We start from the raw sequence: 144179 nt of genomic DNA, 5'->3' as shown, positions 1-144179 counted from the left end.
CAATACCTTGGCACAGTCCTTAACCAAAATGGAGACACTAGTCAAGAAATCAGAAGAAGGCTAAGACTGGGGAGGGCAGCTATGAGAGAATTAGAAAAGATCCTCAAATACAAAGATGTATCACTGAACACTAAAGTCAGGATCATTCAGACCATGGTATTCCCAATCTCTATGTATGGATGTGAAAGTTGGACAGTGAAAAAAGCGGATAAGAGAAAAATCAACTCATTTGAAATGTGGTGTTGGAGGAGAGTTTTGCGCATACCATGGACTGCGAAAAAGACAAATAATTGAGTGTTAGAACAAATTAAACCAGAACTATTACTAGAAGCTAAAATGATGAAACTGAGGGTATCATACTTTGGACACATCATGGGAAGACATGATTCACTAGAAAAGACCATAATGCTGGGAAAAACAGAAGGCAGTAGAAAAAGAGGAAGGCCAAACAAGAGATGGACAGATTCCATAAAGGAAGTCACAGACCTGAACTTACAAGATCTGAACAGAGTGGTCCATGACAGATGCTATTGGAGGTTGCTGATTCAGAGGGTTGCCATAAGTTGTAATCAATTTTAAGGCACACAACAACAACAACAATTATTTTTAAATTTGCATCTGTACCTATATACTAGCATATGCAAATTTTATTCTATTTTATTTTGCTGATAGAATTTTATTCTATTTTATTTTGATTTTCACTTTTTTGGTGATGCATAAGTGACCATCCTAGCCTAATGTAACATTTAGTTTGGTCCTTAGGCCATAATCCTATACATGCTATTCTGGGAAGGGAATAAGACCCACTGAAATCAAGATTTTACTATTACATAAGATTGTGCGATTCTAGACCTATTTAAAGGGTTTTATCTGTGATTATTTCCCCCTTCTTCCCTAGAAGGAAAAAGTAATTATTAAAATGACACTTTGATTGTTAAAAACAGTTGAATCTATCCTCTTGGCCACAAGCTGAGGAATGTATGATCAAATTGCTTTATCCCCTTCAGATATAGTGCTTGCAGAATCAATTGGCTATAGAATCTTCAGAGAGGTCTGCAGATAGACCCAAGAGACCTCATCAAGATAGACCTCATCAAGTGGAGTCTGCGGTATACTTTTAACCAGAAGTCTTCAATTATCACTCTTCCTTGAAGAGCTCCTTTTATTTATTTATTTTCCCAAAGTACAAATGTGGCAGTACAGCACATCTCTGGTTGGTAGTAATATTCAGCATTGCCATTTTAAGATGCATCATAATTTTCTCCTGCTGCTTCTTTCAGACATTGTTATATTACACGAGTAGCTATTATTTAGCTTCTGCTTCCTCTTTTAATTGGTTTGCTCTGCATTATGACATCATAATGGAATGTCTTTTTAAAGTATGGGGATTTGACTTTTGCTGGTGCTGCTTCTTTAATATCATTAGAGTCTCCTGATTAACCCATGCACTAAGATCAGAGAACTGCTTAAGTTCATGCAAAGGACCTGAGCTATCCGAGTGAAAGAGATGACTTTTTTTCCTTTTGGCACATGACCCGCATGTTGTATGACAAACTGCTGTTGAACCTCAGAAAAGACCTCAGTTTAGAAAACCGTCTCCTATGTAGCATTGGCCACATGGGAGCCTACAACTCTCTTGGATACGTGACAGAGAAAAGGGGTTGGACTCGATGGTCCTATATGCCAACTCTTTTATTCTATGATTCTATCCAGGCATTCCATGACCTTTCCCCCATTTTCAGATATACAGGGAAAGAGTTTGACTGCAGTTCTTGGCTCCTCCAGTGTGTAGGTCTCTCCAGAGTGAAGCTAATATGGCTTCTTACGGGGCACTGCCAAATTGTGTTCAATTCTTAGGGAAGTCTAGTGGCTTGTCGAGAGGGTACTCGATCTCTTGCCATGTTTGGACAATCCTGCTCCATCTCTGTGTGACATCTTTAGCATCAAGGAGGCAGAAATGATGTTACTTTTGGTCTCTAACTCATCACTCATTAGTTGTCGGCCACTTGACTGCCTAATGTAGTGGCAGGTAGCCAGTTCCTCTACAATTTCCTGTCTGTCTGTTGACTGTTCCTGTTGGTCACTAGGTCATAGAAAGAAATGATGATACCAGAGCACATCCTACTTTTACTCTCCCTTCATATATGATATGTTGTCTATTCTAATTGTGCATCTGCTGTGCTGGGGGATTGATAATTATTTTTTGACTTGATATATATAAAATACATTGTCATTATGCATTCAGATTTCAATTCCCTCTAGGACTACTTCTGAAACTCTGATACTATACTTGCAATTAAGAGTTTGCTTGAAAGAAAGCTGTTTCAATAGTGCCAATTTGAATGGGTTAAGGACAAAATGAAGATAATATTGAGAGGATGTTTCCTTTTTTGTCAATATATGTTCGATATCAGATATGTTATCCATGGCTGCACTAGTCATTCACAAGAAATTAAAGTCTTCACAAGGCAGATGATCTGAAAGTATCATTGCATAGAGGTTCATCAAACGGCTGCTTGAGAGAGCAGCATTGTTGATACTGAAAGGAATATTGGGTGCCAGGATTTACCAGAATGAGTGGTTATTTCACATTTAAGGACTACAATCGATTCCCCAAATTAAAAACAACAGTCTGGGAGTAGCCTGGGAGTAGAAATGTGAGTATTATGTTCTGGCTGTAGCAGTAAGTTGGCACATCAGGGAGAGAGCTACATTAACTTTTATCTCTGATACTCAAGTTTATTATATGCGGGATTTGTGTGTGGGTAGGGAAAGAATTTCTTTTTAAAGTGAAGCCCTCCTTGCAGTTTGAAGTGAAAAAATGCAGCATTTTGTCACCATAGGTCCAAAACAGATGTGACCCTTGGAGATGTGTGACTGGATCCTGTGCAGTTGTGTGAAAAGGTAAATGCAGCTGCAAAGCCCCTTCCATGTTGATTTGTATGAAGGTCAAATTATTGGAGGAGAAGGGATTAATTCCTCTACCCCATACTGCTTTCTCAAATTAAATACTCCTTCAATTACCATTCCCCCCCTTCAGTTACCATTTCATGGGGAAACATACAGATATCTTAATGGTTTAATCATAAGGGTGAATGCAGGGCAAAGCTGCTTGATCTGTGCACGGTGAGAGCCTTTAGTGGCGAGTGGAAGAGAATCTCCCTGAGTGAGAGGTGGTGGGATGGTTTCTATTTTTTGGCTGGGATGGGTGGATCTATTGTGTTGGCTTTGTTTTATTGCTGCGATTGAAATGGAAATGGACGGTCTTCAAGTTGATCCTGATTTATGGCGACCCTATGAATAGGTTTTTCATGGTAAGTGGTATTCAGAGGTGGTTTAGCATTGCCTTCCTCTGAGGCTGAGAGGCAGTGACTGGCCCAAGGTCACCCAGTGAGCTTCATGGCTATGTGGGGATTTGAACCCTGGTCTCCCAGGTCATAGTCCAGCACTCTAACCACTACACCATGTGCCTGGGCTAGGAACAGGGATTGCCATCCCTGTGACGGAAGGCAGAGGTAGGCATGGAGGTGGGCGAAGGTATACAGGGAGGAGGAGGGCTAGTTACATCAAAGCCCTTGTCCCCTCTGCTTCACCCACCATATCTCAGAATCTGGGGATGCCAATTGGCTGACGCACTGGTTTGGTGCTGCTGCTGCTTCTGAACGCCAGTTCTGTTCAGAATAAAAACATCTGTCATCCATGATTTGATCGTGGATGACGCAGTCAATGTGTGTAACTGAGACCTGGGCAGGCAAACTGGGTAGGCCAGAGGGCTGCGGCAGGGGGTTGCTGTCATCCATAAAAATTCAGTCTCTCTTGCCAGGAGACTGATTTGCACTGTGTCCGGGTTCAAGTCAGTAATAAGTCAGAGACTTGTAGAATTTGAGAGATTCCTGAATGCTCTGTGGGATTTTCCAGCTGACATGGTTGGTGCTCTTGTCAAGGCTCTTATCTCACCATTCCACAGTGAGACGCATAGAGCCATCAACACAATTGCTCCTGAGTGCCCTTGCCATCACTGTGAAGCATGTAGTTCACCTTGGTACTCCACTGACTGTGCGATGAAATAGGAGGGTAGAAAGCTATATAGCGCAGGTGGTGTAAATCTCGGTCTGAACAAGACTGAGCACATGTGAGTTCACATTATCATACCTACCATGTGGCGGTGGTAGTGGTGAAGAAAGCCTACTTCTCTGCTATCATTGCATCCAAAAGGAGCCATCCAGCAGAGCTTTTCTGAGTGGTAAATGAGCTGTTGTCATCTGGCCCAGAGAGCTTTGCTCTGACACTCTCAGCAGCTACTGAAACAACTTTGGGAGACACTTTAGGGACAAAACCACTCAGATTCAGACCAAGTTGGATGCCATGGTTAGAGCAAGTCCAGTGCATGCCCCATCTGTTCTAGATCAGGTTTGATTACTACAGCCTAAAGATGTGGACAAGCCGCTTGAAGAAGTGCAGCCAACCACATGCCTTCTTGACCCTTGCCCAGCTTGGCTCCTTAGATCGAGCCATGGGGGGGTTTACTAGGTGGATCCAGGCAGTGATCAATGCTTCACTTGAAGAGGGTAGAGTAGTATCCACCTTGAAGGAGGTGGTGGTGTATTCCCTCCTTAAGAAGAGACCCAGAAGTTTAAACAACTATTGCCCAGTGGCCAATATAGCTTTTTTTGGCGAAGTGCTTGAGAAGGTGGTGGCGGTCCAGCTTTAGGAATGCTTGGAGGATACTGAATATCTGGATCCATTCAGTCTGGCTTTAGGTCTGGTCATGGAACTGAAATGGTATTGGTTGATGACTTATGTTGAGAGAGAGATGGGGGAATATGACTCTGCTTATTCTTCTTGATCTCTCTGTGGCTCAGGGGACTGAGCTGGGGGGGGCACTGTACTTCAGTGGTTCTGTTCCTACCTCCAGTGACATTTGCAAAAAGTAGTTTTCGGAGGCTTCTGTTTGACACCATGGGAGCTTTCCTGTGGGGTCCCACAGGTATCCATCTTGTCCTGTATGCTATTTAACAAATATATGAAGCCACTGGGACTGATCATCAGGCGTTTTGGGTGAAGTGTCACCAATAAGCAGATGATACCCAGCTCTATCTCTCTGATCCATCTGAATTGGGAGTGGTGGTTGAGGAGCTAGACAGGTGTCTAGAGGCAGTGATGGGCTAGATGTGGGCCAACAAACTGAAACTGATCCTGAAAAGACAGGCATTATGTGTTCCTAGTATCCGAGTCCAGGAGGTAGGAAGACAGCCTGTTCTGGATGGAATTGCATTCCCCTAGAAGTAGCAGATTTGTAGATTGAGGGTACTCCCAGTCCCAATATTGTCACTGGAGGCTCAGATGGCCTCGGTGGCTAGGTGTGCCTATTTCCAGCTCCAGCTGGTTCACCAGCTATGGCCCCTTTTGGACAGAGATAACTTGGCCACAGTACTCCATGCTCTGGTAACTTCCAGACTGGATTATTGCAGTGTGCTCTGTGTGAGGCTGCCCTTGAAGACAGCTTGGAAACTTCAACTGGTCCAAATTGCAGTTGCCAGATTATTGGCTACAGTTGCTTTTAGAACTCATCTAACCTCTGTTCTAAAACAGCTGCATTGGTTGCCAGTTGTTTCTGGGCTGAATTGAAGGTGCTCACGCTAATGTTTAAAGCCCTAAATGACTTAGGTCCCAAGTATCTGAAACACTGCCTCCTTCCCTACAGACCTTCTTGGGTATTGATATCACCAGAGGGGGCCTCCTTGGTAGTTCCGCCACCCTCAGAACTTCGAGGGGGTGGTGGCCCAGGAAAAGGCTTTCTTTGCGGCAGCCCCTAAGTTGTGGAATTCTCTCCCTACAGAGGGGCATCTGGCACCTTTGCTATACAGTTTTCGATGAATGTTAAAGACACACCTCTTTACCTTGATCTTCAGCACTTGAAATGTTTGTTTTAAGGACCCACCCTGTTCCTGTGAATGTAATGTGTTTTGGTTGTTTTTAGTACTGCATTTTAAATTTCTGTAACCCACCCAATGACCTACTGGTGAAGGGCAGGCAATAATATATTAAATTCTTCCTTCCCAGTTGTTGTTTGCTGTGTGGGGAGCGGGTGACGGGAACGAGACAAACAGGTATGTCATGTCTAGTTTGGCGCTCAAGTCTATTTTATTTTTTGTGATGTATAGAATAGTTGAAAAGAAGGGGCCTTGCAGCTGCATGTACCTGCTAGCCTCTTGTGTCTACAAATTGTTTATTTCCCTGAGAATGTTCTCATGTTCAAGGGGTGTTGTGCTCTATTGCCCACACAAAATCAGTGAGCAGGAACTGAACAGAAACAGATTGAGTCATCAAGTTAGTGCTTTCATTGGCTGTGTGCATGAGTGTGATGCACAACAGGGCTTAGGAATGTTGGACCTGATACCTCATCATTCCCTCTGGATGAATCATATTTTGCCCAATTCCCAACTTGTCTAGAATAGATGTTATGTGCCTTCGGGTCTATTACGACTTATGGAGACCCTCTGAATCAGCGACCTCCAGTAGCATCTGTTATGGACCACTCTGTTCAGATCTTGTAAGTTCAGGTCTGTGGCTTCCTGTATGGAATCAGTCCATCTCTTGTTTGGCCTTCCTCTTTTTCTACTGCCTTCTGTTTTTCCCAGCATTATTGTCTTTAGTGAATCCTGTCTTCTCATGATGTGTCCAAAGTATGATAGCCTCAGTTTCATCATTTTAGCTTCTAGTGACAGTTCTGGTTTAATTTGTTCTAACACTCAATTATATGTCTTTTTCGCAGTCCATGGTATGCACAAGGCTCTCCTCCAACACCACATTTCAAATGAGTTGATTTTTCTCTTATCCGTCTTTTTCATTGTCCAACGTTCACATCCATACATAGAGATCGGGAATACCATGGTCTGAATGATCCTGACTTTAGTGTTCAGTGATACATCATTGCATTTGAGGACCTTTTCTAGTTCTCTCACGGCTGCCCTCCCCAGTCCTAGCCTTCTTCTGATTTCTTGACTATTGTCTCCATTTTGGTTAATGACTGTGCCAAAGGTATTGATAGTCCTTGACAAGTTCAGTGTCCTCATTGTCAACTTTAAAGTTACATAAATCTTCTGTTGTTATTACTTTAGTCTTTTTGATGTTCAGCTGTAGTCCTGCTTTTGCTCTTTCTTCTTTAACTTTCATCAGCATTCATTTCAAATCATTACTGGTTTCTGCTAGTAGTATGGTATCATCTACATATCTTATTGATATTTCTCACCCTCCAGTTTTCACACCTCCTTCATCTTGGTCCAATCCCACTTTCCATATGATATGTTCTGAGTACAGATTAAACAAATAGGGTGATAAAATACACCCCTGTGTCACACCCTTTCTGATTGGGAACCAGTCGGTTTCTCCATATTCTGTCCTTACAGTAGCCTCTTGTCCAGAGTATAGGTTGCAGTTCAGGAAAATCAGACACTGTGGTACCCCCATTTCTTTTAAAGCATTGCATAGTTTTTCATGATCTACACAGTCAAAGGCTTTGCTGTAATCTATAAAGCACAGGGTGATTTTCTTCTGCAATTTCTTGCTCCGTTCCATTATCCAATATATGTTTGCTATATGATCTCTGGTGCCTCTTCCCTTTCTAAATCCAGCTTGGACATCTGGCATTTCTTGCTCCATATATGGTATGAGCCTTTGTTGTAGAATCTTGAGCATTACTTTACTTTCTTCGGAATTGGAATATGCATTTAACGCTTCCAGTCTGTGAGCCATTGTTTAGTTTTCCATATTTCTTGACAAATTTTTATCAAAATTTGGACATCTCAGTAGTTTGGAGCAACTCTATTAGTATGCCATCTGTTCCTAGTGATTTGTTTCTTCCAAGTATTTTAAGAGCAGCTTTCACCTCACATTCTAAAATTTCTGGTTCATCAGCATACAGTTCCTCTGTGAATATATCTGTCATCCTGGCTTCTCTTCTATAGAGCTCTTCAGTGTGTTGCGTCCATCTTCCTTTTATTTCATCTCGGTCAGTCAGTGTGTTCCCCTTTTGATTATTCAACATTCCTACTCTTGGTTTAAATTTCCCTTTCATTTCTCTAATCTTTTGGAATAGGGCTCTTGTTCTTCCCTTTTTGTTGTCCTCTTTCTATACAATAACGATTGTAATAGTTCTCTTTGTCCCCATACTAGTCATTGTATTGTTGCATTTAGGGTTCTGACAGTGTTTCTATCTCCTCTTGCTTTTGCTTTCCTTCTCTCTTTAACCATTTTAAGAGTTTCTTCAGTCACCCATTGAGGTCTTTCTCTCTTTTTAACTACATATATTGTCTTTTTGCATTCTTACCTGATAATGTCTCTGAATTCACTCCATAGTTCTTCTGGTTCTCTGTCAGCTAAGTTTAAATCCTCAAATCTGTTCCTTATTTGATCTTTATATTCTTCTGGGATGCTATTTAAATTGTATTTTGGCATTATGATTGCTTTGTTGTTCTTCTTTAACTTTACTCTGATTTTCGATACGACCAGTTCATGATCTGTACCGCAGTCTGCTCCTGGTCTTGTTTTTGCAGAAAGAATGGAATTTCTCCATCTTTTGTTTCCAATTATATAATCAATTTGATTCCTATATTGGCCATTTGGTGTTGTCCACATGTACAGTCTTCTTTTCGGTTGTTCAAAAAATGTGTTTGCAAGAAACAAATTATTGGCTTCACAGAATTCAATAAGTCTTTCTCCTGCTTCATTTTTGTCTCCTAAGCCTCATTTCCCCACATTTCCTAGTTTTTCTCTGTTCCCTACTTTTGCATTCCAGTCCCCCATGATTATCAGCACATCTTGATTTGGTGTGTGATCAATTTCCTCCTGTACTTCTGCATAAAATCTCTCCAATTCCTCTTCTTCTGCATTTGATGTTGGAGCGTAGACTTGGATGATGGTTATGTTAATAGGTTTCCCATTTAATCTCATTGATATAACTTGCTCAGACCTTGCATTGTAGCTCCTGATTGCTTTTGCTACATCACTTCTCACTATTAAAGCAACCCCATTTCTTCTTAATTTCTCATTTCCTGCATAAAGTATTTTGTAGTTGTCTGATTGAAAACGTCCCATTCCTGTCCATTTTAATTCACTCACACCAAGTATTGTAATGTTGATACATTTAGGATCCTTTAGGATGCACACCTTAATGTGGTGAGGGGGTTGGGGAATGTTGAAGAAGCTAAGAGCAATGCCATCAGGAGTCAAGACCAAGAGGCTAAACTCCTAGCAGGGGCAACCAAGGTGAAATGGTCAAAGCTGAGACACCAGACTAAGATGCATCCAAACTCAGAGGATCTAGATGATGATATGTAAAAATGAAAAGAATGATGTGTAAAAATGAAGAGGAGACATGTAAGTACTTAAGGTTGGTAAAGTGATTATAGTATTTGGCAGATTACCTGGTAGACCATATGTGGTCATAAAAAGATCGCTATTCTCACTCAGTTTAGGGTTTCAGCTATATCAGCTATTAAACTGTGTTGTAGTGGGGAACTGTACTGTTTTCTTCTTTACCCCCCCTTTTTTTTTACTTTATGGCTGCCACTGAAAATGCTGTCTGATGCATCTGTATTTGTACTGCAACTAAAATAATGTATGTGCAGGATGAAGAGAAAGGAAAGTGTTGTCAGGCTTGTACTGCTCTGTTTCACTGAGACATTTGCTGGATAAGGTGCTTGTTATGACACTCTTCACATGGAAGTCTTTCCATGGCACTTCGATGTCAGAGTCTTAATCATCCCTGGCTCTATATTGGGTTTCCAGATTTTAACCTGAAGATGGTGCCTGTACTTGTGAAAGTTCCAAAGCACTGGGAGAGGGTTGATGTGTTGTTCAGCCCACCCTGCTGCTCTTCTAGTTCCTTCTGCAACTCTCTTGCCTGCTGTAGCAAACAGGACTCTTAATTCTGTCACATAGGAGTTGGCATGATGGGAGAGGAAGGAGGGTTAAGGGACAAGTGGGGGCAACTGCACCCTTTCTCAGTGCTTCAGAGCTTTAAAAGGTACAGGCCTTAACCTCTGACTTAAGGCCTGGAATGGAAACCCATAAAATCTCTGACTCTTCCTGCCACCTACTTCACTGACAATCTCCTGCATTTCAGAGATGAAAAACAAGAGACATTTCTGTAATTGTGTGTTGGTTCTGTTATTGTTTGTTTGTTTTGTTTTCTTGATTTATTGTATTTATTGTATTTATACATTGCTTGTTTTTTATCTTTTTGTACACAGCCCAGAGAGCCTTCGGGCTTAGGGCGGTATATAAATTAAATAAAATAAATAAATAAATAAACACCGAGGCTCAAACTACAGCTCATGATGAGCGTTTTGCCACATTTCCCTGGTAACATTTGGTGAAAGATGCAGGATGTGACGTTATCACGCTCAGCATTTCCCCTCCACTGCTCCACTTCACGGTGGCTACTGCTTGTATGTGTCTGACTATGGGGAAATGTTGAGTGCAGTGACATCACACCACATGTCTCCTTTAAGCAAGTATTGGCAAGGATGTAGGTCAGCAGCAGCCAAGGATTCATTGTAGTTTGGGTCTTATTCTCATGTGAAGGATCACTTCCTGAATGCCTCCCATGACCCCTTGATGAAGGCTCTGCTTAGCATGCTGTGTGCTAAACACCACGGGTGGGGAGCCATTTTTCTATTGAGTGCCGCATTACCTGGGGGGGCAGAATCTGTCAGGGGAAAGCAGTGGTCAGGGCCCTCCCTTTTCTCTTTCTTTCTGATACCCAATCCTCTCTCTCTCTCCTTTTCCCTACCTGCCCAGCAAGCTCACCAGGATGGGCATGGGTGGGAAAAGATTTCTCTGGCTAGAGGCCTGAACTGATCACCTGCAGAGGGTTTTCCCTTCCTTTCCTTCCTCCTGCCATCCATTTCTCCCTCTGGCCTCGTCCCACCTGCATGAAATGAGGCTGATGTGGCTCTCAGATTGTGAACTCCTGGTATACACTGCAACTGCCTCCCCTTCACTGCCATGTGAAACAGGGTGAAACTATAATAGTTTGCTTTTTAAAACATTAGGAATGCTTAATTTTACAGTGGATCTGGTTGTCCTAATTACAAATAGCTGCCACTCAAACACATTCATTTACCGGACAGACAGTTCAGTGTGTATAAATGCATGTGTAATGTGCATTTACAAATGCATCTGCCCCTCCGCTCAGAGAGTTAACTTCTAGAGCCCTTTGGGAGTCAGATGAAGCATGAAACCTATAGATACAGATATGCACACTAGCTTTTTTTAAAAAAAGTATTCCCAACATCTCTCTCTTAAAAGCAAATTATACAGTGACTTGTCACTGATTTACCAGAAACAGGTGCCAAAAAATAGGAACTGTCCTTGGTAAATAGGGGCAGTAAGAGCAGTTGCAACGTTTCCTCTTTCCTTTACTCTTTGCACTCAGTGCAGCAGCATCAGAATATGGAAATAGTTGAGTTTTAATGCAGAGTTTGTCATCATTTTCTAAAAGGCTTTAATTGTCCTCATTTTCATTGTGAAAAATAAATCAATTGAAAGCACTCCATGAACCACAGTTTAAAAAATGACCAACCTATATCATAGTTTCATCTGACAACAAGGAATCTTTAGCCTTGCACAGGTAATAAAAGCATTAAAAATTAAATATGGAGGGAGCAGGATTATGCCTGCTCATGCTATCCCCAACCTTCCTGCACTATGTCTTCTATGGAGACCTATGAACATACAGGCTGTATGCACACTGGCACTTTGCAGTGTTTGCATTCTGCATTTTTACTAGGGATAAGTGGATTCTGTCAGTTCTACTCCATAACTGTTCCCACATTCCAATATCCCTTGGGTTCCACTCTATTTGGAATCCGTCAGGAATTGCAGATTTTAGAATGTCAGTAATGGATTATGTGTATGTACCCTCACAATAATAATATTAAATGCAATAAACCCCCCATCATTTGTGCTCCTGGCAGGAGGTCCTTTTTATTTATTTATTTAAGTAAACAAACAGTTCCTATTTATCTTAGTATATATTTAAAAATCCCAATTTTATGATTTTGAAATCTTTTTTTAAATTAACAAATGAAAAAAATATATTTTAAATATTTTTATTTGTTTAATGTCTTGCAAAATTCTGGAAATATACCTTTAAAAGAACCATAAATTGTGACATTTTTAGTTTTGTTCTGATAAACATGAAACCTCAGAATCTAGGGCAGAATTTAGCAGAGGTGATTTCCATAAGGATCCCTAAATTTTACAGGCTCTAGAAAACTCAATGAACATGTGAAGGGTAAGCCCAATGGATTCCCCTCCCCATGCATTGGTTTTCTACAGTTTTCTCAACTCCATAGGCCTATTGCCATAATCTCTATGGAAGAGTTCAGATATGCATTCTTCTTTTAAACTGGGTGCTGCTCATATATATGTTTTGTGGCCTACATGTGTGTTTGTTTAATTTATTTGTTACATTTATATCCTACCTTTGTTCCATGGAGCTCAAGGTAGCACACACACACTTCTTCTCTCCCATTTTATCCTCACAACAACCCTGTGAAGTAGGTTATATTTAGAGATAGTGATTAGCCCAAGGTCATCCAGCAAGCATCTTGACTGAGTAGGGATTTGAACCTAGTCCTCCCAAGGTTCTCCTAGTCCAACACTCCAGCCACAGAACATGTTGCCCTTGCTATTGTTGCCCTTGCTGTTGTTGGAATTCAAGAACTATTCTGTGCCACATAAGGAAAGTCTCTGTTCTACTGGAGTTGCTGCTCATTTTCAGTCTGGCTATTGCAGCTACAGATTTCCATACCACAAGCCAGGGAGAACAGGGGCAACAGATGTTGTGCTTCCCAGGGACAAAATACCTCCTGTCGGGTATACTTTAAGTTGGATTACTGCATTGAGCAGGTGGTTGGATTTGATGGCCTTATAGGCCCCTTCCAACTCTACTATTCTATGATTCTATGAATATCCTCCAAACCTCTCTTCTTATGTGATCTTAAGCAGGGTCGTAACCAGCTTATAAAAGGTTCTGTGCCCTCATCAGCTGCACAACAGACAAATTCAACTTGCACATCTTTGCTCATTACTGAATGCTGCGCCTGTTGAATGTTTGTGTGACCTATATTTATTTAATTTGTTTATATTCTGCCTTTCTTCCATCATGGAATTCAAAGCAGCTTATCTTCCTCTCTAGAAAACAGAGAAGAGATTCTGGGATAAAGTTCCATGGCTCAGATCATCATACTTCTCATGGAGAAAATCCAGTTATTTTGTACATAAGTCAGGTATGAAGAGTACAGACTTCAATGTTATATTTTTATCCCACTTTTCTTCCAAGGAGTTTAGGTTGGTATTCTTTATCAGAACACCCTTGTAAGCTTGGTCACCTACTGAGCTTTCTAACCGATTTGAACCCAGATCTCCATAATTAAAATCCCCAGAGGGGTAGCCTTGTTAGTGTGTAGCAGCAAAATCAACAAAGAGTCTTTAAAAATTAACAAGTCTTATTCGCTATAAGCTTTCAGATGCATGAAGTGTAATCCTACATTGCAGGTATGTGCACACTGTGGTAAGGAATGTTGAGAGCTTCTCGTGCTATGTTGGATCTCACCCACTTGCTTAGAAGGTGCCAACTTGTGCAATGGGGCTTCCCTCCCCCTCTTTTCCCTCTGCAGACCCCAGAATCTGCTCCAAAATCCAATTGGAACAGATTTTGGGGGCTGGAAGGGGGAGAACCAAAACTGGAAGATCATGAGAAACTGGAAGTCCAATTGTGCTAGCAGGGTTCCACTGCACAGCAGGCAGTTATCTTTGGTTGTTTGGTGAGGTCATAGGGTAATGAAGTACAAAATGTACAGATAAGGACAATTCAAACAGAGCTAGAATGTATGTGAAATCATCAGAGTGACCCTTACAGTAGCCAGTAGTAGGTGATAAAACAATAAACTTGGCAAAGCTGAGTTAATTAACATCTGTATTGGGGAAGGGAAGCTATTGTCTCTATTCAGACCTAAATGAATAGAGTTGAACTTCTTAACTGTAATCCAGCAGTTTCATCCTGGAGCCTCACTTTGAAATACCTTTGTTCAAGTATAGCCACCTTTATATCAGAAGTAAAGAGTGGCCTGGTACGTTGAAATGTTCCCTTATTGGTTTATGAGTATTACTATTTCTAACAGATTTATGTCTGTAGGTCCTTTTGCACAGGGATTGTTGGCAGATGATGGTGTATATTACACTGGAAGATGAGCAGGCAAATGAACCATTCATATTGGTTATAAGGCATGACTTCTCAGATAGCTTTTGTAAAGTACTTTGTGCTTTTTATCACAAAAATTCCGATTTAGTTAGCATTGCCAAGAGAGACAAAAAGAGAGAAATTCAAATAAATAGTGGTGGTAAAAGGCACTTGTAAGGTATGAGAGGAGAAATGCACGAGGGCAATAGCAAGTGAATGAGCTGAAGGGGCACATCATAAGAAAATGTGAAGGACTAACAAAAATAAAATAAATGGAAATTCTGTTGGAAGATTGGAAGATAAACACATTATCTCTGGATGATATCCCAAACAGATCTCAGTGAGACACATTTAAGAATTTTCTAATGCAATTTAAGATTGATTCTGAGTCAGTTCCTTCCCATTGTAATTCCAAAGAAGCAATATGTTGTCCAACTCAGTTCTTGCGAGTTGCTTGCCTGAGGTGTCCTCAACTTTTGTACAATCTTCCCTCAGTCTATAAGCAGGGGTGTAGTCTTTCAGGGTTGCAAGGGGTCATAGACCCTTACCTTTTGGGGAGCAGGGTCCCTATGTTCATTGGCAATCACTCGTGGCTGAGTAAAATTGTCTTCCAGGGTAAGGTCTTTAACAGTGGGTCCGTAAGTGACTGTGGAGGCCAATTCTGGATCCACACAGCCTCCCACAGTGAGGACATAGGTTTCCAGATGGAAGATGGTCGCAATGAGGATTTGCTTGACATGCCTTCCGCTTAGCTCGTTTGTCCCTTTCATCCTGTACTCGTGCTTCTTCAAAGTCCATAGCACCTCTGATAATGGCTGACCTCTAATTGGGATGCTCATGGGCCAAGCCTTCCCAGTTCTCAATGCTCATGTTACATTTTTTTAGATTATCTTTGAGAACATCTTTAAACCTCTTTTGCTGTCCACCGATATTCTGTTTTCCATCCTTAAGTTGGGAGTAAAGTAACTGCTTTGGAAGACAGTGATCAGGCATTCGAACAACATGGCCAGTCCAGCGAAGTTCATGTTGGGGGATCATTGTTTCAACACTGGTGGTCTTTGCTTCTTCCAAAACGCTAACATTAGTCTGCCTATCTTCCCAAGTAATTTGCAGAATTTTCCGGAGGCAGCGTTGGTAGAATCTTTCAAGAGGTTGAGAGTGGCGTTTATAGATGGTCCATGTTTCACAGGTGTACAGTCAGGTCGGTAGTACAATAGCTTTGTAAATAAGCATTTTGGTCTCCCTGCGAATATCCCAATAATCGAACACTCTACACTTCATTTGGGACAATGCAGCCTGACTATGGCTTCCTTTATGGAATCAATCCATTTCTTGTTTGGCTTTCCTCTTTTTCTACTCCCTTCTGTTTTTCCCAGCATTATTATCTTTTCTAATGAATCATGTCTTCTTATTATGTGTCCAAAATATGATAACCTCAGTTTCATCATTTTAGCTTCTAGTGACAGTTCTGGTTTAATTTGTTCCGACACCCAATTATTTGTCTTTTTCGCGGTCCATGGTATGTGCAAAGCTCTCCTCTGCACCACATTTCAGATGAGTTGATTTGTCTCTTACCCACTTTTTTCACTGTCCAACTTTCACATCCATACATAGAGATTGGAAATACCATGGTCTGCATGATCCTGACTGTGATGTTCAGTGATACATCGTTGCATTTGAGGACCTTTTCTAATTCTCTTATAGCTGCCCTCCCCAGTCCTAGCCTTCTTCTGATTTCTTGACTATTGTCTCCCTTTTGGTTAATGACTGTGCCAAGGTATTGATAATGCTTGACAAGTTCAATGTCCTCATTGTTGACTTTAAATTGACTTGTATTGTCTGCAAACTTGATAAGCATTCCCTGCACCTCCTCATCCAAGTCATTATTACAAATGTTGAAGATCACTGGACCCAGGACCGAGCCCTGTGTTACCCTGCTCATTACCTTCCCCACTATGGATCCACCTGATAGTTGTTCCATCCAGCCCACATTTAGCTAGCTTGGTAATCAGAATATTGTGTGGCACTTTGTCAGAAGCTTTGCTGAAGTTGAGGTATATTATGTGCACAGCATTCCCACAGTCTACCAGGGTGGTTACCTGATCAAAAAATGAGATAAGATCAGTCTGGCAGGATTTGTTCTTCATAAATCCATGTTCGCTGCTAGTTATCACTGCATTGGTTTCAAGGTGCTTACAGATTAACCGCTTTATAATCTGCTCCAGAATTTTCATCAAAGGTCATCAAAGGGAATGTACATTCATTTTCCTCCAAGGAATACAGTGTAAAGAGAGTCTGTCAAATAGCCTTGTTCCAGTTCAGTTAAGAGATTACATCTTGGAAGAGTGGTCCAGAGCATAGAGTCACAGCACATGTTGATCATGATGGGATCCACAGCTTAACAGTGGGTTGTTGAACTTGCCTATCTGACACACTGTATGGGTCATTTTGAGACACTGATTTCTAACTGGTACATCAAGAGGACCCACCAGTGTGCAGTACAAACCCTGCCAGGGAACACTTTTCAAAAGAGGTTCAGGAGTGATATTTGTTGGCTTTATGTAGGGAGTCCTTTTCAAATGCAAAATTCTGTTAGTGGGTATATTCCTAGGAAACTGTCTGAGAGCTACTAATTTAGGGTGGAGTACAAGGAGAGCCTGGCTGGGAGTCCAGAGTCTGTGAGTTCAAATCCCCGCTTCTGTCTCCTGGGTGTCAAGGGCCAGCTAAAGATCACCCCACAGTGAGTGGCTCAGGGGTTACGTGCCCTGCCACCTGTGCAGCCGTGGGCAAGCTGCATAGTCCCAAGGAGCCCAGTTGCCCCCCAGCTGGCAGTTGCGGACAAGGAAGGGGCTGGCTTGTGCCGCTGTGGCAAGGTGAGCAGGCCCTACCTAGCCAGCTGGGGAGGACTAGCCTCAGAGGGAGGCAATGGTAAACCCCCTCTGAATACCGCTTACCATGAAAACCCTATTCATAGGGTTGCCATAAGCCAGGATCAACTTGAAGGCAGTCCATTTCCATTTCATTTTCACATTATAGTACCCTTGAGTTCCCCAAGACATTGATGAATATAAATTAAATCAAGAGAAATTAACTCAGGCTTGAGGCCACACTGATTGCTGCTAGGTCTTCTGGTAGACTGTGAGAGACGGATGGACCTCTAAACTGGTTAATCATACCTCAACTGATAAATAGATACCTTCAGCTAAAGAAGCAAAAATAGGTCTTCCAATGAAACATGCAGTATATATTTCTTCCCAGCTAATCTCACTTGGTTTTTGTTGCTACTACTAGAGTTTGGCACATGTCAACAGAATATATCACTATACAAAATAGTGCAGAAGATGTACAGACTGGCATATTGCTCCTGACCACATTTACTTGCAAGTAAGGGTGAATATAATCCACCAGTTTACCATGCAGGAAATGTAGGGAAGTTTGGCCTTTTCTTAAATGTGTGCTAAGTACATAAATACAGATTACTGACCATGGCTGGTTTTGTAGTATTTTGGTTGCTGTTGCACCACCCCCTAGTTACTGACTCGTTCTGTTGCTATGGAGTGAAATCATTATTTCTGCCTATCTCTTCAGGCATTTCTGCAGTGTTTTATCATTACTTGTTATTTCTTTGTGAATGTAAATGTTTTATTATGTTCCCATAGCCTTAAAAGTTTACTCATATTGATAATAATGTTGCTTGCTTTGATTTATAAATATGTATGTAATTTTTTAATAAAAGTGATTTCCCGATTATTTTGAATGGATTATCTGCTATGCATGCACATATGCATAACCTGTGCTATTAAATTTAATTTTTGTGTTTTTTTGAGGCAGGGAGAAAACTCCACAAAAGTTCACTTTGGATATAAATATAATGACTAATTGCACATATGTTACACATCACACAAACAAACATGACTTCCGAGAAACTACAGTATACCTTATCACGGTAAATGAAAAACCAACAACCATTAAACATATCAAAATGTAAATAATTTTTTAAAAAAACTCTTGAAAACTGTATTTAAATCTTTCAGTTTGCATAAACAACACAAGTGGAAAGTCTGAAAATCATGGGGGGGGGGGAACAGGGAAGATAAAACAAGAATCTAGGTATGAATCTATAGTTTGTGGGACAAATTTCCTCATTCAACATCAGCCATGAATTACTAATACATATGACCGTTCAGTCACATGAAAAATGTGGAGAAGCCTCAAGCCCATTTGGTAAAGACCCCAACCTTTACAATGCGGAAGGGGGGGAATCCACTATGTTAGTAGTAATATAAACCACCAAGCAACTGCATGGTAAATATCCTATCGAGACCATAATGTCTCAAAGATGGCAGTGAGTAGAGCATACTTCCAAATAAGTATGCTTAGAATTATAGCACAAGATAGACAGGATGTGAGGGGAGCAGGTTAGTGTTTGATAGCAGAATAGCAACAATTAGAGTAGGTGTACAACCTTCCTCCCCTGAACGGAACAGGTACAGTGCTTCCCAGCCTGGGGAGACAGTGAGAGGGAAAATATACCTGTTAAATTTCTGCCTGTCATAAATGTGTTAATGACACAAGAGGAAAGGTGGCAGACATGAGTGGGATAATGTTAACGGAACTCATTATTAGTTAACTAGCTTTCATTCAAGTTCACTCTTGGGCAAAATGAATTGGGAGCGTAAGGAGGTAGTAAATAAGATAGCAAAGAACATGTGGCACAGTAAAGTGTGCATTCTGTGTAATTGCTACTTAAAGGCAAAGACTGGGCAACGCATTATGATAAAAGGAGGAGAAGATGCTGTATCAGTGGGGTGATTGGGACAGCAAGTGCAGGAGCCTAGACACAGCCAAGTAGCTATAGATCTGTGATGTGCAGAAATATAAGTGTAGCTGGAGCACTAATGGCATTCCATTTAGAGAGCTGGGGAACAAATTACAGGCAAGTCAATGCTCCATGAACATCTGTGACCCTGTGAATTGTTGGAAGGAAATAAGTTGTAGTAAAACAGAGAATAAGATTCAGAACTCATCTGTCTGAATGCAGGTATCTCAAGGTGAAATAACAGAAGGAGAAGAGGCGGGAATATTGATTTCTGTCCTGCAAAACGGACAACACCTACATATTCCTGGCAGGGAATTTAACTCTCTAGGCACATAATCTTTTTTACTGCCAAGACATTGTTTATTCACATGTAACATTTGTTTATTTTTATTATATTTAAGATGCTGGACAGGATCGCAGGCCTTGGATAAATGTAGCCCTCTTATGATACACTTGAGTTCTGAGGCAGGAGTGTAAAATACATGTGTTTTGTGTCAATTGCGCAGTCAGTGATGTGCATGTGCACACTTTCACAGCTTTCGTCTTCAAAATATTTTCAAGCAGTACAGTTTTTAATTATTTTGAAGGGGGAAAGTTGCAGATCAGTATAAACATGCATCTTTCATACTGCAACATGGTAAGAGGCAGCTCTTTATTTCAGCATTGGTTTTTTCTATGTAGAGCAATTTGCAAAGGTTTCATTCTGAACAGGTCCCAAGGGTCAAATTAAGGACACCAGCATAGTTTTATTTATAATTTCATAATCTGTTGGTTTTGGACCTTTCTCCTTAATACGCTATTTCTGCTCCAGCCAGTACCTGTACTACTATCTCCTCCAGAGTTGCTTTATACAAATCTTACGGCTTTAGCATGATTTCTTCCAAAAATATTTCTACATGGAATGGCTTCACGTGGCTGCATGTGGACCAGCAGCAGCACCCTATGAAAACTCTTCATATTATCAGGCTCCTTCTTAAGAAATTTTCCATACAGTAGAACTAATCCAGAGACCTTGCCTACAGAAACCTTTTTCAGCAGCCATCACGATGCTGCCCTAATATAAGAAGATATACAAACTGACATGTGAAATAGGAAAAGTCACTCCAGTGGTGGTCACTGGGACTGGCGAAGCAGCTGGAGGGGAGGAGGTGATTAACCCTTTCCATCTTTTCCGTTTTCCTGTTCAAATTGCCCCTCTTAGGCCACAGCCACACCATACATTTAAAGCGCATGGCTTCCCTCAAAGATTCCAGGGAACTGTAATTTATCCCTCACAGAACTACAGGTCCCAGCACCCTTTACAGTTCCCAGAATTCTTTGGGGGAAACAATGTGCTCTAAATGTATGTTGTGAGTGTGACCTAAGCTGGTTTTTATTTACCTTTACATGTGGAAAGATCTAGATCCATATATCTTTTCCCACATGAGCAGAAAGCAACTGGTGAAATGGAACAGGAAAATGGCCTGAAGAGAAAGGGTTCAGCAGCAGCATCTTTTCCCCTTTGCTCAATATTGCGGGCTCTTGTCCCTTTTCTTTTTTTAAAAAAAGTTGTAGAGCTGTATATTATTTGTCATTCAGCTCTTATAGGAGTGGAAAAGTTTACAAGATATGGCATCTTCTGACACTGTTATAGAAGAGAAGCTGCAACTTGAAATAGGAACTCTGACTTATACTGAATCTGGCAAACAATACAATATACAAACTGGTGCAAACATTGGTTTATTGTTGTTATGTGCCTCCAAGTCGACTACGACTTACAGCGACCCTATGAAACAGCAACCTCCAATAGCATCTGTCGTGAACCACCCTGTTCAGATCTTGTACGTTCAGGTCTGTGGCTTCCTGTATGGAATCAGTCCATCTCTTGTTTGGCCTTCCTCTTTTTCTACTGCCTTCTGTTTTCCCCAGCATTATTATCTTTTCTAATGAATCATGTCTTCTCATTATGTGTCCAAAGTATGATAACCTCAGTTTCATCATTTTAGCATCTACTGATAGTTCTGGTTTAATTTGTTCTAATACCCAATTATTTGTCTTTTTCGCAGTCCATGGTATCTGCAAAGCTCTCCTCCAACACCACATTTCAAATGAGTTGATTTTTCTCTTATACACTTTTTTCACTGTCCAGCTTTCACATCCATACATAGAGATCGGAAATACCATGATCTGAATGATCCTAACTTTAGTGTTCAGTGATACATCATTGCATTTGAGGACCTTTTCTAGTTCTCTCACGGCTTCCCTCCCCAGTCCTAGCCTTCTTCTGATTTCTTGACTATTGTCTCCATTTTGGTTAATGACTGTGCCAAGGTATTGATAATCCTTGACAAGTTCAATGTCTTCATTGTCAACTTTAAAGTTACATAAATCTTCTGTTGTTATTACTGTAGTTTTTTTGATGTTCAGCTGTAGTCCTGCTTTTGTTCTTTCCTCTTTAACTTTCATCAGCATTCGTCTCAAATCATTACTGGTTTCTGCTAGTAGTATGGTATTGTCTGCATATCTTAAATTATTGATATTTCCTCCTCCAATTTTCACACCTCCATCTTGGTCCAATCCTGCTTTCCGTATTGGTATTTATATATATATATTCATGAACATACAGTTTGTGTTTTTTTGGCAGTATGAAATCTAAGTAGTTCTGCTTTCTGCCCCAGAGACACATTGAATAGTTCAGTATCTAAGTGGGTATTTGCAGAACCAATATATAATAAGACTGGAGAAATCCCATGTGCTAGGTTGCTTGAGTACCTATAAGTACCTGTAATATTGAAATAATGGATAAGAAGTGCTTTGAACACTCTAAAATGCCATATACATGGCAAGTATTGCTATTGGAAGTTAAATGCTGGCACATAGGAATTTGTTTTTGGTCTAACAGTTTAAGGATTCAGTGCTATGCCTGCTTGTGGCCAAAACAGTCATGATGTTAAATGTCTGAATGCACTTTGTTTAGTTAGCCAGGCTTGGGACTAGTAACTAATGATCTAAAAAACTGATGCTGAAACCTGAGAGTTTGAAATATCACATCAGCTGTGGTATACGGGGCTGTGTCAGTGGTGATGGTGTTTCGAGATAGTAATGGATTTGCTGTAATAGGCTAAAGAGATGGGAGTGTTGTATTATTTGTAAAGGAAAGTCCTCCATTCCTAGTCCAATTCAAGCTGTTGGCAGTGGATGTTAAATCCCTGAATAGCCTGAGACCTCTCCACCTGAGTCTGGTTCTCAGCATACAACCTGCCAACAGTATTTTAGTTCAGCCTAGATGCATTGCTGTTTGCTCCCATGGTGAAATGCCTCAGAAAGGATTTCTCTTATGGGAATCCCTGCCTGGGGAATTCATTCCCCTAGGCAGTTGTAGCACATTCCCACAGTTGACAAGGCTGAGTACCACTTCCAACGTAACTTTGAAAATGAGGAAAGTATTGTGACATTTTTTTTCAGGAGCATCCAAAATAGAAAGGGAAAAGGGAAGAATGAGGAGGGGTGAATAAAGTCCAGATGACAATTTCTTTCATGTTCAGTTCAGCAGTCCAAATGCTAAGTCTGAAGAGTGTATGCATCTGTGTCTATGAGAGAGAGAGAAAGAAAAAGAGATAACTAAAGGACAAAGGCAGTAACTAACATGAGGATGCTATAAAATGGTTGATCTTTTGGACTGAGTTACCTACACAGGACTTTTGAACTAACAATCATGGGGATTGTCACAGCCACTAATTTAGGTGTTGAATGTACTGGTGAAGTGGCATGGGGTGGGGTGGCAGGGGAGAACCCTTATCTGGGATCAAGCCTAAGGAAAAATTAATTCAGCTATTTGAGGTTGGGGCCTAAGTTCCCAATGCATTGCTTTTGGTATAGCAATTTAAGGCTTTAATCCTATGCATGCTGAAGGCCAAGCTTGAGTGTATTTAACGTGGGTTTTTTCTTTTAACAAGAGATGCTTCAGGTGAACCCAAACAGGATCAAGACCATGGAGTGCATGGGAAGTGAGGCTAAGCCACCAAAATCTGCAGTCCTGCTAACCCCCCTGAAGCTTCTATTTAGTATTGGGGGGGAAGCATCTTTTGGCATCAATGGAAGCGTCATTCCTGAATCCTGGGGCTAACAGTAGCTGGGGGGGGGAGGGACAGAGGCAGATGTTCATTGGGACTTTAGTAGGAAAAAAATATTTTAAAAACTTCCATGCACCACAGTCCCAATTCCCCCCTAACCCCGCAGCTGCTGTTGCTAAAAGTGGGCATGTTTGATGCATTTAATGTCATTTCTGTTTCGGCACTTTCTTGGGAACAAACACCATTGAACTCAATGGGTCATTTCTGAATAAACAAGCATAGGATCAAGCTGTAAACCTGATCAGGGTTTTGAATTTTTCATAGTATTCCACTGGTACCCAGAATGGCTTATAATTTGTAAAAAAAACAACAAAAAAACCCAGCATAGCTTTTAAAGTAATTCAGTATGCCCCAGCCAGTTATATAAAAAACTAATCTTTTATGATTAGACTATTGCAATCTTTAACATTTGTATAAATATTATATAAATTGCTTACTTTTTCATTTGGTACACGATATGGTATATTGTAGGTTGACTCTCGCACACTTAAAGTTGAAACACTTTCCTTGTTCAGCGATTGTGCTACATGCTTTAAAGTTCTCAGGAATTGTGGTCCATTTTGGGCCTTCCAAAGTCCTATCAAGAAGCCAGTTGCTGTGACATGGTTCTCGGAACTTAAATTCCAACCTGGAGGATAACTTGTCAAGCATGCTGAAGTAGACCTTCCTGAATGGGTAGAGCTGTCCTGAATGGATAGAAACGAAAGCTGAAGAAAGACATCCATTTTGGGTTCTCTCACAAAGCAGAGAGAACTATTTTCATCAAACAAGACAAGGATCAGTATATGCAACTTTTGAAAGTTATGGAAGTCTATGCACACAACACGTAATGAAGAAAGCTCTACTGAACAAAATGAAGTTTCACAGCCTACATATGTATCATTTAAAGGATGTGACAAGCTGTGTACAAATATTACTATTTACAAAGCACCAGGCAAAGCAGTTCTAACTCCCAGTCTGCACTGCTGGAGGGGATTAGGATGAAATGAAGGTGTTCCTCAGGTGGGCTTATCTGCTGGTTCATCACTGTGAACACCCCTGCCTAAAGTGTGGACAGCACATACTACCCCTTGTGGGATCCCTGCAACAGGGCATTACAGGGATGGAGTGGACCCAGCAATAGATCTACTGGATCTAAATCCAGCCCGTTTCCCAATGAGGGGCCTGTACAGCAAAAAAAGTAAAAACTAACTCACCTCACCTTGTCTCCTGGCCGATGCAATTGGCAGGGCTTTGGAGACAGTGGTGGACGTGCTGTTCTGTTGCACCCTGTTGCTGCTGTCTGGGCTTTGGATTATTCTGTAATTTTCTTGGTGCTATACAAAGATGAAAACATAGTACAATTCCTACCCTCAGGTTTACAATATAATAATAATAATAATAATAATAATAGGGGATGGGAAACAAACAAATTTAGGCACTAATTCTTCATAAAATTACGTAATACATAAACATTTTTGCAGTGTTGACTGATGAAGGTAATTATCTCCGTAATGTTTTCATATGTGTTTTAATATATTTAAGAAGAGCCTGCTGGATCAGGCCAGTGGCCCATCTAGTCCAGCATCCTGTTCTCACAGTGGCCAACCAGGTGCCTGGGGGAAGCCCGCAAGCAGGACCTGAGTGCAAGAACACTCTCCCCTCCTGAGGCTTCCAGCAACTGGTTTTCAGAAGCATGCTGCCTCTGACTAGGGTGGCAGAGCACAGCCATCACAGCTAGTAGCCATTGATAGCCCTGTCCTCCATGAATTTGTCTAATCTTCTTTTAAAGCCATCCAAGCTGGTGGCCATTACTGCATCTTGTGGGAGCAAATTCCATAGTTTAACTATGCGCTGAGTAAAGAAGTACTTCCTTTTGTCTGTCCTGAATCTTCCAACATTCAGCTTCTTTGAATGTCCACGAGTTCTAGTATTATGAGAGAGGGAGAAGAACTTTTCTCTATCCACTTTCTCAATGCCATGCATAATTTTATACACTTCTATCATGTTTCCTCTGACCCGCCTTTTCTCTAAACTAAAAAGCCCCAAATGCTGCAACCTTTCCTCGTAAGGGAGTCGCTCCATCCCCTTGATCATTCTGGTTGCCCTCTTCTGAACCTTTTCCAACTCTAGAATATCCTTTTTGAGATGAGGCGACCAGAACTGTACACAGTATTCCAAATGCGGCCGCACCATAGATTTATACAACGGAATTATGATATCGGTTGATTTATTTTCAATACCTTTCCTAATTATCGCTAGCATGGAATTTGCCTTTTTCACAGCTGCCGCACACTGGGTCGACATTTTCATCGTGCTGTCCACTACAACCCCGAGGTCTCTCTCCTGGTCGGTCACCGCCAGTTCAGACCCCATGAGCGTATATGTGAAATTAAGATTTTTTGCTCCAATATGCATAATTTTACACTTGTTTATATTGAATTGCATTTGCCATTTTTCTGCCCATTCACTCAGTTTGGAGAGGTCTTTTTGGAGCTCTTCGCAATCCCTTTTTGTTTTAACAACCCTGAACAATTTAGCGTCGTCAGCAAACTTGGCCACTTCACTGCTCACTCCTAATTCTAGGTCATTAATAAACAAGTTGAAAAGTACAGGTCCCAATACCGATCCTTGAGGGACTCCACTTTCTACAGCCCTCCATTGGGAGAACTGTCCGTTTATTCCTATTCTCTGCTTTCTGCTTCTTAACCAATTCCTTATCCACAAGAGGACCTCTCCTCTTATTCCATGACTGCTAAGCTTCCTCAGAAGCCTTTGGTGAGGTACCTTGTCAAACGCTTTTTGAAAGTCTAAGTACACTATGTCCACTGGATCACCTCTATCTATATGCTTGTTGACACTCTCAAAGAATTCTAATAGGTTACTGAGACAGGACTTTCCCTTGCAGAAGCCATGCTGGCTCTGCTTCAGCAAGGCTTGTTCTTCTATGTGCTTAGTTAATCTAGCTTTAATCATACTTTCTACCAGTTTTCCAGGGACAGAAGTTAAGCTAACTGGCCTGTAATTTCCGGGATCCCCTCTGGATCCCTTTTTGAAGATTGGCGTTACATTTGCCACTTTCCAGTCCTCAGGCACGGAGGAGGACCCAAGGGACAAGTTACATATTTTAGTTAGGAGATCAGCAATTTCACATTTGAGTTCTTTGAGAACTCTCGGGTGGATGCCATCCGGGCCCGGTGATTTGTCAGTTTTTATATTGTCCATTAAGCTTAGAACTTCCTCTCTTGTTACCACTATTTGTCTCAGTTCCTCAGAATCCCTTCCTGCAAATGTTAGTTCAGGTTCAGGGATCTGCCCTATATCTTCCACTGTGAAGACAGATGCAAAGAATTCATTTAGCTTCTCTGCAATCTCCTTATCGTTCTTTAGTACACCTTTGACTCCCTTATCATCCAAGGGTCCAATCGTCTCCCTAGATGGTCTCCTGCTTTGAATGTATTTATAGATTTTTTTGTTGTTGGTTTTTATGTTCTTAGCAATGTGCTCCTCAAATTCTTTTTTAGCATCCCTTATTGTCTTCTTGCATTTCTTTTGCCAGAGTTTGTGTTCTTTTTTATTTTCTTCATTCGGACAAGACTTCCATTTTTTGAAGGAAGACTTTTTGCCTCTAAGAGCTTCCTTGACTTTGCTCGTTAACCATGCTGGCATCTTCTTGGCCCTGGCGGTACCTTTTCTGATCTGCGGTATGCACTCCAGTTGAGCTTCTAATATAGTGTTTTTAAACAACTTCCAAGCATTTTCGAGTGATGTGACCCTTTGGACTTTGTTTTTCAGCTTTCTTTTTACCAATCCCCTCATTTTTGTGAAGTTTCCTCTTTTGAAGTCAAATGTGACCGTGTTGGATTTTCTTGGCAATTGGCCAGTTACATGTATGTTTAATTTAATAGCACTGTGGTCACTGCTCCCAATCGGTTCAACAACACTTACATCTCGCACCAGGTCCCGGTCCCCACTGAGGATTAAGTCCAGGGTTGCCGTCCCTCTGGTCGGTTCCATGACCAACTGGTCTAGGGAATAGTCATTTAGAATATCTAGAAACTTTGCTTCTTTGTCATGACTGGAACACATATGCAGCCAGTCTATGTCCGGGTAGTTGAAGTCACCCATTACTACCACATTTCCTAGTTTGGATGCTTCCTCAATTTCATATCTCATCTCAAGGTCTCCCTGAGCATTTTGATCAGGGGGACGATAGATCGTTCCTAGTATTAAGTCCCTCCTGGGGCATGGTATCACCACCCACAACGATTCTGTGGAGGAGTCTGCCTCTTTTGGGGTTTCGAGCTTGCTGGATTCAATGCCTTCTTTCACGTATAGAGCGACTCCGCCACCAATACGTCCTTCCCTGTCCTTCTGATATAGTTTATATCCAGGGATAACCGTATGCCACTGGTTTTCTCCATTCCACCAGGTCTCCGTTATGCTCACTAGATCAATGCTCTCCTCTAAGACCAAGCACTCCAGTTCTCCCATCTTGGTTCGCAGGCTCCTAGCATTAGCGTACAGGCACTTGTAAGCAGTGTCTCTCTTCAAGTGTCTTTGGCACTTGTGGTTAGGCCTGTGGTAATTTTGCTCTTCTGAATTTATATCCTGTGCCCCTGCTCTCACAATGCCTACTTCTAGGCCTACCCCTTTTAAAATTTCATCATTTCTTTGGTTTTTATCCCAGGGGGGAGGTTTATTCCGAACCGGACCTTTCTCAGCTCCTGTCGGGTTTCCCCCCTCAGTCAGTTTAAAAGCTGCTCTGCCACCTTTTTAATTTTAAGTGCCAGCAGTCTGGTTCCATTCTGGTTCAAGTGGAGCCCGTCCCTTTTGTACAGGCCCGGCTTGTCCCAAAATGTTCCCCAGTGCCTAACAAATCCAAACCCTTCCACCCGACACCATCGTCTCATCCACGCATTGAGACTGTGAAGCTGGGCCTGTCTGGCTGGTCCTGCGCGTGGAACCGGTAGCATTTCAGAGAAAGCCACCTTGGAGGTCCTGGCTTTCAGCATCCTACCTAGCAACCTAAATTTTGCTTCCAGGACCTCACGGCTGCATTTCCCCATGTCGTTGGTGCCAACGTGCACCACAACCACTGACTCCTTCCCAGCACTGTCTACCAAACTATCTAAACGACGGGCGATATCCGCAACCTTCGCACCAGGCAGGCAAAACACCTTGCGGTCTACACACCCATCACACACCCCACTGTCTATGTTCCTAATGATCGAATCACCCACTACAAGGATCCCTCCACCCCCTGGAGATATATCCTCGGCACGAGAGGATAGCTGCTCATCCCCCAAGGAATGGGTCCCTTCTAAGGGATCGTTTCCCTCTTCCTCAGCTGGATGCTCTCCTTCCCCGAGACCATCGTTGTCCATGATAGCAGGAGAGCTATCATCGTTGGAGTGGGACACAGCTATAACGTCCCTGAAGGCCTCCTCCACACACCTCTCTGCCTCTCTCAGCTTTTCCAGGTCCACCACCTTGGCCTCAAGGAAATGAAGTCGTTCCCGGAGAGCCAGGAGCTCATTGCACCGAGAGCACACCCACGACTTCTGTCCAACAGGCAGATAGTCGTACATGCTGCAGGCGGTGCAAAACACTGGAAAGCCCCCACACCCCTGCTGGCTTCTTACCTGCATAGTTTTGTTTAAGGTTTATTACGTCAATGGGTTGGAGACTGCGGTTTAGTTGAGGTCAGGGAACAGACAGGCAGAGTAGGGGGCCCTGGCCTCCTCGCCCTGCTGCCGAACTCGCCTTGACGCTTTGTCAGCTGGGGCCTTGACGCTTTGTCAGCTGGGGCTCCCTCTAGCTCGTGGAGCAGGCTTCCTCGCTAGGGTGCTCTGACTTTATATGTGTGGCTGGTTCCTCCCAGCTACTGCTGCCAGCCAATGATGTGTTACTTGAGGCTGATGGCTATCAGCAGGGGCTTAACTCTTTAGTATTCTCTCAGGCTTCCTTCCTGAGCGAGGGGCGGGGCTGTTTAAGCTTTTGGCTGCTTTTAATCTCAGCAAGGGGCTGCGCCTTCCAGGCAAGTCTTTTGTGTTTGTTGTTTTCCCACCTAGAACAGCCTGACCTTTCTTTAACCTAGGGAAACAAAGCTTGTGGTTGTGTTTCAGGAAGGCTGAAGCTGCCCTTTTTAGCAAGGACTGAGCTGACTCTCTCCCTGTATGTATCGGTGGAGTTTCCTTTTCCCCCTTCTCTCTGACTGGAATTTAGCCTTGTTTACAGTGTCCCCTGAAGCTTTCCTGCTAGGGTGGTGTTGAAAACTAGCTTTCTATACGCTTCCTTCTCCTAGGATCTGTCTCCTAAGATATAGATTCTTTCAGGATTTGGCTCCTAGCTCAGGGTGACCTTGGGCTGCCCTTATCAGTTATTGCTCTGAGCTGTTTTACTTCAATTAAATAATGGAATAAATGGGAGCTACTTACCCTCTTTTCGCTCTGCTGCTTAACTCGCCTTGACGCTTTGTCAGCTGGGGCCTTGAAGTCTATGATGTTTTAAAGTGTTTTTAGTGCTTTTGTTTGCCACCCTGGGCTGCTACTGGGAGAAAGGGCGGGATATAAATAAATAAATAAATAAATAAATAAATAAATAAAATATGACTGACAACTTTTCCTGGCTGATCTTTTGCTCTTGCTCGTAAAGGTGGGTGTTGTGTTGCAGCCAGCAACTGGCAGAACTCCTGATCTTGATTCTCTAAGCATGGCACATATACTTTTGACATGACGAAGACAGAATTTTCCTTCCATTCCAAACAGATAGCTGCAAGGGGTTGATTAGTCATGTAATAGAATGGCTAAAATAATAGCAACCACATTTTTGTTTCTGGTACATATCCAACTATTTTTAGCTCCCATCTTTCCATTATTGCACTATATGTATATGGAATGTATATGTAATGTAATATGGCTTACATGTGGCAGCTACAAACACTAGAAGTCAAGAATAGAAAAAGCTCCTGCTTACTCAATGACCAGGTTGAGTATAACACTAAACTATGGTTGGACTCTTGCACTCACTCTTCCCTCTCGGCTACAGTGGCTGTGAGGAGGAGATTGGAAGGTTTTGCTTTCATCTTCAATTAATGACTGTAACATCCACACTGAAAATGTAGTTAATCTTAGTTATGGTTTACAAAAACAAGACAGGATCTTAAACCATAGTTTAAATTTGGCTTCTTCCCTAAACCATACTTAAGATTAACTACAGTTTGTCCAGATTCAGACAAAATACTAAACTGTGATTAATTAAAAACTGAAATGGAATCTTCTAATCTTCTCCTCCCCCCTCTAGGATGCACACCTTAACATGGTGAGGGGGTCTGAGAGTGTTGAAGAAGCTGAGAGCAATGCCGTCAGGAGTCTAGACCAAGAGGCTAGACTCCTAGCATAGGCACCCAAGGTGGAATGCTCAAAGCTGAGACACCAGACTAAGATGCATCCAAACTCAGAGGAAGGCAATGGTAAACTACCTATGAATATCTCTTACCAAGAAAACCTTATGAACAGAGTATCCAAAATGCAACACGAGATAGTGCTGGAAGATGAGACCCCCAGGTCAGAAGGCACTCACCAAGCTACTGGGGAAGAACTAAGGACAAGTACGAGTAGCGCTGTGACTAATGACACAGCTGGGTCAAAGCCAAAAGGAAGCCTAGAGGCTGATGCGCACAGATGCGAAAGGAGTGTCCAGAGTTGTACGACGCACACAATAGGAACATGGAATGTGAGAAGCATGAACCAGAAAAGTCAGAAATTGTCAATAAATTAATGGAACGTATCAACATTATAATACTTGGCGGGAGTGAATTAAAATGGACGGGAGTGGGATATTTTCAATCAGGCAACTACAAAATATTTTATTCAGGAAATGAGAAATCAAGACGAAATGGGGTTGCTTTAATAGTGAGAAGTGATGTAGCAAAAGCAATTAGGAGCTACAACTCAAGTTCTGAGCGAGTGATATCAATGAGATTAAACGGGAAACCTATTAACATAATCATCATCCAAGTCTACGCTCCAATGGCAAACGCATTGGAAGAGGAACTCTTTCGATTTTATGCAAAAGTACAGAAAGAAATTGATCATACACCAAAACAAGATGTGCTGATAATCATGGGGGACTGGAATGTAAAAGTAGGGAACAGAGAAGAACTAGGAAATGTGGGGAAATGAGGCTTAGGAGACAGAAATGAAGCAGGAGAAAGACTTATTGAATTGTGTGAAGCCATTTGTTTCTTGCGAACACATTTTTTGAGCAACCGAAAAGAAGACTGCACACATGGACATCACCAAATGGTCAGTATAGGAATCAAACTGATTATATAATTGGTAACAGAAGATGGAGAAGTTCCATACTTTCTGTGAAAACAAGACCAGGAGCAGACTGCGGTACAGATCATGAACTGGTCATATCGAAAATCAGAGTAAGCTAAAGAAGAATAACAAAGCAGTCATAATGCCAAAATACAATTTAAATAACATTCCAGAAGAATATAAAGATCAAATAAGGAACAGATTTGAGGCTTTTAACTTAGTTGACAGAGAACCAGAAGAACTATGGAGTGAAGTCAGAGACGTTATCAGGGAAGAATGCAAAAAGACAATATCCCTCATTAAAAAGAGAGAAAGACCTCAATGGATGACTGAAGAAACTCTTCAAATGGTTAAAGAGAGAAGGAAAGCAAAAGGAGATAGAAATACGATCAGAACCCTAAATGCAACAATACAGTGACTAGTACATAGGGACAAAGATAACTATTACAATAATTATTGCATAGAAATAGAAGAGGACAACAAAAAGGGAAGAACAAGAGCCCTATTCCAAAAGATTAGAGAAATGAAAGGGATGTTGAATAATCCACAGGGGAACACACTGACTGACCGAGATGAAATAAAAGGAAGATGGAAGCAACACACTGAAGAGCTCTATAAAAGAGATGCCAGGATGACAGATTCATTCACGGAGGAATTGTATAATGAAGAACCAGAAATTTTAGAATGTGAGGTGAAAGCTGCTCTTTAAACACTTGGAAGAAACAAATCACCAGGAACAGATGGCATACTAATAGAGTTGCTACAAGCTACTGAAACTGAATCTGTCCAAATTTTGACAAATATTTGTCAAGAAATATGGAAACTAAACAATGGCCCACAGAATGGAAGAGGTCAATATACATCCCAATTCCAAAGAGAGGGGATCCCAGGGAATGCAGTAATTATTGAACTATTGCCTTAATATCCCATGCAAGTAAAGTAATGCTCAAGATTCCACAACAATGTCATTCTTCTAGAAATCCTGGTACTGCTTTTTGCCTTTATCTTCTAGTTTGTGAAGTGAATCAACAATTGAATCATCAGCAGAATTCCATCTGTCAAGTATTACTAAGTCTGGGACATCATCCAGGAATGGATTTCCCATAGTTTCTATAGTCTGAAACAGGTTCCTGATTTGCCTTGGAAAGTTCATTTGGCTTAAATGCCCTTATTTGTAGTGTGGAAGGTTTGGGAGGGTGTCTGAGCCATCAGCAGGAACATTTTTAGCCGGTTGTTAACTGTGGACCAGAGGACCAGAGAGCATCCAGCATCTGAAAGTGGTGGAGTCCACCTTTATATCTTGACTATCTTGTTTTCTCATTCATGAGGTTCATCAATTGGGAGTACAAATATTTTGTTTCTGTTTTAAGCAGGAGACAGGGTGGTTATCTAAACCAGAGGTGGGGGACCTGTGGCCCTACAGATGTTGCTGGACTACAACCTCCACCATCTCTAACCTTTGGCTGTGCTGGCTGTGGCTAATGGGAGTAGGAATCCAGCATCAGGAAGGCCACAGGTTGCCCACCCCTGCTCTAAACCTTTCAGTAATTGGATTTGGCAATTATTCCATCTCTCTGATACGAATTTGATACCTACTTTGCACATGCTCTAAGGCAAATAACATAGGTATAAGCTCTTTCAGGGCATCATTATATAACAGGAATCTTTTTCCATTGCATTCTGATGAAGGTCAGAATGAGTGTTTCATGCTGTTGTACAAGATCCAAGAATATGAAAGCAGGACTATTTGCTTCATGCCATTCCTCTACACTTCCATGGAGGATGTATTATGGCTTTCATGATTCCTCTTCCTCTAGTACAGTAGTCTCTCTACAACTTCCACCTTTGAATTCTCTCTTCCTCAAAGAAGCACACAGGGTCACTGGTTGGCAATAGTTTAGCAAGGATGGAGGCTTTAAACCAGAGGTGTTAGTGCAGGCATGCAGCCCTGGGTTGTCTCACTGGCATAAGTAGCAAAACTGTGATCTCATTTAGTAACTATTTCTGTCAACTTTTTGTTTATTGCTAAATGAACTGATGCCCTGTACAAAATTTGTTTGTTTATTTATTATTTGATTTATATCCCACCCTTACTCCCAGCAGGAGCCCACGGCAGCAAACAAAAGCACTAAAAACACTTTAAAAATAATAAAAATAGACTTTAAAATATATTAAAACAAAACATCTTTAAAAACATTTTTTTAAAAAAGCTTTCAAGACATCATTTTTTAAAAAAGGTTAAAAATATATTGTTTTTGAAAAAAGGTCTAAAAACATATTAAAAAGCAATTCCAACACAGGTACAGACTGGGATAAGGTCTCAACTTAAAAGGCTTGTTGAAAGAGGAAGGTCTTCAATAGGCACCGAAAAGATAACAGAGTTGGAGCCTGTCTAATATTTAAGGGTAGGGAATTCCACAGCTTAGGTGCCGCCACACTAAAGGTCCATTTCCTATGTTGTGCAGAACGGACCTCCTGATAAGATGGTATCAGCAGGAGATCCTCACATGCAGAGCGCAGTGATCGGCTGGGTATATAAGGGATAAGACAGTCTTTCAGGTATCCTGGTCCCAAGATGTATAGGGCTTTGTACACCAAAACTAGAACATTGAACTTGGCCTGGTCAGAAATGGGCACCCAGTGCAATTCTTTCAGCAGCGGGGTGACATGTTGGTGATACCCTGCCCCGGTGAGCAGTCTCGCCACTGCATTTTGCACCAGCTGCAGCTTCCAGATCAACCTCAAGGGCAGCCCCACATAGAGCGCATTACAGTAATCCAGCCTGGAGGTTACCAGTGCATGGACAACAGTGGTCAGGCTATCCCAGTCCAGAAACAGCCATAGCTGTCTTACCAGCTGAATCTGGTAAAAGGTACTCCTAGCCACTGAGGTAACTTGGGCCTCTAGCGACAAAGTTGGATCCAGGAGCACTCCCAGACTATGGACCTGCTGTTTCCGAGGGAGTATGTCCCCATCCAAAGCAGGCAACTGACCAATTATCTGAACTCAGGAACCACTAACCCACAGCATCTCTGTCTTGCTAAGATTCAGACTCAGCTTATTGGCCCTCATCCAGCCCACAACAGAGTCCAGGCAGCGGTCCAGGGCTTGCATGGCCTCTCCCTATTCAGATGTTACAGAGGAATAGAGCTGGGTATTGTCAGTGTACTGCTGACACCTTGCCCCATATCTCCTGATGTCCACTCCCAAGGGCTTCATATAGATGTTAAACAGCATGGGGGACAAAATGGTACCTGCAGCACCCCACAGCACAACTGCCAGGGGGCCAAAAGACAATCACCGAATGCTATTTTCTGAAATGCCGCCCTGGGCTCCTGCTGGGAGGAAGGGCGAGATATAAATCAAATAATAAATCAAATAAATAAATAAAACAACCCTGAAGGTAGGATCAGAACCACTGTAAAACAGTGCCTCCAATACCCATCTCACCAAGTTGGCCCAGAAGAATACTATGGTCAATTGTATCAAAAGCCGCTGAGAGATCAAGTAAGAGTAACAGGGTCACAAATCTCAGTGAATCTCAGAAGTTCAGGTAATGAGTTTAGAGTACAATCCTATATAGAAGAATCTCCCACCTGGGGTGCGATAGGATTTGGTGGAAGCCCTGCTGTGCTGCTATCAGTATGGTGTAGTGTTGAACTGGGAACTGGGAGACCAGGGTTCAAATCCCCGCTCAGTCATGAAATGCACTGGGTGACCTTGGGCCAGTCACTGCCTCTCAGCCTAACCTACCTCACAAAGTTGTAAGGATAAAATGGGGAGGACGAGAACATGACCCTGAGCTCCTTGGAAGAAAGACTGGATATAAATATAATAAACAATGAATGAATGAATGATATGCTGGCAGAGCATATAGCAGGCAAAGCCATTTCACTAGGAAAGATTAATTAGCTGAAACAGGGTAGAATCATGGGCAGGACTTGGGCAGCAAAATTGAGGAGAACACGTAACACCAAATCCCATGCCCCTTCAATCCACAGCTTCAATCCATCAACAGTGCAGTAGCCCCAGAATTTCCTATTGACTTTAAACAGAAGGGGGGATTAAAAATAGCTGTCCCTGCATCTGTAACTGCTTTATACACATCACAGCCAGAGAGCATAAGATACAGTGTAACTCCACTTTGAAACCCAGCACACCAGCATCAATGCATAAACCCCAGAAAGCTGGGGTAACTAAACGTTTTTGGGACAAGGGCTGTATTGACCCAGGGCCATCTGGGAGTCACATGTCAAAGTGGATGTGGTGAAGCGCAAAAGTGGCTATGACCAAAGTGTAAAAGTGGGTATGGCTGATTATAATTTTTTTTTAAAAAAATTGACAAATATTGGCCGGTCAAACTTTTTTTGGCATCACAGAATCATAGCAGGGGAGAGTAAAAAGTAATTTAATAATAATAATAATTCTTAAAGTGGACAAATTTGGGGTGGGGTCACAAAACACCTTTTGGCATCACAGCAGAGCACCTATGGAAGCAGCCTCTATATATCTATGGCATCACAGTGAGGGACCCATAGGAATAGGCAATAATTTTACAAAAAAAATAAAATGACAAATTTGGGAGGGGATTTTGGGGGCCCACAAAAATATTTCTGAGGCAGGCAGGTACAGCCCATTGGTTAGCTATTACAGCTACAGGAGACCATAACTCAGATGGTATCACATATGACTACAGCTCTCTGGCCTCATGCTGTGCACACTAATTGCTCACAAGGAGAATCTCTGGTTATAGGTAACTATGAAGAAAGGGCACTTTGCACACAGAGAGTACTTGGCAAAAAACATGCTGTCTCCAGAAAGTACATGGAAACTTGAGCACATTGATAACACTTCTCTGCATAGAACCTTTACAGGTACCTCAGCATGGGACTCCAGACACAAACACCTAGCTCCAAACTCCATTCCAGCAACTGAGGAGTGCTAGGACAGAGCATTCCACCATACAAGTAAGCAAGGGAAAGGGAACACAAGTCGTAATATATAACTGCTGCAACTGTTTTGCCTGTCTCCCCCATTCCGTTTGCCATAAGTGAATACTGTGTCATGTGTGAACTGCCTTGCTCTTAACATTTTTATCCCCTAAGAGTTGGGAGTAATGTTGCCCACACAGGGGAAGCACTCACTACCACATGCAGGTAAGCTCTCTGCTGGCAGAGGCCATTGCCATCACTGGCCAAACACTCATGAGCCCTTTTGCTTGGCAGGATCACAGTCCAGATGCACGGTGCAGAGCAAACAGTCACACACAGTGTTTCACAACAACCTTGAAGGGGGGGAGGGAAGTATACACTGTAATCACCTATCTGGGAAAAGGGAGGGGGCTATGGCATAAGCACTGGCAGAGCACTTAGATGGCATCACTGTTCTCTCCCAGTCCATAATGAACACCTACTGTGCATCTAGGTTCAGCAATTATGTGCTCCAGCTGGTAACTGTTGCTCATTGTACTTTCTCTGTCGCCCCTTGCTCTCCACAGGCCACTCTCCCACAAGTGAAAACCCACCTCTTCACCCAGGCATTTTAATGTATTTTATGCTTTTTAATCTTATTTATTTTATTTCTAGTTTTCTTTTACTTTGTTTATATAATGTTTTATATTGTCTGCGCAATACACACTTGCTGTATTTTAAATATTGTGGTTTTATCATGTTGTACACCGCCCTGGGAGCTGCTAGCTATAGGGCGGTTTAGAAATGCAACTAAATAAATAAATAAATAAGTAGAGGGTCCATTCTACATCCCGTTTCATACTGACGAGGAGGGGGGCCCATCCTATAATCAGCAGCAGTGACCAGGATGTTTTTGACTGCATCCTCATGGGGTTATTAATCTATTTGTGCTCCTACACCCTGAAAGATTCATGACAGACAGTTATATAATAGATGATGGTGAGGACAAATACCTCATACAGTGACTCTGTTCTGCTGTGGCAGAGTACTTAAAGGACTGTTCTGTGGTGTCTGCCGGATGGGTTCAAGTCCTGAGAGCTCCCTTTCTATTGCCCCTGACATGACCTTTTCTTTCCTCCCTCAACATACAAAAGGTGGATGGGGCCATATTCCCTCCTTCTCTCTGGTGTGTGTGGTGCTGTGGAGTAAATTACTAGAGGCTGCTACCATCAATGTGTGCTGTGGCTACCCAAGTTGTATGTCCTGGCCCGTCCCTTTGGCTACTTGGCAAAAGGATTCGAAACCCTTTAGATGGGAGGGCTGTATGTGCATGTGTGCTCTCTGCAGGCACTCTGCTGCTAGGGAGCTCTGTGGCTGGTCTGTGATGTGTCTCCCCCTTTCTTTTTATCTGTGCTGTGTTCCTAAAACAGTGGTTCAGAAAGGCATGAGAGGATTTGAGCTGCAGGGATACCTGGGAACTGGCTGTAACAGAGTTGTTGCTGGTTGTGTCTTCAGAGCTATTGAGTGGGGGCACTGGGCATTGTTTTGTGTGTTGTTCATGAGGTGGTGCAGGGGTGTGTGCTGGGGGGCATTTCCCCATAATAGTTTGCTCATTAGCTCCTTCTATGTGTGGGTGTCATGTGGGTATTGGTGGCAGCATAGTCCTTGATTGACGGGCTGCAGTGGTATTTCCAGGGACACTGGGCATATCTGGAATTTTGATGCAGTTTTTGTAGCTTTTGTATTTCCCCCTTCCCCTCTTGGGCTGGGCATGCAGAGAATATAGTGGCTGGTCTGTCAGTGTAGCAGAGATACATTTCTGGAATTGGCTTAATATGAGTGTAAGGTTGCTCTGTTTCACATTATTGAGAAGAGTTCATATTAAAGATTTTCTTTGAGCTCAACTTCTTCAATTGTTAATACGGAGTATTTTGCCATACAGCAGGGCCCCACTCATATGGTGGGTTATGTTCTGGACCCCCACCGAAAAGCAAAAACCACTGAAAAGTGGAACTCATTGAATAGAATGGTGTGCAACGCCTGAAAACCACCATAAATGCGGAACAAGCGCCGTATGAGTGGGGCTTTAGTCTAATTGCATCTAATTGAGTCCGCCGCATTAGCGAAGCGCTGTAAAGCGAAGCACTGTAAGGCGGGGCCCTGCTGTACTTTATAGTAAAGTAAAATTGCTATTTTAACCTTCTAGAACTATTTGTGGATTGTCTACAATGCCATAGAAGTTATGGCTGTTTCTGAATCAGAGGTCTAGCTTCAATTTGGGGTCGAAGTGAAGGATGTCTCCTTGGGCATTAAAGATGCTGTCATGAAACCAGAGATAAATAGTAGCTACAGTGAATACTTAAGGCTTCAAAAACAACTTTGTTGCCAATGTCAGCAAACTGCTCTGTATAAAGTGAACTCTCTTGTGAAGTTAATTTTTGCTTCATCAATAGCAATAACAAAAATTATCACTCTTATTGTTTATAAAGACAAATCAGCAAATTGAACAGTACCATACTGAAATTGTTTCTGAGGATGAAAATGCAGTTATGAGCTAACAAGGAACTGCAAATAGTGCTACAGCACAGTTTGTTGTCACCATTATAACCATGTATGTCTTCATGGTGCAATGGAAGTTTGGCTGAATATCTAACAGACTAGTGACTGCGTTGTCACACAACCCTATGCGTGTATGCTTAGAAGTCAGATGGAGTTCAATGGAGCTTACTCCTGAACAAGTGAGAATAGAGTTAAGCTTAAGGTAGGAGAAACCAGACAGAGATCCAGGCTTACATTCCATCTTGGACACTTCAGGTCCACATATATAAGGCTGGGTCTACACATTTTATTCCTTTATTTAATACACTTCTGTCCTGCTCTTTAAACCCAAAGGGTTCCCAGCATAACATGCAAATAACAAGGATAAAACCATATAAAACCACGAATACACTAAATAACTATAAAGGGCAGAACAATGAAACCAAAATCAACCAGCAGCAAAGAGGATTTAAAAATATTAGATAAAACAGCACTTATAAATGTCCAAAAAGCCTGGGCAGATACCAAGGCTTTCAACTGGTACCAAACAGACAACATCATCTGAACCAGTCAAACCTCCTTCACATGTGAACTCCAGAGATGGGGTGCCAGCACTGAAAAAGCCCTACACATGCAGCAAAATGTTTTGGGGAGTAGGTGGTGGAATGCTGAGGACTGAGGTGACAGAATGGACTGTACCACTTAGATATCCCGTGGATAGAGAATATATATATTTAGAGCTTCTCCCTTTAAATAGAAAACTAGTATATTAGCTTTGCTTTAATGTTAGGAACATTAGAGATCTGGGGGATCAGACCAAGGGCCTTTCTAGTGCAGCATCCTGTGTCCAACGGTGGTTAGCCAGATACTGGTAGGAAGCCCATATAGCGGCATGAAGGCAATCATTCCCTCTTGCTTTTTGCCTACAACTGATTGAAAGGAATGCCACTTCTGAATTGGGAGGCTCTGTTTAGCTATTGTTGCTAATGTCCACTGAGGGACTTGAGTATATCTAATTTCATGTTAAAGTCTTCTAAGATAGTGGCTATCACCATGCCATGTCATGGTGAACTCTGGAAGTGAATTGTGTATGGTGTGAAGAGTTACTGTTTGTCCTGAATCTACTGGCAATCAGTTTCAAGGGATGATCCCAAGTATCTGTTTGAGCAGGAGAAAAAAGTTATCTGTCCATTTTCTCTACAACGTGCATAGTTTTATAAAACTCTGTAATACTCCTCCTTGGTTAAGTCTCCACCCTTTTTCTTAGCTAAATACCCCCAAATTCTTTCTTTTGAACAATCCCTCATTTTGGTTGCCCTTTTCTGCATCTTTTTTGGTCTCCATCTTAATGCTTGCCACTTTATCCTTACCCATTTATGACAGGATCATTTATTCAGTCTATTTGTTATTTCCTCCTCCACCAATAGGCACAGATTCTTGGGTGGGTGATGATGGCTACTGCTGTTTCTGGTCAATATGTAAGTTTTTTGTTTTGTATTTTAAAAAAAACTTCTATGAGATGTTGTGAAATACTTACTGTGTACAGATGATAGTTTTTCAGAAGCTTTGAAGTAGTACTATAGAGTTGCCATGGCTCATGGTATGTACATTCACCATGGTCTTGAGAAACTGGCTAGAGAAGTTTTGAAAGTGCTTAAAACTCTGCTGTGGAAAACTGAAACTGCCCCCAATATGACTGCTGCAACAGATCTGCATATTTTGCTGTGACTGCTATGAATATCTAACAGAGAGTGCTCACAATGCAAATACATCTTTTGTTGTTTTTTACTAAGAGGCAATAACTGCACACTTTATTTTGCTGGGTGAGGAAGGGAATCAGATTTCCACAGGCATTGCTTGTATCTTTTCAAGTATATTTTTGCAAGCATAAAGGCTAGTAACTTGTTTGGTGTTTTTTTAAGTGAAAGCCAAAGTTCTTAGGAAGTTAAATTCCCGGTATCCGGGTCCACATTCTGTGTTTGTTCTATATTTTGGAATCATGACATACACATACCTTCCCCTACTTTCCATTGAGAAATTCTTGATAGCACCAAAAAGGGAGTTGAAGAACTGGCTATTTCTGTCACTGTTTTATTTATTTATTTATTATTTTATTTATACCCGCCCTTCCTTCCAGCAGGAGCCCAGGGCGGCAAACAGAAACACTAAAAGCACTTTAAAGCATCATAAAAAGACCTTAAAATACATTAAAACAAAACGTTAAAAACATTAAATAAAAACTTTAAAAACATCTTTTAAAAAAGGGTTAAAGATATTAAAAGTCATATTAAAATTAATTCTAACGCCGACACAGACCGTTGGAGGCATGTTTGCAGTCTGAAATTGGATAAAGGAGAGAATGTGGATTTGCCTCATGAATTACATTGGGCTCAAAAGGGAAAACTATACCAGTGGAGTTTGTGCTTTGTAAAGAAGGGGGGATGGGCTGATGGAAAATGGAAAATTCCCACTTGAAGGTGAAGGAAGGAAACAGGAGGAACTGAGTTAGGGGTTGGACTGAGAAAGTGAACGTTTGTGTGGAAAGGGAAAAGGTTCATGTGCAGAGAAGAAAAGGGGGCACAATATTCATTTCATTGCCACTTAATTGGTAAGATGTGTGAAAATTATAAATGTTCAAAATAACCCCATAAAATTATTTATAACCACTGTAGTTTGCGGATCACTGTAGCTTGCCACAATCCACAAGCCAAGAGTAGCTATATTAAATCAACATGGACAGTTTTTCTTATGGCTTTTCTATACTTGTATCACCGATTAAAGTATTAAGTGGGTGTAATCCACGTGCCTATCGAAACGTATGGCAGCATTCCTATTGAGGTTAATGAAGCTGAGGTGCATCCCGTGAAGTGAAATGATATTGATTTGGATTTTTTGATAGCCCGCAGGATGATGCAACGGCACAGGACGGGTGAGAGACTGTGAGGGAGTGTAGTACTTTCATTGGGGCTGGGGAATTGATTAAATGGAATGCATATCCTGAATTAGTACGAGGAAATCCCCTCTACCCTTCGGTGACCAGAGCTCTTGGCTTTTAATTCTGTAAATCTAGTTTCTGCTATATTGTGTTTGGGGGTGCGGTGGGGAGACGGGAGGAGAACGTCTGTTCGCATTGTGCTGTGATGCTCCCTGACAGGTAAAAAGAGCCTGCTTCAGGCTTACACATCTCATCGTAGCGAGGTGTCGTGTGCGCGCGCGCGTTTTGGCGGCGTCAGATGTGGTTGTCGTACCTGTGAGATGAGAGGCCCTGAGGTGTGGGAACTGTGCATAGTGTGTGTGTGTGCCCTGCCTGGGTGTGGCTTAGTCTTGGGACGTGTGCTTTCCCTCGCATTCTCCCGCTGAGGGAGCCGTGAATTGTTACAGAAACTCTTTAATTTATTCCGATCCGTTAAAATCAATGCGGTGAGATTAAGGCGAATCTGATGCGAGTTCCGGATGGAGATTGCCGGGTGGTGGCGGCGGCGAAAGGGTGGATTGGGGGAGATAAAAAGGGTTATATGTCGCTTTAAGAAGTGCCATTGGGTAGCTGCATCTTTAAAAGGAAGAGGCGGTGGAAAGAAAACTACCTTGAGGTATGGGGTTGGCCTATGCTAATTGAGGAGGCGGTACCAGGATGAATGGAGGGAGGTAAGGGCGGTACTGCTTACAGGGGAGGAAGGACCGTGTATTCAGGCCTGTCTTTTTAAGGAACCAGTTGATACCATTCGAGAGAGGAGAAAGGGGAGACAGATTTCCCCCTCTCTCCTTTGGGACAGTACCATACCCGTTGCTGGGATGCGAGGCTGTTCGATGGCTTGAGGAGTCGAAATCAGCCCATGAGTGAGTGAGTGAGTGAGTTGGGGACGTTCCATTGATTGGGTGGGGTGGGGGGAGCGCGCGATAGGCTGTTTCGATCGTGAGGAGGAGGGGGAAGAGAAGTAGAGGGGCGATGGGCGGTACCATGTGGGAGAGAAGGAGGGAGGTTGGCTGGCTGGCGGACAATGGAGCCTGTGTGTGCTTTCGGGAAGGGAGCGAATTCACCGTCGCCGGGGGAAGAAGCTGCGCCGCCCCCTCCTGCCCGGGGCTGAGAGGTGTCCCCTGGCCGGGCCAGGCCAGGCCCTCCGCCCTTGCTGGGGAAAGCGGTGAGCGTGTGGAGGGGGGAAGGACAGAAGGCTCCGCATGGTGCCAGCACCCGTGGAAACTGTGAGCCATGGGGAGGCGGGGAGGGGGCAACGCGGAGAAGGAGGCCGCCGCGTAACTGCTTGCCTGTTTGGGGGAAAGTTTTAGAGTTTGGGGGCTGGTCGAAAAACCTGGTGCGGGCGGGCGCGGAGAGCGCAAGGAGGGTGAGGGAAATGTAAGGAAAGAGACTGCGAGGTGGGAGGGGTCGGCGCTTGGTAAAGCGAGGCTGGGGGGGGCAGCCCCGACTAGTCGCCCGAAGCGTGTAAGGGATGGGTGGGAGTAGGTTGGAAGGAAAGCTGTGGAGGAGGCCGGAGGGAGGAGGCGTGTCTATTGCATAAGGGGGAAGAACAAACGGGCGGGGGAACGTTGAGTCTGGGAAAGGGAGGTGGGTAGGTGGGTTGTCTATGTATGTGGTTATGGTAAGGGAAGGCCGGGTGGTTTAAAGGTGCCATACTTTAGTGAAGAAGGGAAACTGAGGAAGGACGTCTGGGTTATGAAGAAGGCGTGGAAGAAACGAAGTGCTCCTGAAGGAGCCTGGGAATTGGGGGTAAGGAATGTTTGTCCCATTTACTTCTCTTCCGTCTCCCCATCCCTTCCAATTAAGTAATGGGATTTGCTGTCGTGGGTAGCCACTGAAGGAAGAGGATTTTGCGGATACTTTTGGAGATAAGGAGTTTCTTCAGGCTATGAGCGACAGGAACATTGTGTGTGCCTGTCTGGCTGTCTGTATAGGCATCTGCAGCAGGCCCTAAAACATATTAGAAGAATAAAAGTGTAGGATGTAAGGAAATGGTTTCTGAATGCAGTGGATGATAAGGGGAATTGAAATGGAAGGGGAACCCCCATAGACAACTCTACACAGGGCAATTAAGAAAGTAACTTATGTTTAGAGGCTCCTCTGTACATGGCCAGAGTGTAGTGTTACTCCCCGTGACAGATCAGAGTGATGGTGAGGTAGATGCTCCATATGCAAGGAGTACTCCACACTGGCAGTTGAAGAGAGCCATAGATCTTTAAGATTAGCTTGATCATTTCTTCCGAAGTGCTGTGAATATTGGTCTGTTGACGTAATAGCATTTGTAGATGGATGGTGTAAATGGTGATTATCTCCACCCTGGAAATTTACACTTAAAATTGTCATTTTTGAGTTTTATACTTATTACTGTATAGAGATAAGATCATACAGATGCATTGGTCTTAAGGTAATAGACTAATTGCTCTGGCTTGAAAAACCCTTTCTTTATGTGAGAAGACAGACTTGCTCCAAAGTTTTGACCTGTGTGCAGTTACTGCTTTGTGGAGTTAATAAGTTTCAAAGTTGAATTAGGTAGGAGAGTTTACACAGTGCAGTAGGGCCTTTTTTACTCTGCCTTTTGTGGGTCTGGTATTTTGGTCATTTGAATGTTAGTAGTGAAGGATGATGTAAGATTGAAAGGGTAGTATATAAAGGGAACTTGAATTTTCCTGAAATGCTAAATACCCTGGTGTGTGATAGTGTGTCTTTCACTTCACATTGGCAGGCCTTCTTCCATTCAGTTAATCTCCCCCCTTACTCTTTTTTCTTACTAAATTAAAGCCCCGTGTAAATAAACAACAGAGGCTGACTACAGTGCATTAACTTGTGTTCAGTTAAGACGAGGAAAAACATGGCTGTTTTAGTCAGCACTGAAATCTTAATTTACTGTGTTGTAAGTTGGTAGCAACTTAGAAAACATTTGTGTAAAAGTAGTAGTTAAAAGGAAAGCACATTAGAGTATAGCAGCGTGGGCACATCACATCATCCATAAATACCATTTGCTTCTATTTGGCTTTATTTTTAATTCATATATTACTTTAAGTGTGCACAGTTTGTAATAATTGCAGTGATTCCAGGAGGTAGCTCCTCAGTGTTTTCCATCTGAGGGGAACTGAGGGCACTTTCACAAGTGAAGCTAAGATACATCGCTTGAATACTGTGTCCTATTTTTAGTGGATTAACAAAAGGTGGAATAACTGTTTTTAAATGGCATGGATATTCTGGTTAATGTGGCTCTTCCATTCAATTTGCAGATGAAATTAAATTTAATCAGTTAGTTGGGATAATGTGATGAATGGGAGTTAGTTTTGCTCAAAGCTTCCTGGAAAATCTTTGGAATATTTATTATTTATTTTATTTAAGCCATTTCTATACTGCTTGGACTGGGCTGCCTTCAAGTCGATTCCGACTTATGGGTGACCCTATGAATAGGGTTTTCATGGTAAGCGGTATTCAGAGGGGGTTTACCATTGCCTCCCTCTGAGGCTAAGAGGCGGTGACTGGCCCAAGGTCACCCAGTGAGCTTCATGGCTGTGTGGGGATTCAAACCCTGGTCTCCCAGGTCATAGTCCAACACCTTAACCACTACACCACACTGGCTATACCGCTTAATATATATAAAAATCTCTAAGCGGTGTACAGAAGATAAAACAACAGCAAATATTATAAAAATATACAATATAGCCACAATACAAATGCATACATAATACATATTAACAAATAAATATTAAAACCATTGCATTGCACTTCTCCACTCCACATCTCTCAACCTCCTGGCTCTCACCCAGGACTCCACCCATCCACCCTGGCTTCCACTCTGGCTTTCATCCAGGGTCCAGCACGCACAAATTGCCTCCGAAGTCTCACAAGCTTCCCAAAACTGGTGAACAGAAGGATGTGGGGGCAGCTGGGGGCCTGGGATGCCCCTGCGCTGGAAGACGCTGTTGATAAGGATGCCTTTGTTGCAGAGGCAGCATAGGTAGAAGTGCAGGGCCACAGGAGGAGCTGATAGGAGGGAGTAGCCAAACTAGAACCATTCATAGGCAGAGGAAGCATAATCCTTTTTTTTCTTTTTGCTACTGCACTTTCCATTTTCCACTCCATGTAATAGTGAGCAGTTGAATTGAGATATGGTACTACTTTCGGTAGGTGGCCACCGTTTATGGCGCTCTTGTCTCCCACTATTGTAGGGTCCATTCCATAACTATAGGTGGGGCCTTGGCCTTTAAAAAGGATTTGGGCACATAGTTGACAAATAGGTTTAAGTATAAATCTTATTAGAACAAAAAAGATACTTTAATCATCAACAGGCTTGAGGCTTATTCTAATTACAAAAACAAATTAGTCAGGATCCCACAGTTTTTGTCTAGCCAACCAGAAAGTTGTGGGGATTATGCCTGATAACCGCATCCCTGCCTCAAGTGGTGGGTCTCTTGCTTGGAGATAAGGAGAGGGCTTGGGGATTCATGGGAGGGGCTGTCCGAGCACCTCCAAAGTGCTGTGGTTTCCAATTCATTTCCTGGCATAGAAGCAGGGTGGATTGATGTAAATCAGTGTGATTTAAATTGGCAAGGAACAAATATGATTTAAACATTGATTTAAATGTTTCCAATTGATACAACTTCATATATTTCTTAAATCATGTTAATTTATAGTTAGAATATTGTTTACACTGTTTCATTCTTACAACCAAACCTTGCGTTTCTTTGTCACATTGTGTACATTTTGCATGCTTTACTTTTTTACTTACAGAACATCCCATACAGATTTTTTTCTTACGAGTTCCCATGACAGTTTGTGAGGTTAACAATGCATTCCTGTAATATCTGCTCAGAAGTAAATCCCATTTAGTTCAAAAGGTTTTACTCACATGCAGGTGGGTCTAGGATTATAGCCTAAGTGTGGGAATATAGGAACCTGCACACTGGACAATTCTCTCTCCCCCCCCCACCAAGTATTGCTTCTTTCTGTTTCATTCTGCCTTGGGTGAGCTCAACACTCATCAAAACCAAAATGAAATGTCCAGCAAAGCAAGATTGGATAGTAACTGGACAGACTAGAGCATTTTATTTTCATCAGGTGAAAATGAAATGTCTATGTTTGATAGGTAGAGTGTTAAATATTCATATCTGAGAAATGAACAAATTGTTTCTTCATTTACATAGAGAAGCCTCCTTTAACTTGCTGTGTCTGGTAGAGCATTCATTCAGTTTGGAGACAAAGACAGTAATCCTAATGTTGGGGGTGGATAGGAGAGGAGAAAAATCCAACAGTGGTTCTACTGCCTTACTGAAAATTCAGCAAGTGAAGTCAGCAGAATGGAAGTAAGGGTGGTGAAGGGCTTTGGGTTTCTTTTCTTGCTGTTTTGTATTTTTGTTTTTACCTTTCCCTTCCCATTGTTTCTAGGGGAAGTGGAGGGAGAAGTTTAGACATGTTCAGAAGTGTGCCTTAAATTCATTTCCCCCTAATTTGGGTGTGTGACAGGGGATTGGGACAGCTTAAAATCCTTCAGATCCCAGCTGCTTTCCTCTTTTTTGGCCCTTCTGATGTTGGATCTCTTATTTTGTTTGGACTGGTATGGTAGGGAACCCATCACAGTTGGAGAGGGAGACTCCTACATTGGGTCTTGTTCTCTTGCTGAAGGGGTAAATCTGATCTATGCTATGGCCCCAAAATGTCCTCATAGAGACCATAGTATTGCAGTCTTCTTTAGTGCTAGCATGCTTGTATACATACTATTTAAGAGAAAACTAATTACAATTTATCTTAAAACAAAACCATTTAAAATATTTTACCTATCTTGCATAGAAGTAATTCTTTTAATAAATAAATAAATACACTCTTCATAAATTGTAATAACAGATAACAACAGCAATAAGATATCAAATAGAACCCTTAAAAGCAGAATTAGAAATAAAAACAATTTAAATTCTTGGGTGAATAAAAATATTTCAAGCAAACTTCTTTTGAGGACATTCCATAATTGGGGAGCCACTGCTGAAAAAAGCCCTTTCCTTTGTGATTGAATTAAAAAAAAGAGTCCTGTTGGATCAGTCGAAAGTCCTGTCTAATCCAGCATCCCTTTTCTCATAGTGGCCAACTAGATGCCTATGGGCAGCCCACAAGCGGGGTATGAGCACAGTAGCATTCTCCAACTACTGGTATTCAGAGGCATGGTGCCTCTGATGCAGGAGATAGTATGCAGCCATCATGATCAGTAGCCATTAATAGACAAATTCATGAGAAATAAAGTTCATTCCCTTTAAACTGTCTGAATTGATAGTTGTTAATACATCTTGTGCAGTAAATTCCACTTTGTCTTCTTTGTCAAGAAGTACTTCCTCTTGACTATCCTGAATCTTCTAGCATTCAGCTTCATTGGATGACCCCACCGTATAGTATTATGAGAGAGGGAGGAAACATTTATCTGTTTACTTTCTTTACACAGTGCCTAATATTACACAGCTATATCATGCCTTTCTTCCTCCTTCCCCTGCTGCCCCAAATTGGGTCCAAATGTTGTAGCTGTTGCTTGTAGGAGAGTTGCTCCAGCTCTCTGATCATTTTAGTTGCTCTTTTCTTCACATTTTCCAACTGTACAATGTCCTCCCTGAGATTTGGTGACCAGAGTTCTGCAGAGTTTTCCAAATGTGGTCACACCATAGATTTCTATAAAGGTGTTACAATATTGGCAGTTTTATTTTCAGTCCTTTTCCCAATGATCCATAGCATAGAGTTTGCCTTCACCTTTGATGAGGACAGTCAGTGAGGACAATTGAATGAAGGTGTTCATTCAAATTTTCAACCTGGTTTTGTACAAGGATCACCTTGGTAGTTCTGATGAGCAATTGATTCCAGTAGAAAACCAAAGGGAATCATTATTATTATCATGATGGCTTATTTGTACACCACTTTTCAATAACAATGTATGCTCAAGGTGGCTTACAGCATGAAAAAAGTTACATAGCTCACTCAGTTACAAAAAAAATCTAATTAAATATACAATAAAATGAAACAATTCCTTTATAATTTGTAGTAAGGTTAAGCAATAAAGTACAAAAACATAATCCCAATAACAGCAAAAATAATTGTTCTCCAGAATTAAGTTTGGGCCCCAGCAAAAGCTGCTAAACACCCCACTATCAAGATGGACTCTGGCACCTTCAGATGGTAGCAGCTTTTATAACAGGAATCAGCCAAAGACGCACCCCTCCCAGGTGGAAGCAGCTCAGCAAGCAGGGAAGAGGGTCTTGCAGCACTCATAGACAGGGCTGACAAGGGGGGGGGAGAAGCCAGTACAAATTACCAGGGCCTGGCGGTCCGGAAGGGGTCCCAGGGCCCGACTACATAGCATATGTTTTTGTCTATCTCAGTAGTATCATTATTTGTTGATTGTTTTTGACATCCATTATAAAATCAGTGAATTTCAAAGAAAATAATAATGATATAAAATATTAAAGTATAAAGATTTTAGCTGGTCCGCCCTTGCTGGGGGCCCCCCAAATTTTCACCAGGGCCCAAACTCTTTGTCCATGGCCCTGCTCATAGGCAAGATGGTCTGTCTTGACTGTGGGACTTCGTTAATCCTCCTGGACCTTTTGGCAGCTTTCAGTGCTATTAACCATGGTTTCCTTCTGAACTGCCTCTTTAAGCTCAAGTTTGTCTCCTTTGCTTGAACAATAACACAAAAACTATTGGGTGAGGTGATTTTGAGTTAAGGGTGTAATCACAATGCTGATGATATGCAACTTGTTCTCCTCTTCCTCAGACTCTTGCAGTGGCTTTCATGAATGAGTGGTGGAGAACAGTGATGATGTGAATTAGTTTTATACAGACAGAATAAGAGGTGATGATAGAAGATTCAGAGGACCATCTAGCTGGGAAAATGCTGATGCTGGAAAGGGTTACATTCACCCTAAGGGACAGTTTCTTTTTTTGAGGATGTCTCTAGACTCTGCATTGTTTGTAGATGTTTAGGTGGCAACTGTAGCCTTAAGTGCTCTTTTATGAGCTTCATTTGTTTCATCATCTATATGCACTGAGACATATCAATGTTGCTACTGTCATCCTTGTAGTAGCTTTCTGAACAGATTACTGGAATGCAGTTCTCATGACATTGCCCTTGAAGATAGTTCCGAAGCTCCGACAAATACATAATATTTGCCCAATTATCTATGGGTATAAATTTGCCAGAAACACGTCACCAATTTTAAAATAACTTCACATGTTAGTGTATTTCCAAACCCAATCCATAGTTCAGGTTTTAACCTTTTAGGAGCCCCACATGGTGAAGAGTCTAGATTATCTTTCCTCCATATGAATCCTCCTGAGTCTTTAAATATGCCAATGAGGGCATCTTCCCTCCATTGAGGCTAGTAGGAGGGCCTCTTCTGTGGTAGCTCCAGGATCACTCTCTTTGGAGGATTATTTCCTTGTGTAAATGTATTTTTAGGCCACTGAGCTTCTAGGAGCTGAGTTTTTATTCTGACTCTTGCAGCTGTTTCTTGTGTTTAGGGGTTTTTTTTGGTAGAGATATATTAATTGCTGGGTTTTACTGAAGCTGTCTGGAGAGCTCTTTTGAAAGATATTTTATACAGGGGGGCATAATTTCACTGCTTATGTTAAATGTTCCATTATCTTCTGAACGGGGTGATTATCTCTTGGCCTCCCTCCTACTCTTGGGTGTGCAAAGGGAATATGCATACTCTCCACAGAGGTGCATGGAGCAGGGAATACTACTCCATCCTCCAGTGTTTGTCTCTTTGGCCGTGGACTTTTAAATAGTTCCTTGTGTTTAAACAAGCCCTAGTGCTCTTTCTGCTTTTATTAGGGCTATGCACCAGATTTGACCAAATCCGGAATCCAGTCTGGCTGATTTGGGGGGATCTGGACTTTGCCTGAACTGGATTGAGACAACCCCAGGTTGGCTTTCTCTGAATGATCCAGGGCTGTCAAAAGGCAGCAGGTGGGGAGAAGGAGAGGCAGTCAGCAACTTCTGCAAAGAACAGCATGGGGCTGTTTGCAAGAGGACTTTCAAACAGCCGCACACTGTTTGCAGTTGTTTCCCAGCAGAGGAACATGTGCATGCAGACAAACTGAGTAGAAGTGAACCCTCCACTCACCAGCTGGTGAGGAGAAGGTTCTGTCTTGCTCACTGCAGTGCACTTGGGGGTAGGGAGAGAGAAGCAACAGCAGCATCTCCTTATCTCCCCCCCATTTTTAATTAAGGGTTTAAACCACAGTTGTTAAACACTAGGACTGCCCCCCTAGTCAGTTTTGGGCCTGAATCCAGGTTGAGGCCAGTCCAAAGTTCTGGAATTGGTGTGTGTGCCCAGCCCTAGCATTTATATCCCACCATACCTCCAAGGGAGCTATACATGGACTCGGAAAGATGGTAGAAAGATAATTATTGGCTGAGCAGTCCTAGGCTGCTTTCCCATTGTACTTTATTCTGTTATTCTGATTATTTCTTACCTGGTAATTTACGCATCTTTGATCTTTCACATGACCTAAAAGTTAGTTCTGGAAATCTAATGGAATATAGTAAAAGTTTAATGCTCATTTCCATGATAAATTATTCCAGAAAGAATCCATTTTCAAGCTTGGGATTCTGGAAAATCATGGGAGTTTAGCATTACCTGCAGCTTCTCATGTGACAGGCATCCCGGCATGCAGTGTGTTCCCAGCCTTAGGTGCACATCAATTTTTTTGGCCTGTTTTTTTTTCTGATGAAAATTTTACGTTTTCCACAATAGGTGTGGTAGCAGCTTCCCTTTCCTCCTGTCCCCTCACACACCTCTGTGTCCAGACACTAATTTGCACGGTGAATTGTGGGGGAACTACAGTGCACATGTGTATAATGGGTGAAGGACAAAAACAAGATGTTGTTTGTTGTAGCAGTGTTAAAGACGTTTGCGTAAAATGCCAGTATATTGGCAGAAAAAGTCATGGTTCCTTAAGGCAACAGGTACTACAGTGTGAAAGTAATTTTGGAAATTGGAATAGAAGTGCTACTACCATTTTAATCTGCAGAATTGACACAGTAAACTCCATGTGTGAAAGCAGTCCTAGTCTGTGCAGGGCTTCTGATGGTGGTCTGTGCACTTCAGAAACCTAGTACAACTAACTGCAGCTGCAGCACAAGGGGACTGAGGAAGACCTGCCCTGGGAGTGAGTATCTGGCATCTGGGTGCTTGCTACTAGCTCCTTTGGGCTGCTGTCTGTGCAGACAGCTGAAATCCCTGGTAAGTGCTGCAAGGACTGGGACCCCTGCCTGGCCCTTGCTCCAGAGAGAGGCTGCAGTTAATCTTGCAGCCCCTTGCAATAGCTGCTGGCTGGGCCAGGAGGCATAAAAGCCCAGTTGCCTTTGGGTGGTGAGTCTGCCGGCAGTGGGGTCGCCACCAAAGGGAGTTGCCCCTTGGGGAGTCCCTTAAGGGAGTCCCAAGGGCGAGGGCACTACCCCTTCTATTACTTTCTCTTGTTGTTTTTTTAATTTGTTTTCTGTTAAACCAGTCTAGAGGAGATTGATGGTGGGGAGGGCATGTGGTGCATGTGTAGTTCCTGCACAGGGTGGGAGCCTGTGCAGTGAACTGAATGAGAGGAGAAAGTTGCCAGATGCCTTCAGAGTGAGAGTCTGTAACTGGCAGAAGGCTGGCCCTCCCTGGGTGTGAGACAGGAGGGGGAGTAGATGGGCCCTGTGTGAAAAAGTTTGAATGGGTGTGACTGTTCCCAATCCTCGCAGAGGCCCGCTGGGATAATTTGCTCTGGCAGGCTTTGTTGGTGGGCTCGCGTTGGGCCCATATTAGGTGTTTAGGAGGAGTCTTAGTACGGAGGAACATGGGTGATGCCACCCCAATTTCAGTGATTATGGGCAGAGGGAAATATAGCCATGGGGAGATAGTGAATTACCCGAGAAGGCGAAGGCAAGGCTATCTGCGCCTTGTTCCTTGCTGCCACTCCTCTAATGGATGGGTTCCTCGTTGCTCATCTGCTGTGCCCACTGGTCTGTGTGTGTTGTTGTTTAACGCCAGATCGGTACATAATAAGACCACTCTCATCCATGACTTGATTGTGGATGAAGGTGCCAATTACCAAGACCTGGGTGGGTGAGCTTGGAGGGGTTGATCTGACCTAGCTTTGACCACCTGGATACTTGCTGCAGCACCAGCACAGGCTGCAGGGATGGGGGGGAGGAGTTGCTGTGGTCTGCAGAACTTCCATCTCTGTCACCAGGAAACCACTCTGTCTTGGAGCTGGCTGTGAGGGCCTGCACCTGGCGTCAGGCCGAGGAGACAGTAAACTAGGGTTGCTGCTGGTGTACCGTCCACCCTGCTGCCCAGCAGCTTCTCTGACCAAGCTGGTGGAGGTCATCTCAGCTGTGGCGTTGGAGGAGCCCAGAATGATAGTGCTGGGTGATTTCAATGTCCGTGCTGAGGCTGCCTCTAGTGTTCCGGCTTGGAACTTCAGGGCCTCCAAGACGACCATGGGGCTGTCTCAACTTGTTACTGGCCCAACACATAGGACAGGGCACACCCTCAACTTGGTTTTTGCTCCAGATGGAAGAAGGTATTGAAAATAAAACAGCCGATATCATAATGCCGTTGTATAAATCTATGGTGCGGCCGCATTTGGAATACTGTGTACAGTTCTGGTCGCCTCATCTCAAAAAGGATATTCTAGAGTTGGAAAAGGTTCAGAAGAGGGCAACCAGAATGATCAAGGGGATGGAGCGACTCCCTTACGAGGAAAGGTTGCAGCATTTGGGGCTTTTTAGTTTAGAGAAAAGGCGGGTCAGAGGAGACATGATAGAAGTGTATAAAATTATGCATGGCATTGAGAAAGTGGATAGAGAAAGGTTCTTCTCCCTCTCTCATAATACTAGAACTCGTGGACATTCAAAGAAGCTGAATGTTGGAAGATTCAGGAGAGACAAAAGGAAATACTTCTTTACTCAGCGCATAGTTAAACTATGGAATTTGCTCCCACAAGATGCAGTAATGGCCACCAGCTTGGACGGCTTTAAAAGAAGATTAGACAAATTCATGGAGGACAGGGCTATCAATGGCTACTAGCCATGATGGCTGTGCTCTGCCACCCTAGTCAGAGGCAGCATGCTTCTGAAAACCAGTTGCTGGAAGCCTCAGGAGGGGAGAGTGTTCTTGCACTCGGGTCCTGCTTGTGGGCTTCCCCCAGGCACCTGGTTGGCCACTGTGAGAACAGGATGCTGGACTAGATGGGCCACTGGCCTGATCCAGCAGGCTCTTCTTATGTTCTTATGTTCTTAAGGGGTGGTCTGGAGATAGCGGGGATGGATGTCACCCCATTGTCATGGTCAGATCACTTCCTGGTGAAGTTTAGACTTATGGCTCCGATCCTTCCCTGCACGGGTGGTGGACAGATTAAGATGGTCCACCCCCGGAGCCTAATGGAATCCACTGGATTCCTGAATGCCCTGGGGGCGTTCCCAGTAGATAGAGCAGGTGACCCTGTTGAAGCCCTTGTCACGCTGTGGAACATGTTTTTTAATAATGTTTTTAACCCTTTTTTAAGGTTGTTTTTTTAAAATGTTTTTAATGCTGTTTTGTTTTCATGTATTTTAAGATCTGTTTTTATGATGTTTTAAAGTGTTTTAGTGCTTTGCTGCCCTGGGCTCCTGCTGGGAGGAAGGGCGGGATACAAATAAAATAAATAAATAACTGTAGGAGTGATCTCTAGCTCCCTCTGCAGCAGTGGACTGGGCCTGAAGGCCAAGTTGTAGGAACAATCCCCTTCCTCAGCTCTGTTGTTTGTTCTGTTCTTTTTGATGGTCTGGCAGGCAGGTTGACTTTTCATGGTGGAGAGAGGCAAGGTCTTGGCAACCACTAACTTTAGGTTGGTAAGCAAGACCAGCCAAAATTTGTAGACTTTTAGAATTGTACATAACTATTATCCCTGTCCTTATGTGGAATTGGAGCCTTGGGTTGGAAAAGCTGTGTGGTTTCCCCTTTTAAATAATTTTTTTAATTTTAATTTTGCTCCTCTGTGCATCAGAGTGATGGTTGGGTATTTTCTCCTATCCCCACCTTAAGCATTTACAGTTACCACAAACATTTGCAGTTACCACAAACTGGAAATAGGGGAAGATAATCGGAGGCCCAGAGAGAAGAGAGAGCATGTGAACCCCAAAACACAGCCATAATAGCCAAACCATACTTTAGCCATGCTGTCTACACCAGGCCATATACTGGAAGGCTAGAAGACTTTGTGACTAAAATTATGGCATGAACTATTCAATTTTAATTCAATGGGAACAAGTTGTCCTTATAGTTGTGAATAAAACGTATAAAAATAAAAGCAGTATTTTATGAATGGGACATGATCATAGTAGAGCTTCTGTTAGTTTTTTAAGGCCTTTTGATTTTCCAACTTGGGGCTGGAAAAAAATAACTGGCGCCCCTTCTGTTGCTGAGCAGTTGAAACTATGCTGCCACTTACAAATCTGAAATCACCACTTGGATTAAATTCCTTACCAAAAAGAAGAAAATCCATATTCTTGACCTTCCCTGCATAAGTACAGTAAAGCTGACCTGGCTTACACTGGTTAATTTGCATAAGTTAGTTCCAGTCAAGATATTGGGTTTCTTGATACCAGAACCACAAGCAGAATATTAATACTTCCAGGTTTGGCAACTGTGAGAAGAAACTTTGAGTCAACTGTTCATACAGTTTTAAACCTTTTTTGTGATCCATAGTTTTTAAGTTCAGTAGGGACATACCACATTCCTGCATCTTTATCTCCTAGACTCCTGAATGCTAGAGGTGTTTGTCAGGCGAACTGTCCAAAGATCCCCAGAACTGATGCTGTAATTTGTTTAATATTCTGATCATTGTAAGATCACAGTTTTCATCCTTGCAGAATTTTAGATTTTGAATTCTGTAAATCTGTTTTCTAAACTTTTCTTTCCACATTAATCTGCTGAAAATGCACTCTGTTCTTGATCACCATGCTTTGTCTCCAGGTTATTGTGTTTTAGGAGAACACTGATGTTTGCTAAGAAACTTGATGTGATCTAAAATGTAGTCTGCCAGTGCCTGAGGAGTTAGTACCCCAAATAACTGAGATGCACATTTGGTTGTTTTTTCTGTTAGCAAAGCCTATGTTGTGCTCAGTGGTAGAGCATCGGATGCAAGAGGCCCCAGGCATAGCATCTCCAGGTTTTTTTTAAAGCTGGGCAAGACTTCTCCCTGAGGGTCTGGAGAGTCAGTTGTAATAGATAGTACTTGGTTAGTGAACCATTGGTCTGACTTGGTATAAAGCAGCTTTGTATGTTGATATGGGAGACAATGGCCAGATTTGCACAACATGGTAAGACAAACTATGGCATACAATATGAATGTGCAGGATCCAAGAGAGGAATTCAGTCACTTTGCTCCTCCCTGGTCCTCTTTGCTCCTGTGCCACCCTGAACTAAGCCAAGGTTTGTTTGTGGCTATTGCCTGTGGTTAACGAGGGGAGAGCTTAACCATGAGCCTAGGCCAACCTGTAGCCTTCCAAAGGTTGTTGAACTCCCACAACCTTGAAAGGACCACAGGTTCCCCATCCAGTTTTAGATTATAGCCTGGTTTGTTCAAAGGGCTACAGAAAAAGCCCAGTATTATGCCGGTGTAAGAAGTTCATTCTGTTTCCAGAAGACTCATAATCCAAAAGAGGATATTTATTATGGTAATGTGTTTCTAAATAACACTTCAGCTATAGATATGAAGAAAGTATGTTATGAACTTTCTGGTTTCAAATTATTATTTATTAGATTTGTTAGTTATTTGATACCGGAAGGTCCCCAGGCAACTTACACAATGTTAAAACAACAACAAATAAAACACAGTATAAAAACATAACAAACAGACAAAAAAGCAATAGCCCCCACGAAGCCACAGGAAGGTTTGGCAGCATATTAAAACAAAACATCATCTCAATCTGTCAAATGCCTGGGAGAAAATGTCTGTACGTGGCGCCAAAAAGATGACAATGAAGGCACCAGGAGGACCTCATTGGGGAACATATTCCACAGATGGGAGGCCACAACTGAAAAGGCCCTCTCATTTGTCACCACCCTCTGAGCCTCCCTCAGAGGAAGACCTGGAGAAGGGCCTCAGAGGAAGATCTAAGGGTAAGGGTAGGTTCATATGTGGAGAAGCATTCCAGAAGATATGGGGGTCCTGAGCCCTAAAGATCTTTATAGGTCAAAACCAGCACTTTGAATTGGGCTCATACAGGCAGCCAGTGCAATTGGAACAGGATAGGCAATATATGCTCTGTTCGCCTTGGAGCAGTCAACAATCGGGCAGCTGCATTCTACACTAATTGAAGCTTCCAAACCATTTTCAAAGGCAGCCCTACATAAAGCACATTGCAATAATCCAACCTTGAGGTTTTATTATTTATTTATTTATTTATTTATTCAATTTGTATCCTGCCCTTCCTCCCAGCAGGAGCCCATGGCAGCAAACAAAGCACTAAAACACTATAAAACATCATAAAAACAGGTCATAAAATACATTAAAACAAAACAGCATTAAAAACATTAAAAAAAACTTTTAAAAAGGGTTTAAAATATTATTAAAAAAAACATATTACCAGAGCATAGATTGCCGTAGCCAGGTTATTCCCTGTCCTAATAGGGTCACAGTTGGGCCACCACCCTAAGCTGATGAAAGGCACTCTGTGCCACCAAGGCCACCCATGCCTCAAGCGACAGCAGTGAATCCAGGAGAACCCCCAAACTACCTTTGGATTTTGAGACATTCTTAGATGTGTTCTTTTACTGCTGTTCAACTGAAATTTAAATAGGCACACACAAGAACACAAAGTATTTCTTCATCTTATTACCATGTTGGAGCTATAGCCATGTTTCTTTTCTGTGGAATGGAATTGCTTATTCTCAGCCAAATATTTGAGTGCAACACCTTCCAGCTATCGATAGGGCTGTGACAAAATCTCAGCATAATTATTGTTCGTTACCACAGGAGACTTTTAAAAACAATTTTAGGAAGTTGGCTATCGATGGACAAATCCTCAGTGGGGAGAATGTAATATCACTGAGCTTCAGCTTCATTTGTACTTCCTCATTAATGTAAAATTCAGAATATTTATTCAAAAGACTGTGTAGGATCCTTCATTAAGCCATTCTAAACTTGGGGGGGGGGAATGGCCACCTCTCTCTCTTCCCCCACCCCATGCTGTCTCAAATTCATTCTGCTATTCTGAATAGTTTACGCACTAATAAGCAAGGTATGGGCACAGAGTCCTCTTTTATCCAGTGCAAATGGTGTAAATGCATTTGAGGTCAGGATGGCCTTTAAAGATGCTAGGGTTAAAGTGCTTTTGGTCCACTTATTGCTTGCAAAGATAACATTCTGCTGTGAAGTTTCCTTACTGAATAAATTGGAACCCTTTGACAAAACGAACAGTGCAAATGTTGTCATGTCATAGCCCATCCTGTTAGTTGTTTGATAAAGTGTCATAATTGTGTTTCAAGGTTTGATGAAGAACTTCAGCAGTAGCTCTGAAAACAGTATTTTATTTAGTAGATATTGGGTTTGTTAATATTTACGCTGAAGTTGCAGGTCTTTACCATGTGGCTTAATCTTCAGTATGGGTCGTAAATGCACATTCTCCTATGAAAGCCAAATATACTTGCATAAGGAACTTCTTAGTTTGTTTGAAGTTTTGGGCCTCTGAACCATTGTCACAGAAATATTTTTGCTTAAATATCCATGTTCAAGTACCTCATGGCTAATTATTCTTCTGAACTAAAAGAATTACCTTAGTCTGGGCATCAAATGTGCCATCTGAATGTGGAAGTAGATGAGAATTCATATGTATGTGAGAATGTTTGGCTCTTTGAAAATTATGGGGTTTTCCCATCTTTAATGGGTGCTCTAATTTGTGTAGAAACAGAACAATGAAACAAAACATAACAAGTGTGTAATACCACACATCCCTCTAAAAGTTGGTTCAATTCAGATAGCAAACTGGGGAATTGATGGGATTGGCACAGGTAGTACCTTAGCATCTGTATGTTACAGTGAAACAAGTGACTGCATATCCCAGTAGCAGAAATAACTGTGAAAATAATGCAGGGAACACTTCACCATCAGCTTGCAAACTTTGAAACTGCTGGTGTTTAAAGTTAAGGTGAGAGCCTGCAGCTGTTAATTAGATAATTTACCTCAATTGATATCTTAATAGTTCTCAATCCTACCTTCATAGGGATTACTTGAAAGTGCAACAATTTCCATTTACTGGTGGTATTAAATCTCTTACGACTTCTTTATTGTTCGCCACAGTTCCTCCCACTGAACAGTAAAAAAACCAACAGTCTGTTTAACTACCCTCACTCTGTTGGACAGTAAGTGTTGGCTAGTGCCTCAAGTGTGTCAAGGAATGTTTACTGTTTAATTTTTAAAGTTATATTGCATTAATGTGGAGAATTTTGCTTCACAAGTCAATTGTAGAATTTTTAATTAAATAATAAAGAAAATGTGTGCAAAGTACTAGAGCAATGTTGAGATTGTGTCCGAGGTTTACTAAAAAGCTTCAGTTTTGATAACTGGCACAATATTATTTTTTCTTTTAAAAAAATTAGTCCTGCTCCCTTATTTCAACCTTGGCCCCATATAGGATCTTCAGACTGGCCATTTAGCTCTGCTCTAAATTTAAGGCATTGGATCACACATCAGCTGAAGCAGTGCAAGTCAGTCTTGGTTCTATTGCTTTTCCCAGTCATGGCAACTGCTTACATCAAATCTGTTGTTGGTTTAATTTAATTTATTACCTCCCCTACACCCTGAGGTCTCAGATCAGGTTACAACAATTTAAAGCACATCCTTAAAAACAATTTTAAGCAACATACAATCACAAAAATAGGGTAGGTCCTAAAAATGTACATCTCAAGTGTCAAAGGCCAGGGTAAAGAGGTGTGGCTTCAGCATTAGCCAAAAATTGTGCAGTGAAGTTGGCAGGTGCACCTGTTAATTCCAGTTCCCAAGTTAAAAGGACCAGTGGGTTGGATCCAGGGAAAACCATGCAGAAGAGCTCTAGAAGAAGCTGACTTCTCTATCCTGCTAAATGGGATTGACTGTGATGCAAGGGGGCACAGAAGGTGACCCCCAAAATCATGTAAAGGCACTTTCTACTCAGAAGAAGGTGCAATTAAAGCAATAAAAATTAAAAACCAATATTAATATTTAATGTGATGGATGCATATGGAACAGAAATGAGAGGGATATACTGAGGAATTTGTGTTTATAGGTGGGGTTTGTTGTAAAAGGCAAGTCATCTGTTTAAGGGGTGAGAAAGGGCTAACAAGGCTTGTGATCCTGGTTATCTGCCTTGCATGCGGAAGGCTCCAAGTTCAATCCCTGACATCTCTAGGTAGGGCTGGGAGAGACCTGTGCCTGAATCGCTGGAGAGCTGCTGCCAGCAGTATAGACAACACTCAGCTAGATGGACCAAGAGTCTGACTCAGTATATGGCAGCTGTGTATGTTCCTATGTTCTATCCCTTAAAATCTTTCAGTATTTCTCCTTCTCCTCCTTCGCCCTTTCACTCCAAATAGTAATCTCTGTCTTGTCTCTTTTTTGTTCCAAACCTAATCATGCAGCCAATCCTATGCATATTTACTCAGAAGTAAGCCTCACAGTGATCAATAGTAGATGTACATAGGACAGCAGCCTTTGAAGCTTGGTCCCAACACTTTTACTCAAAAGGAAGCCTAACTGTATTGTATGGTGCTTACTCACAAGTAAGCATCATGGTTCACAGCCTTGAAATGCAGACAGTTCTACTCATTGAGAACATCGAGGCTGTTGAGGAGGAAAGGAGACTTCAAAGGGATGCGGGGAGGGGGTTCCTTGGTACATTAAAGAGGGCTGCAAAACGGGAAGGGGGGAAAAGCATGGAAGAGAACAACAGCGGTTGTGTTAGGAAATGAAGAGTGCTGTTTGGGAAGCTCTTGTTATCGTCTCTGCGAGACCTTTAGTGTACACGCACAAACACCAGGAGAGAGAGAGAGTGGGAAGGGCCACCACAATGGATAATGATTCAATAAACATGAGGAGGGAAAAACAAACTTCCTGCTTTCTGGCAACAACATACAGTGCAGAGTCTTAGAACAACAAAGCAGCTGGTGCTCTTGCCCTTCTTCACAGACACGCTGCAGGCCACCAACATGAAGCTCGTGGACCACTGTTTGGGAACCCTTTGTATAGTCTATATGCTCAGTGTTTTGCAAGTATGTGTCAGTTTAACTGCTTAATTCCTTCAGAACATAGCGACACACATCCCCAATAGTGACTAGGTCCCTCTAATACTGTCCCGTTAGTGTGCTATGTCTCAATTATATACGACTACCAAGAACTGCATGATTCACTTTTCTCCTGTAGTGAACTAGGGCTTGGATTCATAATGGAGGCTTAATATAGATGCATCACCCCAAGTTTTTGAATGAAAATAGTGGGAAATGTACATTTCGCATGAGAGGCTAATATATTTTGCCCTGAGGGTGACATGGATGGTCAGCCACTCAAGCAGTGGCCATGATCAGTGTAAACTTAGTGTGCATGTGTACTTGCTTACCCCATATACAGGTACCCAGCATACTCTCTCACACTCAGACATGCACAGTTCTCTCTCTTCCCCACTCCCAAGGTAAAGCTCCACTGCACTGAGATGGGGAGATGAAGCTCTCTAGCAGTCACATTCTTAAACAGTTAGTGGAGCAATTTATCTATCCATCTCAGCACTGAGCACCTCTATGCTGAGCTGGTGGGTGACTTTTGCAGCTTGCTGTGCTGGATCCTGGCTGCAGTTTAGCCACCTCTGATCCAGAGACTTTCATTCCTAGTATACTTGATAGGATGCTTCCTGCAGAATTCCACACACTGAACCAAATTTTCCACTCAAACTCTCCCAGAATGAGCAGGATAAGAGAGTTAAGTATATACTTTGCTTAGATTCATGACTAAACAAGCGGCTTCTTACTTGTCTAATTCCAAATTTCAGCAGTGAACATTGTAGGGCAATTTTACCGTAGTATTAGGCTGCTGAGGTTCAGGCCTAGTTGAACAGGAAGTTCAACAGCTTTGTAATTTCTACTTTATTCCTCTCCCCACAACTTCTCACAGGCATCCAATTTGTGTTTCCCAAATCAAGATCTTCTAATTACTACTAGCAATTGTGTTTCTCTACTTGGAGCCCTCAGTGGGTATTGTACCTTGCCATGGAGATCTTGCTTGTTGTACTTGAATTGTGTGTGATGGTTTACTGTTGGGATCCATTCCCCTTTGATACTGATATGTTCACCAGCTGTGTTGTGTGCTGCTCTCCTGTCTCCTATTGAGGTATCGCGCTGAAGCAGAAGTGGGTTGTTATATTTGTGAGGATGCAGTGCGTTTCCCTTTGGCTGCGAGACAGATACTCACTCCAAGGCACACAGTCACCACACAAAAGAGAAAACAATGAGAAGGGGGGGGGGGAAGAGGGAGGACAAAAAGGAAGGTGGGCAGGAGAGCACATCGGTTTCCATGACATTCAAGGAAGCAAACCATACCTTCAGAAACAATTTGGATTTTTGCATCAGTTGGAACTGTTTTTCTTTTCTTGTTCAATAGCTTGGGTATGAATTGCCTTCTGTTGCTGCGGAATAATTCTCAGTGCTACTAGAGCAGTTCTCTAGCTGTATCTTACTGTAGGTGGAGCAGACAGCAATGGAATTGTGACCTAATACAAGAATGCTTGAAAGTAAATGAACTATTTTAAAATAATGTTAACCCAACCCCTCTGTAGAATTGTGCCACAATTTGGTAATGCCACAACAGGAATTCTAGGTCATAGTCAGGTTTCTGAAATCTCCAGAAATTATATTCTTACCGAGTCTAAAACTTGGCTGGTGCAGTAAGCTATAACACTTGCTTAATTATCCACCAATCCAGGGATACACATCTATTGACCACCCTTTCAATAGCAGCAGCATGAAGGGTCTAAACTTCTTTTCTTGTCTTTAAGGCCTGGCTCTGAATATCTAGTTTGGATTTCAGTTGATCCATGCACAGAATATAAAAATTCAGAGTAATATGTTGTGCCTAGTAAGAGTAGGGCAGAATAGATCTAAAATGACTAAAAGAGTATCATAGGTGCTGGAACAACTATTCTGTTTAAGATAGTAGTCTGTTCTCTGCCCTCTAGCCATCTTGACTCTCTATAGTACCATTAATTGGGTTGAGGAGTGTGTCCTTCTCCCTCTCTCCCCATCCATCATTTGGATGAGATGTTCTGCTGTTATAGTACAACTTGTTAGGCAATTGCCTCCTTAGCAGGTCTTTTGTAGCACAACTTGTCTACCAGTCCTTTAACATCAGGGCAGATAAGCTGTCAAGTATGCATTCAGTCACTGTATTTTCAAAGCTTAGATGGTTCTATGTCTTGTATGTTGCTTTGGAGAAAAGTCATTTTGATGAAGTCTTTGTCTTATTTCAGGTGATCTTTATTTGTCCGCAAAGGGCTTTTGAACCCATCGTCAGGATGATCAGCACAATGTCGTGACACTGGAGTTCTGGTAAGCCGCCTTTAGAAGCAAAGGGAACAGACTGAAAGGCTTGCAGAAATGCAGGGTTTATTACATTTGTATTGAATAATTAGCTGCTGCAGTCACTTGTAATAACTGTCTACTTGGCCATAGCATAGCTTGTGACAGTATAATAAGGGTAACACAGAAAGGATGGATGGACCATTGATATCCTGAAGCAAAGAAGGGATAGAAATGCAACCTGGCATACAGCAGTTTCAGACTTGGCACACCCAAAGGGTATAAATAAGCCTGTCTGTCCTCTTCGACTAAAAAACGCCAGTCTAATTTGTAGGCATTAGCATATTCTCCCAGACAGAATGAGCCCTGTGCTTGTGAGAACAAGATCTCACAATAACTGTATACAGCTTTTGTGGAATACAGTCATGTAATACAGACTGGATTGTATTCTTTTAAGTTCTTAAGTACTTATAGCTGTTCTGTGACTTATCTGAAATTTCACTGGCATATTCCTCTCCTTGCAATGAGCAAAACAATAAATCTCGTACATGTCTGTTGCCTTGGCATACATCCAGGGTGTGGATCTTTTGCTAGATTCACAGAGGTTTCTTTCTTCAGATACTTGGAAACATGGTAGAATGAAGAAAAGATCCCAAATATCCTGATGCTGTCCTGTGATATTAAAATATGTTGATGCTGTGTCATGGAGAGTGATGAAATTCAATATTAATGACTTACTGTCATATCTAGCAGATCTTGTTGCTTGCAGTATATGCCAGCCATGGCAGATATTTCTTTTGCCTTCCTAAGATATTGGCATGTTTCAAAGAAATCTGACCCTTAAATACTTCTTTTTATACTCTAGCTTCTTTACAACATATAAACTTTTCTGAATTATGAAAAATACTTAATTTGAATAATATTATCCAATATTAGTTTGGGAATTTGCTTTTGCTTCAGATATAAAAATTGTGATATAAAATTGATTTGATATAAAATTTTCCAAAACTCTTCAGCATGGAGAAAAAACTTTTTAGATTCCTTTATTAATAGTAGTGATAAAACAGCTTTATGTTAAAATCTGCCCAAACAATAGGATGTTCATATAAATTTCTTATAAATGTATGCTTAAACATGGTATTTATGGATAGTAACCTAGAAATTTGGCAGTTTAAATGTTCAATACTTAGCTCTTTTCATCAAATCACACATTTTGGGGTTTATTTGATAGCGTATTATGGCTGAGGGTAAATATTGACCATTCAGAAGTTGTCAAAAAGATCCCCCCTTCCATTACCTCCATGTGTTTCCCTAGGGTAATTGTTGCTTGTTTTAAGATAATATGGGCCAATAATGGTTTGATATTTTTAAAATGTTGCTATATTTTTTGTAGTCATGTGGTTTGTGTAGTATTTCTAGAAGGCTCAGATTGATAAGAGAAACTTGCCTCTCTATAAATAATTGTGTTTGTACATGATCTTGGATATGACTATAGAGAAACATTTTCCTCCTCATCTGTTAGATCTAGCACACCTGTTTGTTGCTTTCATATGTAATACTTGAAAAGCATTTACTTTCTGATTGGAATGCACATTCCATTTCCATATAGTTGAACCTTTCGCATCTTGCCCTTTCAGTTAAAAGGTGGAGAGAGGCGACATACTTATCTCATTTACTCTAAACTTTTCTTTTTAAATCTTTTTTGTTCTTTGTCTGGCTTGGTGCAGTTTTCCCTGGAGATGCGAGACTTCCTCACAACAGCAGGAGTCACACATTTGGAGAATGCTGGAGCTGCAAGAGGGAAAGGCCCAGTGCAACAACAGAGAGAAGCAAAGAGGAAAAAGACAAGTAGACCGACAGCACTGAGGAAAGCGCGGGACAGAAAGTGCTTCAGAACTGCCAGCAGCAACAGAGGAACTTGACAAGAGCCTGCTAGTGTGTGTGGCTGTGTGCTTAGGATTTCTGTCAATGCATTCCAGTAACCCCAAAGTGAGAAATTCCCCATCAGGAAATGCCCAGAGGTAAGGAAAATGCATTCTCCCTCTCCCTCTCCCTCTCCCTCTCCCTCTCCCTCTCCCTCTCCCTCTCCCTCTCCCTCTCCCTCTCCCTCTCCCTCTCCCTCTCCCTCTCCCTCTCCCTCTCCCTCTCCCTCTGGTGGCATTACATTACAAATGGGCATTTGCGTTTGTACTTTAATTGGAAACCCCTGTTATGCCAGTTTCATCTGCTGAGTACTCTTAAATTTTATTCAGCTTTGTGTCATGGAGAACTCTCTTAATGTGTTGGTTCTCTCTCTGTTTCTATTTTATAATCAGTGTTTTTTTCCCCTCGTTGGGAATCTGAGCATCTCTGGGACAATCTTCTGATTTGACCAAACAGCCTTTGAGAGGCGTGACAAATTTGACCAGTCTGCTTGACAGCACACCATGCTTTGACTTGCATTTTATGGGGAAATTAAATATTGGCATGCAGAGGAAGTGTTCTTGTGTCAGTTGTCTGACTTGGTGTTCAGGGGGAAACTAGTTCCTCATATCAGATGGAATATCTGATTGTCCAACCCCCCCCCTTTTTTTAAAAAAAAAACTAATACAAGAAAAACATCCTTGGAACACACAAAAACTGATTGAAACTTGTAGCTATTTTGCCTTGGGTAACCAGATTTCTTAAAAAAAAATTGTTAGAGCATTTACATCCCAACCATCTAGTGAAAATATACATTTAGGATGACTTGACATAAAAAATACCGTCATGAAAACATCAAAACAATTGCAAGAGACAAAGTTAGCAATTAAAAATAATAAAACATCTGCCTCATAATGTAAAACCCTTCTGGACTAAACGTTCCTTCAATAACCAGCAAAAAACAGTGGGGAATGGGGCCAGCCACACTTCATGGGAGAAATGTGTTCAGGAAGCTGTTCGCAGCCACTGAGAAGGCCCTCTCTCTTAACCCACCCGACTGTGCTTCCACTTTAGATGGGGCACAGAGATGGCCTTTCCCTGTGATCTTGGGCATCTGTGCAGGATGATATAGGTGGAGGGAATCCCTAATGTATTCTGGCCCTAATCCATTCAGGGCTTCAAAGGTAATCACCAACACTTTGAATTGTGCCCAGAAGCAAAGTGGTATCCAGTGCATATTATATGATTTTTTGGAGGGGAGGGAGTGTCTTAGCTTTACTGCTGGTTTTAATTACATCATATCTGAGAGCAGATTCATATGTTTAGTCATTGATGTGTATTTTAAAGTTCTTTCAAGTGAGCTATTTGCACAAGCAATGTAAGACTCTCAGAGAACTTGCATGATATCACAGGTCTACTTTCATTATCAGGGAGGTCTATCCATGATCCGGTGTGTCACAGGAATTCTTCATACAAGTTGCTAAATATATGTTGTGGCTATCGAATGTAATTATGAATCAGTTCTGTGATTCAGCTCTTTTTGTTCAATATTCCCTCCCCCCATCCCACCTCTACAATGCTGAGGAAATTTCATTCAGTGCTATCTGACAATTTCCTTTTTCATTTATTTTCAAAGAGATTATTTTTGCATCTAACATCAATTCAAAGATAATTGGAACGTTCATTTTTAAAACTTATATTCTGCTGGTGGGTAAGAAGAATAGAAATTCAAAGTTATATGTAAATTCAGTTGTGATCTTCTGGGGTAGGCTGATCTGTCTTGGAATAGCATTTTTTGTCTGACAGTTGAACTGCGTTGTTTGAATCCAGATGGGTAGCATTGTGAACTTTATGGTGCCCTGCTTATTTACTTTGTACTGGTCTTAGTGTGAGGCATGTCTTTGTACATAGAAACCATTGTCTTTATTGACAGAAGTGACAAAGGTACATCCCCATGTGATGGACTGGTTCCTAGGGTCTGGGTGGCTGTTCCCTTGCTTTTTTTTTAATCAAAAAATGGATAGTAACTCTTTCAAGGCATTTTTTGAAATAGCAGTTGGATGATAAGCATATGTATGAATTTATTATCGGTGCCTGCCACACACAATAAAGTTGGTGGCAACTGTTGTGTAATTGGCATTCTTATATCTTTATTACAAATTACTTTTTTCCCCACCTTTCCTTTCCAGTAGTCCCATATCAAAGCAGGAGGTGATGGTCCGTCCCCCTACAGTGATGTCCCCATCTGGCAACCCCCAGCTGGACTCTAAATTCTCTAACCAGGGTAAACAGGGAGGTTCAACTGGCCAATCCCAGCCCTCTCCCTGTGACCCCAAGAGTGGGGGCCACACACCAAAAGTGCTGCCAGGACAAGGAGGAAGCATGGGATTGAAGAATGGGGCTGGTAATGGTTCAAAAGGGAAAGGAAAGAGAGAGAGGAGCATTTCAGCGGACTCATTTGAACAGAGAGATGCTGGAACTCCCAATGATGAATCTGAAATCAAAGGTATGTTTACATGTGAAGGGGCAGAAATGTGAGTGGGTGTAAGTTTTTACTGAGGGCTTCTGTAACAGAGCCGTCTTCTTGGCTGTAATATGTTAGCTTGCTCTGAACCCTAAAAGTAGAAGAGGCTACAGTCTCTATATTTGTATGAAGGAAGAGTGTGACAAGAGAATTGGATTGGAAGACTTGGTAAAAATAGCTCCCTGCAAAAACACATGTTCTAAAACTTGTCACAATGAGCATCTCTTAAGTCAAAGTTCCTCAAGTATAGCAAGTTTAAATCTGTCTTTGCAAGTGGTTTGTTTGATATGCTTCATCAGGAAGCAGGTCCAATTATCCAACAGCATACTATGGTCACTTTTGATGGCTACCTAGCAATGGCCCTCTCTTCCACTGGAGACCGCGGGCTAATTCTCTCAGAATGTGAGAGAGGAACAAGCTGCTGCTTCCATAGGTTTTAAAGGCAAAACCACATTTAAAATCACCTGAGGGCCATTCATAATTAACATGCTATGCGTGTATTTTTGCTTGAGTATCTCTAATGAATTACAAAATGTCTCATTAGAAGCAGCCATCAACGTCTCAACCTGTATTTCTGCAAGTGTTAAAAGAAACTGCTTCTCAAAGATGGCACAGTCTGTTTGTGTACAGTAACTTTCAGTGGATATTTTTGTTTTTTTCACTTGGTTGATATTTTAATTTTATGGATATGTTAATCCACGGTAAACCCTTGGGATGGAGTGGGTGAAAAATCACAGCGAAGGAATGTGAGTCTCTTGGGAGAAGTGTGATAAGAAAGGAAAAAGCTTTTGAAACTAAGGGTCTTTGGGCCTCTTATTCCAGTCCTGACAACACACTGGGGGTGGGTGGGAGAGATGTATAGTTTGTGTTTCATGTGTCCTTGCCCAGTTTAAGACATGATGGGAGTAGTAAGAGGAGCTTTGCCCACTCTAGAGAGGAATTATTATTTGTTGTTTAACACAGTTTATATACCACTGCTGTTGGACTTATGGAAATGTTGTTTGTATAAATCCTGTGTGCCTCTGTCCAGGAGCTGCCTTAAGTAGCTTGCATGATTTGTGTGGTGGTGGCCAGCATTCTTCACACTTGTAGTCTCCACAGTAACACAAATATGTCAACCTCTGCTTGAGTGCTACTCATCCTTGAGCCTGCTGGCCCTGTGTCTGCTCAGGACACTCATAGGGGCCACAAGCTGAACTCAACCAAACTAAAGTATAAAATTATATCTGGCTATCCTGGCTTTTCCCAATTGACCCTCCTTCCCTTTAACTTTACTTCTTTTCTTTCACTTTATCATTAGATTGTAAGCCTTCAGGCAGTGTTATCTTGTGTATTTAATTTTTATGCAGCACCTTGCAGTTTGGGTCCTTTCATCATTATGGGTTAATAGCTTAGGACACTTTTTATCCCATCAGCACCTTTTTGACACCTGACTTTAGTATCTGTGCTCAAGCTCAATTTTGGGAGAAGCCAGGAACCTCTTCCATACTCAGATATTTTTTTTTAAAAAAAAGTTGGGCCTGGTGACTGACACTTGAATTACTGCTGAGGTCAGGAAACATGTTTCTCATCTCAGACTAGATGCTGTCTTACTATGTGGTATGGCTCTTCTCTCTTAAGGCTTCATAAATTACCTGAATCTTACTTAGCCTCTGAACCAACCCCCATCTCTCAAGTGGGTAGGTAACAGCTATTTAAACATGCAAATGTTATACTAGAAATGGTGAGAAAATCCATACAACCAAAATGTTCTAGAATATGCATATGTTGCTTAAAGTAAGTTTTTTGTATTGCCTTTGGATTGAACCCTAGGATTTGACTCTAGTGTATTTCTTGGGGGGAAGGGAGGTAAGGAAGTGGCATAAACCTATTAAGTACAATGTCCTGTGTGCTATTATCAATCGTGGTGTGGCCGGGTGGTAGCAGTTGTCCTGGATTAGCCTCACCTTGGTTGAATTTGTGTAGTGTGTCTTCAACTTAATATATATAAATTACTATGGACACAGTCAAGGTAAACTGTGGCAAAGTATTTATCTAGCTAAATCATGCTAAAGGTTCAGTAGCTTTGCCAACGGAGGATTCAGTTTACTCTCTCACTTGGAAACAGTCATATTTGTCTGCAACAGGAATGGCTAACCTTCAGTTTGAGGGTCTGACCCCCAACCAAATGTTTCTGCCCCTCAGATCCCACCAATATTTTTGGCATAGGCACAGTCTTTGGGTGCATGGAGCTCAGTACCCCAATGAGGTGCCAATCGCCCCTTCCTTGGTTATTTGATCAATCACTAGAGTAGAGAAGTGGCAATCTGCATTGAGGAGGGGGGAACTATGTCATGTGTATGAGTGCACATGTGCATATGAGAGTTGGTTGACCAAAGATGAATGCTCTTAAGAATTTTCCTTGTGGAATGTGTGAGGATTGACCAAATTACAAGCATATATAATGGATGACCTGTTGTTAGAGCTTGTAAAGTGCAGTAACAGAACTCATGGTACAAATTGGGGGAGAAATAGTCTGATGTAGTAAATGCCAGCTACCAATATGAAATTGGGCATTCATAAGAAATAATTGTTTTGTATAAATGACAAAGCCAATGCCTCTTGAGGTAGGTTTATTGCATCTAAAATGAATGTGCTGCTAAGTGAGCTATTGAAAAATGGGAATGGAGTTTTGACATCTTCAGACTGAGACTTCTTCCCTTTCAGATCTTGGTTCTGCTGATCATGCAAAATCGCAAGATTCCCAGCATACTGCACACTCCATGGCTCCTTCAAATTCCTCAGCCCCACGATCTTCCACACCGTCCCATGGTCAGGCAGCCACTTCAGAGCCAGGTAGTATGCAGAAGACCCCATCCAAAGTGGTCTACGTCTTTTCAACAGAGATGGCTAATAAGTAAGTCACTCATGAGTTTCCATTGAGTATAGTAGCCGCAACCTCAGGTTTAGTTCTGTTGTGTTACTTATACATGGTTTTGTAAACTGCGTGAGGTTTGTCACAGTCAAGCTATATATACATTTTGTTAAATTTAAAAAAGATGAGAAATTCCATCCAGTCATGGTTTGCAAATACACCTGCTGAAATAACTGTATCTCTATCACATCACATGAGGCAGGGCAAACCTGATGTGTGTGTGTTCTACACTGAAATAGGATTCTTGTAGGAAAATGGAAAAAAGCTGTTTTGCCTTGTAGTCAACTCAGTCCTTAATTGTGTGTTTCTAAAGCATCCTGAAATCTTCAGATGGAGAATGGTATAGAAGCCAATTAAATAATAAAGTAAAATTTTCTATAGAGACCCTGTTCCAAATACTCTCTTTAGCAGAGGTATATTATGCTTCCAGAAACAGGACGTTTTCAGTGGTGGCACTCTGACTTTGCAAAGTCCTCCCTAAGGAGGCATACCTGGTGCCAATAAGCTTGTAGGCTAAGCTTCCTATTTGCTAAGGTATTTTAGATTTTTGGAATTGTGTTCTATCCTGATTTTAATTTTTCAGGTTTTTCTGTTGTCTTGTATCTTGTATGTTTCTGCTTATGTTGTGTTAAATTACCCAGTTTTGTACACTATCCTGGAATTTTTTGATGAAGAGCAATTCAGAAATACTGAGATACCATGGTCTCAATTCCAAAAAGGGATGCAGACTTTCTGTGGCTGAGACTGCCATGTGCTGTGATGTTTCAGCAGCTTGTGTTTGTCTTCAGGGCTGCAGAAGCTGTGCTGAAGGGACAAGTGGAAACCATTGTTTCTTTTCACATTCAGAACATCTCTAACAAGGTGGAACGAAACACTGTACCTTTGGTAAGTGACTTCACAGATGAAGAAGACAATGGGGGTAGGGGGGAGGCTGCTAGTGGCAAGGTTGAGAAAGCTGTCACCCTGAAATGCATGCTCCAACTTCAGAGGTTAAACATGATTGGGCAAAGGCGGCCTCCAAGCTTTGACTCCCTTACTACCCTAGACTAGTTCTAAACCTAGAGCCATATGAAAATATTTGTCTTTTCTTTTCTTCAGAACACTCAGATCCCACCACTCCGAAATGATACAAAGCCCCAAGCTCCATCACAGCTGCCTGCTTCCCAAGAGCAGACTCCTCCCCAAAATGCCAAAATGCAGCAGACTCCACCCATTCCAGTGCCGGCACCAGCACCCAAATCTTCTGGCCCTCCTTGTCCTATTGACCAGGACAATCCTGGATTAGAAAGTAAAGTGATGTCTGCAGGAAGTCCTGCAAACTCCACCGCACTGCAAACTGAAGGATTTGGGCAAACCTCAACCCCCAATAATAGAGTAGTTAGTCCAGTTTCCCAAGGAAGTAATAGTTCCACTTCAGACTCTAAAGGTCCCAACCAGCAGGTATCTGGAGGGGACCCACCAAATATGGGTGAAAATCCAGATGGACTGTCCCAAGAACAACTGGAGCATAGGGAACGTTCACTACAGACTCTACGAGATATTCAGCGTATGCTTTTCCCAGATGAGAAAGAGTTCACTGGAGGCCAAACTGGAGGGCCTCAGCCAAATTCTGGAGTGTTGGATGGTCCCCAAAAGAAATCTGAAGGGCCAATACAGGCCTTGATGGCTCAATCCCAAAGTTTAGGTAAAGGGCCAGGACCCCGGACAGAAGGAGGGGCTCCCTTTGGCCCCCAAGGACACAGAGACATGCCATTCTCACCAGATGAAGTTGGGCCACCATCCATAAACTCTCAGTCTGGTCCTATAGGACCAGACCACCTGGATCACATGACCCCTGAACAGGTGGCCTGGCTGAAATTGCAACAGGAGTTCTATGAGGAAAAGAGGAGAAAGCAAGAACAGGTTGTCCAGCAGTGTTCTTTACAAGACATGATGGTTCACCAGCATGGGCCTCGAGGACTGGTCAGAGGCCCTCCACCACCATACCAGATGACCCCAGGGGAGGGCTGGGGGCCTGGGGGTCCAGAACCCTTTCCTGAAAGTATGACTATGCCCCATTCACTGCCCCCAAGGGGCATGGCCCCCCATCCCAATGTGCCTGGCGGTCAGATGCGGCTGCCTGGATTTGCTGGAATGATAAACGCGGACATAGAGGGTCCCAGTGCCCCAAACACCACTTCTAGACCTGGGCTTTCAGGTGTCCCTTGGCCAGAAGATGTGCCAAAAATGCCAGATGGCCGAAACTTCCCTCCTGGGCAGGGTGTGTTCAGTGGCCCTGGACGAGGAGAAAGGTTTCCAAATCCTCAGAGCTTGCCTGAGGATATGTTTCAACAGCAGTTGGCAGAAAAACAGCTAGGACTTCCCCCTGGCATGAGCATAGAAAGCATCAGGCCTGGCATGGAGATGAACCGGATGATTCCCTCTCAAAGACACATGGAGCCTGGCAATAACCCTATCTTTCCACGTATGCCAGTTGAAGGGTCCATGAGCCCCTCCAGGGGAGATTTCCCCAAAGGAATGCCACCTCAGATGGCAGCTGGCAGGGACTTGGAATTTGGGATGGGCCCTGGTAGCATGAAGGGGGATGTGAATCTGAATGTTAACATGAGTTCTAATCCACCAATGATACCTCAAAAAATGAGGGAAGCTGGAGTGGGCCCAGAGGAAATGATGAAAATGCGCCCAGGTGTCTCAGAAATGCTCCCCTCACAGCAGAAAATGGTGTCCTTGCCATTTGGTGAGCATCCCCAGCAGGACTATGGAGTGGGCCCAAGACCTTTTCATCCTATGTCTCAGGGCCCAGGTGTTGGTCTCCGGAATCACAGAGAACAAACGGGGCCTGACCAAAGGACTAATAACCGGCTTAGCCACATGCCACCGCTACCTCTGAACCCCTCCAGTAACCCAAACAGCCTCAACACAGCTCCTTCAGTTCAGCGCAACCTTGGGCGCAAACCCTTGGATGTTTCCGTTGGTGCCAGCCAGGTTCATTCTCCAGGCATAAATCCACTGAAGTCCCCCACAATGCGCCAGGTCCAATCTCCCATGCTAGGTTCGCCCTCTGGGAACCTCAAGTCTCCCCAGACTCCATCCCAGCTGGCGGGAATACTTGCAGGTCCGACTGCAGCAGCAGCAGCTGCTTCAATCAAGTCTCCTCCTGTTATGGGTTCTGCTGCCGCTTCTCCTGTCCATCTCAAGTCTCCTTCCCTCCCTGCACCTTCTCCTGGATGGACTTCATCTCCAAAGCCCCCATTGCAGAGTCCTGGAATCCCCCCCAACCACAAAGCTTCTCTTGCCATGTCTTCGCCAGCTATGATGGGAAATGTTGAATCAGGTCAGTTTCTCTCTTCCTCTCCCTCATCCCGTTTCCCCTATCATTCTGGTTAGTATAGTTGCTATCTTTCCTTAACATCACCAGAGCAGAGCCTGTTTAAACAGCAGCCTGATGCACAAAATGTAGCAGGGCAGCTTGTTCCTGTTGGAATGAGAAGTGATAGAAAAACTGTCAGTTCTTAAACTTCTGTGTGTCAGGCTCCTGTGGAAGGCACAGGCAAAAATTGCCCTCCTTTGCTCCAGCAGGAGCCTCCACTGTGTTCTGTTCTCAGAAGGACATGTCTGGATCCAACCTTGTATGTCAAAATGGGGCAGATGTGTAAAGGGGCAAGAGTACTTAGCCTAATTCCGAAGCAACTTTATTGCATGTTTGAGAATTCTTCATGTGGAAACTTAGAACCGGTTTTCTTGTATAGCACAACCTGATTCCTGCAATGTTTTTGTGTTTGCTGTATAAATAACTTATTGAAATAAGAAAATTTGTGAAGGAATGTTCAAATGGTAAACAGTATTTGGTAAACTTTTGTGCCTTGCTTGGCTTCACAGATGCCCGAGAGGAAGTTAGTTTAATAGTGGATCAGAGATTTTGATCTATTGTGAATATTTAGGTAGACACCAGTTGAATTCTGTTCAGGTGTTGTCATTCCACAAAATAGAACCATGGTCTTGTTTGCCCTGCAGAATTGCAACTCCCATTTAATCTTCCAGATTTATAGCTTAAAAGCAACAGGCTGCTCTCATCCTGCAAGGTTCTAATAAAGCAAGTCCCCAGTGTACAGTGTTTGCATGCAGTTGTTTGATGGAGCCAGCCTTGGGAGCTTCAGTCTGTGAAATCTCATTATTCCAGGAATTAGGAAGGCAACCAAGTCAACTGTTTGACTATAGTGCCCTCTACTGTTTCAGAGTAATCACTGCAATTGCATGCTTGCTTTTTTAAATTGAGTGCTATAGCTGTGAGACAGGCTATCCTGTGGATTTTCATGCTTTACTGTGATAAAACATCTTAAGGTTTATCAAGACACATGTACACTTTACTATGGATAAATATTGTGCATTCTCAGAGTTACGTTTTGATAAAACTCTGGATATGAGTTAGAAATATCTTCTGAAAATAAGGAACAGCATAGAAAACCACTGGATTTGGAATAGGATTCTCTCCCCCTCCCTTTCCATTGTTCATTTTGATGTTCTGGCTGATGGCAGTTGAATTTGCAACTAACACGTGGTCTGTTTCATTTCTCCTGTCTGCCATTAATTCAGACAGTTCTCATTTCATTCCATCAAAATTTTAATGAAATCTTAATTGCAAGACTTGAGCTGAAAGTGGAAAATGTAGACCTCGTCTAACCTGTAAACATCTCTAATAATAGCTCATGGTGTATTGTCGAATGGTTAGCGCTCATATAAACCAACACATTTAGTGATAGCTTTTCATCTTTTGAACTCTCCCAAGCTTTGCTTCCCATGTGCACTGAAGGATATCTGTTCTGTCTGTCCGTTGGGATTCCAGCTAGTTAGGTAGCTGAATGTAGTACGTTCTAAATTTTTCTTCCGCACAGGCAAGCTTGTGAAATGTATGAAACTGAGCCTTTTTTAAGGCACCTGCTCTCTCTGCAAACTGCTTCCCATCTTGGTTTCAGGCAGTGATGTCATGGGGCACTGTCTGCTAGGTGTCTGTTATTCTATCACAGCCCCCTTCTGCAGAGAAAAGCCAGTTGAATTTGGTAGAGGTAAAATAGTTTTTCCAGCAGTTATAATCACCTCTGGTTTATGAAGAAACTGGGATTTACCAGGAAAAATAGCATTTTGTTGGAATCTGCTATCTGGCTTCCCTACTGGAAGGGCCCAGTAAGAACTAACTCTTTCCCCATCCCTGTCCTGCAGTTATTTTTCTAGTTGTATCTCTTAGTTGATTCATCTGAATACTCTTGATTCACACCCTATCTGTTTGGGAACATGATCTGAAATTCAGTTTATGGTAATACCATGTCTATTTCATGTGTAGCTTTATGAAGTAGTGTCATACTTATGGTACCAGTATTGTAAGGAGAAGCAGATCTAGTTTCTAAAAGACACACACTCAGGTTTCAGCTCATGTTTGTTGCCAGACCATTGACTGACAGGGCTGTATAGTTATTGTCATGGCTGGCTATTGGCTCAGACATGTGTATAAAATAAATGGGGTGAAGTTATCTTCTTCCAATACAAAAATGCCACATCACCTGGAAAGCCTTGGCTGACCTCAGATAGCTTGGCTGTGTGGTCTGCTGCAGAGTTATCCTTCTCCTATAGTCTGTAGTGTAGTGTGTGTGTTTACAGAGAATGTGCTACTAAATCATTTGGAGACAACCTGATTATGGATCAGTTGCCTCACAATTTATTGACACAAGATGGTGTTGCGGGTGGAGGGGCTCAGATCCCAGGTTCGGTCCCTCACATCTCTGCTTAAAATAGTATAAGTAGAAGTGCCAAGAAAAACCTCTCTCTGCCTGAGAAGATCTGCTGCAATAATACAGGGCCAGATGAACCAATGACATGACTTGATGTAAAGCAGGTTCATGTAGGCAAAGTGCCATCTAACCCAGCTGTGGGTGAAACTCCCAAAGCATTCTGTGTAAGAGAGGCTTTGACAACAAGTATAACTTGTATGTATGTATTTATTTAGGTGGTGCACCCCCTTCAACGGTTAGCCAGGCTGCTCCTGTGACTCTTCCTGGAAATCTTCCTTCTAGCAGTCCATACACAATGCCCCCAGAACCTACTCTATCTCAAAATCCTCTCTCCATCATGATGTCCCGGATGTCCAAGTTTGCAATGCCCAGTTCTACGCCACTCTACCATGATGCTATAAAGACTGTAGCTTCCTCAGATGATGACTCTCCTCCAGCACGTTCCCCAAACTTGCCACCTATGAACAATCTTTCAGGTAAGGAAACAAATGCTGTGGGTGTTGTGTGCCTGTTAGAATGTGGTTCTGCTGCCTGTCCTGAGTTTGGACAGGAGAATATCCTAGGGAGAAAGAAGCTGAGGAAATTGCAACTTATATGTGGCAAAATGGTTCTGAGAACATGCGAACTTTGCCTCACTGAAATAGCCCTATTGAAATTGAGTTGTCAGGAGTTACACACCTCAGATAGACCTGTCTTGAGTTTATGGTGGGAGTAGCAAAAAGCATATGGAGTAACTTAACCAGTGTTTGGCAGGAGACTGTTCTTGTAGGCAGTTACAGAGAGTAGCATGTCTTTCTCCCACAGTCATGCCTTTTCAACAGTATTTCCCTTACACGTGGAGAACACTCTACACTTGGAAGTCACCAAACTATTATGCCTAGTGTAAAGAGTGAAGAAAGACTAGAGGTGATGTCTCCTTGTGTGTGTCTCAAGTGATCATGTTTCATCGGAGATGTTTTATCACAGCTTACATGAGAACTAGTTCCCAGTCCAAGGCTATTGATGCAGTGTATTATATGACTAGCTTGGTTCTGTTTCAGTCGGGATTAGTAATGCTGATGCTCTCTTAGAACTCAGAAACAAGCTCTACAGAGAAGTTAGAAATTATATCAGATTTTATTTGGCTCTGGCTGGATTAAGATAAATTTTAAAAGCTATTGAGTTTTGTCAAGCTGACTTAGGGTGACAGCTTTTCTTTTTCACAGTAAGGTGCTGGAGCTTAGCTTGAAAGTGCACATGTTCCCCTTTGCTCTTTTAGCCAACCAGGTGGAAATGGTGAGGAGAAACAAGTTCAAGTGAATAGAATCCTGCAGCCATAAAATGTAGTGAGACTGTTGTGGCAGACATTGAGCTCAGTTTGCCAACCAGAATGACAGGCTCTACTTCTGGACTCCCTACTCTTGGATGCAAAGTTATTCCTGGAGATTTTTCCTACAACTGCGTTCTCCTTTTGCGGCTTCTTGCAAAAGCATCAAAAATAAACTGTGTTCTTTGCCTTCTAGAGTAGGATTGTAAACCTGGGGGATTCCTCAAGAAAAAAATAGCAATGCCAGACTGTTTTCCTCAGTCTTTTTAAGCCTGAGCACTACTTCTTATTTACTTTGGTGAAAATGGTGGATATTTTCTAAGTCATATTTGTTACAAGAGGCTTGCCCTGTGTAAACTCTAGACTATGTCTTAGAATCCTTTACAGGGTAGCAGGGTTGTCTTGGCAGAGAAGTCAACAGTTGAAAAGATTCCTTCATTTGAGCAGTTGTTGTGGTACCTTCAGCATGGAACTTCTCCTTTGGTATTTGTTTTAGTAGTGAATAGAATCTCTAAATATAGTCTCCGGTAGAAAATGTAAGATGTGAGCATTTGGAACAATGCATGTTGGGAGTGTTTTGACATGGTACTTACTATATGAAGGACTTACAGTGTAGTATTGAGAAATCTAGCTATCCATAGATTTCTCAACGCATTAGAAGTCCTGCATATAATACCTACTATTCCTGAAAGCTTTTTGTATTTTCCCCTACTTGATCTAATCTTAAATTTTTCCCCCTTTTCTCTCTAGGAATGGTCATTAATCCTCAGAATCCTCGCGTTTCAGGTCCCAACCAGTTGGGCCCGATGCCAACTCTTAGCCCAATGGGAATGACTCAGCCTCTAACTCACAGTAACCAGATGCCCTCTCCAAATGCTATGGGACCCAGTATACCTCCCCACGGGGTCCCTGTGGGACCTGGCCTGATGTCACACAATCCAATGATGGGCCATGGTTCCCAAGATCCACCAATGGTACCTCAAGGACGCTTGGGCTTCCCACAGGGGTTTCCTCCAGTACAGTCCCCTCCCCAGCAGGTGCCGTTTCCACATAATGGACCTAGTGGAGGACAAGGCAACTTCCCAGCTGGAATGAGCTTCCATGGTGAAGGACCTCTGGGCCGTCCCACCAGCATGCCCCAAAGTTCAACGGATCCAGCACTTTGCAAGTCTGGAGGTCCTGGGGGACCAGATTCATTCACTGTCCTAGGAAACAACATGCCTTCAGTTTTTACTGATCCAGAGCTGCAGGAAGTGATTCGCCCTGGAGTCACTGGAATACCAGAATTTGACCTGTCCAGGATTATTCCATCAGAGAAGCCTAGCCAGACACTACAGTATTTCCCTCGTGGGGAAGTGCCCGGCCGCAAGCAGCCACAGGGTGTTGGGCCTGGATTTTCTCACATGCAGGGAATGATGGGAGAACAGAATCCAAGAATGGGGCTGGCATTAGCTGGCATGGGAGGGCCAGTGGGCACACCTGATATCCCTCTTGGAACAGCATCATCCATGCCAGGCCATAACCCAATGAGGCCACCTGCTTTTCTGCAACAAGGCATGATGGGACCTCACCATCGAATGATGTCACCAGCACAAACAGCCATGTCTGGCCAGCCTACTCTAATGAGCAATCCAGTAGGCATGATTCCAGGCAAGGACCGTGCTCCTACTGGCCTGTACAGCCACCCAGGACCTGTGGGTTCACCTGGAATGATGATGTCAATGCAGGGCATGATAGGACCCCAACAGAACATCATGATCCCCCCACAAATGAGACCCCGGGGTATGGCTGCTGATGTAGGAATGGGAGGATTTAGCCAAGGCCCTGGCAACCCAGGGAACATGATGTTTTAAGCTGCTACATAAAGACTGGATGGTTCAATCCTCATTGAGATGAGATTCCAAGTCCTGAGGGCTGCCTGAGAGCTCCAGGAGCACAGTTTGGCCATGCAATAGGTAAAAACAGACCAGAGGATGCTTTGGGAAATCTCGAATGTATGGAATTACCTAAAAACAAATGAATTCATTTTAACAGGTTGTTTTTTTAAAATTTATTTTTTAAAAATTATTTTTGTGTACTTGGATATCCTGTGATGGCACCTGCTTTGAGAATCTGTAGCTGTATTTTGAGAATTGCCATTTGTCACAAGTTGCACCATTCTCTCTGTATGTTTACGTCCTTTGGACTGGCTTCTCCCAGGACTCTCGGTTATTTTTGGGGGGTTATTTTTGTGTACTGTACTATATTGTAAAAGGGATTTTAGCAGAGACTTTAGTCTTTGGGGTGAGAGGCTGTTTACTTTAGGTGGAAAATCCATCTTCAGAACTTTGGACTATTTTCCTTCAACTCCAATGTATAGAAAAACCAAACTACGACCTCAGAGCAGAGTATTAATGAAAAGCACAAAAGGAACTTAAGTTCAGTGAGGGGGAATCTTAAAAAAAATAAGTTAAGGACATATTTTTCAAATTATGGAGTGCTGTTGAGCACCTTTGTCTCTCCCTCCCACTCCTAAAAAAAAAAAGGCATCTTGCTCCCCCTTACTGTCTCCTCCTCTGGCAGCTGCAATACATTGTATTATTTTGGGGGAGTATATCTAGGAGAGCCCCTTCTCATTCTTGGAGTGTTGCCACTTTCAGGAAGAGGCTGGACTTGGACACTGTTACATTATACAGTAGTCTTACTGTTTGTTCTCCTTTTCTGAGACATCCCCCCCCCCTGTGATTTTATTAATGTGGGAGTGGAACAGACTCTAAAAGTTATCCTGGCTTTTTTTTTGTTCCCCAGCGTAAAACGTTCTCTGTGTAACCTCCATTAAATTTGGTACAAAACCACTTGCCAGGGCTGTGGTGTCAGAAAAATAAAATATATTGTTTCTTACAAAAATGAATTGGTTTTTCTCTTTTGCCAGTCCTGTAGACTGGCTTATTTCTAAACATGCTTGTTATGCCTGGTTTTATAGCCTTCAAGTATGTGAATCTATTTGAAATTGCACCCTTTTGAGTAGAAGGTTTTTGTGTTGCATACCAAGTAAGATACGTCTTCAGGCTTGGCCCAACTTAAGCCCTTTTCACAGGTTTCTTGGTGTAGAAGGAGCAGGGGCTGTGCTGCTGGCCCCCATTTCCCTCATGGGGGCTGACTAGCCTCAACACAGATGAGCATCTGACAGTCCATTACTAGCAAGCAATTGCTCAGGCATAATCCGGTCACAAGACATCAGGGAAGCCCAGCAGCACATCCCTGTCCCTACCTGTAATTGCCCTATATGAACAGAGGCACTTAAATGGAACTCTCAAGTAACACTGCAGTGGGTTTCATGGAGTTAGAGGCCTTTTGTATGCTTATGGAATATTTCTAATGGTGAACATTATTTATCTGTCTTCAACTAGAAAATGAAGGGAGTTGTAAAATGCTTACATTCATTAACCTAAAGTAACTTTTGGGCTGAGATTCCCATTTCTAAACTCTGAGTTCTGATCAACCTGTAGGTATCTAGCACTTGTCTTCTGAGAAATCAGTTGTAATACAATCAGTTTCAAGTGAATATCTGAACACTTGTGGGTCCTGCATCCATTTACATTCATTATGAAAGGGATGATGAGCAAGAACTGACTCCTTTGTATATTGAAACTCCTAAGACCTCTTAACTCTTTATTTTCAAGTCTGTTTCAACAACTAAACTCTTACGTTGTTACCCAAGAAATCCCCACCTACCTCAAATTCCCGTGGAAGATCCAATTTAAGACTCAAATCCGGCTACACAAAACAGGTTCTTCCTGATTGCTGCCTGTATCAGTAATTTTACTAAAAAGGAAGAACAATCCAGTACTAACATACTGTTTAGATACAGAGTTTACTGTAGCATCTACATTGATTCTGGTTGTCCCTTCCCACAGCACAATACCAATCTGGTTTAACATGATTAATACAAGTGCTGCTGTCACTGTAAGCAGCAGCCATTTTGAATACCCAGTGACTATCCACCTGTCTGACACTTGGGTGGGTTATATTAACATTGCCTCCTGCTCTTTTAACGTTCAGTCTGACAAAGTGCACCCAAACTATTGTTTAACTGCTTGTATCCAATTTCCAGGGTTGAGACAGCTAGTTCCCATTTGTTTTTGCATTTGAGCCAATTGTACTATTTCCTTAACAGTTCCAATGAAAGAATTTTCAGAGCAAGCTCACCTAAAGCCTGGCAGTATCAGCCAACTGCTGTTTTCTTACAGAGTATGGCAAAAATAGTTCTTAATAAAGTAGCTGGAAGAAAGTTCAAGGGAAGGGACTCTGCCCTGCTAATGGCTGTAGTTTCTAACAGTGGCAAGGCTATGTAGGGGTTCAGGAACAAGTAAAACAGTGTATGGTTAGACTAGCAGTTAATCACCCCTAGCCTGGAGAATTTTGAAAGACTAACAATATTTTAGTTTAGCTACTAAAGGACAATTGAAAACTTAAGATAGTGTTTCTTTAGAAAGATTAGACCTGGATTCAAGACCCTGAAGGTCTTAACTGAAAAATTTAAGACTTTTGAAGGTGGACCATAATGTTGCAAGCGTGAAAGTGGAGCTCAAAAACACAGATGGCAATAGATCCAGAGTGGTTGGTATCCATTTCATCTGCTTTTACTGACAGGCATTTTTCAGCAATTCCACTCCCCTCCTTTTAGGGTTGGGATGTTTTGGAGCACATTTGGCAGGGGGAAAGGAAGATTGAAAATTGCCTGCCTGCCTGCCTCCCCTTTTCAGCTGATTGATGCCTTCTGTCCATGGAGGGACAGCACTGGGATATTGGCCTGGATTTAGTAGAAGGCATCTCTAATTCTCTTCATTGAAAAAAATTGGGCTACAGTAAGAGCCTTCTGGATGTTAAGCCACCACCAACTCTTACTTGCAGGCAATGACCCCATCTCCAAAATGGAAGCAGTATTCACCTCAGTTAACTACAGGAAGCTGTTTGCTGCCTACTCAAACTGTCCTGTTAACAGAGATAAGCCATGAATGAATGACATTTCTTTTATAGTATTTAAAAAGACAAAGTTGTAACAACCAATTAGGGATACTAAATCATCATCTGTTAAGTGTTTCCTGTGACTGGGAGCAAAGCATTTTATATTCCTCTGGATTTGTGCTATAGGTCGAAAAGGCATTGAGAAAGTCCTCCAGTGGACAGAGATGAGCTCTGCATCCTCTTGGAACCAGTTCCTAGAGAAAGACAAGACAAATCAACATTTAAGTCACCATATCCTAGGCATTACCAGATGCCCTTGGGAGAAAAGATTAAACAATTTTGTGCTGCAGGGATGTGCAACTGTGATCCTCTGGGTGTTAGATTGCAAATCTCATTAGTTCCAGTTAACATAGCCATTGGTCAGTGATGATGGCTGCCCATTTCCTACCGGGCCAAGTTCAAAGTTCTAGTTTTTGTGTATTCAGCCCTAGACAGCTCGGGACCAGGATACCTGAAAGACTGTCTTATCCCTTATATACCCAGCCGATCACTGCGCTCTGCAGGTGAGGGCCTCCTGCAGATACCATCTTATCAGTAGGTCCGTTCTGCACAATATAGGAAACGGAGCTTTAGTGTGGCGGCACCTACCCTGTGGAATTCCTTCCCCTTAAATATTAGGGAGGCGACATTTCTGCTATCTTTTGGCGCCTTTTGAAGACTTTCCTCTTTCAACAGTACTTTTAAGTTGAGACCTATCCCAGTCTGCGTCTGTGTCAGAATTGATTTTAATGTGTTTTCTTTAATATGTTTTTAACCCTTTTTTAAAAAGAAGTTTTAAAAGCTTTTTAAAAAAAAATTAACGTTTTGTTTTAATGTATTTTAAGGTCTTTTATGATGTTTTAGTTTTTAGCGTTTCTGTTTGCCGCCCTGGGCTCCTGCTGGGAACAAGGGCGGGATATAAATCAAATAAATAAATAAATAAATGACTTGTAACAGCTGGAGAGCCACAGGGTCCCCATCCACTGTTGCACAACATCAGTACTGCCATCTTGCAAAGAAAACGAGTTGCTTTAAAAGATTAGAGAACTTGAAGCAGGTAGTAAGATTCCCACATTCCAAGTCCAGTAATCTAATATATCTGTTACACTACCTATGCATTTAAGATGAAGCACAAGCTATAGCTTGGCATTTGCTACCCAACCAAATAGATCAGCCCAGGTCCCATTTATACAGTGCCTTGCAAAAGTACTCAGACCCCTGACCAATGCTGTCATATTACCAAATTACAAATGGTACATTGTAATTTCATTCTGTATATTTTATTCTGAAACACTGAAACTCAAAATCAATTATTTAAGATGGCATTGGTTTTATGTTGGGAAACGCTTGTAAGAAACAAACAACTGAAACATGTCATTTGCATAAATATTCAAGCCACACACATTAATATTTGGTAGAGTCACCTTTCGCTGCACTAACAGCTTTAAGCCATTTGGGGTAGGTATGTACCAGTTTTGCACAGAGTGTCGGAGACCCATTCTTCTCAGCAGATTCGCTCCAGGTCATTCAGGTTGGTTGGGTGTCGCTTACGGACCGCAATTTTCAAAGAGCGCCACAGATTCTCAATGGGATTGAGATTAGGACTTTCACTGGGCCACTGTAGGACATTCACCTTTTTGTTCTTGAGCCGCTCCAATATTGCACTGGCCTTGTGCTTGGGATCACTGTCCTGCTGAAAAGTGATTTTCCTCCCAAGCCTCAGTTTTTTTGGCAGACTGAAGCAGGTTCTCTTGCAATATTTCCCTGTATTTTGCTCCTTCCATTCTTTGATTTTAACAAGATGTTCAGTCCTTGCTGATGAGAAGCATCCCCAAAGCATGATGCTGCCACCACCATACTTCACTGTAGGAATGGTTTGTCTTGAGGCATGGGCAGTGTTAGGTTTGTGCCATACATAGCGCTTTGAGCTTTGGCCAAAAAGCCCACTCTTGGTCTCATCTGACCACAAAACCTTTACCCACATCACAGCTGGGGCACTCTCGTGCTTTCTGGAAAACTCCAGATGTGCTTTCAGATGGTACTTTTTGAGTAACAGCTTCTTTCTTGCCACCCTCCCATACAGGCCAGTGTTATGCAGAGCTCTTGATATGGTTGACTGGTGCACCATTATTCCACTCTCAGCCACTGAACTCTGTAGCTCCTTCAAAGTTAGCCTCTCTGTGGTTTCTCTCACAAGTCTCCTTGCTTGAGCACTTAGTTTTGAGGGACATGGCAGTGCCTGGGTGGTGTGATACAGCTTCCATTTCCTAATTATTGATCCAACTGTGCTCACTGGGATATCCCAACACTTGGATATTATTTTGTATCCTTTTTCTAATATATGCATTTGTATTACATTATCTCTCACTTCTGTAGAATGTTCTTTGGTCTTCATTTTTCTTCAGATCCACAGCCTGACCAGTGATCCTTCAGCAGTGGAGTTTTTATCCTGACAATGTGACAGCAACTTCAATCATTCACAGGTGGAGGCCAATGGTAAGGTAATTGTGTCCTCGATGAGGCAATTTCATCTGTGTAAACTGGGACCTTCTACAGCACAAGGATTGAATACTTATGCAAGCAACATGTTTCAGTTTTTTATGTTTCTTAAACATTTCCCAACATAAAATCAATGTCACCTTACAATAATTGATTTTGAGTTTGTTTCAAAATAAAACACACAGAACAAAATTACAATGTACCATTTGTAATTCAGTACTATGAGAGCATTGGTCAGGGGTTTGATTACTGTTGCAAGGCACTGTATGTGTGTAGCATCAGCACTGAGCCCATACCTCTCCATTGTAGATCAACCGTATAAACCAGTCCTTAGCACACTGGTAGAGTTCCAGTGTCATGTCTGAAGCATATGGAGGCCACTTGGAATTAAACACCCCCAGAGCCATTAGCAATGGAAAGAGGGTAACATCATGAACAGCATATAGAATGAGCTTCCTGAAAGAAAACAAGTGACAGTAATTCAAGTCTTAAATTACCAGTGACATACATTGTGCATAAGCAAATTTGGAGGCCTTGCTGCCTCATTTTACATTTATATTGGATATTAATTCTGTTGGTTTCTGGATATTAATTCTGCCTTTTGCTGGCAGATGTGATAGTATAAGCTAAATCAAGCATGCTTCTGGGTAGCTCCATTTCCCTTGGATTCTGCATGCAATCACCTAATTTGTTTTTCTTCATATGAAACTACTTTTGTAAGCTAAGTTCAACATGTTGCTGTTTAAATTAGGGAATTTACAAGTGGCCTTTACCCAGTTAGAGGGCAATTTAGAAACATCTACACAAATTTAAAATAGTACAACTGTCATACTTCCATCAGCTCTCCCCAGCATTCCTTATGAAAATGTTGTAAGTCAAATGCACATTCTAGTGCAGTTTTCTGTGAACGTGCCATGCCAGTCACTCCTGCCCACCCCATTTATTGCTTGTTTTGTCCCATTTCCCCTTTAATGATTTTAGTTGGCAAAGGTTGTTCGTGAGATGATCTGCAGAGACTACATGTATCAGTAATCTACATACCTGGTCTTGATTTCAGGAGAGGAAGGATCTACTGCCCCCTTAATGTTCTCCTCTATTACATTGAGGAGAGGACCGACTGACATCTGAAGAGTCTCTCTAGTCGGAAATAATAAAAAATAAATAAATCTGCTTTTAAAATTAAACATTTCTAACAAGGCTTGAACTTCAGTTCTGTAGTATCTTTTTAACAGTTCTAGATAACTGGTGTAACTGTGGTAATAGGAACTGGAGCAGGTTTAAAAGTAAAAGATTAGGAGTACGTACTACTAGCCTATACAGGAAGCCCACTTTTTAAAAAGTAACTGATTGTGCTTTCTATTGCAGGTATTTGCACAGAAACCCTCCCACCTTGCCACCCATACCATCCCTCCTCCATCTGACGTTGCTCACCTTAAATTATATTTTGTGACATAAAGGAGTGAATCTACAGCCCTCTGCTCAATCACTTGCAGAAAACTCTTCAGGACAGGGCAGCTAGGCAGATCATGTGCCTGAAAGACAGCACAGTGTCAATTAAAAAACCATTCCATAAACTTCAAGTGACAAGTGGACCACTGCCTTACATTAGGCAGAGGCACGCATGCATACACGCGGTTAGATATCTTAACAAGTGGTGCTACAGGAATGGCTTCTGTCCTTGTCTAAATCCATAGAGCGCCCTGTAGTATGAACAGATAGCTATATGGATCGAGTTCTGTTGCTGTTGTAATAAGTAAGTAAGACAAGATCAGGAGGACAACAGTAGGATGAGTGGAGAGTCTGCTCAGAGAGAGTTATCTGTAAAGTTTTGAGGAGGCTGGACTTTGTTTTAGTTCCTAAAAGGTAAAAGAACTGAGTTCAGTGTCTTGTATGCTTGTACAAGAGCAGTTTTCAAACTCAGCTGTTGGGAACTCAATGGAGTTCTTAGAAGCTTCTCAGTGAGAGAAAGTCAGTAATGACAATGCACAGCTTCTTTTTCAGACAAATCCATAGAGAAAGGGAACCGTGACTGTAGACAGATGGTAGAAAGGACACATTTAACTGCTTTTAAATACTTTGTTTTTGTTGACAATTATATCAATTTACCCAGATAAAATCTTCATTTTTCCAACCTACCCTATACATGTTGATCTCAGAGCAATATACAACAAGAAGAAAAAAATACTTGGACAACAAAAACCATCATAATAGTCATGTTCAGCATAAAATCTTCAGTATTCCTTCAGGCTTTGCTTCAACTGCACAGAAGCCTCTCCCACATTCAGTTTAATATTTACTGCCAAACCTGAGAGAAAATGCAGAGTAGGAGACCCTGTGCCAATGTCTCATGTGGAAAACATTTGGACCATTTAGAGCCTTGCTTAAGTGCAGCTCAGGGTGTGCTTTCATCTATATGGCACTGATGGCACTGGATTAATCCATCTCAGTTCTGATGGCACTAGATTAATTCATCTTAATAGTGGGGAGAGTATGGATGCACCCTCACAGAACTAGGCCCACTCAAAGGCCCGATTCATATTAAATGCATCATGGAAACTTTCTGTGTGATTAGGTCCTAGATTACAGGCAATATCAGTTCAGAGGAACTATATTTATTTATTATTTGATTTATATCCCGCTCTTCATCCCAGCAGGAGCCCAGGGCAGCAAACAAAAGCACTTTAAAACATCATAAAAACAGACTTTAAAATACATTAAAACAAAACATCTTTAAAAACTTTTTTAAAAACGGCTACATAGACCAAGGGAAGTAGTAATATTTCCACAAGGTATTTTGCACATTTCCATAAGCAAAAGCAGCTAGGAAGAGCTCATATCTAAATACAAAGTGGAAAAGACACATTTTGGGGACGGAGAGAAGGATTAAGAGATGAACTTGAGCACAAATGGATGATGTGAACTTTAAAAATGTTGGTTCTAGTTGTACACAAGTGCTAGAGTTAAGCTTAAGTCCTCACAGAAAAAAAACCCTGAGGTTTGAGGAGGGAGTTGAAGGAAGAGACATAGTTCCCTCCCTTGCCAGGTCTGTTGTCCATTTTCCAACTTCTGCAATGAGAACAGTTGCTGTACCAGCAACCATATGGATATGGAACATGTTGCTCGACTACAGCTCCCATTATGCCATAAATTTGGTATTCTGCTTTAGACTGTGGAGGTGGAGTCCAACAACATCTGGATGGCTATGCATTCCCCATCCCTGCTATACTGCTTTCAATGCAACTTCTCCAACGCACCTGTATGAATTATTTGGATGGCTAAAGAATTAAGAGGCTTGTTTCTTTGAAGACCCACCATACCTGTTCTGCAAATAAGTTGTCAAGAAGGAGAAAGAAGTCCACCTCATTCTTGCTGTCAATGCCCATTTTCTGTTTAATGGTCTTCAGATCCTCAGCGATAACTGGCTGCAGAAACACACTGGCCAACCTCTCCCTATCAAGGAAAAAGGAATGCTTCAGAATACTGTACAGATGTTGGCCCAAGGTGAGTTAATGTGTGTGGGCCCCTGCCTGTTTAAAGGAGAAAAGGAGTGAAAGGCTGTTGGGTTTGAAATGATGGGTTTCACGTTTGAAATGATGGGTTTCACAATGGCAGATTCACGACATGAAATAAATAATGAGTCAGATTTAGTTACAAAACAGCAAGAGCTCTAGAGGATGTGAATTTCCCCCCCCACGTCTCCAAGAAAAAATACCTTTTTCAGTACAAATCACTAGGTGTTGTAACAGATGGGCAAAGGTTGCTAACCTGTTGCTCTCCATATGTCACTGGACTCCACCTCCCATCAGCCAACATGGCCAATGAGTAGGGGTGATGGGTGTTGGGAGAGCCACAGATTAACCACCCCTGGAGTCTAGCCCATGGCCACCTTCCAGAATTTCTAATTTTGCGACACCTTCCTTAAAGGAAACTACCATAGATGCAATTTTTAAAGAAGTAGGATAGTGTTTTAGAAGACAGTGATTAAAATAGTTTTGTACTGGCTCTACTAGGAGTGAGCGAACTGGAGTTTACTCTTTATCCCATGGGCTTTTAACAGAAGCTTATAATACTTGCTTTTCTTTGAGCTGACTGGGCACCACTGAGGCAGTTCACTGAATCACTAGAATGGTCAAGCAGTATATTAGATAGCCTTTATCATAATCCCAGAGGATCCTACAGCAACCATATTAGCAATTCTGCAAAATACAACTGAATCAGGCATGGTAACTGGGAGCTAGAATACACAATTTGGGGAACTGACACTACTATCATCTGAATAGCTAACCAATAAAATATTCAAGATGTAAAACACAGAAGTATATCAAGTTACTTTCATGCCAACTGCTATTTTTATAAAACAGATTGAAACTCATCCATAATTTGGTTAGACAGCTGTTTTGCCATATAAGAGAAGTGACATTTGCCTTTTCTTGCTCATTTTGTCTTGGTCTCACAATCTTATTCAGCAGCAGCTTTTGGGCTATGACAAGATCTGACACAATCATTCCCTAAAGAGACTTTTGCAACTGCATATATTAACTTAAAAGTCACCCAGGCACGATAGAGAGAGAGAGAGAGGCACAGATAACAAGTTTGGATTTGCTTCATAAATGAAGTAACATTGCAACTTGTAAACTGAGAGAAGCAACACAAGGCCAACCACACCCAGGAAGTCAGAAGCCCTCTTTCAGCCATTTAAAAGAATGCTTGAAGGCTCAAATCGAGGTGCGGGTACAAATGTGCACACACCAGCCTTCTTCCCCCTTTGCATTTTGACTAAGCAGGTTCCTAATAGCAGAGAGGATTCTGAATGCAGTTAGAATCCCCCTTTCAACTTTCACGCTAAATGCAAGAAGGTTGGGAGAGGAGGGAGCAGGGCTGGCTAGCCTATGCCCCTAACCTACCCTGTTTGAGCTCTCACTTGCTCTTCTGAACTCCTGAACAGAACCAATTTTAGCAGAACAAGTTAATGGATTAGGGAAGCACATTGCATTTGGTCATCGGCTGATCTCATGCACATCAAATAGGTTGTGGCCTTCTGAAAGGCCTTGCTGCAGTAACCACTGCACCTTCTGTCTGTATAGTGGCACCAGTCAGAAAGATTGTGGCCACTTACCTGTTCGCAAGTTTCAGTAGTTGGCAGTTCATTGGATTGGGATAAAGGATTTCGGATTCTGCTTCGTCTGTCACTATGGTAATGGGTCCTGTGCAAGACAAAAACTTCAACTGTAAAGAGCACTTACTATTAACTTTTTAAATGTTTAGATGCTAAAAATTAATTCCAACAAATCTTCCACTCTACACTAATTTAAAATTATTAATTATTAACCCTAATCATTAGGACAACCTCCTACCCGTCTCTATCTTTATTTGTGCAAAGCTCATTAGGAAACTACCTCTGCACTTGAAAGCATAGAAGGCTGTACTCCCAATTACATTTCTGCTCCAAGCCAACGCTAAATCATGCCTACAAACGAATAAGGCAAGGGCCCACTGTGCTAAAAGCTAGGCAAACCACACTTATTAACACATGCCTTCAAATACTTGTTGAGGATATATTCAGTTCCTACATATAACGACTTACACCACACGATTCTCACTTGTAAATTAATTTACACCACAGCATGCTATCATCTTAATCAAAACAGTTTATAACAAACATGGTTATAAACATTTGGATTTATGAAACCAGAGTAAGCACATAGTTCTGCCCTTATCAGTTTCCTAATAATTGAGTTCAATGTTTTGAGGCACAGCACCATCAGTTTCTGCAAGGATTTGTGGTTCTGCACAAATTGCCTTGTGGTAACAGAACAGAAAAATATGAGTTCCTTAATCCTAGTATCATACCTTTGGAAACTGAACTTGATATTTGTTCAGTTTGCCTTCCTGGTGTCTACGCAGTCCCACATATGGGTTCTGTGCATGCTCAGAAAAACACATGGAACCTTTTAGACTGGGGGGAGCTGTGGGAGTTAAGCTCCCTCCTACATCAGATGCTCAAGACTGGTATTTGCTCTGCCTGGGTAAAGAAAGAAAGGCATGTAGTAGACACCTCCATGCATTATGAAAGTTCACACAACAGGCCAGCTACAACAGGCCTTAGGGAGCAGGCGCAGGCCTTTCTGAAGCTAGCTACGTGGCAGTGGCAGCTCCACCAGCCATACTACTAGCTCCTGGTCCAGAGGCAGGTGGGCATGGCAGCTTCCTCTTGCCACGCGTGGAGTCCACCTCCTTAAAGGATTTCAAAGGTTATGCTGTGCAGGTACAGAACTCATTTGTGTTACTCAGAAGAACTACTACTACTAGCAAGCAACTTGTCTTTTTTCTCATTGCCCATTTTTGAAATCAAAGATCTTGTTCTTAGTCAGCAAAGAATGTATCATCATTAAAGCAAGAGAGCAATGGGGGGTTGTCAGAAGTTACTGATGGTTCAGACTATATATATATATATATATATATAAAATGTATATCCTGCCCTTCCAGTAGGAACCCATAAATAAAAATATATCTACACTACAAACCTTGCACACATCATCTTCCCTGGGAGTTATAGCAAAGGGGGCCTAACTAGCACTCATCTGCAGAGAAATAATAAGTGCCTTCTGAAACTACAATCCCTCATTTACAGTGCAGGTATAGCCTACCAGAATGCATTAGGATATGGAATAATAGGGATAAACAGAAGACCTAAAAAGAATACAATGGCACAAAGGGCGAGGATCCCTGGCAGGGGACAGACTCCAAGGCAGAACTGAGAACAGAGCATCAAGAAGCTCCCCTTCATTGCTAACCTTCTTTCTGCTGTTGGAATAGCCCAGCTAGCAAACACCGCGTAGACTCCAGATTCCGAACAATGTTAGTGGAACGAACACTGAAAGACAGAAGGCAGCCCATGAAATGGAGCAAAATGGATGGTGGCAATGGCTGCTTCTGTACAAAGTGACAAGAGGTGGACTTGAGGTTTTTGCCATTCTGTGGGCTACCAGCAACAGCTCCAGATACCACCAGTCAGGACCAAGCTCTGCCAATGCACATGTTATTTGATGCCCACCCTAATGTGTTCTAACTGGAGATGATTAGCATTGAACTGAACACAGTGCTATGTGGGAGGAGGCCACTTAGGATCTTGGAGGGCGGTCTATTAAGGCTTAAGATGCAACATGCGTGCTTTGGATGGGATAGAGATAATCAGCAGGAAGGAGCAAAAAGCTGTTAGGAAAAAACCTAGAGACTCACAAGACCTCAGAAGGCTTGAACGCTGGCGAGAGGAAGTGGTTCTCCTCAATATAACGTCGTCTTAGCCTTTCCCCCAGTGCAAACATTTGCTGCATGCCTACTTTTGTCAGCTGCCCAGCAATCGTACCACCCTAGGAACAGAAAAGCTCTGTTTAGCTGTTGAATGTTAGATGCAACATTTCTGAAGGAAAATGCATTGCGTCACCTTTAGCACAATTTTTTTGTACTTTTCTTCATAAGGAGAATAAGGCCTTGGCCCACCAGCAAGGTCTGTTACTGTGTAGTCAAGCTCTGTTTGAACAGGGGTCTCCAAAAGAGCAGGATTCCACTCCACCTGTGCCCAAAACAAGGAGGGGTGGGAAGAAGCATTTGATTAGGAAACCATAAACTTCAAATAGCTAGAACAGTTTGACAATCCTGTTCCTATAAGGAATTAGGTTTGTTTCAGTGGGCTTAGGCATGGTAAGCTCTGCAGAGGGATGGGCTGTTCAAACATCAAGTTTAACACTCAGGCTGTGCTGCTGCAAGACACTGAGGAAAAGATGGCACCACATTTCACAATCTCCAGCCTCCAGGTTTTAGCATTTTGAAATATACAAAGACACTAATGTCAGGAACGTTTGCTAAAATGGATCTCTGCAGGACTGCCAGAAAAACCTAGTGCTAAAATACTACAATCAACTCCTCCGCTGGTTAAAATAACAATGCAGGGTCAGTTGCAATTATTCTAGAAGGGGCACAAACATACATCATAAGGGATGGGTCTGCTCAATGCCTCAACTGTAGCATCACCTATGGCATCTCTCCCCACCCCACAGCTACCCCATGGAGGAAAAGGCTATGTTCTACCTCCACTGTCAGAGGCAGTACGCCTCTGAATACCAGTTACAGGTGGGACGAGTGCTGTTGCGCTCAGATTCTGCTTATAGGCTTCCCATGGGCATCTGGCTGGCTACTGCGAGAACAGACTGCTGGATTAGATGAGTCCTCAGCCTGATCCAAGAGGGCTGTTCTGATGCTGTTAAACAGCTGAGTGGTGGGGGAAACGGAGCTGGCCATAGGCTTTGTGGCTGGTAGGCTTTTTTTGTGGGAGGTTCCCCATCCTTGCCATTCCAAGCACTTGCCTTAGGAAACACTGTAACATGGAAAATACAAATGAGGTTTGCACAACTTTGGAACATCTGGAACATAAGGGTTTCTCCATGTTCACACTTGGAAGCATATCGGCCATTAATAACTCATGGCCATTTCCCTAGAAATCCAGGTATAAATTATATGTTCTTAGGAACTTAAAGAAAACCAGTCTCAGTTTCCTCACAACTGCAATTTCTTCTGATCTAGAGAAGGCATCTGTCAAATTTGTTTATGACCAGAAGTTATCACAAGACCCAATGCAGAGCCAAGAGAGGAACACAGTGCACAAAGATATAAAAATAAAATTGTTACAAAATTGAGAGGAAATAATATAGATGTTGGGTTACAATTCGTAAACTGCGCAAGCAGAAGTTGCCATGCTTGTCTTGTCTCTTGGTTAAATCTTTATGAATGACAATGCCCTGGAATGTGCAGTCTTTCCAGATCTGGCTACATAGTCTGATGGTACAATGCAAGTGCAGGATAGTATCGCGTGAAGTATTAGTTCCCTTCTATTCAGCACTGGTTAGGCCTCATCTTGAGTACTGCGTCCAGTTCTGGTCTCCGCACTTCAAGAAGGATGCAGACAAACGAACAGGTTCAGAAGAGGGCAACAAGGATGATCAGGGGACTGGAAACAAAGCCCTATGAGGAGAGACTGAAAGAACTGGGCATGTTTAGCCTGGAGAAAAGAACACTCTTCAAGTACATGAAAGGTTGTCACACAGAGGCCGGGATCTCTTCTTGATCATCCCAGAGTGCAGGACATGGAATGGGCTCCAGTTGCAGGAAGCCAGATTTCAACTGAACATCAGGAAAAACTTCCTAACTGTTAGAGCCATACGGCAATGGAACCAATTACCTAGAGAGGTAGTGGGCTCTCTGACACTGGAGGCATTCAAGAGGCAGCTCGACAGCCATCTGTTGGGAATGCTTTGATTTGGATTCCTGCATTGAGCAGGGGGTTGGACATGATGGCCTTGTAGGCCCCTTCCAACTCTACTATTCTATGATTCTATAATAACATCTGTCACAGGTAATATCAATAAGTAGCTCTCTTAGTATCAATCAGTGAGGCACAGGCACTAACCACATCTTATAACTGGAAATAAATTCTGTGGGGCAAATACAAATGCATGTTTATGCATGCATCTTCTGAAATTAAAAGGCAAAATGCAAGCTCCTTAACTGAACACATATTTTACAGTATTTAGTTAGCTAGCCTATGGGTTAGTAACATTCATAAAATGATGAAATATCTAAAACAATGTTATAAAGAATTAAAATGATAAATGGGTCACTAAAGTAAATCCTCACCTATCAATATGCGCATACAACTTTGAATACAGCAGGGGGTATATTCCAACTGCCACCAGCATGGCCAGTGGTCAGAGATGATGGGAGTTGTAGTCTAACAACATCTGGAGGACCATACATTCCCCACCTCTGGTATACAGTTGCACTTAAAAGGAATCTAGGCATTATCTTTCAATGCTCACAATTTAGGGCTATAGCACAAAACTGGTAATGATTGAAGTATGTCATTAACTGGTAGGGGAGTAGCCTGAGTGAGCACACCCTACTAGTATGCATTGCAGGCATTAAGTAATGTACAACAATAAGCTGATCTCACACTGAGTTCATTCCCTTAGCTCTGCAGCAGTCTACATCTTCTTAACATAATCCATACATTTGCTTCTATGTTGTCTACATTTTAGCCTGGCTTTCTAGGGCAAATAGACCTGTTAAAGTGTAGATCTGCTGTATGTAGGTGTGTTATTACTATGCTTTCTATACTTTGATCTGCATTTCTTTTAGAGGTTATTGGCACTGAACAAAGCTAATCTATCTCACTTGTGGTTCATGCCCAGGCCCACACTGACAGCAGTGAGCCAGTAAGCTCAGCTACTACGCTGCTCCTCAGATACCAACTTCTGCTTCTGCCAACATGCACCTGCTGTGCCAAATGGCTGTTAGCTCAGCTGAAAAACTACAGCACCTTTTTAAAGAGTTACATTAACTGTTGTTAGGGATTTCCAAGCTAGGGAGTCTTTTGTTCAAATGAACCTACTGGATAATTTGGCAAGCCATTGCTTCTTATGCACACTGCACAGGCCTACCTTACAAGGTTATTACAAAGTTTATTTGAGACAATATACCCGAGATGCTCTGAACACCCAAAAGCACCATATAAAGTGTGTGTGTGTGTGTTAAACACACACACTATCACAACCAGGCACTTTCAGGTAGGTGTGGGATGATGCAGCTGTCCTTTCCCCCAATGTGATCTCGGGTTCACCTTCCTTAAGTTCACATCCAGGGGCTGCATCACAGGTAGGTACCATGGGCTACTGCCAAAGCCACTGCCTGCCTCCTGGCCCTGCTGTCATTGCCCATCTGCTGTCATATAGCCAGGAAGGGCCATAGCTTCATGGTAGAGCCTTGTGTGCAGGTTCAGTTCCAGGCATCTCCCGAGTTTCATCCCTGGCATCCCAGAGAGATTCCCTGCCTGAAACCATGGAGAGCCCCTGTCAGTCAGGGTAGACAACTAGGGCAGATGGACCAGTGGCCTGACTTTGTAGAAGGTAGCTTCCTATGCTAGCAGGCAAGCAGTGACGAAAAAGTCGGATCCTTACGTTGCCCTGCGCTCTCCTTCTGGGTGGTTGTGCGGATCGGGGACAAGTGAATGGCCAGCGGGGGGAAGAAGCCAAGAGTGGGTGGGCCTACTTCGGGAGGGGCCGCATGGGAGCTCTCTTAGCCAAGCCCTCCCCGCCTGCCCAGCATGGAGCAGGCGCTGCTCCCGTCGTTCTTCTTTTTTGGAAGAGGGGGAGGGAAGGGAAAGGGGCCCATGTTATTGCACATCTAGCCCTGGCCACCTCTCACCTGCTCCACATCTGGGATAGGCCTGAGAGGAGTACGGGCTCCGTGCCGAAAAAGGACCTGCACCAGCTTCAGCTCCAGCGGGTCATTGCTGCTGCGCGGAGTTTTGCTCCTTCTCGGTTCGGCCAGGACTCTCCTTTTGCTTGCTACGCAGTACGCCAGGGTGCCTAAGATTCCTACCCGAGCCCACAGACTCATGCTAAGAAAAGATCCTGAAGAGCGGAAGGGATGACAGCGAAGCCTCGTCGGGCGCAGCTGATCCACGGGCGAGCCTAGAAACAGAGACGAGAGCGGCCACTGTATGCCTCCGACTCGGCTGCCAGTGGAACTGAGAAACCAGTTGTTGTTTTAGTTGCCCCCTCCTCACATAAAGCCGCCTTCCTCTTGAAGCCCTTATGTTGGAAAAATACCAACCCTGGCTGCAGAGTGACTACCTGTACTTCGTCCTCTAGCTCAGGAACGCCCGCCAGGTGAGGCGAGCTCCTGCTGAGAGCTAAGTCTCCTCCCGGGCGGAATCCCAGGCGCTATTCAGAGGTGGATCATGGGAAATGCGGTTTCTTTAGCTGTTCAGTTTCTCCTGCAAAGAGCAGCGAAAGGACTACCACTCCCAGAGGTCTGCGCGGTCTTTCCCAATTGGTCACATGTATGGCGTGGAAATAGGTGGGAGTTCTCATAGTCTGGCTAGTAACCGTCTGCAACTGGGGTAGCCTAGGAGGCCTCCAGATCCATAAATGTCTTGTTTGTGGTCGAATTATTGTGAAAACCCAATTATCAAGAGTCTATAGCTGTGGGGGGTTTTTTTGCCTTCTCATTGGCTGCTCCCCTAAGTCCACCCCTTTTCAGTGATTGGTCCATAACGGTCATTAGCTTTTTGCAGGCTTTTTCAGAAGAGCGCAGAAACGTGTATTTGTGGATGTGCAAAAGGGCAATGTTATTCCCTCCCCACCCCAAGCAAAATAAACATCTGGGTTGTTACATATAACATAAGGATGGGAGCCACTGGTCACTCCCAGTTCCATTGAATTTATTGAACTTTCCCTGTTCAATTGTTTCCCACTATCCCCTGCTGTTACCTTTTGCCCAGTGCACCCACCAAATCTCTTCATGCCGCCTCCTCCAAAATTGTATTAGATCCTTTACCGCCCACCATGGGAGAAAGCAAGAGATTGTCATTCAGTTTCAAGTTAGCAAAGGGACAACCCAGATTCGTCAGTTTCAGGCTTGGAGAAAAGAACACAACTTACAGTGCTTGCACTTACACACACACACACACACACACACACAGAGAGAGAGAGAGAGAGAGAGAGAGAGAGAGATCTGGCCGTCTGGAGGGAGAGAAGCTGATCTCCCCTTCCTCTCGTTTCCCAATTTTTGGTTCTTTGGTATGTTTGGCTTCCCCTCCCATCCCCATCAACTGTTGGACAGGAAAAAAAAGAGACTTCACCTGCTTGATCGGCTGCAAGATCAATGCCACATTAAAGTATTAGAGCTTACTCCTCTCCCCCCCCCTTTCTCCCTGTCAGCCCAAGGAAGCTCAGTTAAAAACCTCCTTTAAACTCAGTGCTTTCAATGAATTGTTTGTGCAATATGGCAAAATAGTTTTTAAGTGGAAATATTATTCATTAAACATTTGATTTTACATTTGATCACAAAATAGTTTTTTTAAAAAAAATGTGATACAGTTATAGAAGCCAGAAGGAGGAAGTACCCCAGTTCATTACCAGAAGCAAGAATGAACTGTCAGAAAGAATGTGGAGGCATGGGCAGAGGGTGCAGGAAGAAGGGGCTTGGCATATGATGGAGGAATGAACGCTTACTGGGTTTTCGGTGGTATTTCTAGTGCAGGTTTGTTAACACGAAAATCCGTACTAGCTTGCAACATCACATGGATGACGGGGAACTAATAAGGACACAAAGCAATTACATTGCAGATTATACAGTCATATGGGGCCCTTAGTACCCCACTGTTGTCTCTCTGCAGGGCTAGTGACAGCATCATCAGAGGAGCTAGGAGTCGGGAGATATCTTGCATCTCACCAGGATCGTTCACTGAGCCCATATAGGTGATCTTGTACTCCTTTAATTTATTCTCGCCATCGACCTGGGTTTTGCAATGTGTCCAGTTTTCAAATTATTAGTTACGATTATGCCACTCAAAACATTTTCCGCTGCTTGGCTCAGTAGCTACCGCACCTTGCGTCTGGAAAGTTCTGAATACTCAGAGCCCAATCCTATTTATGTTTTGCTCAGAAGGAGGTTCCATTTTGTTGAATGGAATTTACTTGCAGAATCTTGTAGCTAGCGTTTTCTCTTACTAGCATGGATTTGAATCAAATTTGCATGTGCTAATTTGCATGTATGTGTAGAAGTAAATTTAAAAATGATTGCTTTGGTTTAAATAGAAATACATTTCACCCTAGGATAGACTATTACAATCAATCTGCTGCCCAGGTGCTAACTGTGGATGAGCAACTTCAAGGCCCCTGCTCTCCATTGGCATGGTTCTTGCCAGATCAAAGCTGGCTTGTTCTCAGTGGCTCAAATTGAGCTCTGTGGGTCAAAATGTGTGGGATACCATAGAGAGGATGCAAAATGTTCCTTATTCTGTATATTGGGGTCACCAGAGGCAGGAACCAGGCGCCTCAGCAGTATACATGCTTGCCCATCATAAATGGGAGCATTTCACCCATTATCTGTGTAAAAGAAAATTAGTGGCATCTCTTATTTTGTTGTGCTGAACTTCTGGGTTAGGCGTACACACGCGTGCGCACACACGTGCATTTAGCATGACCCCAACTTTTGTCAAATCAGAATGAGGTGCTGTGGTTACAACCATTCATGTGTACACACCGTATATTGCTCCATAGCTGTCTGACTTACAACAGCTTCTTGACACTGATTACTGGAGGAGCAGCAGGACTGGATGGGGGCTTGCCAAACCAGACTACTGCTCTCTCCCCAGTATCCTGTGGGACAGTACTGGGGATGGTGCGAACCAACCAGGCAGAAAGCTGCTGCTTTCAGAGTCTCACTGGATACTTTCAACTTAATTGGCCCTGCTGGTGTGCAGAGAACAGTCCCCACAGGCCAGAGGTACCTGGGGCTTGCTTTCATTTTATTTGCTCTGCATCTTTATCTGTTCTGTCCCCTTTCCTCAAAGGCCCTGCTGTATCAGGAAAAGGAGGGGACCCCCTCCTCATTCTCTGCAGGGTAGAGTCTACCCCATCGGACAAATGTGAAGGGCCTTTTATTAATATGAAATATTAATCTATGATGTGAGTTTGTATGAAGTGTTTATAATCTTTTTGTCCACTAGGGAGCAATAGTGGGATTTGGAAATGGATGGTATGCTCAACAAAGAAGACCCTTGTGTTGGATAGAAAACCAAGGGGGTGGGGTAGAAAAGCTAAGCAGACTTTCCCATCCACTTAAGCTGAGTATTTCATGAACTATGTCTGTAAAAGGTAGGCAAACTCTGCTGTGTTACAAAAGGTTGCTGGGTTTATACCGAATACCACAGAGAAAGTTCCTGTACCTGATGTGGGTGTGTGTGTGTCGTGGGAAAAGAACTAGATAAGGAAAGTAATCTTCTTGTCAATAGGCAATCATAAAAAAGATTTAGCAGCTGACACCTCCTTGTAAGTCATCCTTTACCAATGCACAGCCTCCCCCCCCCCAAGATTTCTTTCAAAATCTATAAGTGGGAATGAGGAAGAATGAGTGATGGTAGATGCCCACCAGGCAGGGAGAGGGTACTTTTTGCACATTTTAATGGTAATAAATCTATAAGCAGTAGGGATGGGCAAATATGTCAATTTCAGTTTATCTCAATTTCTCATTTTTTACAATCTTAAATTCAGTTTTTCAGCATGAGTTTGTGATTTTTTTTTTAAAAAAGAAGTCATAAAAATTCATAAGTATTCTAGTATGGTTTTTTCCTAATATATGCATATTTGTAGGGAATTTTGCCTAATATACACATTTTCCCTATACTAATGAAGTTTTGTATGTTATTTTACTAATATATGCATTTTTATGGACACTTTACCCCAGTACATGCATTTTTGTACACATTACTTAGCTGGAGAACTGCACTGCAAAATCTGGAGAAGTGTCAATTACACAAGGTAGCTATATATTCAACAAGCCTTTTAAGTAGAGACCTTATCCCAGTCTGTGTTTTGTTTTAATATATTTTCAAGTCTGTTTTTAAGATATTTTAGAGTGTTTTTAGTTTTATGTTTGCTGCCTTGGGCTCCTTCTGGGAGGAAGGACAGGGTATTAAATAAATAAATAAATTTCAGTTTGCATATTGTTTCAGAAAGTGCACATTAGGTAGGTTCACCTTTAAATGTGAACTGAATCTAATTTCTCTCCCATCCCTAATATGCAGTCAGTCATATGGGAGCCAGGTGTGAAAAGTGATGTGCACTGTGCATGCTGTGTTTGTGTTGTGGTGTGTGTGTGTGTGTGTGTGTGTGTGTGTGTGTGAGAGAGAGAGAGAGAGAGAGAGAGAGAGAGAGATCTGGGTGGAGGGAGGAAAGCACAATTCACATAGTTTCTTGGGAAGAGGGATTAACTGTTAAACCATTCTGGGAATTTTGCTCTGTGCGAGGACATGGGCTTCTGAACAACTCTCAGCACCCTTAACAAAATACAGTTCCCAGGATTCTTTGAGGTAAGCTGTTATGGATTCTCCTGGTCACTCAGGGCTCATCTATGCAGTGGTTTAGTGTGTGTTTGGTGCTACTTGCATCCCCTTTTAATTCGCATAGTTCACATGACATTACTGGCAAACAGAAGCTATCACACAGTTTCTCCCCTGTAAATCCGTACTAACCCAATCCTCTGATAATCCAAAAAGGGAAGGAAAAAATGCCTTCACTCCGTATCTCTAAGGCTTGCAGATGCTTTGCTCCAGTGCTTTTAGGTGGGTGTATCAATTGTTCCCCTCTCCATGCCCACTCCCACCTCCTCCCTTCTTTCATTTCATTTCCCGTAGGCTGAAGAGAAATTTCTGCTGCTCTCTCCCATTCTGCAAGCATTCTTTATGTTGCTGCAAACAGTTTCCCCCCTAACTGCTCAAACAAAGATTTGTATTTCAGCTGTATTGTACCAGTGAAAATACAAATAATCACACTTCTGGTTTGTTTGTTTTTTCTAAATGAAACTTCGTGGTAGAACAAACTGAGCAAGCTCAGTTGCCAGGTAACCAGAGCGAGTGGAAATGTTAATTTAGAGGGTGTGTCCTTTAGGAAACTGTCTGATTAATGCTTCCCCTCAAGTGTGACTAGAAAACAATATGTTTGTGGCTGGCATTGAGCCCTTACGGTTAGGGTTGCCATATTGCCCAGTTAGCCAGGTTTTACCCGGATTCTTTGCATGCCATCCGGCGCCTGTTTAGCCCCTTAGGTGGCCCGGATTCTCAGCTTTAATTTTAAAAAAAATTAAGTTTCTAGGTGGTCCAGTTCTCGAGATGTACATAAAAACGTCAGCCACCCCCCACACTGTTAAATCTTTTTAAAAACAAATCTGTGCTTTATAGCACTTCATAGCTCAGTCTAACCCCACCCGTTCAGGATTGCAGCCAATCAGCGTGAAGCCAGTTTGGTTGACCTGGGCAGTGTCTAGAAAACCTCATTGCAATGCCAGAAAATGGTGGTTCCCCCGCCCGTTTATCTGAAAATCTCATAAATTGGGTAAGTATATACATATCAGTTTTTTCCCCTCTTGTGTGCAGGAGTCAGATCCTGGGCAGTGTTTTCAAAACCTTCCCAATACTTGCTTTTGTGGGGGTAAAAGCATGCTAATCCCATATGCCCAGAGTAAATCCCATTGAATTCAACAGGACTTACTTTTGAGTAGACGTAGTTATGAATGTGCTGTAAATTAATGGGACTTTTGAGTGAATGTAAAAAAGAATTGTGTTTGTGTTCTAACTATTTCTGTCTCCCCTCCAGTCCTATTTTAAAGCAAGTAGGCAGGTATTACAGTTTTTATTCTGTAGGAAACTAATACTGATTTTTTAAAAAACTAATACTAATTTTTCTGCAATGACCAACTAGTTTGACAATAAACTATTATATGTGCTGTATGTATTTATACATCTGCAGTGTGTGTGTGTGTATGCAGTCTTTCCAACAACCCTGTGAGGTAGGGTTGGGAAACCAAGGCAACTCACAATAAGAAATAAATCCCTTTAAAATCCAATAACCATAAAGCAAGAATAAACAGTTGGAAAACAGCCTAAAGAGGCATGATTCTGAATTTTGGGTTGGGTGAATGAAGTTTATTTAGTTATTATTTGATTTATATCCCACCCTTCCTCCCAGTAGGAGTCCAGGGCGGCAAACAAAAGCACTAAAAGCACTTTAAAACATCATAAAAAACAGACTTTAAAATATATTAAAACATCTTTGAAAATATTTTTAAAAGCTTTAAAAAACATCTTTTTTTGAAAAAATAAAAGGCTTAAAAATATTAAAAAGCAATTCCAACACAGACTCAGACTGGGATAAGGTCTCAACTTAAAAGAACAAGTTGAAAGAACAAGTTCCTTATCACTTGAGGCTGTAGTTCTCTGCACACATCCCAGTTTGAGTAAGCCCCATTGAATACATTGGGACTTGCTTCTGAGTAAACAAACATTGGATTGCACTATAAATATATATACAGATTGTGTAATTCATAAACATATTTGAGAGTCATGTTTATATAAATATTTCTTCATACTGTGTCCCAATAAGTATTTGATTTCACACTATGGTTGTAGATGATTTTTTCCTCTACACTTTAAGTGTGCCCTTCTTCCTCGGGGTGGTCATGGTTCTCCGTTGTTTTCATCCTGAGGGGAGGATAGGCTGAGAGATGGTGAGTAGCACATTTAAGGTCTCCTCACCTCCCCCCCCTTTTTTATTTGTATTTATTTTATATTTCTCCAGTATCTTCCCCTAGCTGTTTTTATGTATTTTAAATATTTTTAGATTAAATAAATAGGAAATCATAATTGTGAACCTCCCTAAAAGCAATTTACCTATCCTTATGTTTTGGCAAAGTGATGGTGTGAAGGCATGCTGGTAGAACAAGAGACCATGTCTAAGGCATGTTATAAGGTATTTTTGGACTTTGTCACACATTACTTTTTGAGACCTGTAGATTCATGTTGGAAAGAACACATGCATGTATTGAATGGTGGCTTGGGTGCTGTTTTTTCAGTCTACTCTGCATGCGTAGGGAAGGTGATACATCATCTGGCAGCTAGCTTCATAATGTGAGAATGAAAAACATTTGGATCACCATTCACTTGTTTACTTTTCTCACTGTTGAGACCACTTCATATATTACTTTTTCATACACAGAAATTTAATCTTTGTATAGGAAAAAGTATTTTGTAAAATATGAAGGACAGTGGCTGCCCAGTCAGTATAACCACTGTACAAGATCTACTCAGCCACTGTAATTACCTTTTTGTTTTGAGTGCCCTGTTGTCTGGGTCTTGGTTCAGGTGTGTGTCCAACTTTGATGTGCTTATGGAAGGGGTGTGCAGGTAGTGCCCCCCCCCAAGTGTGGAGGCTTGGACGAACATTGTGTTATGGAAAACCAAAGTCTGTGTGAAAGTACATATTTGGGAATGCCATCAGTGTAATCCTAAGCACACTTAGTAAATAATGTCATATCAAACTTGCACATCACAAAATATTTTACGGTCATGTCCATAAGCACCAGGAGGGTAGTCGCCCAGGGAGTCTTAGTCCCTCTGCTTTTTTGGGAGCAGGGTCCCTATGTCTTCAAGCATCCTACAATCAGCATGAAAAGGGAGTGTGTTAGTCACTAAGAAGAGTCTTCTAATATGCTTCCTTGCCTTTCCTGCTGATTGGAGCCAATCAGAGTGAAAGGAGGTGAGTCAGCCACTGAGAAGACTCTTCTCAGTTGCTAACACTCTCCACTTACATGCTGATTGGCTCCTAGAGATGTTTGTTATTGTGAAAGAGTGCATTAACAAAGATCTCATTCTTAATCCAGGAGCAAAAAAGGGTGTACATATTAAAACAAGAGGCTTATCAGTACTTTGAACAGGTTGTTGTTATGTGCCTTCAAGTCAACTATGACTTATGGCGACCCTATGAATCAGCGACCTCCAAGAACATCTGTCATGAACCACCCTGTTCAGATCTTGTAAGTTCAGGTCTGTGGCTTCCTTTATGGAATCAATCCATCTCGTTTGGTCTTCCTCTTTTTCTACTCCCTTCCGTTTTTCCCATCATTATTGTCTTTTCTAGTGAATCGTGTCTTCTCATTATGTGTCCAAAGTATGATAACCTCAGTTTCATCATTTTTGGTTCTAGTGACAGTTCTGGTTTAATTTGTCCTAACACCCAATTATTTGTCTTTTTCGCAGTCCATGGTATGCGCAAAGCTCTCCTCCAACACCACATTTCAAATGAGTTGATTTTTCTCTTATCCGCTTTTTTCACTGTCCAACTTTAACATCCAGGACTGGGTCTTTCAATTTAATATGGGATCGAGGCTGGCTGCATTCCCTTTTAACTTGCAGCGATCGCATGATGTTTTTGGAAAGGGAAGGCAAGCAGCTGCATTTCCCTTTAAATGCAAATCAAATCAATCTGCTGAAAGTCCAAATAGTAAGGAAAAAACCTCCTCTGCTTCGTTGCGTCCCGCTCATGTAGTCCCTTATTCCAATGTTTCCTGATGGAGGCTGTGGTGGTGGATCATAACTTGCAGATACTCCCCTTTCTCCACCCACTAAACTTCCCATCAACTCCATTTCATTTCCGTCTGCTTAGCCGGCCACTTCCGCCGCTCTAGCCTTCCTTTCTGCCCCTTCAGTCCCCCCCCCGTAATGTTAACACAGGTTTGTGGGTGTGTAAAAGAGCAACATTAATGCTCCCCCCAAGTGCAAGCAAAATAAACGTCTGGGTTGTTTCAGGCTGGGACGAAAAGAACACAACTTATAGTGCGTGCATGCATGCACTTACACACACACACACACACACACAGAGAGAGAGAGAGAGAGAGAGAGAGAGAGAGAGAGAGAGAGAGAGAGAGAGAGAGAGAGAGATCTGTCTGCCTGGAGGGAGAGAACTTGATTTCCCCTTCCTTACGTTACCGGATTTTTAGCTCCCCCTCCCATCCCCATCAGCTGTTGGGCAGGAAAAGAGAGGCTTTTCAGCCCACGGAAGCTCAGTTAGAAACCTCCTCTAAACTTTGTACAATATTGCAGAATTGCTGTTGTGGAAATATTATTCATTTAACATTTGATTTTATGTTTGATCGCAAAATAGTAGATTTTTTTAAAAAACAGATGTGAGAGGAATACTCCAGTTCACTGTCAGAAGCAGGAATGAAAGGAGAAGGCTCCCTATCTCTCTGCCAGAAACCAAAACTAAAAAAATTCTGGCAGTGTCAGCCAAGGTCACAGACATCCCCAGGCAGCACAACCTGACCCAGGGACTGCAGTTAATGCAGAATGCTGTGGAATAATTGCTAACATGAGCGAGACCCTATCAGCACATAATACCTCTGTTCTGAAATCTGCACTGATTGCTGATTTGCTACCAGGCCAAGTTTGAGGTGTGCTTTCCATGTTCCGGCTGCCACATAATACTTGTTCTGCTTTGTAAGAAATCAGTCCTTTAGTGTGGCAGCACCTACGCTTTGGAACTCCCTGCCTATTGACATTAGGCAGATGCCTTCATTGTAAGCTTTTCAGCACCTGCTAAAAACATTTTTGTTAGGCAAACCTATCCAGTCATGTAGAAGCCATTGTGTATTTTATCCGTTTTTAACTCATTGTTAGTTTTATTATTTTGAATGTTTTAAAATACCTGACTTTAACTGTTTTTGCCAATAATTTTATTTTAATTCCTTTTGTTTTAATTCCTTTAAACCACTTTGAGATTTTTTACAATAAAGTGGTATATAAATGTTGTAAATAAAATACATAAATGAATTCTGGAGTCACTGTGACCCTTGGGTCTCTTTCCACTTTTAGGAACAAAGGAATCTGTATTATACCAACTCAGGCCATTTGGTACCATCTAGCTCAGCACTGATGACATGGACTAGCATTGGCTCTCCAGGATTCCAGGCAATAGTCTTTTGCAGACCTTTGCATACAAAGCATGTGCCCTATCACTGACATCATTCCAGGGCAGATCCATACCATTCATTTAAAGTACATTCAACACACATTTGAAGCACATGAATCCCACCCCAGAATCATGTGAACTGTAGTTCGTTAAGGGTGGTGGGAACTATAACTGTGAGGGAGAAGCTACATTTCCAAGGATTCTTTGAAGGAAGTCATGTGCTTTAAATGCGAGTTGGATGTGCTTAAATGTATTATGTGGATCTACTTCATAAATTTTGCCTGCATGTAAATTGTTTTAATTAATTTTTTAAAATGGAAATGAGCTATAAAATTTACAGGGTGACCATGGGCTATTCACCATCTCTCAGCCTACCTGCCCTTCAGGATGAAAACAACAGAGGGGAACCATGACCACCAAAGGAAGAAGGGCACACTTAAAATGCAGAGGAAATAATAATATACACCCATAGTGTGAAATCAGATACTTATTGGGACATAGTATGAAGAAATATTTATATAAGCATGACTGTGAAAGACATTTATTATATACACAACCTGTAAAGATATTTCTGTTGTACACCGCCCTGAGAGCTTGTTGCTATAGGGCGGTCTAAAAATGTAATAAAATAAATAATAAATAATAAATTTATAGTGCAATTCTGTTTGTTTATTCAGAAGCAAGTCCCAATGTATTCAGTGGGGCTTACTCAAACAGGGAAGTGCGCACAGAACTGCAGCCTCAAGTGATAAGGAACTTCATTCACCCAATCCCGTTCCGCGCCCGGTACCTGCCGGGCTAAGGGGCGAGTTTGCGGCCGCAGCCGAAGCCTAGGCCGCCTTCGTGGGGGATGTGTGTGTGCACGCAGCGCGCTGGCGCGCCTGCGTGACACACAGTAGGAGGCGGGGCTGCTGAAGGCCATTTAAGGCCGCTCCGCCAGCCTCCCGCCCTCCTTTGAATTTTGGCGGCGCCGGCCCAACCCTCCCTCTGCTGCAGTGTGATTCATTTGGTCGCTACGGGGCCGACTAGGAATTTTTGGCCTGCCTGCCTCGCTTTGCTGGCAGGTTTCTTTTGCCTACTCCACACTGTGGTTGGGGGGAAGGGTCAAGGGTTAGCACGGGTGCCTTTGGGGTCAATAGGCTGATTGGTCTGTTTTGGCTTAACATGTTAATGGTCACTGGTCAAGGAAGTGCGGGGGAAAGGTTAAAAGGGAAAGGGCAGCTAGGTGACACCTTTAGGCACCTTTGGGGGTGATTGGCGGTCTGGGAGCCTGCAGCTCAGGGCTATACAGCCCGCGGGCAGAACACGGGCCGCCTTTGGGGCCAACGTGCCTCATCCGCTCGGAGTTTCAGGGTTCCGGGGGGCGGTGATGCGGGTTGGACCCCCTACACATCTTCAGGGTGTGGCCTGAGCTGGGGTCTGGCACAGGGCAGCCCCGGGCTCAGGCAAGGGTTTGGTTGCCCTATGGCTGCAAGCAGGCTTTGCCTGGATCATCAGAATGCTCCCGCACTTGATTTCCCCTCTGCAGGTTCATTATTCTAATTGATTCCGTTTAATAAAGTGGCCCATGATTTAACCCAATGAATGGTGTTTGTGTTTTATTTTGGCAATAGGCCGCAACCCAAAATTCAGAATCATGCCACTTTAAGCTGTTTTGCAACTGTTTATACTTGTTTTTATGGTTATCGGATTTTAAAGGGATTTATTCCTTATTGTGAGCTGCCTTGGCTTCCTTTGAAATTTGCATTTATTAGAATTTTGGGATGCATTTTGCCAACTAAACAAGATTTACATAAATGCATATATTAGTGGAAAGTGTGTATAACAATGAATATACGAGTGAAAATAACATGCAAAAAGGCATGAAATGATGAGAAATGGCTTGCAAAAATGTGTACCTTTGTCAAAACTGCCTACAAAAATGTGTTTATTTGGAGAAATTCACAGTAAAATGGTGGAGAATTTTCATGAGGATTTAAAAAAAAAAATCACAGATCGCTGTAGAAATGTAGAGAACTGAATTTGAGATTAGAAAAATGAGAAACTGAGAGAACTGAAACAGACAGATCTTTCCATTCCTAGTATGTATATTTTTATATCTTGCCCTTCTTCCATCATGGAATGCAAGGGACTATATAGTGTGGTTCCCGGGTAGTCACCCATCAAGGCACTAACCAGAGCCAGACCTGCTTAGCTTCAGGAAGGTGTTGGCCTCGTGTGCTTTCTGATCATACCCTGCAAAAGTTGCAAGTAAAGCAAATATTACAAAGACTCCTCAAGTCTTCGTTCTCTCCCATCAAAAAAACTTCTTACTGCTCAGGGAAGTGGGTAGGAGTACATGACAACATGATCAATCTTAAGCACTTATTTGCAGCTGTGAGAGTGGTCTAATGTATAAAGGTAGTGAAAAGTCTTCCATAAGTTATAATTAAAAGATTTGGAAGGTGGTAGGCTCCCCTCCACACCACCACAAAAACCAAATCCAACAAGCAAGTGATATAAAGTTTACTGTTCCTGTATAGACCGTATCTTCCATCTCCCTCAGAACTACTTTCTTTTTTAATTGCCACCCCACTATTTGATGTGGGTGGGACCCAGCAAGGGATAAAGAGGGCATTAGCCTTGTCTTAGGAATCACAGTATGTGCATTCAAGACATTGCTGGTCTTCCCAGCTGTTGCATGCATGTTATTTTCAGAAACTCAGTAATCCCAGGGAGGTCATGGGTGGAATTGTGAGAATATGCTCGGTAGTTGAGGTGGAATGGTTCAGGAGTCCCTAAAGTGAGAGCATTGCAGAGAGATTATATCAGTAACAGAATCGAGCAGAAAAAAGCAAAAGCAATTATTTGGCAAAGAGCAGGCAAATCCCAGTATGCAGGACTTTTTAAAGGCAACATGCTTTCCTGAGAGTAAGTCCCATTGAACTCAATGGGGCTTAACTTCTGAATAGACATGTCTAGGATTGCACTGTAGATCACCATTGGAATGCATTGGTTCCTTCTGAATGGCTGCAGTATAATACAGGATTTATGAATGATCATTGGAATACCTTAAATTAAACCAATTTCAAGTTTTGCTTCCCAGCAGCACCTGTTTCTTCCATAATAATATCTGTTTATCTACATTTGAATGTATTTTTAGCAAATACGGCACCAACTGATTTGAAAGACGCTGCAGATTATAATGATGCCCTATGTTTGTCAAAGTTTCCATTATAAATCTCATTTTTTGAAAGGTTTATAACATCTCATTCTATTTGCAGCTCGCAAATACCCTCTTAACTTTTCTCTCTCACTCTCTCTTGTTGCTTTCCCAGCCATTGATGGTTATCAGCTAGCTGGCTTGAGATGAGCTTTCCTGAAGTTTTCAGGGATTGTTGAATTCTTGGATGCCATCACCTTGAAAAGATAAGATTATCAGAATATGTTGGAGCAGATTGTGCTTTACTGCAAAGCAGATTGTGATCAGCAGCAGGTCGGTCTCCATGTTGACAATATTCAGTCTTGGATAACTGTGGCATCACCTTGGTCAGGCTCAGGAGGGAGGTAGATGCTTTGTTAGGTGACCATCCTAGGGCAGGCAGTATTTAACCTGCAGTCTTTCTAATATTCACAGGCAGAAATCAAGAGCTTCATCTTCCTGAAAATGTTTCTGCCTCAAAGCAGGGCATTTAAAAAGGAATTTTTACTGGGTGTCCATTTTTTTTCAATCACATGGCTTGCATGTAGAAGCCTGTCTGCCATGTACAAGCCCTGACATTTAGACTGAGGCAAAAGTGATTCAAACAGGGGGAAAGGGGAGTGAATATGGCCTTGCAAATGCATTTACACAAGTTATTAGCCTGGCAACATTCTTACTAGTCTGCCCACCCACCAGTATTTGCATGAATTAAATAATAATAATCTCTAAAACTCCAATTACAGCACTTAGAAAAATGGTTGAAAACATGACTGTTCTGGTATTACAAAAATATATATTTGGTATGTATTTTTGTTTTGCAGTAACTTAAAGAAGGTATTAAAAAAACTGCATAGCACACAATAAAAACTAAAAACCCTGAATCACAGAAGAATTGTTCTGGGATTAGACAGGAGTGAAAAGAAAATATTTGTTATTTCATTTTTATATCTTGTAGTAAAAGAGCAATGTTTTACCTTCCTGCAAGACGGTTTTCTTCTCTCCCCCGGCCGCCAAGATCTATTTAGAATCCAATATGAATTTGTGTTCTTGGTTCATTGATTAAATGTTATGTGTCCATTTGTGTCCACTGGGTGTCCAAAAGCTAGGACTAGGTGTCCATTTGGACACAGAACTATTCCTTAAAAAATGCCTTGCCTTAAAAAGGTCCTTTCCCTTCTTTTGGAGGAGGTGTCAGAAAGAAGAAAGCATCATTCCCCACCAGCCCTTACACAGGAAGGATACCTTTTTAATGCCCAGCTTCTGAGTTCCACAAGGTTCCCTTTATCGTCTCCCTCTCCCCACTCTAACCCACCTTCTTCATCTATTTATTCCCTCCTCTTTTATTTATCTTTTGCTGTCCAGATACCCTTACAAATTTGAGCTAAATCACACAATATAGTACACACAATACATAAGGTATGGAATTCTCTTCCAGAAGAGGTAGTGATAGATTTAATAGAGGATTAGAGAAATTCATGGAGAATAAGGCTACTGTCTGAGGCAGTATGTGTCTGAATACTAGCTGCTGGGAATCACAGGTGGGGAAAGCGCTCTTGCACTCAGGTTCTGCTTACAGGCTACCCATGGCCATTTGGTTGACCACTGTGAGAACAGGACTAGCTGAGCCTTTGGCCTGATACAGCGGGGCTCTTCTTATGTTCTCCTTTGAGATCACATCTTGCTCCAAAAAAATTGACATCTAGTTGTGTATCATTCAAATGTGTAGATTATTTTAGTATGCTCAGTTGCATAACCTTTGTGGGCATTCTTTTACAGTGATGTAGTATTCTGTTTTGGAAGCCATTCAATACTGATAAAGACTGTGGAGAATTTTTGAATTTATACAAGGGTTTGAAGAAATGAATGGAGATGAGTGTGAATTAATGGCGACTCTGAATAGATATGAGCTAGATTTCTGCATGTGAGAAAGCCAAGTGCAGTGAGACTGGGGGATGAATTTGTTGTTGTTATGTGCCTTCAAGTCGATTTCGACTTATGGCAACCCAATGAATCAGCAACCTCCAATAGCATCTGTCATAAACCACCCTGTTCAGATCTTGTAAGTTCAGATCTGTGGCTTCCTTTATGGAATCAGTCCATCTCTTGTTTGGCCTTCCTCTTTTTCTACTCCCTTCTGTTTTTCCCAGCATTATGGTCTTTTCTAGTGAATCAAGTCTTCTCATTATGTGCCCAAAGTATGATAACCTCAGTTTCCTCATTTTAGCTTCTAGTGATAGTTCTGGTTTAATTTGTTCTAACACCCAATTATTTGTCTTTTTCGCAGTCCATGGTATGTGCAAAGCTCTCCTCCAACACCACATTTCAAATGAGTTGATTTTTCTCTTATCCGCTTTTTTCACTCTCCAACTTTCACATCCATACATAGAGATCGGGAATACCATGGTCTGAATGATCCTGACTTTAGTGTTTAGTGATACATCTTTACATTTGAGGACTTTTTCTAGCTCTCTCATAGCTGCCCTCCCCAATCCTAGCCTTCTTTTAATTTCTTGACTATTGTCTCCATTTTGGTTAATGACTGTGCCAAGGTATTGATAATCCTTGACAAGTTCAGTGTCCTCATTGTCAACTTTAAAGTTACATAAATCTTCTGTTGTCATTACTAGGAAAATAGCATAGAGGTTGCAGGCTGATATGGCTGGGGATGGGCATGCTCAGTGGCACAGCACATGCTTTGCATACAAAAGATCCCAGGTCCAATGTTGATGTCTCCAGGTAACGTCAGGAAAGACTCCTCCCTGAAACTCTGGAGCACTCCTCCTGGACAGTCAGTACACACAGTACTGAACTAGTTGGACCAATTGGCCTGTCTCAGTATAAGGCAGCTCCCTCTGTTCTTATGCACGGGTTGCCAATGTGTCTGGGCACAAAGGTGCTCACAGAGGCCTTCCCATGTGCCCACAAGGCTCCTTTTTCTACCTCTCTCCTCAATGAAATTAGTCTTGAAAGAAGCTGTCTATTGTAGCCAATATAGTAGGTTGCAAAGTGGTATGGATTTACTGTAAGTCATAGTACTGTTATTGCTATGTACCCATGCAGCAGGATCTGGATCCAAATTCACACACACCTCTGCAGTTACTTTTGGAGAAAGAAAAGTACATGTGGAGTTCAAATTACAGATCTTCCACATAATATTTCATTTGATATGGAGAGATATGGAGATGTTTGAAAGAATTACATACCATCATTGTTACTTGTGTAACTCCCATTGATTTTAATGGGTTTAAACTATGTATCCACTCTCTCCCTCACCTTCCTCCCTCCTCCCCCTCTCTCTCACACATATAGACACACAATTCTTTTTATAGGATTGATTCTGTTTCTGTTTGAAGTTCTTGGCTTGATTCTGAATTCCGTACTTATGCAGCTCAGGCTCAGCAATGGAATTTGGGTCATAACAGCTGATCATCAAACAGCTTTAGAACCAGAGCTGCAAAATAGTCCAGACAGTGGTGGCATAACATGTTAGAAAGAGCACAGGAAAAGCCACAGCAAAGCAGAAAGTGCAATATATGATAAAGGCGGACTTTCTTTTCTATATCTGTCACAACTGTTGTTTCTGCTGTTCATTATGTTTTTATCCCTTTCTCCAAGTTGCTCAGGGTGGCAAATCTGCCTCCCTTTTATCATCACAGCAACCCTGTTAGGGTGAGAGAGAATGATGGCCCATGGCCATCCAGGGAGCTTTGTAACTGAATGGGGATTGGAGTCCTGGTCTTCTCAACCTGTGTCCAACACTCTAACAAACCACTACTACACAGCCTTGAGGTTTAGTATGGCGTGGAAGGAGCTTTTCTAAGACATGGAGCTGCCTTGCCTTCCTTTCTTCCCTGTCTTCACTGGGCAGGCAATGCTCTGAACTGTGTGTGTGTGTGTGTGTAAGACCTAAAAAAGAAGGCGAGGCTCTGTGCAGTGTACAAAACTGATTTATCTTCCCTGATCTCTCCCTTTCTCCTTTTCATGCTGGGCTTGTGGTGCTTTCTGTTTATTTACTACATTTTTTTATCCTTATACCAACTGCCTTATACCAAGTTGGACAATTGGTTCACCTAGCTTAGTATTGTTGACACTGACCGGCAGCAGCTGTCCAGAATTTTGGACAGAAGGCATTCTGAGTCCTACCTGGACATACTAGGACTCCAGGACTGAACCTGGGACTGTCTGCATGCAAAGCCTGTGCTCCAGCACACTGAGCTACAGGTAGCCCTTCTCCAGAGCTTGGAAGATTACTTTTTAAAAGGAATACATTACAATTACTATTAAATGCCCCTCAAAAGGAATAAATTACCATTACAATTGCAATTGTTCTGAATGGAATTGATTACTTTACTGTTACTCAAACATAATCACTACAATTACAGTTAAGTTACTTTAAAAAAATCAGAATGCCTACAAGGTGCTGGCCTAGACTGCTGCAAACCAAGTAGCCTAAAACAGCATTACAATAAACACACGGAGGGTAGTACAATTTTTTTTTATCCATATGATAGCAGTGGTGGTCTCTCTGTTGGTAAGGGAGACAGGGAGGGAGGCAGAGGCCACTACTCAGAGCTTCACACGTCAAACCAAGTGCACCCCACACACACACAGCCAGCAAGGATCATCTCTCACTCAGTCACCTGCTGGACTCTGCCCTGCCACTAACTAAGGCACTGCTCCCCTCAGCAAACATTTTCACCTGGGATACAAAACAGTTAAAACATTCCATTTATATATTGCTTATATTTAAATAAAACTCTATGTTGTTTTCAGTGGTGTCTTATAATAAAACAACTGAAGATTCTTTGTCCAAGGCAAAGACCACTGACCAGAACACAGAGTGTAAACTTGACACAGTAAATTGCTACTTTCAACCATGGGATTGAGGCCTGGCTCTGCTTTTATCTTTTTCTCATTGCAGGAATCAGATGTGTTTGTATAGCACACCTGATCTTCACAAAGTCGCTGTTTGCATCTGCAGGGGTATAAGGCAGCCCAAGATGTTGTAGAACTAGTATGGGCTGCACAGCTTGTACCACAACTTTCTGATGTCTGTGCTAGGGTATACCAGTGGGAAAGGCACACACGTTTTCCTGAGTGTGTTACAACAACAGGTGTGTGACCGAACATTAGCACAAACTCTTCTGTTGTGTATCTGCATATCTTTCAACATCTTGGGTTGGATCCAAAGCTGGTGAGCAGCAGAGTACACATGAAATGGATCTTTTCTGTCCCTTCCTCACCCTTGCACCCCTCAAAAAGCAAAGCTGGGCAGTTGGGGTGGCCTTTCTGAACAGCATAGAGGATTGCTCAAGGGAGGGTTGCTCAAAATTGTGCAGAGGAATCTTGCATGGGTAGAGTGATTCACCCGTCCCATAGCAGTCACCTCCAACACATCCCATGGTATTCAGGATGGTCCCCCAACTGTCTAGTGAGGGGGATATGAAAGGTCCCTTGATGTCTTATGCTTGTCCAACTTTGGATGAACCACAAATATAAAAATGTGTCAACAAGCCTGTGCATTGGATATATATTATAATTAGATGGCTACAGTTTTGAACCAATTTCTGCTTGTAAGCTGAGAAATGCAAGAGCTGCTTGGGAAAATAGAAGAGATCAGATTATGTGGGTTCTGGACATGGAAACTTTCACCATAATAAATTGCTGTGTTGTTGCAGCAAACTAACCAGCCTACCCTTCTGGAATTTCCTCTTACCAAATATGAGGCCTGCCTAGTTATGATTTTTGAAGGTCAGAGACTGGGACCACAATTCATCCAGTGCATGAAGCCTAGTATGTGGAGTTTCATTTCCCCATCTTGGCTATTTTGGGAGCAGAGACGCAAATCAGAGGCGTTCTAGTCCAAACTTTATTAGGACAAAACAAAGCACAGTTTTGAAACATCTTCAAAAGAGAACATGCATTTCCGACCCTTCTGCTTGAAATATGGAGAAACTGGGAAACATAAGGAAAGGAAGCTTCAAACACAGAGTTTTGTCTTTCATCACACCCCTTTAACACAAACATACAGACTGTATCATCACCCTTATTCTCTCTGCCCCAAGGAAAACAAGAGATGGGATCCTCACTTGCAAGGTAGCCCTTTAAAACAGTGAGGGTACTTCCTTTCTTCCTGTCCCATAATTTGAGCATCAGATACAACATTAACACAGTAAAAACATGTTTTTTAAAGGGTGGTGGAACACATTGCTGTCTGGCAACTAGATTTTCCGAAAATAGGAAGACAAAATGAATTCCCTTATCTGAGTTCTGTGATAAACAAATTGATCCCAAGTTATCTATCCCTCCTTGTGTCATCTGAGCAGCCTACAAGGTTAGTGTTGTTTGGTATTTTGGGTACCTAGTCTGAACTGTAAGATGGTGGTGTGGGAGGAGCTGAGTTCTCTTTAGGAATAAGCCAGCATCTGTCATGCTTGACACTCCATCACAAGACAATATGCTCACTCTAAGAGGTCATGTGAGGGCAAAGATGAACTGAACTTGTGAGGCAGTGAAATCTTTGTATGTGTGGATCATGCTATAGTCCTTGGGTTGCGTCCAACGTAACACTAAGTAGTTCCATCAGCGCAAGGAATTCTGCCTGTGCAATGGAACTTTTCCCCCTTCTCTTCACCCTGCGCTCCCCTTAAATCTGTTCTGGGGTTTCCCCAACCTGCTGGAACAGATTTGGGGAGGGTGCGGGGTGCACATGGGGGTAGGAGAGGGGGGAAGTCCTGTTGTGCTAGCGGTAATCCTTGCACTCACAGGCTGAATTAGTTGAATACTGCCCCATGAGAAGATACATGCACCCTGCTCAGCTAACTGAGTTCAGAGATTTAGAACACCCTATAACTGATCCTGAAATTATGGTGGCCATATGTCCTACTGTCAGAGCCAGAGATGGCCATATGTCCTTTTTGAAGGTCTCTCAGAGCCAGAGGACAGTCCTCTGTTTGAAGGGCTGTGCCTGGTCCAGGCCTAGTTTAAAGCTAAAGAAGCATAAGAAGGGAGAGCCACAGAGGCCTTGAAGCTGGCCCTAACCATTAACACTTGAACACCAGGTTGAGTAGGCATACAGCTCACAAGGTCATCACCTGCCCCACGAAGGTGAGATGTAGTATATTTCTATTTAAATCAAAAAGTAATTAGTTCTAAATTTGCATCTATGCATATAAAAAGCATAGACAAATTTTATGCAAATCCATGTCCTCTTTTGTCTCTTTCATGACAACGCATTCCCTCTCTGTTGGTGATGCACAATCCTACACCCCCCACCCCAGTTTTGATCCTGGGTGTATTCCTGCCTGGTGGATAGGTTCTTTATATGCAACATCACTAAGTTTAAAGCTAAGAATGAATTAAAAATAGTACAAAATTTAAAAAACTACAAAATATCAGTGTGCTTCAGGCTCAGGCAGAGACAATGATTGCCTGTTGCTTTGCTGTGGACGGTCCTAAAAGGACTGGGTTGCTTCATGTTTCTAATTAAAGTATTATTTTCCATGGGAAATATTGTTTCCGGTGAGTAAATATTTCTGTTGAAATGACTCTAATAAGTATCTTCAGTTACTGTCTTTCTGAGCCAGTGTTTATCTATTAGTTCTAGGAGGCTATTAAAATTCTAAAGTAGTTATATACAGACATACATACATATCAAAAATTCAAGTAGGATTCATTGCACATTTACTTGGTGTAAGTATGGCAAGCTGGCGTAGGAGGTGGGATCCAGTGGAGAGATGAGGAAAAGGAAGACATTTGATATTTCACTCTCCCAGGAAAAGGGAAGCTGCCCTATGGTGTGCTTGCAAAATGTCTGGAAATGATGCCAGATGAGAAGTGGAGTAGCAGAAGTCCGCGGTCATCAGGTCAATGCTGCAAATGAGAGCCAGCCTCATTTGGGAAGTAATGGTTCAGTTCAGCAAGCCAGAGCTTCCACTTTATTTGAGAGGAGAGAAATTGTGGATGTCACATGTATCAATGGCACCTCCTTATTAAATAGCAAAGTGTTAGGGTCTGCTAGTTTGAGGGTTTGTCCAGAACAGCAATTAAAGCCACAACAAATGGAAACTACCATAAATCCAGTCAAGAAATCCAGGAATTTATAGTTATATGAAAGGGCTTGGGACTTCTACCAAAGATGTCCCTATACTGTCACAAAACTACAAGTACCAGGATTCTTTGGGAAAATCATGATGATTATACTGGTTTACATCTGTAGGGCTATGTATACTTTGAGTAAACAGCCTCAAGCTCTTCACAACAATGCTATATAATCACTCTCTAGTAACCAAAGTTTATCCAAACAGTAATAGGATAAAAGAATGAAATAAGCTTTGAAATAATTTTTTTGTAGTATGTCAGGCCATTCACTTAAAAAATATTTGAATTGGCTGACTGGAGCTCAGACTGGCAGGATTTCAAAATCTACACTGCAGGTATTTGGCATAACGGAGAGTATTCCCTTCCTCCCCCCCCCCCAACTGAAAGCAATTCACACTGACAGGTCATCAGACCGAGCCTTACTGCTGGTGTGGCTGGTTTTGCTGATCCTGCGTTTGTCGCGGAAGTAGCCATTGGGAAGCAGGCTGGGTGCAGAACTATTGTTGGTCTCAGGATTCTGTGTATAATTAACTTGAATAAATGGAGTGTCTCCATCTGTATTGTCCTGGTTGTGAACCCTCTCTGTTGCAAAGTTGGCGGTGTTCTGCTGAGAGGCCATTTTATTACTGAAAGGACTGATATACTTCTCACCATGGTTGGCCAAACACTGATTAAAATCTGGAGGAGGAGTGCAGCTTTGCGTTATCTTTGCTTGGGAGTCTGCCTTCAGTTTGCCAGTGACTGGGCTAGGGCTGCTTTTGTAAGAAAGGGAGAACCTCTGCTTGGCTTTTTTCCATCCCAAGTGATACAGTTCAGCCAGGCTTAAGAAAAGGGAGAGTGCTGCTACAGCCAGCATGAAAAGGATAAAGATGTTCTTCTCTGTCGGCCGAGAGACGTAGCAGTTGACTGGGTGGGGGCAGGGCTTCCGCTGACAAACATAGAGTGTGTCAAGGAAGATTCCATACAGCATGTACTGTCCAACAATGAAGGCTACCTCCATGGTGGTACGGATTAAAATGCTGCACACATAGGTGTTCAATAAAGTGCCTTGAAGAAGTATTCTCCCGCTTGGCTCATCCCAGCAGGACAGCTCCGCCTTCTCAGGTGCTTGGCATTCCTGGTGGTGGAAAGAGTCATTCTTGCCTTGAATTGCCCTTGATCCTTCTTTGGCCTCCTTTAGTTTCCTCTTTTCCTCCATGCGCACTGTGTGCACTGCATGTCCCATGTACAACAGGGAAGGGGTTGAGACAAAGATAATCTGAAGGACCCAGTACCTGATGTGAGAGATGGGGAAAGCTTTGTCATAGCAGACGTTCTCACAGCCAGGTTGCTGAGTGTCACAGTTGAAGTCAGACTGTTCATCTCCCCATGAAGACTCTGCAGCTGTACCCAGGACAAGCATCCGGAAGATAAAAAGCACAGTCAACCAGACTTTCCCCACCACTGTGGAATGCTTGTGGACTTCTTCAAGGAATTCTCCTAAGAAGCTCCAGTCACCCATTTTTGCTCAATCGACTGGTTTCTGGGGAGGGAGGGAGAGAGAAAGTTTGGGTTTTATGATGAAAGAGAAATAATTACCACTAAATGGTACTTTGTAAATGGAGTAGCATTTAAAAGGCTGCCACAAAACTACCTATGGAAGCAGGTAAAGGCAATTTCTTCTAGGCAAAGTATTACATTATGCCTTTACTACATGGTGAAGTGTGGGATGACCAGGTCAAAGTACCTTCAGGAAATTAAAAACATGTCCTTGGGTCTCACCTATTCATATTTCCCCCCATTGATTAATCAGCATATTTTAGTATCAATGAAATTGATAAATAGTGCAATAAGACTATTCCAACAAGCTTTTGGAAACTGACTGCATGGGCTATTAAATAGAGTGCTGTTTTAATTGATTTGTATTTTTGTGTGTGTGTTTAATTGTTTTAAGTGGTTTTAATTTTATAGTTAAATTACATTTTAATTATAACTTCTGTATGTTTTATTTATCTGTTTTTAACCGCATTTGTTTTAATTTTTGTAAGCCACCTTGAGTCCCAGTTCTGGGAAAAAGGCAGGATATAAATGAATCATCGTCATCCTAAACATGTCTACTCAGAAATAAGCCACGCTGAATTTCAGTGGGGACTACTCTCAAATAAAATAGGCACTGGATTGCAGCCTAAACAGTTCTGCTTTTTAATACCCTTTTTTACACTCTTGTGAGCACATAACAAGTACTCTCAGTGGCCTCTTTTGGAACTATTTGTGCCTAAGGCCACATTCACACCATACATTTGTCATGGCTTCTCCCAAAGAATTCTGGGAAGTGTAGTTTGTGATGCTGAGAGTGGTTAGGAGACCCCCTGTTCCCCTCACAGATCTACAATTCCCATACTGGTTTAATAGCCTGTCCCTCTTCCCAGAAAACTCTGGGGATTGTAGCACTATGAGGGGAATGGGGTCTTCTAATCACTCTTAGCACCTTTGACAACCTACACTGTTTAAAGTGGAATAACTTTAATAAACCATGACTGTTTAAAGTAGAATAACTATTCACTAATAGGCAAAAAGCCCTTGCGGTTTAAGAATGTACCTATAGCCAACAGATATTTCTATCAAACTTTAAAAAGCAGGGAAATTAGGCAGCTATGGTGAATGCACCAGGGGAAACCTAACCTCTGTGAGATATTGTACTGCCCTACAAATTTGTAAAAATGCAAACACAATCTGGGTTGGTCTTTCATAGTCCAATCCACTTCCTGTGTAGCTTGGAAGAATTTGGGGGGCTTTTTTTTGCCTATTAGTGAATTTCCCTGCTTTTTCATCCAGGAAGTAAGAAACAGGATCCTGTGCAAGTTTCCTGAGAATGGATTGATCATTTGCATGCTTATCAAGTTCAATGGGATCTACTCCCCTGCAATAATGCTTAGGATAGGTGAAATTGATCACAGGGAATGGGGAGGGAAGGAGGAGGAAAGGCAGGGGTAGGGGAGGAGTAGGTAGGCAAGGAAGGGGTCGGGGATAGGGTTGCCAGGCTCAGGGCCTGAGAATGATTTGTAACTTTAAGAGAAGAGAAAATTCAGCCAAGTGCAGGTTTTCTTGCAACTCTGTAGGGAAAAAAACACAAGGTGAATTTCTCCCTTCCCCCTGCACAACTTTTAAAGATGCAGAAGACCTCTTGGTTGCCAGGCCCAGCCTCCAAGAGGTCTTCTGTATCTTTAAAAGTTGTGCAGGGGGAAGGGAGAATTTCACCTTGTGGTTTTTCCCATTGCAGTGTTGCAAGAAAAGCTGCACTTGGCTGAATTTTCTCTTCTCTTAAAGATACAGAATCATTCTCAGGCCCTGAGCCTGGCAACCCTAGTAGGTGGAAAGTGGGAGGGGAGGAGGAAGGGCAGAGGGGAGGAGGGGGATGGGAGCAGGCAGGAGGGGGAGAGGAGGAGGGCAGGTTTGATCATTTGCATGCTTATTGAGTTCCATGGGATTTACTTCCGTGCAAGCATGCTTAAGATAGGAAAAACTAACCATGGGGGAAGGGAGGTGGAGGGAGGGTCAAAGGAAGGGGGGAAGGGGCAAGAGGGAGGGGATAGGAGGGAGGAGGAGGGGAGGGCAGGGATTTACTCCTGTGGAATCATGCTTAGGATAGGAGAAACTGACCTGGGGGAGGGGCAGGGAGAGGCAAGAGGGAGGGTGGGTTGAAGGAGGGCAGGGAGGGGAGGGGGAGGTGATGGGGAGGGGAAGGGAGGAGATTGGATGGGTGGGCACTGGACAGAGGGAAAGGAAAACATTGTGAACAGTATCATTGATTTGCAGGCTTTCTCCCACCTTTTTATTCTACAGCAGGCACATGTAGTCTCCCACTCAAATTTAAACCAAGCTGTCACTGGCCACATCCACACCAGGCCTTTATTTCACTTTAGACAGTTATGGCTTCCTCCAAAGAATCCTGGGAAGTGGAGTTAGTGGAGCATGCTGTTCCCCTCACAGAGCTTCAATCAGACCAGCTGACTGTTACTCTGGCCACTGGAACTCTGTCAGGGGAATAGGAGTCTCCTCTCAGCACGCTTCACAAACTACACTTCCCAGAATTCTTTGGGGGGGGAAGCCATGACTGTCTAAAATGAAATAACGCCTGGCATGGGTGTGGACCCCTGATTAGGCAAGCCCAGCAGCTGTGAGTCTGGCTTTTAGAACACTGACAGTTTGTTGTTATTGAGCATGCCCGGGCTTATCATTGACTTTAATGTTAAATTTCTTAAATTAATTAAAAATCAGCCAGGCATGTTTTTAACTTTTAAACTGCAGAAGACGAAAGTCAGAGTATGGGGCAAGTTCAGTAATAGGATTAGAGATACTCTGTGAACATGGCTGATTTTACATTTTCAACAAATTATGAGAACACTGGCAGAAAAAAGTACAACGGGGCTCTGTTTTGTGTCTCTCTTTTTACACTTTGAACTCTCGATTCTCTTTGACTGTTATGTGTATCGCCATGAACATTTAGAGGGTTGTTAAGCAAGTGTTTCTGCGTTCAGGATTATAAATTTTGTAAGATTTTGTTTTGAAATGAGCTTATGGGAAGTATCAGAATGGCATGGGGGTATTTTCAATTTAACATGGTGAAAGGGGAAAAATCCATGCTGGCTATATGGTGTGAATGTGGTCACAGTCTCTTTTTGGCCATACATCCACTCAAACTATGCTTATCCACCATGAACTCACTGTGCTGTGATGACCTCATTTAACCTAGTAGTCCAGTCTCCAATGGTCTCTTTCACTTTGCCTATACTTAAGTTTCTCTTCCTCAAAATAGTCCTGTTGTAAGTTGGGCAACAGAACACAACTTTGAGTGCACTAATGCCGTTCATTTGAAAGTAGGAATCTACATGTCTGAATGTTGCAATTCATATCCCTATGACATTCTGTCTTTGAGATCACCTAGCCATAAAAACTTTTTGTTACCTTCTTTCAGAGGAGGAAAATTTTCCCTTCCTTGTTGTCATGGCCATTACTTCCTTTCACTTGTGCTATCACATGTGCTGAACGAGAGGGATGACAGAGTCACCATACTTCATTACTCTTTGCTCCAGACAAAGCAGTGATCTTGACAAGCAAAGAATAGTTTTTAAAACTCGCTGACAAGGTGGGCAGGTTATTCCATCCATTCTGCTTCAGAGAACTCTTTTTATATGAACTTCTCTGCCTTAGGGAAGCCAAAAATCCTTTGCTTTAAAAAAAACTCAAAAAACTTGGCCTAGCTAAAATTGGATCTGCAGATATAAATAGCAGATGTTGACAGCTAGCACTAAGTTTTCCCACAAGAAAGGTGACGGAAGGTGGTCAGCCCTGCAGAATGGGGTTAGTGATTGGTACAGTCTTAAATGCATTTTAACGCATGGCCCTTTCCCCCCATCTCATAGCCAGACCCACATGGAACTCTGTTGTTGGTTGGTTGCCAAACCTGTATGAAAATTGGTAGCCAATGTGAGTTTGGGAAACTTGGTTACATCTCTGTATATGTCAGACCTTTCCACATAGAACTCCGCTAGGAAATGAAGTCATCTTGCAATAAGGAAAAGGAACTATTTGACTCAGCCTCCAGGACCCCCAACATAAAATCTCTCCTGACTTGTGAGGGTGGTGACAATTAAATAATTTGTGATGGGTGAAACTCAGATATTATAATATTCACTGGAAAAAAAGGTATGCTTCATGCTAACTCTATTTAGTATGCTCTTCAACAAGAATAGTTGTTCAAAAGGAATGCACTGGTGCTCTTTGTTTTTGATGCCTTTTAGCAGTGGCTTGGGAACAGTTTTCCATCGTTTCATCCAATGGTGTAGTTGTAACATTTAAAGGCATGGCACCAAGTGATTGGGGCCAGTCGTGCGGGTGCTTATCACAAGATTGATGTTCCTGATCCTGGCTGGACAACAATTATATACGAAGAACCTGTACAAGTGGCTCCCACTCATGGAGTGTTGGGCCTTTAAACATTATAGCAAAACTGGATTAACTCATGGAAAATTGACCTCATCGGTGGAAATTAAGTGGGTGACTACAAATGAGATGGCTGTTTCTGTGGTGGGACCCAAGCTGGAGCTCTGTCCCAAAGCATCTTTGTCGACTGCCTTTGAACTTTGAAGCACTAGGCAAGGTTTCTCCATTCTTTTGGTGCTTTTGCTGGTATCCAAGATCCTTTTATTTAGATTTTGGCTCTGGTTTTATTCTACTGTTTCATTTGCTGTTTAGCAGCTGTTTTTATTTTCTTGGTTTTATTGTTGATGATGTATTTTTGTATTGAATTGTTTTTGTAAGGTGCCTTGAGGACTTTGTGAAAAAGTGGGATATAAATTCCTTAAATAAATAAATAAAACGTAAATAAAAATAAAAAGTGGATCCCACATTGCACATGCAAGGGTGAGTTGCAGCAGCACAATCTGAAATCAATTCAGCATTCAGCTCTATGTTTATAAAACTGCACGGAATAAATGAGATGCTTAACCTTAAGAAATCTTTAACTCAGGTGTGCCAAACATCACTGGAAGTCCAATCCAAAACATGGAGAACCGGTGGGAGGGGGACCGGCAGAGGAAGGGCCGGTGGAGGAAGAGCCGATGGAAAGCTCCGTGGCATCCACTCCCCGTTTGGGAGCTACTAGCCCAGTTCAGCATCACCTCTGTTAGGAGCTGTGCACGGGTAGGGATGGATGAGAATTAGGATACAGTTTGCATTTTAAGCAGAATTTATCAAATTTGCACTTTCCAAATCAGTATGAGAACTGAAACACAGCCATCCTTAGAAATTCGCATTTATTAGAATTTTGTGATACAGTTCGTCAACTAAACAATATTTACAAAAATGCATATATGAGGGGAAAGCGTGCATAAAAACGAATATATGAGTTAAAATAACCTGCAAAATGCATTAGATAATGAGAAGTGGCTTGCTAAAAATGTGTACTTTTGTTAAGACTGCTTACAAAAATGTGTTTATCAATAGAAATTTGCACTAAAAATGTTGGAGAATTTTCATGAGGATTTTTTTTAAAAAAAATGCAAATTGCTGCAGAAATGTAGAGAACTGAATTTAAGATTGGAAAAATGAGAAACTGAGAGAACTGAAACTGACAGATCTTTCCATCCCAACACATGGGAGCTGGACTGGAAGAACTGACTCCCACGAACAGGCCTATCAGGGAGTAAAGCGGTCCCTATAGGCTGACATTGTAATTTTTTTACTGCGCCAGCCTATTATCCTGTGGAATTCTCATTGGGATTGGATCCCAGGGGAGCACTCCAAGGAGGACTTGGATGCTGTGTAAATCCTCCCTGCCATGACCCAGAATGCCCCATTTTCAGGACTTCGGCTGGCTCTCCCTCCACCAGGCCAGCCATCCCTGGCTTTCATGCCATAATAACATTTGTTAGTCTTTAACAAGACTCTCTGTTGCAGCTACCCCTCGGAAATTCCAGATATTGTTGTAAAACAGTAACCTAAAAGCTCACACCTGAGTTTATGAATGCTGTGAATATATTGAGAAGCCAGCTGCAGGACTGTAAGCAAAGGATAATGCTAAGTGGCAGATAATGACCTTGGGTGTGAGTGTACAGAAGGCTGGTGCACAGATTGGTGTTTTACTTAGTATCTTTATCAGTGACTTCAAAGCTGACTGAACTGGCATGTAACTAAGCATGTAAATCGTATGGCTGGTACTAAATTGGGAGGTGTTGGATACACTAGTGAGGACAGCCAAACAATATGGATGAACCTAGAGAGATTAAGAAATATTGGCATAGTTTTACTGCAGTGGAAAGAAAAGGCTACAGCTTCATTTTCCCAGGCTGTATTGATTTGAAGCCAGTGAAAGGGAGATTGGTTTATTTATTTTTGTTTTTTATTGAAAAAGAGTAACCTTTGGGAGACCCAGGGGGAAACTTGGAGGCAACAAAGCGGATGATAGTCTAATAGCAAAAATATACCATGATACTGGCCTTAGGAAGGACATCATACAGATTTCTCAGCATCATAATAAAACATTTGAGCTTTACACAGAAGCATCACAGGCTGTACTTGCATTCCATGGTGTTTTAGCCACACTGTTTACTGTACCCATTTTTAGTCTCTTTGTGTACGTGTGTGTGTTTTCCAACTGCAGATAACATTTCATGCATCAATGTAGGATTTAGTTCACAAAAGCTTATGCCATAATACATGTGTGAGTTTCTAAAGCACCATGTGTTTACGGTAACAGACTGAGCCCCTCTAGAAAAAAAAGCCTCTAGAATTAGTTGAAAACTGGTATAATTACACGGCCTGTGTAATTGGGGATGGAGACCTTTTATTCAATTACCCTTGGCCCTTTTGCCCTCTCATCATCCTTTGCCCAATTTCTCTTTCTCTCCCCCACCCCTGGCTCAGCACTCCCAATCCTCCTGACCTTGGAAGGTGAATCTATAAAACCTCCCCTCAAGTTCAGGGACTTCTACAAAGCGTTGCCTTCATCTATTTTTTCCTCAGATCTAGTTCCCAGGTTGAGAAGGGAGGAGGCAGAAATACATTACTGCAGTGGTGGGGAACCCTTTTTAGTCCAAGGACCATATTTTCTCATGGTGAACCTTCCAGGGACCATATGTCAGAGGCAAAGTTGGGAGCAAAGCAATGGATGTGATCATTACCTTGTACAGTGAGCTACATTCCTGCCATGCACATAGCAGAGGTTTCCACACACACCCCTCTATCCAAGCAACCAAGAGGCATTATCACACTTCAAGGACAAACCACTTCAGGAGGGCTCAGAGTGGGGCTCGGGAGGTGTGACCTTGATAGAGTTCTGAAGGAGGGCCAAACAGAGAGGCCTAGAGGGCCACATTCAGCCCTGGGCTGGAGGTTCTCCACCCTTGCATTACTTCTTCCCCTTCTCAAATTAGTCTTGGTTATATTTCCTGCCCTACTACTCTTAGAGAGGAGTGAGGAATCTGTGACCCTCCAGACTCCAACACCCATCAGCCCCAGCCAGCATGGCTAATGGTTAATGATTATGTGAGTCAGAGTCCAGCAACATCTGAAGGGCCACAGGTTAGCCAACCCTGCCTTAGAGTATGACAAAAAGATAAAATGTTGGGAACCGTCCATTACAAATATGGATGAATTTCAGGCTTGCAACATTACCTGTGGTTTTTTATGAGAATCCCAAGGTCCATCAACTGGAGCTAGTGGTTGGGGGCACATAGTCAGATGCAAAATGGTGGCTCAGGAGGCCAAGTTGCACCACATGAGCCACACACTGGCATGGCGCGTTCACACACACACACTCATACAAATCTAAGTTAACTACAGATCAAGGATTCTAACAGCCTAATTTAGAGGTAGAGGTGTTGGGGAATATTGTGGCTGTTATTAAGCCATTGGGAGTCAGGAAACCCATGCTAACCTATTGCAAATTGTCCAACAATCTTCCAACAGATCTGGAGTGGAGAACTTTTGTCCCTCCAGATGTTGCTGAACTACAGCTACAATCATCCTTGGTCATTGGCCATGAGTATCGGGGCCGATGGGAGTTGGCAATACTTGGAGGGCCGAAGGTTCCTCACACCTGTAATAGATCATGAACTTCCTTCTGCCCACTCCTGATCTCTTAGATGAATATTTCTAACTTACATGTGGCAATATATCCACATTCTAGCCACCTTGCAGTTTAGCTAGGAAAGGAAAACTTACAGTTTATCTACTGATAGCAATAGGAGAGACCAAACTGAATTTACAATTTTTATGAGAACCAACAAATTAATTAAACCAACAAATCTTGGAGCAATATTTTCTTCAACAGATGTTGAAACATCTGTTCACCAAAACAACCACCACCAGCAGCTCTACCACATTTTGGGGACTTTCAATATTTAAAAAAAAAATCTTTCCAAGGAGGGAACATCATTTATTTATTTATTTATTATTTGATTTATATCTCACCCTTCCTGCCAGCAGGAAGATTTTTGGTTCTATTGATGAGAAATCAATTTACTACTTGTTCTTTTTGTGTGTTTTGGTTCCCCAAAGCCTGCTGTGGTACCTTTTCTTCATCCATGAAAATCTCCATCTGTGTGCATAACTGTTCTTTCCTTCTATTTTTTTTCCCAATGCCATGATGAGACAAAGGAGGCAAAGACAGCAGAGAAGGGTGTGTGAAATCACCTATAGGTCAAAGAGAAAGAAACTGGAAGAGATTGCATATGTTGGTATGCTTCAAATTTCTTCCAGCAAAGTACTGACATTCCCAAGGACCAAGTATGGGGATAAAATAAAATCTGTGTGGTAAAAATAATGCAATATTTGCAACAGTGAGGATACTTTGCATAGTTCCCATGTGACGATAGATTCAAAATCTCACCATTTAGAACTCTGATCCCTTAGGAATTCTCCTCACCATAGCAAAATCCAGAAAGAAGTTGTGGGTAGCTAAGACTGTTCAATTTGGATTCAAATTAATTTTATACATAGTTTACCATCTAAATTAATCTCCAGCTTTGCTAATATAGGTACTACAAGGGGGGGCATGTATTATGATTTGTGCTACGGTCAGAATTGAGTAAGTGCCAGTTTTATCTTTTCAGACAGAGGGAGGGCTTTGGTGCAAGCTGAAACATTTTTGTACAAAGCATGACATAGCCTGATCAAGCTTGTGCAACATCTCCTATGTAGATGTAATGGTTAGAGCTTTGGCCAAAGACTGGGGAGATGAATGTTCAAATTCCCACTGCCATGCAGCTGAGCTAGTGACTCACTAGGCTAACCTATCCACAAGGGTGTTGTGGGGGAATAAACTATGTATGCCATCCTGAGCTCCTTGTAGGAAGGGTAGGACATAAGTGTAATTAATACATAGAAGTTCCATTTTAAAACAACAGGAAGGGTGGGGAACCTGTGACCCTCCAAATATTTGCTTCACTACAACTCTCATTAGCTCCAGCTAGCATAGCCAATAGTCAGGGATGATGGGAGCTATAGTTCAACAACATCTGGAGGGCCCTGGATTCCCCATGCCTGGTCTACAGGCTGGGGCTTTTATCACCTCACCTATAACAGCCTTTTGTCTTTCCTTTTTGTTCTGTTATGCCTGACACCCACCCTGATATACAGTTCTAATGAACCCTAAATGTTGCTTCTTTGTTGGTCTTAATAAAGGTCACTCCCTACTGTTAATTTTTGATTTTTCCTTATGGGCCAGTGAGGCTACCTTCAATATTTTACACCATCAGTATTTTTTGAACAGAACAGAACTGGTAGCTCTCGGTCTGTCAACTAGAATGAAATCATGCATGTTACAGCTGACAGGGGAAGTGGGTGATGGTGTGGGATCAACCCTGATGGAAAGATGCTTTTATCTCCAGTGGCCAAATGGTTGAGGGGAAAGGGTGCCTTGGATTTCCCGAAACCATGAATTATATACCCAGCCTCAGAACCTTCACATACATGGACTGACATGCAAATATCTACATAATATGCATTAAATAGGGGTGGACTAATATCACACACACTTGTCTGCAGTTGTTTTAACATTTTCTTAAGTAGCCGCTCATTTAACGATTGTTCTGTATGGCTATTAATGTTTTTTAGAATGTTTTTATATTGCTGTGCACCCCCCTGATATTTTGCGAGAGTGTCCAGTCAAATATCTCGTTCCATGTGGAACATACAGCATATCATAATCCTTTCAGAATTTGTTGACAGAGATGTTCAGAGATTCCAATAAAAAGGGGAGGTGGAATTAAAAAGAGGTCACTTGCAGCTGAATTCAGATCACTGGGGAATTGGCTGGATATGCTGAGCTTGTCTCTAGTATGCAGTTCTTTCTTAGAATAAACATGCAATTCTTCTTCATGCTCTGAAGAATTATTTTTCTCCAGTTTGCCCCAAAAGCCTTTGATTTCTCTGGTCTCTTTATTTGCCGCTGTCCCCTTAAAGGCTTATAGACAATTCAGCTCAATAACACCTCTGATTTTGATGAGGCAAGTGCCAGCTTTTGTATAATGTTAGTAAACAACAAACTTCTATTAGCAAGATCACTGACCTGCCTTTAAATATAGCTAGTCTTGGGCTTCAATACTGTGAGCATTTTCTTCTCTCCTATTAAATAAAGTGGGACTTACTTTCAAGTCCAAACTCCTTGGATCAGGTTGTTAGGTTCTAGAGGATAGGGCTAGCCTATTGCTTGCAATTAGAAGAAAGCTCCTCTTCTGTCTCCCACTTCCAAATCATAAGAATTTTCATTGATTTTTCTAAAAGTATTATATGTGCAAACTAGGGATGGAATTATCTGTCAGTTTTGGTTCTCTCAGTTTCTCGTTTTTCTAATCTTAAATTTGGTTTTCCACATTTCTGCAGCAATTTGCTTTTTAAAAAAACTCATGAAAATTCTTCAGCATTTTAATGTGAATTTCTCTTAATAAATACATTTTTGTATGCAGTTTTGAGTAATGCATACATTTTTGCAAGCAATTTTCCTAATATAATGCATTTTTGTATGTTATTTTCACCAATATGTTCATTTTGTGCACACTTTCCCCTAATATATGCTTTTCTGTAAACCTTGCTTGGTTGGCAAATGCATTGCAAAATTCGGAAAAGTCCGAATATCAAAGGATAACTGTGTTTTGGTTCTCATATTGTTTTGAAAAGTGCAAATTTTATAAATTTGGCTTTAAATGAAAACTGAATTGAATTTCTCGCCATCCCTAGTGCAAACCTTGTCGCTGCCATTATAATAATCTAATTGAGATCAGACTGTTTAGCAGCATACTTACCCTGAGAGTAAGCACCATTGAATTCAATGGAACTTGCTTTTGAGTAGATATGTATAGGATGGTGCTGCCAGTGTCAATACTATGCAAGAAACAAAAAGCAATATCCTCCCAATTGCTCAAATAATAATAAAAAAACAACCTAGCAACAACAAGAATCCATTTATATGACAGCAAAACCTATCTCTAGACGTTATAGGTTTCAGCAGTCCGCAGATATCTTCATCAGCAACAAGAATCCATTTATATGACAGCAAAACATATTTCTAGACATTATATGTTTCTTTGGTTGTCAGGTATCAATGTTATGTTCAAAAGTTGAATTAATAGCAAAGCATAAACAGAATGAAAAACTCAGCCCTAGGTCACTGCTTCAGATATCATAAAAACTGATAAGGGCTTTCATAAAGATATGGACTTTCTCACATTAGCAGGACATTACTAGTCAAGGAATACTCCAATAAAAGTATACAAAAATGCCCTCAGGAAAAAATCTGAATTGCTCTAAGTCACCTAGCAGCACATGTCAGTTTTTGCCATAATCTTGTCTCTCAAGATTGCATTGGAGAGGGCTTTTCCCATTTTCACTAAAAAAAACAAAAAAAAAACCCCTTTCCATTAATTTTGCTACAAGCTGAAATCTTGGCTGATAGAAGGTGACTCCCTGGTTATACCTCCAGACTGCTGACAGTTCTTAATACTGCTTGCCTTAAATTAAATGAAAGCTGGTTCCAAAATCTTATTCTCTTAATTTTCAGCGTTGCTCCACATTCTTTCCCAAGAGAATATTTATTTGGTTCTAGACTACTGGGTTATGCCTTTAGTCACTGGACTTTCATCCTTCAATCTGAATTTCCATAGGTAATTATTATCTCTAAATGACAGTTTTACTCACCAGAATCTCCTCTTGTGTGTGTGTGGGTTTGAAATGACTCGTTCTTCTGTTATTCAGCATACAGCCTTGGTACCTTCTTTGGACTCTGTTCTTTTTGCCATCTTCCTTCCGACTTCTTTCTCTTTCCCCCTTTCCCTCACCTGCAGTTCCTTTTTCTCTCCTCCCTCTATGCATATACCCACTTCCTTCCTCACCCTTGGTCTTTCTCACCCCTTCCCTAGTCACCTTTTTAGAAAAAGGAGTCATTTTATAGACTTCCCCCCATCCCTTATCAGCTTTCCTCCATAGTCTTCCCTTCCATCTTGTTTGCTCTGCAGGCCTGCTATGCTGACTGCTGGTTTTTAATGCTGCTCTTTTCGTCAGGAGACAAAGCACTGCACATCAAGCCCTCTTCAAATAAGAAGACGCTATCCAGCTTGCCTTCAGAGTCAGAGACAGTGATGACCCTTTTGTAACCAGAGCCCTTGGAGAAAGTTTTACTCGCTCAAGAAGGAAAAGGGTTAGGGTTGAGGAAGATCGATGGAGCAGAGGTAGGTTGTCCCTTGTTACTTCTGAAAAGCTCAACCAATCACAGCATCATTCTGAAAGTTTTGAGATTCCCTTATGCTGACAAGAATGCTCTGCTTAGCAGGGTGTGTGAGAGAGGGGGGGACAAATATACATGCATATAAACAAACATTTATGCATGGGTCAAAAGTTAAAAATAGAACGAATGGGTTCTGGACTGTGTTTGCAACACAAATAGCCTATTGAGAAGAATGTACAATGTGACCCAACCAGGACCAATATCAAAGCTCCAGAAGGAGAGCAAGAGTTTTGCTATAGGTTATAGTGACCGTTGAGGGACGTTACTTGTCAGCAGGCTTCACTCCTGTTTGCCATATGTTAGAAAAGTGGAACTTCACTTCTTAGGTCTTCCCTCAGTGTGTGGCATGTTCTCTCTTTTGGATTAAAGCTGTCCCATTAGCCTTTGTTGACTCTGAGGCTCCCGCCCGCTCATCTCTTTCAGTTCAGTCTCCCAGACCTTCAAACCATGAGATATTCCTCACAGTGTGGGAGATGACGGAGGTATGCTAGCAGCTATCCTCAAATGCCTGGCTTTTAAATGAAATGTACATTGTTCTATTATTATGAGAAGCCAGTCATAGGAGATATCCAATTTATTACTTTATTAAGGAACAAGAGGTCTTCTCACCTTGAGCTGCTTTCCTGTCTGCCTCTTTCCTGAGCCTGACCTAGTTAGGGGAGATTCCCTTAGAGGTATAGTCACACTTATCCTCCTTTCAGTGGGTATGGTTTCCTACTAAAACAAAACCGAAGAACTTATAACTGAACAGAACGGAACACAGATACCTCCTCATTTATGTTCCCACCCAACACATCTACTTCTCCTCCCTGTCTTGCCTTCTCCTGTATTAAATGCTACTAAAAACATTGTCATGCCAAATGCCTTTTTTCAATTAAGGCCCTTTATGATTTCTTGCTTTGTTGCTTCCATCTATTCTGTATTGTTTTAATTATTTTTAAATTTTGTTTTAAAGGTATTTTATTGTTTTGATGTTTTGTTTGTTGTTAGTCACTTGGAGGCAGGGGCTGATTTTATATTTTTTTTGGCTTTGGACATCAGGGATCGCCTTTGGGGGGCCAGTGGGCACATTTGGTATTTTGAGTGTGCCGTGAGTGCCAGTCACAAAATGATTGCCATGTAAGCATGACATAACACAAAGTGGCTTCCACATCTAAAAGAGGAGAAAAAGAAACAGGATCACAAAATGGTACGGGAATGCCCTTCCTTCATCAATGGGGAAAAAGGCACCTCTATCAGCCAATGCCATGCTCGCTCACAGAGAGAAGCTCTTTACAATTCTCCAGAATGGAAGGGAGAGTGGGTGCTGAATTCTGGCATACAATGAAATGTGGGCATGCTTAAGTGGGTGTGTTTAATGTAGGAGAGGATGAGCCAATAGAAACTGGAACTGAGTAGGACAAGCAAACAGTCTCTTGTGCACTATGGATTCTTGAGTGGATATTTTCCAAGACCTTTTGCAGACACTATAGGAGATACTGGTGGGCATACCCATGTTGTACAGCGATGGTGAGATGACCATAAATAAATATACTATTTTATTTTTGTTAGAAGGTTTTTTGAGCCTTAGATGGCAGGATACAGTGGTTTTAAGAAAGTAAATAAATAAATGATACTGATGATGTCAAATTTAGTTGTGCAATATTGGAGCTGTTTGGAACAGCCAACCACAGCTACATTAACCATGCACTGAAGCTAGTGCTCTTGTGGCCACATTTTGATATCTAGGTCCTCATTATTGCACCTATATGCTTCCTTCTGGTACTGCAGGCTTGAGATTTTTGATGGTTTCCCCTCAAACTAAGTCTGACATTGTACAATTGCACTCAACTTCTTATGTACCTATACACATTTCAGTAAATTTGATGCTGTGTGCCAAAAAGGTGTCTTTGTGTATGTCTGTGTAACATGGAATAGTGAGCAGTATTTTGGCCAATATGTAGAAAAAGGTGGAACACGTTTCCTGTTAAGGAAAACAACTTGTGGGGGGTGATTTGGAGTGGAAAATATGGTGTGGTGTTTAACCCTTTTCCTGCCTGCCATTTTCCTATTCCTAATCTCCCAATCACCACCTAAGCATCTTTTGCCCACTGAATTCCAGGTATATGTTTATACTCACAGATCCTATTGCAGAGGCTGGGGGGCGGGATTTGGAGTGGGAAAAATAATGGGTGATCAAAGGGTTAAGCGCCCTTTCTGCTTCTCTATCACCCAAGCTACTTTTCTTAAGAAAAAAAATCTATCCATAAGGCATTGTTGCTCACATTTATATAGAACATGCAGTTTGTCTCTTTGCTGCAACAAGGAAATAAATGTATATTGTCTCAAAGAGGACATTGTTTACTTATGCAAATATTCATTAAGTATGCATTTGATTTCTAGGCTCAAAGAAGAACCGGTGGATTCATGACACATGTATATTCAAAGGCATATGTATAATGCAAGACCATCAGCTCTTTTTGACTTGAAGATAAAGAAAGAGCAACAAAACAACACATGAACATTCATTGCATGATACTACATTTTTAGTTTGATGACTGGCCCAGTCCATTCATCCATGTTGGGCGGGGGGGAGGGGAGAGAAAATCTAAAATTGTAATGGATTTTATGATGATGTGATGAGAGCAAGGAAGGACACGACAGGCACAGATTGCCTAAACTGCAGTGATGTCACGGAATATGTACAAACATTCTAATTTCCTTAACGGGAAGTTCATAGTAATAGCTTGGAGCTTCTTGTGGAAGAAGTGAAAGCTCAATTTGGCTGAAGAAAGCCCTCATCCAGGTCTAGGGAGGGACAAGAGGACCTAAGCAGGGAGAGTGAATAAGATTTCCCAGGAAGCAGACAAGCAGACAGTAAGCCTAGAGGTCAGATGGGCTGAAGAAGGGCAGGCACTGAACTGACAAACATGAGCCTCAGAGAAGAGTGGGTGGAAGAGAATGAAAATAGAAATGGACTGCCTTCAAGTCGATCCCGACTTATGGGACCCTATGAATAGGGATTTCATGGTAAGCGGTATTCAGAAGGAGTTTACCATTGCCTCCCTCTGAGGCTAGTCCTCCCCAGCTGGCTAGGGCCTGCTCAGCTTGCCACAGCTGCACAAGCCAGCCCCCTTCCTTGTCTGCAACTGCCAGCTGGGGGGCAACTGGGCTCCTTGGGACTATGCAGCTTGCCCATGGCTGCACAGGTGGCAGGGCACGTAACCCCTGAGCCACTCACTGTGGGGTGATCTTTAGGTGGCCCTTGACACCCAGGAGACACGAGTGGGGATTTGAACTCACAGACTCTGGTCTCCCAGACAGGCTCTCCTCCCCATTGTGCTATACCAGCTGTTGGAAGAGAATGAAGCCTGCAGAAAATAAGGACAGAGAATTCAGGGACCTAAGGATAAGATGGGCAAATGAGAAGCTGTGGAAAAAAGCCTTAAGACCTAAATCAAGCAATTGCTATATAACATTGACAGAAAAAAAATGGGGTGGGGGAGAGATGAATGTGCCAGCCAGGCTCTATAATGAAACAAATATGGATTTTTAAATAAAATGTAATAAATATTTCTCTTGGATAAGTATATTAAAAACACAACTATTTTTTTCAGAAGAGATGCCTCTGGAACCCCTGGAAGTGGAAGGTACATGTTTAATACAAACAGAACGCTCATGATTGTTGTGAAGGCAAATGGGAATATCCCTTCTGTGTTGCCCTGAGCAGATTGGAGGAACAGTCACGCACATATGTAAAAGACAGATAATACAATAACACTTTTCCTTAGTGCTCAAAGCTCTTCCTTCTATATAACATTATGTCAGCATTTCCTACAACAGCTCTTCAAGGTGGGCAAGTATTATTATCTCCATATTACAGATGGAAAGGTGTAAGGAGGTTGAGAATGAAGGTCAAGCGAGGTGTGCCCATGCTGCCATTCACACAGTTGCCTCACTCGCATATAAAGCAGGGCTGTCTTTACCTTTATCTTTACCTGGATTTTAGGCAGGTCACTACCTCTCAACCAACCTATCTCACAGAGTTGTTGTGAAGATAACAATGAGAGGGGGTGGAGAGCCAGGTATGCTGCCACAGCTTCTCTGAGGAAGAGAGGGCTAAAAAATGCAATGAAGAATCACAATATGTGATCCATTTAACACCATTGGGACAAGGGGATAAGAAAGCCATTTGTCTCTACTGAAATTAACTTTATTCATTGTTGAGGACAGCAGTAGCTATGAAGTTATCCCCATCTGGAAGATAAGCTCTCTCTGTCCTTCTGTGCTCTACAGACTGAAGGACCAGCCTGAGCTACTCCAAGGGAATTCCCACTAGAAAGCTGTAGCATGGAAAGAACTGAGAATTTGGAGCCATGCTGAAATGAACAGAATTAAGGTGAACATATTGTACATGAAGGGATTGCCTTACAAGTGCTTACATGCACAATTCTTTCTGTTTCTACACCCATTCAGCCTAGGTGAGAAGCCAGGAAGAAATATGGAGAATTTAAAAAAAAACCCAAACATGTATTTTTAGCATAATGAATTACATTTAAGGACTAGCTCAGGAAGACAGATGTAAACGTAAAGACAAGACTATGAGGTTAAAAACATTAAAATTAAATTATTCAGCTGTACAGAGTTTTTTATGTGAATTTTGATTGTCTTTCCATCACAGGTCTCTGCTGACTTAGGTGTCCAAAAGTGATCAGTATTGTTCACATATCTTAATTTAGGCAATGATTTAGGTTGATTTCCTCAATAATATTATCGTGAGTTTGGGAGAGGCTTGGACAGGGGAGGGTTAATTGCAGAGCTTGGAAGTAATTCGTTAGGAAAAACAGATTACTTGTAATTTATTACTTTTCTGAGGAACGAGTGGGTAATTTCTTTACATTTTGATTGTAATAGAACGAGGAGTAATTTCATTACTTTTTAGCTGTAATTGTAATGTTTCCAGCATTACTTTTGGGCGTTACTTGGGAGGGGGAAGCAGGGGAAACATTCTGCTCCTCTGATTCGTGGATAAAAATCACGTGCTTCTGCGCAGTGTCGCTCTTCCCTCATACTCTATGGGTGTTTAGGAGGTGGAGAGCGAAATGGGAGTGGAGTGGAGAAAAAATGGATGGTGGAGAAGAATGGAGTGGAGGGAGAAAGGAGCTGGAGGGCAAGGAGGCAGCAGCAGAATGGACATGAAGAATTGTGGAGGTGAGAGACAATGATGTGTGTGTATGTTGGTTAATACTGCATTTGCACTTGGTGTGAGGGAGTAGCCCTCTCTGGCTACTTTGCTGCATTTGCAGTGTTTTAACTTTTTTGCACCCTAAGGGAAAATGTTTGCTTTGTGGCAGGGCAGGGTCTGGGAGGCAGCTGAGTGAGAGAGACTATGCTTGCTAGCTGAGAGGGGGGGTATACACAAAGCTCTGAGTGGTGGCTTCTGTCTCCCTCTCCACCTCCCCTCTCACCAGGGGAGAGAAGAGAAACCACCACTGCTAGTTAGCCACCCAGAAGTACCAGGACTGCTGAGAGAGCAAGGAGTAGAGCCAAAAGCCTCCTCACAGCTGTGGCTTTGGGGTGAGCCAGGGGCAGGCAGAAGTTGCAGTAACAAGCAGTCAGGGTCCTAAAGAGCTACTGCTTCCAGTTTTCTTTCCTGCCCTTCCTTTCTTCCTAACAACCAGGATGCCTCTTCGTCTTCTGAGGAAGGTATTCCCTGGAGGTTGCTTGTGCAAATTAAAAAATCCCCCTCCCTGTGGCAAGTGCAAAGAGTTCCAAACAGGCACTTGTCCAGGCACTTGTTAAAAATCATTGTATAATTAAATTATAGTACAATATGTGCAAGACTATTCAGAAGTAAGTCTCTTTATGTTTAATGGAGCTTACTCCCAGATAAATCAAATTGGGTATAGGATTGCACTAATTAGGCAAGATAAGGCCTGATTGCAGCCTTGAAGCTGTACTAATTTGTGGGGGGGGGAGGAAAAATATGACACTTTATAGTACAAAGGTGCATCAATCTGGTTAAGGCAAGTAAAATTTGATGCCTGTAATACAAGGACTAACCTGCAATCCAATACACATCAGAAGTAACTTCCATTGGGTTTAATGGGACTTACTCCCAGACAAGTGGGTACTGTACTGGGGAGTAAGTCCCATTGAACCCAACAGAGCTTACTTCTGAGTAGACATGTATTGGATTGCAGCCTTAGTAATTCTTTTGCAGCCATTTTAATTCTGCCTTCTGTATCTTCACAACAGCCATATGAGGTAGGTTAGGCTGAGAGTTAGGGACTGGCCCAAGACAGTAAATAAGCAAAAACTAGGGTTGCCAGGTTCAGGGCCTGAGACTGATCCTGTATCTTTAGGAGAAGAGAAGGTCAACCAAGTGCAGGTGTTCTTGCAACACTGTAATGGGAAAAACCACAAGGTGGAATTCTCCCTTCCCCCTGCACAACTTTTAAAGATACAGAAGACCTCTTAGAGGCTGGGCCTGGCAACCAAGAGGTCTTCTGTATCTTTAAAAGTTGTGCAGGGGGAAGGGAGAATTCCACCTTGCGGTTTTTCCCATTACAATGTTGCAAGAACACCTGCACTTGGCTGACTTTCTCTTATCCTAAAGACACAGGATCAGTCTCAGGCCCTGAACCTGGCAACCCTAATTATGACTCTTAAGTTCTACCTCTGACAGTTCAATCGTGTATACATGTCTACTCAATGAGTTCAGTGGGACATACTCCCAGCTAAATTTGTACAGGATTAAGTTACCTCTTAAGTTATACTGTTGACAAAAAAAATTACAAAGGCAACTAGTAAAGTACTAAAGCTTGCATTTTTCTTTGATGATAGGGGATTGCCATATTGATCAAAATGTGTTTTAGTTGAAAGGGTTGCTGCGGTTTTTTTGCGGCACAAAACAGGCATGGCTTCAAGCGCCGCAATAGAATGCCTGTTCAGTACTAGTGGCAACAGAATGATTGTACAAAGACATTCCTTGTCTGATGTGCTCTTTGAGCAAAGATGAGACATAACAGAAATGTATTGTAAAAGCAGCACTTCAAATGTAAAATTTGATTTTGAGTGGAAAAGTATACATGTATTGGGGTGTTGCCATTGGGGGGTGGGCGTGGGGGTGGATGTGAGATTCTGTTATACCATTCTGTTAATCTTATGGATAAAAAAAAATATTCAACTACCCTCTGTGCGTGTGTTTATTTCTAATGTTGTTTTAGTCTACTTAGATGTGCAGCAGCCAAGGCCAGCACCTTGTAGGCACTCCAGTTTTTAAAAAAGCAACAAGTGTAATTGTAGTGATTATGTTTGAGTAAAGGTAAAGTAATCAGTTACTTTCAGAGCAATTGTAATTTGTAATGGCAATTTATTACTTTTGGGGGCAATAATTTATTACTTTTTAAAAGTAATCTTCCAAGCTCTGGTTAATGGGGCCAGAATTACTGCAAATCTTCCTTAATAATCAGTGGCAAGGCTGTCAGGTACATTTTTTGTTAAGATGATTGCTGGCTAAACGGTCCAAGAAAGCCTTATACAGCTTGGAACCAGGATACCTGAAATACCGTCTTACCCCTTATATAACCAGTTGATCACTGCGCTCTGCAGGTGAGGGCCTCCTGCAGATACCATCTTACCAGGAGATCTGTTTCGCACAACATAGGAAACGGACCTTTAGTGTAGTGGCACATACCCTGTGGAACTCCCTACCCTTAAATACTAGAGAGGCGCCATCTCTGTTATCTTTTCGGTGCCTATTGAAGACTTTCCTCTTTCAACAAGCCTTTTAGGTTAAGACCTATCCCAGTCTGTGTTGGAATTGCTTTTAATATGTTTTTTTTTAAAAGAACCTTCTCCCCCCCCCCAACAATATGGTTTTTTAAACCCTTTTTATTTAAGATGTTTTTAAAGCTTTTTAAAATAATGTCTTTAAAGTTGTTTTGTAAAATGTATTTTACGGTCTGTTTTTATGATGTTTTAAAGTGTTTTTACTGCTTTTATTTGCCGCCCTGGGCTCCTGCTGGGAGGAAGGGCGGGATATAAACAAACAAACAAACAAATAAAGCCAGGAGATGGTTAGAAAATACCACTAAGCCTTATTTCACTTCAGCCCACTGCCAGCCAGATGGGAAAGTGTTTTTGGAAGAGAGACAGCAGATTTTTGCATAAGACAGAGAGAAGCAGAAAGAGAACATGCTCTGACAAGTGCCTTTTAGGGGGCTACATCTCTATGTACATCTGATGTGGGGGCAGTGGATTTTGTTGCTGAAAGTGTCTGAGCTATGTGTTCTGTATTTAAGAACCTGTGTGTTCTTAAATAAGAGAACCAGTGTAGCATAGTGGTTAGAGTGTTGGACTACGACCTGGGAGACCAGGGTTCGAATCCCCACATAGCCATGAAGCTCACTGGCTGACCTTGGGCCAGTCACTGCCTCTCAGCCTCAGAGGAAGGCAATGGTAAAACCACCTCTGAATACTGCTTACCATGAAAATCCTATTCGTAGGGTCACCATAAGTCGGAATCGACATGAAGGCAGTCCATTTCCATTTTTCATGTTCTTAAATATTACAAAATGCCATCAGCCTCCAGTGACCTCCTTTCTTTCTTTTTTTTTTTAATAATTTTTATTCAAATTTTTCAAAAGACAAACAAAACAAAGTCAAAAAAACATAACAATACATCAACAAAAAATGAAAATAAAATAGTTGACTTCCGATTTGTCGCAGATCAGCTATAAGTATATAATATACATCAAACCTGTCCCTTAATGTATACATACAGAGTCCCTTTTCTCCGTAGGCTGTCTTAATTAATCGTCAAATCCCAGTATCATCATTTTATTTTGATCTTTCAACAAAAAGTCTAAGAGAGGCTTCCATTCCTTAAGAAATGTATCTGTCGATTTTTCTCTAAGTAAACATGTCAATTTGTCCATTTCTACTAAATCCATTAATTTCAATAGCCATTCTTCCATTGTTGGTATTGATTCCATTTTCCACTTTTGTGCATATAATAATCTTGCTGCCGTAATCATATATAATATTATTCTTCCATATTTCTTTTCTATTTGTTTATCCATAAAACCCAATAAAAAAAATTCTGGTTTTGACTGAATATTTATCTTTAGAATTTTTTGCATCTTCCTACCTATCTGTGCCCAAAATGATTTTGCCTTTTTACATAACCACCACATATGATAAAATGATCCTTCTTGTTGTTTACATTTCCAACAAACATTAGAAACATTACTATACATTTTTGACAACTTTTCTGGACAGTGACCTCCTTTCAAAAGAAACTAACCCCAGGGAAATGCTGTGCCTCCTGGAACTTCTCACTTTTTGGCGGAGTGGGGCAAGCATAACAATACATTATTTTCTATGTAAGGTAGTCTAAAGAAATTATCTACATAACATATTCTTAAATTGTATTTATTCATTTATTAGATTTGCATATCACCTTTCCTCCCCATGATTCTCTCTCCCCTTTTATTCCCATAACAACGCTATAAGGTAGGCCAGGCTGAGATATAGTGATCACCCAGTGAGTTTCATGGCTATCTGGGAATTTGGATCCAGTCCTAATCTGACACTCTAACCACTTCACCATGCTGTTTCTCTTGTCATTCCTATTACATTTTTAACCAATAGTGCAATCCTATATATGTTTACTTGGAAGTAAGTCCCATTCAGTGGAGCTTAATGTCAGGTAAGTGTGCAGAGGATTGAGCTTACTTCTGAGTAAACATGCATAAGATTGTGCTGTTAAGATGCAAGCCTATGTACACATAACTGGGAGTAAGTCCAACTGAACACAAAGGATTTTACTTGGTAGTAGATATGCATAGGTTTGCCCTGTTGTTCATTATTTGTCAGAAAAAATGCTAGAGATTAACAGACAGAAAAGACTTGAATCAGCTGACAGAATGAGGCAAAACAATTTGGTACTAGTTTAATGATTCAGAAAAGGAAAGTGCTCTTTGACAAGGTTATGATTTGAAATAGCTGTTCTACAAAGCAACACTTTGGCATTGTTAATTGGTACAATAGAGAGGAAGTGTTTTGTTTCAGTGTCATTTAGTTATCAGAGTTTGACATAGATTAACAGCTCTTCAGTTCCATAGGGAAATGAAAAAATATTAAACTGATATGCAAGATCAATAGATCTGATACAAACCTTTGGAAAAGCCCAAAATCTGGCATATTTTCAGAAGTTAAATTTGATCTCAGAATGTAACATCTAAAATTCAGAAATGAAATTAGACATCATCACCATTCAAACTTTAGGGATATGTTTCACTTAATGGGTAAGTTTGGTGAACACAAAATTTACTAACTTCTGTTTCATGTGCCCTATATTATTAGCTAGTGATGGCTACTGTGTGCCAGTTGTCAGATAATGTTTAAAGTAGAATGCTGCATTTCTGATGCTGTCAAATGATGACTGCTTCTGTATGTCAGCTATCAGAACTTGTACAATGCTAACTACTGCTGCACATCAGCTATCAACAGTCCACTTGGACTGAAATCTGCCTAAATGTAAGTGCATTTATGTCCCATTAATCACTGGCTATTAAGTGCATTGAACTTTATGCAGCATTGCGCTTCTGAATTTTAAATTCCTATAATTGTCTGAGGCATTTGATTCTAAGGGACAAGATAGAACCATTCCTTTGTATAGCTTGCTACTGGGTGTTTAGATTCATCTTCATTATCTTCCTTATTTTTAGTATGCCCACCTTAATAGTAACTCCCTCTCACACCCACAAAAATTATCAGTTCATTTAGAGGTACAACAGGCAACAGGAGATCACCATATTTGCATAATGCATAATGGGTAAGAAAGGAAGCTTTTAAATAGTAAAATGTCAGGACTGCAAGCCAAAAGAACACATCTTTCCCAAAGTAAAAACTTGCTTGTTATGAACTTTGTATTAGCTATTGCAAAGAATGTCTGTATTTGTAGGTGTTATTTGCCATCTCTGTTATGCTTTTTTTACATGTTTATCCACCAATATTCATTCAGTTAAAGCTGCACATCTACACTGAATGTACTGGGACTTACTGCCAAATCAGAGAGGAACTCTGTTCTCCCCATTTCCCCAAAGCAGAAAGGAAAATTTGGGATGATATATGATTTGCCAAGAACCATGCAGTACATCCTCTACAGAAACGACAAGATCTTCATTTCGTCAATCAATAACATCTGCTTAAACCAGGTTAAACATAAATGTTTCAGTAGTAGTAGTAGTAGAAGAAAAGTCCTTACAAAATATACTCTCCCCCTTCATTTCATCTGATTTTGGACAGGCAGAGAAAGGAGCACAAAAAGAGATGGGTGAAGAAGTTACTCGTAATAATTTAGCTTTTGGGTTGATCTTTAGACTTGCAGGAACATACCTTCTATGCTTGTATATCCAGCAGGGATCCTTGTCTGATGGAAGATACTTTCGATCAGACAAACAAATCTTAGATGAGTGTCAGAACGCCACTGTTGTCAGCTGGCTGCCTGAAGGTTCCCAAAAACCTGAAGGAAGCAAGCTGTAGGGTCTCCTGGCTTCTGAGTGCTTTATGACATGCCCCAGCAGCTGTCAGGCTCCTATAGAGTCATCATTGTGGATGGGGATATAAATGTGGTCCCAAGAAGGCTTTATTGTAAGCAGTAACTTGGCTTTAGCTGAGCACTTCCTCTGGCTCCCAGCCTCTCTATTTTTAATGAAGGAATTTGGGGCTATCGCAAAGGAAGTCAAATTGTTTTAGGAAAACAATAGCAAAGTAACTAAAAGTTTATTAGTTTCCTCCCTTGGGGTCTCCCCTGGGAATGGGAATGGAGTTGTCAATTGGACTAAAATGATGGACAGACTGTTTGTTTAAACGTGTAATACACTGGACTAATTCAATCTTGTT

The 144179-nt window shown here is 42.0% G+C and overlaps 3 protein-coding genes and 1 long non-coding RNA gene across 16 annotated transcripts; 2 read left to right on the top strand and 2 right to left on the bottom strand.

The window, feature by feature from the left end:
- The first annotated feature begins 42893 nt into the window (after positions 1 to 42893).
- Positions 42894 to 65218, top strand: LOC133385289 (uncharacterized). Its single transcript, XR_009762845.1, has 3 exons — positions 42894 to 43075; positions 63422 to 63500; positions 65198 to 65218. It is a non-coding gene; the product is annotated as an uncharacterized LOC133385289 (long non-coding RNA).
- Positions 65219 to 65332: 114 nt separating this feature from the next.
- BCL9 (BCL9 transcription coactivator) lies at positions 65333 to 80785 on the top strand. Its single transcript, XM_061627986.1, has 7 exons — positions 65333 to 65491; positions 67562 to 67878; positions 70603 to 70792; positions 71599 to 71695; positions 71909 to 74144; positions 76809 to 77069; positions 78650 to 80785. Exons 1-7 carry the CDS (start codon positions 65439 to 65441, stop codon positions 79750 to 79752), a joined length of 4257 nt encoding a protein of 1418 aa, XP_061483970.1. The 5' UTR covers positions 65333 to 65438; the 3' UTR covers positions 79753 to 80785.
- A 948-nt stretch (positions 80786 to 81733) lies between these two features.
- ACP6 (acid phosphatase 6, lysophosphatidic) lies at positions 81734 to 97330 on the bottom strand. 3 transcript variants are annotated; one of them, XM_061627990.1, is made up of 11 exons: positions 97052 to 97330; positions 96641 to 96909; positions 92829 to 92957; positions 92624 to 92754; positions 92179 to 92258; positions 90501 to 90588; positions 88702 to 88834; positions 86816 to 86916; positions 86426 to 86521; positions 85681 to 85840; positions 81734 to 83100 (listed from the first exon to the last, which is right to left on the bottom strand). In XM_061627990.1, exons 2-11 carry the CDS (start codon positions 96833 to 96835, stop codon positions 82966 to 82968), a joined length of 1248 nt encoding a protein of 415 aa, XP_061483974.1. In that variant the 5' UTR covers positions 96836 to 96909; positions 97052 to 97330; the 3' UTR covers positions 81734 to 82965. The 3 variants fall into 3 exon arrangements, with proteins under 3 accessions (XP_061483974.1, XP_061483973.1, XP_061483971.1); XM_061627989.1 differs by having other exon boundaries at positions 97072 to 97330; XM_061627987.1 differs by having other exon boundaries at positions 96641 to 97330.
- An 18456-nt stretch (positions 97331 to 115786) lies between these two features.
- On the bottom strand, positions 115787 to 143878 carry GJA5 (gap junction protein alpha 5). Of its 11 annotated transcripts, XM_061627985.1 has the most exons (7): positions 143673 to 143878; positions 142450 to 142512; positions 131702 to 133001; positions 128079 to 128200; positions 124515 to 124698; positions 118451 to 119549; positions 115787 to 117862 (listed from the first exon to the last, which is right to left on the bottom strand). In XM_061627985.1, the coding sequence occupies exons 6-7, from the start codon at positions 119526 to 119528 to the stop codon at positions 117843 to 117845; spliced, it is 1098 nt and encodes a 365-aa protein (XP_061483969.1). In that variant the 5' UTR covers positions 119529 to 119549; positions 124515 to 124698; positions 128079 to 128200; positions 131702 to 133001; positions 142450 to 142512; positions 143673 to 143878; the 3' UTR covers positions 115787 to 117842. The 11 variants fall into 11 exon arrangements, with proteins under 11 accessions (XP_061483969.1, XP_061483958.1, XP_061483959.1 ...); XM_061627974.1 differs by having other exon boundaries at positions 115787 to 119549; XM_061627975.1 differs by lacking the exon at positions 128079 to 128200 and having other exon boundaries at positions 115787 to 119549.
- Between the last annotated feature and the right edge of the window lie 301 nt (positions 143879 to 144179).

The sequence above is a fragment of the Rhineura floridana genome, chromosome 5 (genome assembly GCF_030035675.1).
Source record: "Rhineura floridana isolate rRhiFlo1 chromosome 5, rRhiFlo1.hap2, whole genome shotgun sequence".
Classification (NCBI taxonomy): Eukaryota; Metazoa; Chordata; class Lepidosauria; order Squamata; family Rhineuridae; genus Rhineura; species Rhineura floridana.
This window is presented reverse-complemented; position numbering and strand designations above follow the sequence as displayed.

Coding starts and splice junctions, on each gene's coding strand:
- GJA5 (XM_061627974.1), bottom strand. CDS start 119,528: ATGGGTGACTGGAGCTTCTTAGGAGAATTCCTTGAAGAAGTCCACAAG.
- BCL9 (XM_061627986.1), top strand. CDS start 65,439: ATGCATTCCAGTAACCCCAAAGTGAGAAATTCCCCATCAGGAAATGCC. Junction 65,492..67,561: donor CCATCAGGAAATGCCCAGAG/GTAAGGAAAATG, acceptor TTTCCTTTCCAG/TAGTCCCATATCAAAGCAGG. Junction 77,070..78,649: donor ACCTATGAACAATCTTTCAG/GTAAGGAAACAA, acceptor TTTTCTCTCTAG/GAATGGTCATTAATCCTCAG.
- ACP6 (XM_061627987.1), bottom strand. CDS start 96,835: ATGAGTCTGTGGGCTCGGGTAGGAATCTTAGGCACCCTGGCGTACTGC. Junction 92,958..96,640: donor CTATCCCAGATGTGGAGCAG/GTGAGAGGTGGC, acceptor TTTTGGGCACAG/GTGGAGTGGAATCCTGCTCT. Junction 88,835..90,500: donor CTACTGAAACTTGCGAACAG/GTAAGTGGCCAC, acceptor TTTCCTTGATAG/GGAGAGGTTGGCCAGTGTGT.